This window comes from Drosophila sechellia, chromosome 2L, assembly GCF_004382195.2.
Source record: "Drosophila sechellia strain sech25 chromosome 2L, ASM438219v1, whole genome shotgun sequence".
NCBI lineage: Eukaryota > Metazoa > Arthropoda > Insecta > Diptera > Drosophilidae > Drosophila > Drosophila sechellia.
In genome coordinates, this window is record NC_045949.1 from 12,367,171 (window position 1) to 12,506,668 (window position 139,498).

The following is a 139,498-nucleotide window of genomic DNA, read 5'->3' on the forward strand; positions in this document are numbered from 1 at the left end:
CTAACACGAAAAACATTAATTTAAACCTATCGTATTTATGTGTAAAAACCGATTGAATTTATGAAACACGAAAATATTACAATTGTAAAACTAGAATTTTTAAATGTATAACAAAAAGGGAAAAAATGACAAAATCACAATGAAATAAAATTAATTATCAAACACAATAACTACGAACATCTTTCATTTGGGCAAACGACTTTTATCCGAGTTCAATTCAATTTCCAGCAGAATTGGTATTTCTTCGCTTGCACAAATATACAGAAAATATCTGAAAGATATCAATCACCAGGAAAGGAATGAATTTCAGAAATTAGCACAGCGGCGCATTTAAAAGGGCATCACGAAGAATCGCAAACGTCTGAGGCGATCTGAAATTTTAATAAATAACAACATGCAAAACTGAAATTAATTCACGGAATTCGACTGAGGGAATCCGAGTGCGCGTGCAGAGCTAATAAGAACCAGACACCCGCAGTACGATTCGATCTCATGACCAAGATATCAAGATATATGACATGCAGATGAGCCACATGAAACGAGGCTCCTCTGTGCTTTCCGGGAAGGAGTGGGGGAGGGGGGGATGCGAAGGGTGGGCGAACCCGGGTCACTTCAAATACCCACACTATCAATGGGAAGCCGACTCAACAAAATGAATTCACTGCGATTTGCCGTCATTGTCGCTCCAGCTTTGAGCAATTAAAAATGGTTTACTATCTCGGTGAGTTGGCAAGTGGAAAGTACAGGCGCAATTCGCTAAATATAACAAGCTAAGACTCATTAGCTCTTCTGGGAGCAAAAGATCTATGCTCCTGGAAAACAAATCAACATCATCATCATTTACATAATTTTGGTAATTATTATGTATGCTGCATATAATAATATTAATAATTAATAATAAATAAATAAATAAATTAATAATAAATTTTTTACTATCAAGACAATCTACTAGGTACAAGATACAGAAGGGTATTCCAATTGAAATCTCACTTTATATGTCAATTATTTTGTAGGATGGGTAACTGCATACAGCTGTTCTTAAGATTATTTTGAATTTGATGCAATTCTTCATGTGCCAAGGCCCACTGTACTCATTAGCAAGCCAGAGCTCGACATATACGCAAATGATGTTGAAAGCAGATGCAGATGCCTCCCATCGACCTCCCTAGTATATTTCCACCGCCCCTTTTCCGCAGTCACTTGTTTGCATGGAAAGCGCATAATCATCGCGTGTCATGTGGAAATTTATACTATTTATGGTCTGTTTGTTTGTAGTCAGATGGAATCAAACGGAATGGGTAGCGTTGGGCTTTCGTCTCCGGTCTTTGGTGTTGGGCCTTGAATGGGGTTGGGATGGGGTTGGGATGTACGTACGAGATGTTAGCCCTGGGCACTTAAGCCAGGCTTTTGTCTGGCTTGCCCTTAATTTTAATAAATTCATGGAAAATTGCGTGTAATTACGAGACAAGCGACGACGATTTCACAGGAATTCCGCCATCCAGCCCGCCATTTCCTTTAAAAATGAAACGGCTTGCAGGGAGGGATAATTTGCATATAAGAAAATTGGAGCTCGTAAACCCCATTAACGCGCACAGCTAACATTGTAGATGGATTGCGATAAATCTTTTGGGCCCCTCGAGGGCTTCTCAAAACTAAGACCGAGTTCGAGACCCCCAATTGGCATTTCCCAGGCGACTTTCTAAGCTGCGCGAATATTTTGAATATTCATTTGGCACCCACATCGTCTGAGGCTTAAGTTCTACATGCTTAAATCAACTGAATTATACAAATTAAAGCACATTTAATTACGTACTCGAGATGGTGTGGAATTATAGCTTTGGGGTGATGGGTCGTCTCTGAATCACACCGCTTTTCCTCCATTTAAGTCACCGATATGACGAGCTTAGCACCTGCCTGCCTCTTTTTGCGTTACTGTTTTCTTGTCATGCAGTCGCATCAAAGACATCAAAACTAACCTGAATGAGGCATAAATTTCATCTGACTCTTTTTATTTTTGCTCTTCAACTTTCTAGTGGCGAGCTGCAGCACAAAAAAAAAATATGGAAAAAATTTGCAATGCATTGCATTTTAGTTGGAATTGCTTAATTTATCAGTTCAGCACACAGTTGGCATTTCCAGCCCGGAAAATTGTGGAAGAAAAGGGGAAGGCGGGCGAATCCCATGAATATGCATCGTGCATCTTGCCACTGCCACATACTTTTAGTTAGACATCTAGCTGTTTCGAAGAAGGCCTTCGATTCGATACTGGGAATCTTTTGTTGTTTTTTGGTTAGCATTCCTATTAAACGAATCTCGTTCGAGATTCGATATATGCAGAAAACTACGGGATACAGCGCTGTGTTTAATTTGTTAACTACTTTTACTACAATAAAAATAATTTATTTGATTTAATTAAGTAACAAGTTCCTTTTAAATAAATATTTTATCAGTTGTCATCTTCTTAGAAGTTCTCCTTCTCTTTGCTACAATTTATTTTGACTCACATTATATTTTCGTATGATTTTAATATTCATTTAAATATAAAGGCTTTTTTAATGGAATATAAAGACCATTTCCATTTCTTCATTTGATTGAAAGTCTGATTCATATATCCCATTGCCACTTCCTTCCCTGCCCATTTAAGTCATTAACTAACCGAATGTGGAACCTTTAAAAATCATACCGCGACCTTAAAATTATAACATTTGCGTGTATCTAATGAATGCAAGTGCTGACCACAATCGAATGTCGAATGCCCAGAACCCAATAACCACCTGCAGGTGTTCTGCAATTGCAAATTATGCAATTTCAATTTGCCTTCGACAAAAAAAAAAACGCGAAACAAAGAAGCCTTATTAGCATTCGGCCAATGCAAAAGGGAGCCCATTTGTTAATTATATGAAAAGGTCGAGCATGCAAGTTAACCACTTCCCGTTCCTGCTGGTCATTAATTAAAAATTAGTTTTGTAAATATTTTGCTCGCCTTTCTGCGCAATTCGGTCTCAGTTTGTCTGGTATTTTTTTGTTTTAATGTATTTTCTTTGTTTGTTCCTTTCGGAAAATTAAATTGTTTTATAACGAAGTGTCTGTGGCCTGCGAAGCGCAAAAGTGGCGCCGTCCCCTTCCTTCCTTCCTTCCTTTCCGGGGGGCAAATGGATAACTTCCCGGCACTTTGCATGTGATCATGCAACTGCATCGCTCGGAGTGGGCGGTCAAGTGGGCGGGAAGGGGCTCGGCCGACAACCCAGGACGGTCCATATTATTTTTGAATTTAATTTACGGCTCGGCTCTCATTAAAGCTCGTGGATATAGAATGTCTCTGATGCGCAGCTTGTGATTGCCCAGGGAACCGGAATCCGGTGAGGGAAATCAGATCCCCCATCCGACTCTCTTGGCTGGGTATGTTAATATCGGCTGGAGGAGAAGAGGTCCGTGTAGCCACAACACCTACTTCATTACAGGTTGCACAAACATAATGCAGACATGGTATTCATGCCTCTTTCAGGTAATTCCTCATAACTCAACAGTGGGTGAAAAGTACTTTAAAAATCTATTATCTCTGATCTTTAAGATCTTGAATCTTAAAAGTAATTGTTCCATCTAGTTTATTTTATTATTGAAAAACAATTAAGTTATGAATTTTAAAATCTGACTTCCAAAATCCACATATTTCGCATCACTGTGCAGCTACAAATCGAGTCGGTGCATTATGCCAAGAACTATCAAAGTCTTATTAAATAACAATGTAAAAGCCAATCCCCTGGGCACCAACGAATCGCGTTAATAGAATACATCATCAAAGCGAACAAATATACATTTTATGATTGCGATAATCCAGTGAGACACACAAAGAAAGGAGCGTTTGGCCATGGTCAGTGGGTTGGTTGGTGGAAAATGATAATACATATAACTAATTAGTAAATATCATTTGCTCCAGAATCGCGTACATTAGCTATAGACACCGGCCATGCAAAGACATAAAATCAGTCTAAAATCTACTATCTACAATCTTGCCATGATGAAGAGCACAGAAAAAGATCCAGCACGCAATCGCAACGGACAGCATTTTTATTTCTCATTAAATGCACATTAAACCCGATGATAATTGTGTTTTCTTGTACCACCGCTGGCTCCATGCAAATCGCCATTTGTGGGTGTTTTGCCTGTCAACCGATTCCCCTCTCATAGGGAAACCCACTTGATTACTTATTTAGGAGGCGGCGATGGCGAGGGGATCGTTCTCATCTCGTGTCGGCCGACATGAAGCCAATTAAAGCTGCAACTGCACTTGCAACAGCAAGTGTCATAAAATTTAATTTATTTAAATTAAGACGATGGCAAAAAATTTGCGTTTTTAATTGTCAAGTGCTGGCGGCGTTCGAAGCGCTTAAAAATTTTCCAGCTGCGAGGAAGTAATAATTATCTTGGGAATCTGCTGTTTTTGTATTTCCTTTCAAACAAAATATTCAAAAATTTATAAAATTTGATAACATTGAAGAATTTTATAGTTAATTTCAGACTTCTATGGTCCACTATTTAGAGCTAATAAATAATTTTTAAGACTATGATTATTATTTTTAATTGTGGCAGGCCTTTTGAGTTGACCGCCATTGAAAATGTCTGCAACCTCACAATGAAACATCAGATGGAATAACCAATATCCCCCCATCAATTTTAGCCCTTGAAAATTGCAGGCGTTCGAGCGGCTACCAAAATCGAAAGACTTTGTCTTACCATCCTCAGCGGACAATACTCCAAAATTGAACAAAAGGGCGTTTCGAAATGCGCTGGCTGAATGCAATAAAAATTAAATAAAGTCATCAAGTCTATTTACAATTTTTCGAAATTGTTTCATTCAGCACAAGACAAAATGCCATTGTCAAATGAAGCGAGCAAATCAAAGAACAGCAGCAGCCATCGAAACGGAGTTTGTTGAGTAATTTAGTTGAACTGCAGGATCGTCCGTTCTAACGGATCAACTATGACCTGCCCTGCAGTGTGTGGGTCACCCACAAAACGCTTCCAGGTGCAAATACTACTGATGGCAGTTTCTATGTGTATCTATCTATCTCTCTCCCAGTGATTTATGATGCCTTTTTGTCTCGCAGCATTCTCCGGAAAAATTCCCCTTAAAACCAACTGCCCAACTTTGTGTAGGCGTCCTCCAAGCAGCACTCCATGTCTGGACCCGATCATCCGCACTCTGTGGTCATCTTTTCCATCTGATCATCCCCCATTTCGCGGACACAATGCATCCTGTTTGCCCAACGTACTTTTGGCACGCTTCCCAGCCCCTATACCATCACTATATCATAATAACCCTACCCGAAAGTCCTTTGTTACCTACCTACTCGTACTCCCACTCCCTGTATGGCGATCTCGGCTAAACGCTCCGTTTAGGCTGACCTTAATTTTTCGAGTGGCGTGGCATTAACCTTGACTCGGTCCGATCCTTATCGCGATTGCCTTTATTGTTTACTGTGTAACAGCCATCGAAAGTGCTTTGTCATTCCCGCAAGGGATCCACAAGGGAGCGAGGGAGGGAACCGCTTGCGAGGGTGTTTCTGGCCCCTCGATTGCGTATTTCTCCTGGCTATGTGGTACTATCAGTATCCCTATCCCTTCGCTTTGTTCGCCACAATTTATTATGACATTTGGCGCGTGTTGAAAGGTTTTATTACGGGGGATCTGGAGTGTGACCATGTGGTGCGGTGAGTGAAGATCGATTTGGAAAAGGGATCGGTATCCTTAAGTTTTACATAAGCATATGCATGTGAGATCTTATACTCCATTCATTTTAATCGGCTTAATTTTACAAAGATTTTCCCTTTTTTACGGACTGTAAATAAATATAAATTTGAAATGGTTTTTTATATTCATAAGAATGCATAATCTCAACGATTAAAATCGTGGCATCTTCTAGTTGATCTTCGCAAAGAACTTTTTGGTAAAAGGGCCCTCTTAAAAATACCTTCCCATAGTTAAGTAAATTATTAATTGTCAAACCAAAACTTTAAGCCAAGCGGCAAGTGAAGTTGTCTAACTCGCAATTGGTTTCCACTTGCCAACTTGTATATATCTCGTTCCTCCCTTTTTAGTTTTTTTTTTTTTTTTTGACTTCACACACCGACGCCCATTTTTCTGGAGCACCGCCCCATTTATCAATATTCATTTAGTGTCGTCGTCAACTTGTTCTTATTGTTGTTCATGCTACTCCGCCCGTTTTGATGATGATCATTAAACGCTGGGAGGCGGGGGGCAAAAATTAATTGACGGCGCATAATGACAGTTTATCTGGAAAAAATTGTTTGCCCCGAGTGTTGAGTTTTAATTAAAAATTATTGGATTACTTTGTTTGTCTCGGGCACCTCTGCCTCTGCCCGCCTATCGTTTATCGCAACAACTTGTGGTCCTACTTGGCTATGCCTAAGTGTAAGCCAAAGCATTTCATCATCTTAATGATAGTCTAAGAAAAAGCTAACTTCTTCGAGTGACAAAACAATTTGCGAGGCAGCTCAGGTCTTCCCACTTATATCTACCCTATACTAAACTCAAAGATGGCTTGAAGGGTGTAGTTGGTTGGCTTCTGGGAAATTATTATGGCAGATGGAATTCGCAGCAGTAAGGCGTTGGATTAAGTTGCTTCCTTCTAATTGGTGTTAGCCACAGCCAAATAAAGGTAACTCTTTTTACACCCAAGGCGTTCTGAGAAGTGTGAGGCTGGCGACTTCAACGTGTTGCTGCTGGCTGCAACTTTCAATAAAAACAATTTAGTACATAAAATACTTAAATAAATAAATGGCAATTAAGTATAAATTATAAATGCATAATGCTGTTATTTTGTAGTACATAAAATTGTTTCTTCCTTAAAGAATCTTGATGTTGCAATAAGATAAATTTGTAAATCTGTACAATACACACACTAGGCACTATCCTTATTCTAATAATATTAATAATTACTAAATCCGTTTATTACAAATACCATATATAGTCAGGAACTACAAATAACCGAAACTCCATCCTTGACACTGTCCGTTAATTTCGCTGGTGACTGGCCACGTTGACAACCTCATCATCATCATCATGATGTTGGCCATCGGCAAGCGGCTCTTGCCTTTCTTGACATCCACTGTCGGCCGTATGATTTTTGATCATGTGCTGAAGATCGTACCCCTGCCCCACCTCCTTCCCCCTACTCGTTATGGTTGGCTTTGGTTTGGGCCTTAAGGAAGCCATTACACGCATATATTCAGGAGGCAGTCGGCCTTATGAACTGCAATCATTTCTGCCGCAATGTCTCCCGTTCCCTGTCGCACTTCAGATCGCGATGATGGTCGTCGGGTTACGCTTTGTCTTCGCGGTTGTTATTTTCGATGGCCGCTCGTACATCGCACAATTTATTACAACAAATTTAAATGTCTCTGCCTTGTGTTCGGCATTTTTATGGTATTTCTTTCGGGTATTCCTTGTCAACTGGACATGCAGATGGAAAATAAAATTATATCCCATTGATATTCAAACAAACTACAAATCATATGGAGTGCTTGTTTGTCGTTTGTCTATTAGAGGAAATTTACTAATTTGTTGACTTTTTTAAGGCCACAAATGACACATCCTTACATAGAAGACGCAGCTTCGTCCATCAATTTTCGTTACGCTTTAACAATGGAGCTTCAGCTGGAGCTGTGCATAGTTTTTAAACTCAAATTAAAGCACAAATTGCTACCGCAACGAGCGACTTCAAAGGCCCCAAAGCCGATGATGGGGCCAGGGACAAGAGCTCCGGGTCTCCCAACAGTAGTCCAAAAGATTTGCGTTGCGGCTGGGAGCCAAAGTCCCTGGGCAGAACCCCTCTCTCACAGCATTCAGCCAGCATTCACATCCATCAATTTCTGACGCTTTCATCAAGCGGCATCAACGACATTTGCCACAAAGCAGGAGCGGAGTTGAGCTGAGCTGAGTTGAGTTGAGGCCATGTTCTGATTATTGTTGCCACTGTGGACCGGATCAGGTTCTGCCGCTCCTCCTGCCCCATGCGCGCATTTAAATTGTCGGCAGGATCCAAGCGTTTTGCACTAATATCCACCAAAAGCGTCCAGTCCTTGTCCCCAATGCATTCCTTCTGTGACCAGCTTTTGTCTTTCGGCGCGGTGTGTGTGTACGTCTTTTTGCGACTTCTCCTCATGGCATTGACATCTTTTCGTCAAAGTCAAATCATTCATTTTGCCGCATCAAAATGCATAAATATTTTCGGCTTTCGGTTTTCGGGTTATAGACTGAATTGGTAGTTGATTGTTGCCGATTGTTGTTTGGCTTTGCTTTTGGCCTTTCGCCTTTGCAGTTGCAGCCGCTTCTTGCCGCAGCCAAAAAATTTAAATCGCCAACATTCTGTCTGCTGGGGCAAACAAAAACGCCGACCAGAGTTACCAAGTCAATAAAGTAAGCTTGGAAAGTACTTAATGTTCAACAAATTGATTCTAATTAAGCAAAATAAAATTTTTGGGACAAGTATTGGATACGAAAAAGGAATTACCTTGGAAGGCTAAACTTCTTTATTGGTTTTGGGCAACTATTTCTGGACTTATGTATCATCGCAATAGCTTAGTGAAATATTTGTAAGCCAAATGCCGAAACATTTTTTAAATGACAAATTATGTACAAAAAAATTTAGGTATATAATGGAAGGAAAAAGACTAAATATTTAAAAAACCTTTTTCTTAGAAATTTCTTTGTTTGCCTGGCAACCCTGAAAACTACCGCTAGCAGCTTGCAAGCCATCGACGATGACGAAATGCCAAAAGCAGATACAAAGATACATCAAAGGCAGATCGATGATGCTAATGCTGGCTGTATATTCTATAGCTACTGTATTCCGCACCGGATTTCGATGCCCCCGCCCTTCTGGCCAACGAAAGGACTTTCGGCACCGCTTTGAAGACCGATCGTTGTTGGTGTTCACAATGCCATCAAAATTTAAATAGTAAACAATGAGGGAGGGGCTGAAAAAACGCCGCATTCCCCTATGTCTGCGACATTTTTTGTGTGCCTTTCGAAAGTTTTCTCCTTTTTTTGGGGGCTATTGCTTTGTTGTGGCATTTTTGGCGAATGCTTTTGTTTTGCAATTAGTTTTTGTGGCCTACAGCGACTAACGGTATACCGAATGCCTAACTTGCGATTTTATTATAATAAGACCCAAGGTCAGGCGAAGAGGAGTGCAGGGGCTTCGCAGAGTCAAAGGCTGTTAACTCCCCGTTTTGATTTATGCGACTGTGAAAATATCGAAGACCCGCAATTACAGAGCCCCGCAGAATGACAAAGATGAAAAACGAGCTCGATCCGCGGCTATGGAAATGTGATAAGCTATAATTAAGCGACCGAAAAGGATGCCAACTGCTGCAAGCCCCAATTGGGGGCGTGGCATATGCTAAACAACATGCAAGGGGCGTGGACAGTGTAAGCAAATTTAATTTATACAATACCATGCCAATATGCAAAGAATTAATTTCGTATTGCGAATAAGACAGAGGAGTGCGACCGCGGTGGGCGAGGGGGGGCTGTTGAGTAAAGGGAGGGCCGACTGGATGCCGGGGGGCGTGGCAGTCGTTTGGCATTTCAATTGGATAAAGTGGCGCCCCGAACTGGTTTACGAATTACCAATTGGCATTTGGCTAATCCCTGGCTAAGAACTGGAAAAATGCTTATGGTTAACCCATTATGAACGAGGAGGGTCGAGATCTTAAATAATAATAATGAATAAAAAATATATGTTATATGAAAAATAATATTAAGTTATACAAATTTATACAATTTTAAGTATCCCTTATGATCTATATGATATAAAGACTTTGTGATGTATATATTTTTCAGTTTTTGTTGACTGCACTAAGAACCTGCATTGTGTAGATATGGGTTAATCATGCAACGGACCTCTTATATGGACTCGCCTCCTGCTGACCACAGAAATTATATACAAAACATGCAATATGTCATAATATTTATTGTTTTTTGAACGGAACACCCCCTGGCCGCAATGGCAAGTCCCCTAACCGATGACAACAGACGTAATCGATCAGGTGTAGAACCCACGGCAATTGAGTAATAATTCATAAACATATTTCCACTCGATAGAAATTAATTTCCCGGCCAAGTTCTGTCTGGTGGCCAACGAGTTCGATGGGGTTTTTGGTGGTCATTACGGGACGTGTTGACGTTTGAAATGACAACAACAGCTAAGCACACCACCAGCTGTCAATCAAATTCGGGTGTTCCAGTAACTAGTCTTATTGGCTATGGCCAATTATTCATATTGTTCCAATGAATCGAAACCAAAAGCCGTCAGCTGTCGCGGTCAGAGGGTGGTCGTAATGGGAAACTTGTTCCTTCTCGATTTTCCCGAGATAGTTAGCGGATATTTCCGTTACTTACAGTCACGCAGAGTGCTGTGAAAATTTGTTGAAAATTGCTTCAGTGGAACCGACAAAATATTGTGAATAATTTACGAATGCTGAAGGATACTAAGGAAGGTATATGGACTCTGGTTGATACCTTTTAATAGCGGAGAAATTGTTTTATTTCCACTGAATTTTCCACATTTCCATTTTCCAGTTGTATCCTCTTTTCGGACCAATCCCCCAAGGAACTTGTTCCTCCTTTATTTATTTCCGAAAATGCAAATCATTTCCCTTACTCCCCAAACGATTCCTATTATGCACTATTAAATGGCCAATTGAATTCTGAGTTTCAGCATTTGAATGCCTGCTTTTGAATAAACAAATTTCTATTTGATTAATTGCACGTATGATAAAAGAGCAGGGAAATTATTTGATTGTCATGGTGAAATGTATATTTTTTTCGAAGTCAACTATCTGTGTCTAACGAGATTCACAACTGGTTGACTTTCTTCTTTTTATTTGAATATGAAGCACATTCAATTAGACACAATTGCATGTAAGTAGGTCTAATTACTAGTCTTGCCTAATATAAATATACATGCTTCGAAAGGTTTGTAATGAGATGCTCATTAGTGAGAGCTTCAAAAAAATTTTAGAAATTGGCTTAATGTTTATCGTTAGTTATATGTTGAACTCTTGCAATCATTAAGCAGAATTCGATCTAAAGAAAGTTTTAACTTAAGCAAACATTTGTTGTATTAATAGTCTTTTTATCAACCTAAAATAGAAGCCATATTTTCTTTATAATTATTTTTTCAACGGTCAATAAACTGTATAAGCCGGCGGTCCTTTAGTTGCCCATGTCACTCAATCATCAATAGCGAACACACCCATATGATGACACATATCACCTACGAGTTACACAACCTATGCATTCGTACCCACATATTTACTTAGCAAATTAACTAAAAAGCAAAAGGAATAAACGAGTTCTCTGCTCGTGGAGTGGGAGATCTGAAATTGAAATTCAATATGATGAGCGAAGCAAATACGATTCGAATACAAATAAATTCGAATGCGATAAACGTTGCAATCAAAGGTAGAGAACCGAAGAAAACCACACCCCTGGCGACCCATAGCCACTATTTTTTTTTTTTTTTACCAGCAGGTCCTGGCCATGCGATACTTTGTGACAATTAATACGCTAAACGATGGATGAAATTCAGGCAAGGACGACAGTTCTCACCGGACTGCCTGGGATATAGTTAAAAATGTGAGGGAAACGGGGGAAAAGGAGCACGCCTAGCAGGCTGAAAATTGCCGCAGGACACGCGTCGCGCTCGTTTGCGCAACTAAACTGAAATTAGTTGGTAAATGATGCGACTCCACCCTCTGATAAAAAACAGATAAAAAATGAAACCTAACGCTGGCCAGAGAGAAAGCGGGCGAAGGGAAGGGGGTTGGACGAAAGCAACCGCAGGACGACCACAAGAACGCATCGATAATGACTGTAATAAGGATTCAATGATTGTCGTGGATTTTGTTTTATTCTATTTTTTTTTGTTACCAATCTACGCCACCCCTTTTTATTCCGCTTTTTGATAGGGCGCCCTGCCGGGGTTACTTTCAATCCGAAACCAAATCGCGTTAGCTTGATGGGCATTGTCAACCCCGATCGTATTTTGCATGAAAGTTTCGCGGAGGAGGAAATTTGTCAAGGATTGGTCCACCCTAATAGGAACATTGCGTTTCGCATGCTCAAAATGCAAATCACTATTACCTATTCTTTATGAACACTCATAGTTATTTTTATGTGAAATTTATTCCATGGGAATATGGCAAAAAAGTTATGCGAAGAAACTATATTTATTGAAGTTAGTAATAAGTAAACCATTATCTGCACAATCAATATTAATTAATTTTCAGGTTCCCATGTTGACGTCGCTTATCAGCCTGCGCATAATATGATAATTATTGCATTTTAAATGCAATTTATGTAATTATTTGTCTTTCATTAAGTTCAACAAACATTACAAGATAAACAGCACGGCCAGCGTGCGGCAAACAAGCGACCAAGGACCAAACTGGAATCCAACCGACGACAATCCGCCAGATACGCGTCATTAGAAGCCATCGCAAGAGCAGAGGTAAAATTGCATATCGAACGCTCGAAACGCATAAATTAAGATCCGACCAGTCCCCAGTTGGGCAAAAAGTGGCCAACCGAGCAGAATGCAGATACCAGATACAGGAACCAACTGCTGCTGCTGTCCATCGCTCGCTGTATGCGGCTGCATCTCCGACTCCACTTCTTGTCGCTGGATGAGCATGGGAGCAGCGGACCCAAGGATGGACCACGGACCGCCGGATGACTGCGCCCAGAGAGCAGTTTGTCATTGCGACTTTGGCAACAAGACGAGCAGTTAACAGATACAAGGGCATATTAGCTACAGTGTATTAAAATGTCATTAAAATGCATTAGAAATTAGAATTTAATCGCTTGGTAAAAAGCTAATATTACTTGAACACAGCATTTTAGTTTGAATTTTGCATAAACACAAATAAATATATTATTTAATACAAAAACATATTTCGTTACAAATATTTCATTCAATCGCAGTTTAGGTTTTAGAAACTATCTAATATTTAGTTAGTTGGCTTTAGGCAAACGGTCATGAACTTCATTTGAGCTAAGTTTACTAACTTTTGATTGTCATTATATTGTAATACTTTCTGGTAATTCTTGCTGGCATTCTCACTCTTAAAAATATATTTAATTTATATATTTTTTTAGGGTATTTAACTAAGTTTCTTTGTTTCCAAGGTCCCCAGCACCTGCAATGTAAATTTGTGTGTGTGCGTGCACCTCTGGAAGTTAGGATCGTTTTTTCCGGCACCGCGAGAGGCTTGCATATTTATGTTTTCTGCGATGGATGGCGGTTTCCAATGGATGGAGAAGCCCTGAACTCCATCTTGAATCTTGGCGGTGCATGCAAAAGGCGATGGGACAAAAAAACTTGATTGATTGGCCTGCCAACTGCTGGGTATTGGGGGTTGGGGGGCTAAGGGCGGCACAGAAAAAAAGAACGAAGAGAATGCAAAAATCTTGGTTAGCCTTATAAAATGGCTGACTGAACTGCGACTTTTCGCTGGCATTTCCGCTTGTAACCAGTATCGAAATGGACTTTGACTTGAACTTTGCCTTCTAGTTGTAGTGCATGTAATGTATATTTCTATCGATACTTAATTTTCTACGGGAAGTCGCCGCTGCATTTCTAGGAATTTCAATATTTGTTATTTTATATCAGTCGGAAAAAAAATTGAGATAAGCGCTTGCCGCATCGTCACCTGTGAAAAGGTGCTCAGCGTAAATATCATAAACAAATAAGAAGAAGTATAAATTCAACAACAACAAGAACGGCCGAAATTTGTTTATACATCGATAGCAATTACAATCGCTACGTTCCGTGCGGTTCCGGAAATTTATTAATTGGTTGTTCCCTCGCCAACCCCCCCTCCCATACAATTTGAATTGAATTACGCGCCCGATTATTGTGTGCATTATCAGTGTGTTGGCCCGATACTCTGATACTCTGTATATTTATTTAGGCCATGACAGGTTTGTCCACCTCCTTAATGAAATCATGTCCCACGTCTCCAGATATTCCCAGCTATATCAATCGCTCGAATGTCGTTCACATATAATCGGTCATTCTGCGCAGTATCTGTCTATCGGTCGAACCCCTCGTATATCTTTCGATGTATGAAATTTAAATTCTATAAAATTTCACTCGCCTCGAGATAAGAATTACCCTCAAGTCGCGTTTATTGACTTAAAAAAAAAAGTGGCTAGTTTCTATTTTGCTTATCGCACTGGGGTTTTCATATTTTTGGAATATTTACCATCGATTATATGGTTAATTTTCCATTGATATTCAGGCTCATAAAGTTTCGGACCTGTTCATAAATGTTTATGAAAATTTTTAAAACTTATTTATGTTTATAAGGCTATCTTGTCTTCTTACAAAAATTGCGCAGCCATTTTTTCTAAACCAAATGAGGTAAAGCCTTTAGAAGTGGTGAAAAACAAAAGATTACAAAATTTTTTTATAAATATTGTATAATCTTATGTTTTTATTTAACTGCAACTTCATGACTGCAACTGCAACTCATGACCCCATGACTTTGATGATATACAATTTTATTTAAATGACCCTCATAACAATTATGCATTCAATTGTGGGCCGCGGCAAGTATCTGAAGCCAATTAATTAATTAAACCGTTGATCAGCCCACGCAGCTCAGATCTGCCCCATTGACTGGTTAGTTTTTTACATAAAACAAAATGCAATGAGAATTTATGGCCCCTGAGAAGTCAACGTTGTCAGCGAAATTTGTCAAAGCAAATCAATCCGACATAAGGCGACCCCGCTTCGATCTATCTATCTATCGGTACCAAAAACATTCGCAGTTCTCAGGCAAACCGAAATGGTTAATTGTAACTGACGCCCAAAGGAGGCCCAACGACATTTTTCGTAGGGTGAAAACTCAAGGGGGAGTGTAGCGAGCTCACTCGAAATCGATACGGAACTACTCTGGCTAATTATTCAATTGAAGAACGTTTAATTTATTTCAATATAATCGAATTGAATGATCGCTGCGAGCAAGTCGAGCCAGATGGAAACGAGGAGGACCAGTTGCTGGGGGCATACAAAAAAACACAAGGAGTTCCGTTGGAGAACAGAAGGCCAGATGAGGCTCCCACGAAAGTCAAGCAAATTAATTTAAGGTTTAATTGGTGAAAAGGAGAACGAAAGGGGAAAGCAGAGGCGTAGATAGGGGGGTTAACAACTTGATAAAAAAGGTATTTAAATTGACTTATAACAATATTTTTATTTAATTTTTTGAATATACCTTTCATGCTTAAGAAATATTATCATAATTTCGAAATAAACAAATATTAAACATATTATTTAGTATTTAAATAATATATTATATTTAGATTTATACATATTAGATTATACATATTATACTTATAACAATATTTTTATTTAATTTTTTGAATATACCTTTCATGCCTAAGAAATATTATCATAATTTCGAAATCAACAAATATTAAACATATTATTTAGTATTTAAATAATATATTAAATTTAGATTTTATACATATTAAAATCTTTTATATTCAGTTATCTATAACATAATAGATCTGTATGTATAGATGGATTGTAAATATATACTATATGGAATATAATCATATCATGATAGTAATCCCCTTTTCTACGCCTCTGCCTGGCGCTTCAAAGCTTGTCGCCCTTATATTGACAGAAAGATGCCGCCCACTTGAAGCGCTATAAATGAAGACAGAGAATTTAAATTTGATTAAAAGCAAGCGGAAAATTTAATTGCGAAAACTGGAGTTTAATTAAATTGTCTTCGATTTGATGGGAAAAGTTGTGCAATTTTACGACTTTGCAAGGCTCGATTAAATACAATTTTCTTAGCATTAAAATATAAAATGATTACATTTTAGCCTTATACCTTTAACCTTATATACTGAAAATTCATAATACTAAAATGTTAATATTAAAAGACAAACTGGAATAAAAACGTTAAGTAGACCTCTATAAAAACATGTTTTACACCTTATGTTAAATTGCAATAAGGTTAGGCACTCGCTTGCTGCGGCGAATAGCCATTAAAGAATCATTTTAATGAGCGTGTCAACATTACGCATAAATTAATTAAGTGCGCGTTCCCATTCGCAGTGACAATGAAAGTCGGATCGAAATCGTAAATGTTTTCGTTATTAATACGTTATTGGTCGACGGCTTGGCCAGTCGGTCAGTCCGCGACAATTAAGCATATGAACATATATATGTATATATGCACTATGACTATGTATTACTAATGTATTTACGATCAGCACAAATGTGTCAGCAATGACAACTGCCATCCATCTAGACAAGTGGCAATGGGGCAAAAACCGTAGCACGGCCACACAACATGACACAAATTTAATAACAGAAACGATTCCATTGTATCTTGGGTGTCGCCCACCCCCTTCTCCCTACACCGACATACATCCGCATGTGTCGCTTTGAGGTGAAGTCATTAAATTTACAATAATGCGTACCATAACTAAAAGCGTATTAAACGCCAACGAAAATAGACTAAAACTGCCGCAGAGATATCGTCGTCACCCGCCGAAAAAAGAACGATATGGGCAAATGAAAAAGATGTCAGCTCGCAGTGATAACAGCAGAATCGAATTTTTGGTTTCAATTTGGTTGTTAGAGGTGGCAAAGTAGGAAATAAATATTTCAAATTCATAAAAATAATATATCAAATAATTTAAAATTACTTAAGTTCATTTTTATAATGAAAACAAATATTGTAAACGGACTACAATTTGTAAGTTGATAATTAAGAAAGTTCTTCTACTCTTTGAACTTAATAATTTTAATCGTAAAGGAAGATTGTAAAATATTTTCCCTGTTAAGAAGCTCTCATCTCTAGTGAAAACCCCCTAGTGATAAGCAATGCCATAATTATTTCCTTTAAATTCAATTACGTGGTACATCGTTTTCGGATAATATGATTCCATTTTCTGAAAATTAGAATTGTTAAAACTGTAGGCAAACAAAGATTGCTAGGTATCAACGAACATAACTTCATTAATAACCAGCAGTTCAGTTTTCGTATTTTTTTCTTTTAACTTATGGCTGAAGGTTATCAGCACGTTAAGAGGTGATAAACCCGAATGGAATGCACTTAATTTGTAGAAGGCTTCTTACGCATGTTAATTTTGGCTAATCAGCAGTGAGTGAAACCAAAAAAAAAAGAGCCACTCGATATGTGCAAAAAGTGAGTACACAAAATCATTTCCGATACGTGATCGTCGCATATTTATCGCCAGCATCTCCCAGCACTGGTCTAGGCCATTAACAGGCCAAACTTGGCCCGTAATGAGGCCAGAGATAGCAGAGATACAAGATCTGGTCGGGATTGCGAATGGTAGTGGTAGTGGGAGTTCGCCTGGAGCTGAAGGTGGAGGTGGTAGAAGCGGATTCGAGATGGGCCGCCTCGATATGGTAAGCACTCAAAACTGAGCCGCACTTGCCCGTCGTCTATGCAGAGCAGGACCCGATCCGACCTCCTCCTGAGCTCATCTTGGGCTCCTGCTCCTGCTCCTCCATCGCTCCAGAGATTGCTATCTGGAGGAGTACGCGAAACGCGTGCACGAGCTGTCAAATGGCTTAAACTCGATCCGAAACTTTTTCACCATCGTGCACTCATTATGATTATGACTCGCTCATTGTGTTTTTGCTACACGGATGTAAAAAGTGGTGCAAGGAATGTGGCATCTTGTTTAGAATCGAAATTTGTATGCCTAGGTTTAATTTCTTCTATTTAACATTGATCATATATATATATATATATATATGTATACCAACAACATATCTTGTAAAGACGTGATTTAGATTTTTATAAATTTACACGATTGTTTAAGACAACAAAATTCTTTGTACATAAATAACTACTTCGCATGGAATCCCTTAAAGCAGAGCGATAAAAATAACTTTTAGTTAATTATCCCGAATAATTCACTGCATATCTCTGATAATTTTCATAAATTCTATGGCAATCGTCTAGCATTTTGAGTTGACAACTAATTGGCGCAACTCCATCCCCTTCCCCATTGCCGACCAATTAATGAAAGCCAACCAGTGAGGATTCTTACCTGGACCAGAAACTCCAACGAAAAGCAAAGGCGCAGATAAAGTACGAGTATAAAAATGCTTTACAAGTACACAAAAGTGTCATTCCATCACTCACTTAAAGTATTCATCCATTAATTGCCCGAAAGCCATTGCCAAAGGAGCCTAGCGAGGAGGAGGGGCTGGAGCGGAGGATCCGAGGACATGTCGATGTCGCCACCAACTGACGCCAGACGAGGACAGCGGCCACGTCGGTACGACTTTCAAGTCCAAGGCGGCATCGCCGGCAGCCATAATGCAAAGAGGAGCTCCAGAGGCAATTACCATGAGTTGGAGTTACAGTTGCCAGGATGGTGATGGAGCTAGAGATGGACCTGAAGATGGAGTCCGGGATGGGGCAGAGCAGGAGATTTAAATCAGACTTGCACTGCGCAGTGCTTTGGGATGGATGCGTGATATGAGTCTTGCAAATAAACAAGTATATATATGGATTTCAGGCAATGAAATAAAATATATTACTTAAAACCAGGCTAACTGATATGTTAATTTTTATAATATGTAACTTTTTAATATAAAATATATACTTAAGCTGGCAAGAACATCTATATACCTTATTACTTAAATCTTTTGAAATGTAAACAGATACCTTATACCTTATTAAGTTCCACTTGAAGTATCGGCGATAGTTTCACGATCTCCTCACCAACTCATCCACTGACGGACAGCGACGTTGACATCCCGACTGGACTTGGATCTTCTCTCTATATCCCCCGACTGACTGGTGATATTCAAAGTAATTGCTTGAAAAATGCAATAAAAATGTACAAACAACAACAAGTTGGCAAAAGAGCATAAAAAAAGAGGAGCAAAGGACGTCGGAGTGAAGCACAGAAAGGCCGAATGAAGAAGATGGTGGAATCTGGCTGGGAACGCCTGAGTATGTGAAAAAGTACAATTGTTATGGTGGCATAAAACTCTATATAAGTGGACGCCGGACCAGTGGACACTGGCAAAGCTCGGCAGCAAGATGCCGCCGATCCCCATACGATGACGATACCAAGACAGCTGAGGAGCTCAAGACTTTGACAGGCCCAACTCCAGAGTCCGGGACCTCGGGACACTGGGACATCAGGACATCGGGGCAAATGGCGCGCAGTGATTGGATGCATATCAAAGTAGACAGCGCGGAACAATGAAAGGCGGCAATCGTGGCTGGAGTCCAGCTCCTCTGGTTAACTCCTTCTGGATCCCATAAGCCCCCCAGCCCTGGTTATCCCTTCATCATCCTCTGAGCGTATGTACATCCCGATTTCCGAGCGCTGTTTTTTTGGTTTATTTGGGTAACGCCTCTGACTGTCGGTGATGAATGCTGCAGCTCTGATTCGTCCAGGGAATGGAAGGCATTCGGCTTGGAATAGGCAAGAGAAAATAGGTTTTAGTCAACCAAGAGCGTTCTAAGCAGCTTTAGAGTGGAAACAGCCATTTTTAACACATTATTACTAGCAAAATAAAGATAAATATAGCTACATATATTAATTTCGTCTGTCTCTAACCGATTAGGCCTTCTTCTTAAGAAATAAATTAGTTGCACGCTGATTAAAGAAATCAATGCATCAAGACCTCTTAGGCTTGACCTGCGTTCATGTCAATAAGGTGAGAGAGTAATTTTGTACTGATTTTGTAGAAATATTTTGATTAAAGTAAGTCATTCTACCCTTGAACCCATTGCACCTAACCTTTCACCTCATCCTTTGATTAATTCACCGTGAAAATTTCATGACGCGGGCAGTTATCTAGAGCATTTAAAACCTGACCCCCAAAGAGAGAATTGACCTAGGATGACCTACCGTGAAATTTTAAGTATATGACAGAGCGCAACGGGCACATGAAATGTAACCAGACGGTTTACATAACGCAGGACATTTGCCAAATCGAGTGCAGTCGATGAACCCCATAGGAATGGATGCCCAGATACAACGATACAAAGATACAGAGATACAAGTTACAGATGCGGAGAGAGTGGAAAAGTGCCCACTGCTAAATACTCGTACTTGCAGTTTTATGAGCCAGCGGAAAAGTGAAAACTGGCTGCAAAGAAGGAAGCACAATACAATTGGACATAGTCGCTGGCCAAGACGCAGGAGTCAAGGACATGCCACAAATCCGGGCAGACAAAGTACTGGGTTGGGGGTGTGGTTTCCCTCCCCCTGCGAGGTCCAACACGAAGGTCAATGGAAGAGGCCACAGTGCAAGTGAAAAATTCGCGCGAAAAAATAATCAAGTTTTGCAGCGAAAGTGAGATAAATAAGTGTTGGCCAGATGAGGTCAGCCAAAGGGGTGGGGCAGGTCACTAAAAGGGGGTTGGTGGCACGTTATCGAATTCAACAGTTTGCGCTTGTTTTGGGAAATATCTCTACTTCATGTGAACTTTGTCTTGGGCCTAAAGCAACTTACCGACGGCATTCTCAAAAGGTAATTTAATTATAAAATCAGGAATTTGGAACTGCAATATGATAAAAATAAATACAGTAAGTTCAGAAATATTTATCAGTAGATATAGATTTAAATAAGATACATTTACAATCTTGTTTAGATGAGGTAACTAATTTTTATGGTTTTCACCTATGACTTTGACATACGAGTACTATATGAATAATACATTTCTTTTCTAACAAATTTCACGTATATTTTTGTGTATTTTTAAGGAAGAAGCATAATTTTAATATCCAATTATCTTTTCAGTTGGTTCAGTTTTAATTAACCCACACCAAACCAAACTCAATCCGAGGCGCATTCTAATCAAAAATTATTAGGTGCGTGTACAGAGAAAGACCATGAATGAATGAGTATGAATAAAAAACATAAAAAAAAAGAAAGAGGCACTGCAGCACGCAAAGAAGATGGGGATACCTTTAATGTAGAGTTGGGGGAGGCAAACTGTTTTCGCGTCTCGAAGGCGACGGTCGCGCGCATGACTCGTAAATAAAATTGTAGCCACAAGCAAACTGAGTACTGATCTTTTGGGATGCACTTGAAAAAAACATGGTATACTTCGGAAAAATATCAGCCTTTAGAATTTTAGAGTTTAACAATTTAAAATGATTAAATGCATAGTTTTTTGAAAAGTACGACTCCGTTTCCAATGAATATAAACCTCGAACTTTGATAGATCACTAAACAATTTGATTATATTTTAGTATATTTACTTTCTTAGTGCATACTTTGGAACAGAGAGGACTGAACCCTGCTAGCGGAAGCCAGCGAAGATCGGACCGCACAGCAGCCAGCGGATTGGGCAAGGTTAGGATCAGCTTCATCTTTTTCGGTCGGTAAATTGCTGGACTCGGTTCTGTTGCAAGACCTTATCAGATCGCTGGGAGGCTGCCCGAATCGAGGCCCAGATGTGCTGGTGGCAAGTGCTCCCGATCCGCAGGGGCGACGGGGCACCGGGTTTTTGGGGATCTCGTTGTGTGGGAGCTGCTACGTAGCCATTTACACGTGTGCATCCTCAGTTTTTCTGGCTGGTGCGTGTTCCATAATATTTAAAAATCGCAAAAAGTTAATTGCGAAAAATTGTGGCTGGCTCTTTCATTTGGTTCGGTTTCCATTTTTTTTTTGTTGTTGTTGCGTGAGCCAAGGATAAATGATAGTGATAAGAAAGGCAGCCGGAAAAATGGTTAAGCTAAAGCCGGCTTCAAGTTGTTGGTTAGATTTTTAAAAGCAAATCTTATGATTCAAAAAAATCTGTAGGCATCAACAATTACTTATAACTAATTAGAAGATGCTTAAACAAAGTGAAATAAAATGCCTTTCCCACTGCTTATTCAGAACTAAAATCTAGTTTTGAACTCAATTAAAATTGAAAACATCAATACTTATCTCAAACTATTGATAACGCTGGACCCAATGCATTATGTCTACTTTATTTGCTCTGCTCTGCTGAAAGTGAACCAAAACGACCCGCAGCGAAAAAAAAAACCATACCAAGACAACAAAAAACGAAGTAAATATAAAAATAAATAAAATAAAGTGAACCGAAGTTAAGGAAGGGTCTTCGAGGAGTCCAAGGAGGACAGCAGGAAGGCCTCCCTCCGGCGGAGGTTACTGCCACACCACGGATAGTGGTAAGTGCCGGGCTAAATGGCTTCCCCATTAAGGCTCATTTGAAATCAGACACGTCCGATTAAAATCTCATTTCTCACCTTGTGGTCCGTTTCGACTGCAGCTCAAATTGGAGTTGGGCTCAAGCTCAGGCTGAGGCTAAAGCTAAAGCTGCGACTTCCATTTCGAGGTATTGCACTGAAAGAAAATATTGAATTTTCAATTTTTTATATTTTATCTATTCCATTGTGAACATAATATGCATTTAATTTTAATGAAACCTAAAACCTTATTTCTTTTGAACACAAACAGTATACATTTTAAAGTATTTTCTGCTGCTACCACTTTTTCTACTACTATTTGTCGCTCGAATTTTTGCTAAGTGTGCTTTCGTAGGACTGGCAGTCAGGTATGGGGAAAGGTAGAGACAAAAAACAGCTGCAGAAAAAATCATATTTAGCTGGCGAGCAAGGCAACAACTTTAACTTCCAGTTCAGCCACCAAGGTGGCCAATTCAGCAGCTCCTGCCATCGATAGGCTGCGATAGAGCCCACCGAAGGTATTTCCCAAACATCCCGAAGGCAGTCACTATTTCACGCCTTTTTGCCACTTATTAAAATAGGCAAAATGTCTATTAGCCCGCCAGTGAGCAGCCGGTGGGTAAACCTCATTCGTTTTTATGTGGGTGGCTAGAAAAAAAAACACCTGGAAACGGTGAGGGAATGGAATGGAAAACCCACTGGTATCGTGTCATGGTGCCAACTGGGATTCTCATAATCGCTTCGACTCTGGTTGTCTCTCTTCCAGATGGCGATTGTTAGAGGTCTGATCTTCAACATCTATGACTGTGGTATCTACCAAAAGGGAAGAGTGTGTTGGGAAAATATTAAAGGATTGATAGGAAAATTATTAAATATCATGCATGTATTAAGCATGTACTTGCTTCCATATGTTGTAGATCCCAAAACAATAAGGCATACATAACTTAAAACTCATACTCCCACCACTGCTCCCCATTCCATTGAACCATTAAAAACCTTAATAATTTTCCTTGGCTTGTGCATCGCGATAAACACGCAAAATCCGCTCCACACACTCAACACTTTTTTGTTCTGGTTCATGGTCCTGTTCCTTGTGGCCAAATGAGATTTGAGCCGAGCCACCCATATTCCGCAATGAATCGGATCGTCCGTTGTCCCCTTTGGGCTATTTAAGCAAATGATCAGCGGCCACAGAGCAGCCGACACGCAACGCGCCCGTCATCCCCCGCTCCGCCCGCGTCGTCCACCACGAGCTCTTGGCCAAGTGTGAATTGTTTCGTGCCCAGAGCTAAGTTGGCCAGATAAGTTCAAGTTGCAGGTAAGGCCTATAAACTGCTTCTTTAAGACCGCAACTTGAAATACCCTCTATTTTAAAGTTTCTTCTTTTATTTGCAAAATTTATGATACACATTCCTAAAATATTATAGGTAAAACATCCAGTTTACTAATCCCATTTTTGAAGTGTTATTCAAATAACTTTGGTATTCGTTAACAAACCCCTATCAAAAAATGTTTTCAAAGGGTATAAGGACTTGGCCCAACTTGCAGCTGCCTCAATGCAGGCTTTTTGCATATGAAAAAGCTGGGGTCGAAGGAACGAGGAACCGAGGGAAATTGGCGAATTCTCTTGTGGTCCCCGGGCTGGCGTGCAAATTCTTGACGTTTTTTCCCACAATAAGTGCATTGTTTCAGGGCTACCGGGCTTTGGTAGTGGCTCGGTGGTTTGGTGGTTCGTAGGGCACCTGAGAGATCCGGCCCCATGCAAAACAGCTTGTTAAGCACTTGTGCCTCCAACAAGAACAAAGGCACCAACATGGTCCCAGATTGTGTGCCCGACTTTTGGCTTGTGGACCTCTTGAGGGCCCAGTTCTTCGGGCTTATTAAGCAAAGCTGAAAAAAAGGCCAAGAGAATGGCTTATAAAAAAAGGTAGCAATTTCCGCGCTTAACTCGATCACGCACTATTATCATAATCAGTTTGGTCAAGGCGGATTTGCACTCGTGGCATCATCATCGCTATCAAACTTTCATACGATAAAGAGTTGTGAACACAAATAGCAAACTGAAGATAACATTCTGAAATATTCTTATGATCTAAAATTTAAATGTGCACAAAAAAGAAGTAAAAGAAATTCAAATATATACTAAATCATACATATTTGTTGGCTCCATTTCAATTATAAAATTGATTCCGGTTTCTACTCTTATCAGTGAGAAAAGTAAATAAATACACACACTTTTTCTTACCTTCCCCTAAAAATAAGAGTAATTTTCCTATTAAATTCAATTTCAGTTCCTGCCAACGTAAACACGAAAAGCACATTACTCATACGCCCTGTGGCGGTCTTCTGTTTAGCGAAATGAAATTTCTCTCCCACATTTCATGTAAAGGAAACTACAAAATGAACTGTAGCACATTCCACTTGAAAATTCAATAAAAAAGAAGGGAAGAAATTGATCAAAATTGAAAATGGGCAATAGCTTTGACCTCCCTCCCAAGTCCCCTACTTCGAGCTTAGTACTTATTTTCGGCCACTCTCATGTCAACGTAAACAAATATAGAAAAGTTTCCAACGCTCGAATGGCCTTTGGTACAGTTTGGTTCGGACTAATAAATATTTAAAAATTAATTTCACAATACATTGAGGGGTGGAGTGGGATGCCTGCGCTGATGTGTGTACTTGTCTGTGAGCGATTTTTCAATTTCATACTTCATCTTATGGCATAAATGCCAAAGTTTCAGTGAGGCTGGCAAAAAAAGAGGGAATATTTGGCTTATATAAGCTGCTATCATGTTTTATAGTTCCATTTCGTATATGCATTTGTGGGGAGGTCCTCTAAGGTGCAAAAGAGGGAGCAAACGTAATTATATACGACCTCCCACTTCAGGACAAGGCAACGCCTTTTATACTCTAAAACTTGTGTATGTAGAGTGACTGCATGGGGGGTAAAATCGGGGCGGAAAAGGGGAGTCGCACTCCCAAGAACTACCTTTCATATGTAGCACTTTGGTCCAACGTTATCGTATTTTATGTGCAAGTGCTTCGTTGTCCTGCTACCAGGACCTCTATTTTTCGGTTTGCCATGCACACAGCCCCCATTTTCCACCACCCCCACAGGTCATGTAGTTTTGCAACATTTTCTGCACATTTGTGCAGTTTTTCATGTTCCATGCTCTCATGTGCACCAGCCAGGATATGAAAATTTTCCAAGCGCAATGAACGAGTCCTGCGGACTGTGAGTGCGCGTGCGAAGGAGAGGCACGACGCTAGAAGAGAGACAGACAGAGTGCATCTGTGTGCGCATTCAAGTTGGGAAAATTGTGCACTTACATTATCATAATGGAAATGCTTTTGACTTGAGTGACCAGGGTTGCCAACGAGGAAATAATCAGGGGATTTCATTGAATTTTATATCAGTTGAATTTCTTTCATTAATACATTGTAATTTACTACAGAAATGAAAATTTTAATATCTCTAAAAATCATTTATGTTTACTTTATTATATTTATATTTCTTTGTTTATTTTTTCTTGGCAGTATTAATACATCCAGATTTAACTAGTTAATTTCTAATTACATTTATATATCTATAAATAGGAACTTAGGTTTCTTTATCAATTGGAAACAACATTTTCCATTAAGCACCAAATGCAATTCTTTAACAGTTATTTGGGTGTAAAGATTTCTGTAAAGATACATTACTGACTGCCGTGGTGAAGATATGTTATAAATTCATATATATAAAAACAAGTATAAAAACAAAATATAAACACTTCCCGCCATTACTATTTTCTATTAGGCTGGCAACCCTGTCTTAAGCACCTCTATCCTGCAACTCTGTACGTAAATGCAAGCGAAGCCAACTGTGCCATATTGCCCTGCACCTACCCGCCCCCTCAAGGCGGTGGTATATACAGCACCACCCCCTCTGGGCGCCCTAGGCAGCCATTGTATTCTGATTGTGCGCCTTATGGCCCAGGACTCCTTCAGGGCTCCTATATATACACACAAGTGTATCTGCGTGTGTGTGCGAGCGTGGAGAGATGGAAAAATATTATTTTTCATAAATTTTAAAATATACCATGGGCAGGACTGGGTGAGCGAGTGAGAGGGCGAGCCTTGTGTGTGTGCTTCTTTTGTCCTGCTCCATCCGTGTATAACGGTAAATGCCAGCCATACGTGGTTATATATTTGTACAATATACATATGTACACGTCGAAGGCAAAGTAGAGGAAAATGTATGCAACATTTTACAATGCAAAAGCCATTTACTTGGGCAACGTAGGAAGGGAGATGGAAAATTCTGAGTGAAAGAGAAAAAGGACCGTTTGCGTGTTGGTGTATTTGTGTGTGTACATCCGTGTGTACATCCGTGTGTGTGTGCTTGTGAGGCAGTCAGCATATGAAAAATGAAAAGTCACAACTGCGAAACGAAAAATAAGAAAAGAATACCGTTGAAATACAGCCTTAGGAAAGGAAAAAAATATTTCTCCTCTTTGTTTCCCTATATACAACAAATACCGCCCGCAAGCACTTATATACACATAAACATCATGGGAAACTTTCAACTTTTATGTCGCCTCGTCCTCGGTGGGTAATGTAAATAAAAAGAGACAGGAAATGTTTGTGATATGTAAGAGCACACGACACACAAAAAAAAAAAGGAAAAGTCAAAATTCTAAAAAGTTTCCACAGAACGCGGGGATGATATGGCAGGAACCATAACTTAGGCACCCGTCAGCTTAGCTTTGTTGGTTGGTCCTTAGGTGCTCGCCATTCAATATGAAAAATGATCCAGGGAAGGCAGCTGAAATTTTGGGGCTGGGCGGTGTTTTCAAGTTTTATGGGGCGTATACGGAATGTGGAATACGAAATGGAAAATCTAAGGGCAGAATTCAAGTGGTGGGTGGGTGCCTCCATTTTTGAGACTGTTAGTTAGGTTCTGCATATGAGCTACAAAAAACAAGACTCTCATATCACTAAAGAAAATTAAATTTTTACTGATTATCAATTAATATAAGGTGAATATTTGAATTTTTATTATTTACCATATTATCTTATATAGGTTTTTATTAATCGTACACCTATTGTACCGAAAAGTTCTGTAAGTAAAATATCCAAAAAGTACGCTCGCATAAGTTTTACTGTTCCCCAACTTCCTTATTTCATTACTATCTTTTGATTACCAAATAGTTACTCCGTGAATAGTTGGGTCACACTATCCAGAACCTACCCCCACAAACTATAACATTTTCAGACGAAGCCCATCGATTAGTTGGATTTAAGCATCTCGAAACAGCGACAACTTAAATGCTTACAAAACAAGAATAGTGGAGAAGAGGATGTAAAGGAGACTGCAGAGGAACCAAAACACAAGCAGACGGGCAGACAAGTGAATAGAAGTGACAAACCAAAAATAAAAGGGCCAAGGAGGGAATTTCCTCGGCGCTAATCAATGAAATTAAAGTTGCGGCCAAAGCGAGATATCTTTAAGGACTTACTACAGCGGGGGGTACGACATGCTGAAGCGGCATGGGGGAGTGGCACATATAGAATAGTGAGCGAGCCAAGCTACTGCCAACTTTAATGAACGGAAATTAGCAGTCAAAAGGTAAAAGCCCTCTCGCTCTCTTTTTTTTCCCCGCAGCATCTGGACGCCGCGGCGAATTCGCGCACATGCACACACAATGGCCAACGGCGAAATGGAGAGAGCTCCCCACGAAGAGCGAGCATGCGCCACAAGAGAGCGCCAAAGCTCCATGCCGATTGGCTGCCGGCTGCCCACTTTGGGTGTGTGTGGGTGTGTGGGAGAGAGCGCGCTTGTTGGATGTATTTCCCCAAGATTTTCAACCTCTCCCTCCGCACTTTCTCTCTCTCTTGCGTTCTCTTTCTGTTCAGGCATAAACAAACCATTTTGAATAAAATCAACAGCAACAACAACGGCAACAACTACGTTGTTGCAACAATGTGGATCCCAAGTTGCCGAGAAAAATCAACTGATTCTACACGCAGAAAAGTTTTATATATTGGCAATTGGTGAAATATAATTTCGTTAAAAGCTTATCAACATTATTTAAAATACTCTTAAAACCTGTATATATAAATGTATAAATTATAATATTTTTAATTTAGAACCTTGGCATAACTTAGCCAAGAAGTGTTTGTTTGATAACTAAATAGAAATTAAGGTTTATTTTTGGTAAATAAGAAAATGGTGCAATATAAAATGGCTGGAATATAGATTATATAATTTTTGTAAGTGTATGGTTACTATGGTGGCTCGTGGTGCTTCTTCTTCCATTTATTCAGCTAGTACTGCTCTTCTTCTAGATGCTTTGGCCTGGTCAAGTTGCATTCAATTGCAGTTTTTCAGTTGCCACTCCGTTGGCCGATTGTCGGTTGTCGTCCTCGCGACTTTTCTTGTTTATTTTTTCCCCCGACTTTTCAACTAGCTGTGTGTGCGTGACAGCAACAACATAAATCTGAGGACGCCTCTTGTAATTATTTTAATTTATGCGTTTATCGCTTTTTGCCGTTTGCCGCCGAATCATATCGAATCATAACGAATCATATGATAAGAAATAGTAATAGTAATTGAATTGATAATAATTTTAATACATTATATTATATTTTGCAAAGTAAATTACTTGTATACCCTGATTCTGTGCCTGTCTCCTTTCCTCCTCCTCAATTCCATTCAAGAGGAAATTTTCATGCCGCTCTAAACTACAAATCAACTTAGGAGCCCCCATATTATTTCTTCCCTCAACGAACAGAAGCAGCGGCAGTCAATACATACATAATTCGGAATCCGATAAGAGCCACCCACCCATATATACATATATAGAAAACACACACACACACATATGCAGTACCATTTTCCACCCACACAATACAAGCTTTTCATTTTAAAACCTCCTGCAAAAAAAAGAAGCATGAGAAAGGAGAAAGAAAAACGAAGTCAAACGCCCCAAAACACCCACGCACCACCCCCTCCACCTGTTTTATGGCTCCCTTTCCCCACCCCCCATAGACACACACACACACACAGAGGCACATCGCAGGCAGACCAATGCACTGGCACACTCACACTCACTCACTCTCTCCAACATCTTCTATAAAAAAAAGAATTTTTTTGTACTCGCTTGACATTTTGTGGATACGTCGGACGTCGTCGGAAGTCGTCGCGAACTTTGCTTCTTTTTGCTCTTTCTCTTTTCTTTAGTCTGCTTTTTTTCCACTTTTTACTTTTTGCCCATATCTTCTTGCGCGTTTTTTAAGTCAGTCGTTTGTCGGAAGTCAATCAAAAAGCGTGTCTCGGAGAATTGTCCCAAAAGACAGAGATCACCTCACCTCACCTCGACGGCCCACAGAAAATGCAGCAAGGGCGTGAAGATGTCGCCATTCTCGTTGGCAATTACAATTTATAAAAGTGTGGCAAAGTAAACAATTAAATTATTATTCGTGACAGCAGGCAAAAACCAGTAGAGGAAAAACCAGTAAGGAGGTGCGCCATCATCTTCCAGCCCAAGTGAGTTTAACTCTTTTTTTTTTGTACCCACTGAGTGTGTCAAGGAGCTTGTCTTGTAACGCCCACACTCAATGCGATCGATGGATCAGCCAGATCAGATGGATGAGGCAGATGCCGCAGAAGAGAGAGAGAGGGCAGAACTGTTTCTTCTGGCCTGTCAGATTCCTAATGAGCTTTCCCAAGTGTCTGCGCGTATTTCTGCGTCCTTAATTGGCCATATGTGTTTGAGGGCCAACAAGTGTCCCGATATGGCTGACTATGGCAGTTGGACGGGCGAACTGAATCCATCATAGATCTTGGTCGGGCTTTAGATAATCCCAACAAAATTGTGACCAGCACAATAGAAAATTTTTAAGGTTAAATCAGAAACCTTAACTCTAGCAATTGATGCAAAATGTATTTCTATCTAATCTTCTTAATCTTAAAAAGCAATAACCTTAAAAATGAAGCAAAAAATATATATTCAGTTTATTATTACTTGACTTAAGGGACACTTCAAGAACATTTTCTACACTTTTTCCATATTTTCTATAAACCTACTGTGATTTGGTTACCCTATCTTAGATGTGCCACATATGTATATATTTTATGGGCCTTTTTACAATTGCACTTCTGGCAATGATTCGATAGATAATCACGACAAACAATTTCTCAACCGAAAGTCAGGCAAATCACATCATCGAACTAAGTTACCTCGTATCTTTACAACCGAACTGTGTACACCCAATAGAAAATTATGAAAACACAAATTCCAAATTGAAGACAAACACAATCGCAATGTTCGGTATTATACGATGGGGCGATACGATTCCAATTGGAGTAAGCAAGTGTGTTTAATTTTAAAACAAGATAAAGTTAAGCAAAAATAGCAAAAGCCCCGATATTGTCGGTGCAATAAGGAATTACCGTGCCGATTGGGAATTATTGAAAGTAGCGCCGAGGAATAAGTGACTGCATTTAGTCGGCGTTCGCTTTGATCATACCGGCAGATATATCGATATTCCTGGCAATTGGTTGCTGACATGCAAAGAACATAATTTACCGACTGGCAAAATTGATAAACAATCTTCGTGTGGCACTTTGGTTGCGGCCAATTTGCCGTCGATACTGACAACTCAATTGATTTGTTTACAAGTGCCATTAATGTTAGTTGCCCCGACCCGCCTCTTCGTGGCTCATATGTACATACATATTACCCGCTTGGCTATGTATGTAAATAACCATTTCCATAAACGCGATGCACTTTTCAGCACCGTATCTTATCTGGCCAAGTTGACTTGTTGTTCGGGGCATTTGATCGTTGCGCTTGTAGTTTAATTTCCCATTTCTATTTCCTTTGATTTCATCGCCTTTTGCCGTGATTTTTCGACACCCACCACCCACCCACTCCTTATCTCATTTGACTTCAATTTGTTTTCAATTTACAACAATTTCGTTTCAAGCCACATTTGGTAAATGTGTGCCCATTTCCATTTACCCATTTTTGTTTGCATAATAATACGAAGTTTAGGACTGCTCATAAACGAATTTAGAAGAGCAAACATGTAAACTATTTAAATTGCGATATGCACTTTTATGACATGTTGACTTTCGAGTTATGTAAGATTGCTGTCACATATTACTATTTTCATTTAAAGCAAGGTATAGCCAAAATTCTAATTAATTACTTGAAATTTACCTTTTAGAAGTGGATATTACTTTTAAACTTAATAGGATGACGTACCCTTATATTTTCTTTTATCAAAATACAAACTTGTAAACGCAGTATGGGCAGACAAAGCTAAATACTCATGAGCCAGTTAATAAACTAAACTAATTAATCGCAGTTATAAAGTATGCAAACATCCGTTCGATTTCAAACAAATCCACTGTTTCCACCTGCAACGTGAAAACTCACGTGTAGAAGATTGTGGATGTGCCAGTTACTTTAAGGGAAAATCAATTACTTCCGCTATCGAGTCGTAAAGATCACAACGCTATATGTATTTAATAACAGCTTTTTAAAGTGCAGTTAACAGCAAATTAGGCTTTCAGCCGAAGAAGACACTTTTAATTATCAACACATTTGCAGGCAGCAGAGGAGGCAGGAGGTGGAATATATATCGCCAGCGGTCCATGGGTCAATATCATAATCTGAGGCAGCAACCGGAGCGGCAAACAAGTCGCCACAGGCAGCAAGGAGCACTTGAGTTGCCCATAAATCAAAGCGACGCAATTTGCTGCTGACGAACTGCAACGCAACAGGGGCAACAAGAGCAGCAGCATCAGCAGCAGCAACAACTATGCCATTACTGCTGGCAACAACACTTGCCAACAATTCCCATCATCAACACTTGAGCGCAACAGCAGCAGAGACAGCCGCAGCAGCAGCAGCAACAGCAACTGCAGCAGCAGCAACTGCAGCAGCAGCAGCAACAGCAACTGCAGCAGCAACAGCAACCATGTTGCTGACTTCGCCGACAGCAGCAACTCATTGCCTGGCTGCTGCAACATCGGCAGCAGGTGTTAATGTTCAAATTACTGGCCAAGGCGTTTCAGCCACTCTGAACGACGATCAACTGCAACTGCCGGCTAATTATGCCGCTAACGTTGGCCATTTGAATGGCTTTAACCCTAAAGACAACTGCCCACCAGTTCCACCCACCAGCGAGCGCGCTTTTGAGGGATTGCTGCGCCTGCCGCAGATACAAGTCAAGCAGGAATTCATGGAGTCGCCGCCAGAGAGGCCCAGCTGCCCTCCAATGAACCACCAGCAAGCAGCAGCAAACCCAGGTGAGTTGGCCTTTTCCTCATCGAAATGGCCGTATATCATAAGGCTAAGCAGCAAATGCATAGGTATTCTTAAATTATGAAAATGTTTTAAATATTATTTACGAGTTGCTAAAGCCTTTATTAGATGCTAAGAGATTCTAAGAGCTAAATATATCCCTTTATTCTACGAATTGTAGCACTTAATTAAGAAATCTAAAATATATATCTCATACTCGACCGCTCATTTTCATCGTTATCAATGTGTTTGAACCCTTTGAACGCCTTAAATCAAAATAATACATTTCAGTGCTAAAATATAGTATATTATACTTTTTTCTATTCTCAATCTCAATTTCAATAACTGTAAGTTATCCACCTTGCAAACCCGTCTGAGTCAATAAAACCCCATAAAGGAGTTAACCCTTTTTAGCCCACCGCCCAGTTTCCTTGCCCAAAAGCATACACACAAATGCATATGTGTATTTAAAAACCCGTTAAGTGAAAAATGAGGTATTTACAACGTGTTAACAAGAGCAGAGGCCATTTTTCATGGTCTTCAGGCCGAAAAAACAGGCCTTGAAAAAGTGGGCGAAGCGCCGTATGCCAAAGAAAAACTCGTGCCAAACGCATGCTTATGGGATTTTCAATTTTTTATGCATCGAAACAGATTTCATTTTTTATTGGCAAGGGGTCGTCGTCATCTTGATAGAGCCGAGAAAACGGATGCGACACAAGGGACCCAGACCCCAGACCCGGGCTAATATTGCAACAGAGTGTGGTGCCACGAGTGCGAACATTTATGAAGATTGAAAGGGTTGTCAAACACTTCATCCGTCTTAAGGGACAAGGACAAGGAGAACCGCAAGAGGTTTAAGAGGGTGCCACACATCCTGTTGCTCCTGCTGCTCAATCCAAAAGGAAAAGGGGGTTGCAACATCTTGTTTTCTTTCGATTATTGAAATTGCCATTTTGCCGTTTGATGATCTCACCCGAGGGACTTGAAAACACTTTTCGTGACCTCAATTGTTATTTAAAGCCAACCGAGCTGCGAGACCCCAATTTACACAATATCCAATTTAAATAGGACTAATTACCATTCATCTTCATATGTAAATCCATTTCCTCTGGTCCAGCTCGGAAATGCTCACATGACATGCAAAACCCACAAAAAATCAAAACTCCTTAAGTGCGCAATTATCAAAAATTTAATGTAAAACAAAGGGTTGGAGCACTAAAACGAATAAGTTCAACACGCGACCGGAAATTAAGGCCGATTTAAGCAAATGTAACTCACCGAAGTTGGTTTCTTTGATTAGATTTTCTGTTAGATATTCGTGGATGAATATCCAGTCCCAAGATCGTTAGCATTTGAGGCTATCCATCACCCGACTCTGAAGCAAGCTTCCCATTATGATTTGAGCCATAATTTGCCATAAATGAGCCAACTCCATACAATGCCACATCTGCGGCAGATAAATGATGGGAAATGATCAGAGTAGCTGCTAGATGCAAGCCAAAGGTAGTGATTCCCATTCTAGTACGTTAGAAACTAGAAAAAAAGATAGAAAGTTGCACTGAAGAGATACATTCCAACTAAACAATATATTTTATTTAAATTTAATGTGAAATTTAAATATTTCATGGCTTGGTAAGAATCTTTATAAAACAAAATAAGAATACAATTCATGAAAGAGTTCGGCACGAATTTCCCATCAAGATCTTAGGAAGTAACACAAACACAGGCCCATTTACCATATGCATAAGGGTATTCAAAGTAAGTGCCGTTCATGCAGCAAGTGCCGGAAATGCAAGGAAAAAGAAAACATTCGGATGCATCCTCGTTTCCCAAGTTTGCTGCCACTGGGATCGGTGAGAACCTGAGATCCGGGTAAACAAAAGGGAAACGGCGTTAAGAACTCAAAGATTTCATTCAGAACGCTCTCGGATTTATCTCGCCAATCTCCGCCAGAACCAAGATGAACTGTCAGACGGAGATGCTCAATGCATCGCCGCATGAATGAAAATAATTATGATAATTGCAACTGCCACGAGATCAGATGGGTTGCTTGGTCTAGGTATGTTTTGTGGCTTCCTCGGTTTCTCGATTCCCCGACTAATTGTAGGATCACTGGCAGCGGGAACCGCAGCGGCAATTCGATGGTTTCCAGATGAGGAAAACCCAATAAATCCATTGTGCGCTTAATTATTGTCGAAATTCAAATTAAAATGGTTGGGTTACCTGCCGGCTTCTCTACCTGTCCTACCTGCCGCATCATTTATCTTCCCGAGATGCGCGAAATTTGAATGCTCAACGACTGCACCTGATCTCTCTATAAACGCATCTCCATATGATCGTTTCCCCATATATTCCCTTGCCGTATATATATTCTCATAAAAAATGGGATTTTCTTGTGTGGAAATTAGATCCTATTTGGCCCAGCGTGTGATTAGCGCGCCCCTTTGATCCGCACTGATGTGCGGCTGTCGGTTGCATTTGATTTATATTCAATTGAGGTTCTCCGATGGAAAGAAGACAGGTTCTGCCTGCTTCCAGACGCAGCAATTAAATTCAAATCAAACATTTATTTAAATTTTATGCATCGGTTGGTGGTTGATTGAATTGCATTGAAGTGGGATTTTCCCGCAGCTACTGAAGATGAGTGCGATTCGAGATGGTTGGAATATAGTTTAATGATGAAAGAAAAAGCTATAAGCACCTCACTAAAGAGAACATAACATATCTTAGATACCATCAGCATATTTAGTTTTGATGACGAATTCCTTCTCGCAAAGCGTAGTTTTATTTTCTTTCGATTTCCAACATATTTGTTTATCCACCCAAAACAATTGCTTCACGTACTTTCCATCGTTCGGACTTCATGAACCCAAGTTGATCCCATTTCAAAGAAACCAAACCGGAAAGGCGTCAATTAGACGAGGCCCGACTAATATTCCCCACCAAATTATGCATCATTAATCAATAAATGTTCGCGTTAGGAAAGATGAAGCCCCAGCTGACGCCATCACATCTTCACACCTTCTATAGGGAAGGTTCAAGGAATTGCCGATGGAAAACCCTTGCAACAGATGTGACTACGTGCAACGCTAATATCATTTTAATCGCGTCAAATTAAAGGTTTAATGTACAAACAAGTCAACTCCACTCGAAAATTCCCATCGCCTTAGGATCGATGTATGGTAAACAAAAATTTGTGGTTGAGCAGGAGGAACACCATTGATCCAAAAACATAATGAAAAAAAAAACACAGAGGTTGCCTTGCACCGCGTAAGGCGGCTAAGAAAATTAGATTTTTAATTAAAATAATTTCGTATGCAATTTAGATAATCGTTGGCGAAAAAAAACAAAAAAAAGAAAATCCAGCAGAAGCCATGGTGCAGGCAGAATCCCCAGCGATCCATGCGATCCATATGCGATTTGTTTGCCTGCATTTTTGGCTGGGCCGCGTTTTTGGAGTTTCGGAGCTTGGCAGTTGGGGCGTTAACCCATGGAGGCGGACGCCGGTCGCGGCCAAATAAAATGAAGCACATTTTTTATACAAATCGAGAGGAGGCGGCAGCATCGGCAGCATCTGCGGCAGCAGGTTGCATCAAGATCCGCATGCATTGCCCCGCTCCAAAGATGCTCCTCCTGGCTACCCAACTCCCCAGCTGGCTTCGGCTTCATGTGGAGGAGCACCACCGCAGCTGAGGGTCAGAACGCTCACGCACCACCGGCAACAACAATTGCAAGATATTTAAATTGATCATCTCCATTTAATAAAGCGACGGGTTCAATGGTTGCGGAATGATAGAGGTGACAGCGTGACCTTACTCAAAATAAGAAAACTATCATATATTTGTTCATCAGTGCTTTAGCTTAAAACCGAAGTTTAAAATCTATTCTTAAATTTGCTTGCAATATAAATTAATAGTTAACAACTTCGCAAAAGTGCTGCTCTTCATGTATCTTACAGCTATTGTACTATTGTTGATACATTTTTTAATAGATATATTCAATATGTCATCCAGTCCATTCGAAACACCATTTTTTGAAATCAGTTTCAGTTTTTAATTTATTAAGCAACTCACGATCTTCTCACGCTGCCACATCCACTTGCAACTTCAACTGCGGCCGCCTTTTGCTTCCTGCTAAGCTGGGGAAAAAGTTCTTAACTTAATTTCGCAACGATTTTCATAATTCACCATGAACACCCGACTTGGCAGCTAGTGCACCGATGGATTCCTGCCGATCCTAGTACCTGCCCTCCCCCCAGAAACCCCAAGTCCGAAAATGCCCGGCAAGTGCAACTGTTTTGGTAGTTTCTACCTGACTGTTGGCCCGGCTAAGCTTAACTCTTAACTTGGCCTGCGACGACGCCCCTTTCGTTCAATTTCGGCTGCGATGGTGGAGGCAAATGGAGCTGATGGCCAGGACGAGGACGATGATGATGGTGATGGTGGGTCAGCCAGTTGGGTTACTGTGGAAAGGGGTGATGGGTGAAGGTTGGATGAGGCATTATTGGATAAGCAGCGGAAGCAGGTTGCCGTGGCGTAAGAGGCATTCTGCATGTAATTATGGAAACATGGTTTTGGCCAGTTGTTTGCACAGGCCGCAATGTTACAGGGTTGCCAAGTCAACGTGTAAAAACACCTTGTTGCTTAAACTGAAGACCTGCCTTCGTCTGTAATGTACTTCTTTCTTCTTGGCATGAGTATTAAACTGTTTTTAAATTAAATATTGAATTGTATTGATGTAGTTTTTTTTATCAATACCTGGCAACTCTTTTAGCTCGCTATAGCCCCAATCCCGTACATCACCCACCCAGTGTGGACTTCACCCCCTCTGCTCGCCAAGAGCTTCCCATAGCAAGTTGATTTTTTATTACAACGACTACGCCTTTCGAATTACTAGCGACAAGCCCTCTTTGAAATGGTTTACATAAACGGATTAAATGCGATCAAGATGGGGGATCTGGTTGGTCGAGAAGTGGGGGGAGGCGGAGACCCAGGAACCTGTGCCAGAAGATTACAAATGAAGGCTAATTTGACTGGTCCATTGTGCTGGGCAAATGCAATTATGAGATAGAGCACTGCCGTCTCGAATTTCCCAGCCAAGGAGATTTTGCAATTTGCTCGACTCGAAGACCACCTCCACGATCAGTTGCTTGATGTGGGTATATGCCAGTATGCCAGGATTGCACTTTGCATTTCCTTCTCGTGCACAAAAGCCATTAAATTAATGATCTATCTGCAATGCATGAGCCAGATTGTTACGACCTGCCAGGAGTCAGGATGCCCCGCTGCGAGGATGCAAAAGGCAGCAGGATCGGCTTACCTGGCCAGCTAATAAGAGACCTGGCGCCGAAAATCCATAACAAATGCACGAAAATCCTTTATGCCGTCGCTCGGACGGCCGAGATAAGCCCGAATATCCTTAAGCAAATACATATCCTTATTTCGTATGCAGACGGCAGGCTCGATCCAACGGTTTGGCTTCCTTTTTGACTCCTAGCCCTTGGCCGTTCTAACACATTCGGTGTTTTCATTCTTCGTATCTGACTCTCAAGTGACGACTAATGATGGTAAAAACTGTTTTTCTTTTTGGGAAAAACAGAACACGGACAACGGTTTTCCAGCCGAATCCTCACATTCTGCACCTTTTCTTGTAGCCGGTGACTTTCTTTTCGCTCTATTGTTGCACCTTTTGTTCGTCGGCCGAAAATGCCATTAATTCGTAATGAGAAAGGTGTCATCGCTGCAAAGTCAAAGACAAATATTGCCAGGACCCGCCCACACTTCGAGTTGTCCTGGCCGATGGGTGGTTCCTCCGGCAGGTTCTGCATCAAATCAATTAGTATTTCGGCTCTTTTCGATTGCCATCAGCTGTTCCAAGTGGGGGGCGTTAGTTTAGGCCATGAAATATCGATTTTCTGCCAGCCAGAGGAACTGTAAAGTCGCCGATGGCTTTCAAGCGGAAAATACTTGGCCTGGCTAAATGAAGACGTCATCAGGGCAGGCAAAACAATATTTATTCGGATTTCTTATTCCCAGATTTCTGCAAAAAACAGGAACTCGGGGACGGGGACCAAAAACTAGGAAAAATGAAATATGATGTCTAAATAATTATAACTCTTAATGAACCTTTTTTTTACTTAATACTTTTTAGTAATTTTTCTATAAATCACTTGATTACTTTCGGCTACTCATGCAGTACGATTACCTGTTTCATGCCTTTATCTCTTGATAGTATTTCCAACATTAAACCCAATTATTATAAACAACAACCCGCCAATTTCTTCGTAAATCGATTTTATTTCACCAAACCACACACTTCTTGAGCGGATTCATCTCGGTGCCCAGTTTACAATTGAAAGCCTCGCTGAACTCGGGCATATTACTCAGGGTGCCCTGAACCCGGAACTCATCATAGGCATGGACATCAGTCTTCAGTCTCCGGAGCTTATCGCCATTATCCTTGCCATTGCACCAGGTCTGCGCAAACTTAACGAAGAACAGCTGTTTGTTGTTGAAATTAACACCCCTCAGGGGTTTTTCCAACCAAGCCTTGTCGCCAGTTTTCCTCTTGAATGCGTAATATGCCATTCGAGTGCCGACATTATCGGCGATATTATCGCCAGAGGTGAGAGTTCCATTAGTTTGGACGCCCATCAAAATAAATTTGTTATACTGCGATTCGAGGCAGCGATATCGTTCTTTAAAGTTTCTCAGTGAAGCTGAGGACCACCAGTTCGTCTTCTTGCCATCATAATTGTACTGATAACAATAGTTATCGAATCCGTGGGCCATTTCATGGCCTATAATATTCCCAACTCCACCGTATTTGAGGACATCGGGGAAATCTATGTGATAGAAGGGCCACTGGGCCATTCCAATGGTAATAAAGGCCAAGTTAAGAAAATCAGCATAGTACGCATTCACTGTTCTCGTGGGCATGAGAAGGGGAATCAGGGCCTTGTCCACCGATCGCAGGCGTATCCTGGCTCTACTGCCCTCCAGGATACACAGGTTCTCGAACCAATTGCCGGTCATATTGATATCGCTGTAAACACCATCAAGCACTTCGCGATGCTGCAGATCATCCGTATAGCCCACTAAAATATCCATGGAAGCCAGTTTGGTCTTAGCCTGCGAGCGAGTATCTTCATCCAACCACGTGTGATGGTCCAGGAGATCATAGAACGTGTCCTTGATGTCCTTGGCAACACTCAGGATATCTGCGCGCCTCTCCTTATCGAAAACCTTTCCAATAAACCAGGGCAACAAAGCGTAATTAAAATACGTCTCCGACAAAGAGCGACATTCACTTTGAACTCCCCCTGTTTTAGTTTGAGTTTTCCACAAGCCATAAAACTTGAGCAGCTCTCGCATTTTTATATAACCTCTTAACGTTTCCAAATTGGTTTGTTCCAGAAAGAAAACCAAATCGTTGATATTATCCAATTGATTGAGTACTGGCCAGTGGGACTCCTGACTGCCATTGAAGGCCAGGTCAAAAAAACGCGTCCAATTCAAACGATCGTGTTTATGCTTCGCCAGGAATTCCTTGAAATTCAACTTCTCTGTTTCATTGCGACTTTTGGCTAAGGAAACTAAATTTCTTTCAAATTGCGTTAGGTAGCTAAAGTTCTCCACAAATTGCTTGGCTTTCTCTGCACTCGAATCCAAGCCAAACTCTCTGGTCATATTTTTCAACTGCTCCTCACTGTAGCCAGCTAAAACTTTACTGGGAAGCGTTAAGAGTAGATCGAACTTCCTGGACGAAGTGCTATAGTGCACTTTGAGCGTTAGCAAAGGGTATATGTCGTATTTGGACATAAAGTTGATGTACATCCAATCGTAGGACGCATTGCGCTCCCTTAAACGATCCCCATCGAGTTCCATAAAATACTGATAACCCAACGACAAGTTGGCCTTCATTTCCACACAGCTGGCATAGAATTGCTTGGCTTTAATCTCCGCCGACTTGGTGCCATTAACTCCCAGATCCTCCAGCTCTCTTTTGGTGGCATTCTGCAGGAATCCCTGGATCTGCTCGTCGATATTGTGCTGGATGGCGTGCAGAAAACTGGTATTCCTGGCCTCTTCCGGTACCAAATCCGCCTTCTTCCAACCGCCACAACTGAATTCGTAAAAGTTCTCGCAGGGATCGATGGTCCTGTTCATGGTGGACAGCAGGAAGCGGCCATAATCCTCGAGCAATTCCTCTCTGTGATTCGTGGCGGGTGGCAGGGAAAATAGATCGTTGGCTAAAACACGGTCGATTAAAGTGAGCGATATTAACGTGACCCACAAAGCGTTGACCATGGTCCAAAAAACACTCGAATACACACACACGCACACGTTTCAAGTGAGGGCAATAATTAAATTCGAGTTGCGCTCCCGGCAGCAGACAGAAAAGTTCTAAACTTTTTTGGCAACGCGCTTTGGCAATTTATACAATCATGATCGGGCCAAAACCAAAAACGGGGCCATTCGGGTCAAAGGGGGAGCTGAGCACACGCTTCAGTGGGTTAGGTAATACAACACACTCGGATTCACCACAGAAATCACATTAGTGGAACAATTTCTGGTTCTACCTTCGAGCTGCCGAATCTTCCGCACAAATCTTGGCATTCTTCAATTAACCGCAATTCTCCAAAAGAGTTCTTATCACCCTAGAAAGCTCTGGCTGCTCCCGAACTGCTGATTTTACTATTTTATCGCTCTTTGGAGATCTCATCCCGAACTTTATTTCTCTTCGAATTTGTTTATTTGTTTTTTTTTTCAGTTTTTTGGTTTTTTTTTGTTTGTGAATGTCACATGTTAATGACCCCGTTCCGAAATAATCACCGCAATTATAATGCAAACATTTCTAAATGGTTTTTAACTCTCTCATCACGTCATTTTATTTTTTATATATTTATGTGTTACGTATTTGTCTGCGAATAGACTCGTTACATCAGTCAGTAGACAGAGAGAAATTTGTGGATATGGGGCCTTGGAAAAAACGCTTGGAATAGTACCAATTTTAATGATAAAAACGGAGCCACACAAAATTATGGTATAAAATTAGTGCTATATTTCAATTTTAGATTGGCAAATCAATTTGCGACTTTTTTATAACATTTTACTGACACGTTTCATTTTAAATGGTGCACTGAAATATAAATGTTATATTTTAAATGTTATATATAAGAGAAAAGTATTTGATTTTCAAACAAAAGCAAAAAAAAAAAAAACGCCCCCAAAAAATGAAATTTCAATAAAAATCTCCCTTGTATGACCACTTTTTACCACATCTGCTGTTAGCCACATATTTTAATAACCTTTAAGCCTTCACACAATCAGCCAAGTGCCTGTTGTGTGGTCCGATTTCTCAATTAAAAGTACTGCCATAGTTCCATAGAAAAATCATAAAAAAAACTCATTTCGATCAACGGAAAACAGAGATATTCAGCGAATTTCCTTCGCTGGCATTGCGTAATTGGAAATGCTTAAAGGATCGAAGGGAACAAGCCAACTGCGAATGCATTGAGCTCCTGACACTTTTGCGGGGCTGCCCCTTTCCTTAGCCCCGCGTTTCACTTTTTCTAATGTGTTTGCCAGCCGGTGCATGCAACAAAGGAGCACAAAGGATAAAGGATATTGCCGCAATGGGAAATCAAAGCACATAGGATAGCAATAAAGAGGGACCAGGTAGTGAGCAGGATGCGCGTTAATCGCCATGTTGCAGGTAAATATAATCGCACAAAGTAACAATGCCAAAAAAAGAAGAAGCGGGGAAACTGGTTGGCAACGGCAGGAGGATCCCTTGGAGCGCCTTCGATTTAGTTGAAACAGCTTGCCAGGCTTAGGGTGCACGGGGCCAAAGGATGCACGGCATCAGTAGCAAATTGAGCCTGAAAAAAGGATTTAATGTTCAGTTTTTTAACAATTGCGGCTTGTGCGGCTAGAGCAGCAGCTGCTCCTCCGTTGGCAACTGTGCAAGCAAGGAATCCTTCATCCTTTCTTCGTCCCCTCATTTGATTGAAACTTTCACCTTTGGATCTTCATCTGTCAGCGAGAGTTTTCCCCCTCGACAGATTGCATTTCGAAAAAGGACCTTGACTGGCACGCGCATTCAGGAACATTGACAGGACCAACGACACAGGAATCGCTTATAGAATTCAGGAAGCCTTTCCAATTATTGAAAGTCAGCTTTCTGGGCCGAACCGCCCTCATTTCATTTTCATAATCCTCGGCACGCTTCGCAGTCAATGGTGACACATATTCGATACACAGAGCCACATTACCACATTACAAATATGAAAAATGTACGGAAATTTAAATATTATTATCATATGATTTGAATAAAACTAAAATATATAGATAAGGCAAAAGTATGTTTTAAATTAAAGTAAATGTAAATGTTATAATCTATATATAGCTAAATTACTACTAAGAACATAATTGATATTTTGATACAGATATTGCGGTAATATTCTATATACTTATAATTATAAATATTTTTAGCTACATTTGAATAATTTGGCTTGAAACAAGCTAGGTTTGCTGGCACAGTTCGCATCAGATATATTTTGCACCATTTCCGGTTCGTCAACCCTTTTTGCATCTTCAAGATGTCGCGTGGCAAACACGATCCGAAGGGGTGACAAGGGGTTAAACGTTAACTAATATTTTCCCTATCGTTATGCTAAAGAATCCGGCTCAATCTGTGGCGCAGCGAACAGAAGGGGAAATGGCTTTCGCGGCTTTGTTCTACCTGACCCCCGGTCATAAATCAAATTAATACCCATAACATCGACTCTGATCCGATCTGACTACTGCCTCCAATCGCAATTAACTCGAACTCGTGTTTCGTGAACTTCTCTCATTATTCAGACGACTTTTGGCGCTCTAATGAACATTTTGTGGTTGCCTCGGTTGGACTCGAAGCGCAGGCAATTGTGTGTTTGGTGCTTTTTTATTTTTGTGCATCATTAGCCACAGGTCAGAGTTTCATTCATAAAGTGTTCTGTGTTTTTCCGTGGTGGATACTGGCTCATAAATGATCCACAATGAAGCGATCATATGCCATACAGTAGCAATTGTCGGCGGGAAAATAAATGGGGCGTCGGGAAAATGTAAAGAAAAGTTTTGTAAATTACGGCGCTTATGCTTAATTATTTAATTTGAGCATATTTGAGATGTAGCTTACATATAACAAATTTACATTACTACCAAAACTGAAACACAAAATAAGAGTACTGATAAAAAGTAAAAAATGTTTAAAATATACTTGTTTCCCGTCTGTTTCAATTTTACGCCATTAGTAGTCCTAAAATCCAACTAATAGAGTTACTCCATCAAAAAGGGCGTGTCACTCAGAATGATGATGTACAACGCCCACACTTCGATGAACAAATGTTCAGATTTCACTCCCCCCGCTGCTTATGCGAAAACTATAAAATCAAAATTATGTACAGATTTCATAATCAATCAAAGTCATAAATGAAAAGAGCGCCGTAGAACAAAAAACTGATTGAAAACTAGATATGCCGAATATGGCGTACAACCACCACTAAAAAGCAAAAGCAGCAGCGTAACCAAATGGGCTAAGGGTGCGGAATAGAGGGGGTTACAAGGTGGAAAGGCGTATCAATGTTCCATAATGATGAGTAATTGATAGTGACATAAACGGTTTCCATTGGCAATATGCTTTGGGTGAAGGGGTTGGAGGCGCCGAAAGAGGGCTGTTTACCATCGGAGGGGTGAAAAGCCAGCAAGTGTTGATAATGATGTTGAAACCCTTTTTTTTACCCCCTTTTTTAGCCCATTTTATCAACACTTTTTTCCGCCAAATTCTCACTTTATTTCGTTTAGTCTATAAAAATGCAATTGTTTAACCCTTTTTTTCCCGCTTTTTTTACTTATTTTCCTGTGATTTATAGCGCTGGCTACAAGCTGTCGTGGCAAAACAATATTAAATCCTTGGTATCTAAGGCCCGCCGACGGCATTGGATATCATAATTATAATAGCAACAACAACAGCGGGTGCGGGGAAATCAACAAGGATGTTGGCCAGCAGATGACTTCCGCATGTGGCGGTGGCGATGGCCAGACATGTCTGCCAGTCTCGTATTTTGGCATGGAGACGCTGGCATCTGTCAAACAGAGACAGAAATCCCTGCCAGACTTTCTAATACCGCTGCACGAAATTATGTTCCAGCAACAACATCATTACCAGCTAAGGACAATGGGCTTGGTCGGGTATCCTCCCCAAAAAACAGAGACGTTCAAGTCGTTAACCCCGCCGAAAGCACTGCAGCACCACCAAAACAACCAAAACAACCAGAATCACCAGAATCACACCGGTGACCACTCCTTCGTCCGGCACTTTCACGAACGAGATCGCCTCATTCGGGAGCACCAGCTCAAGCATCAGCAATTGCGTGACGAGGAGGAAGTCCTTCAGGAACAGGAACAGGACGAGGAGCAGGAGCACGAAACGCTGAGGAAACCCCACGTTGTACCATCTGAGCTGGAGCACAACCATCATTGGCATGGCGTCGTTTGCGATGCCAATAGCCATGCCACGAGGCTGCTCCACATTGCCCCACCAAGGGCTGGGCCAACACCACTGCCAACACATCAGCAACCGCCAGTCGGAGAGGTCCTGCCCCCGAACTCCACGTCCTTCTCGACCATTATGGATCCGCCCAAGGAGCCAAGCATTTACGAGCAGCCAGCACCAAATGGTCGACATTGTCGTCCTGCCAACAAAGGTAAGTTTTATGCTTGAATTAATTGTTTAGCAGGGACGAGAAGGCGGAAAATGGGTTAGTTAAGTAAATGTGGATAATATGTGCAATTAATATATTTATTTTGCCCAAACTACTACTACGTTCAATCTTATGTTAAAATTAAAAGTATATATTATGACTATTTAAATTGATTTATTTTATGTTTGTTAGAAGTTTTGAAGTGATATTGATTGCTTTAAATATAGTTCACAATTATCGCCGTATGTAATTACACAACCCAATTATAGCTTAGAGAAATTATAGTAAATAACTTTCTAAAATTTCTATTGTACTCTCGAAGAGGCAGACACCACAATCATTTCACATTTGAAATCTAATTCAGGTAACCCAAAACCACCCACTCAAAAAGTTCAAAATAAAACCGAATTCAACTCAATTACAAGCTCTCAACTTAATACAATACCTCTCGCACCCTTAGCCACCCCAAGCAAAGGAAAAGAAAGTGGGGAAAGTGCCCCTTTGGAATTGCCAACATACAAACTCCATTTAAAATCACTAAAATATTAATAAATTTTACAAAAGTGTGAACAAAATATGCGTGAAAATTCTCAAGTACACCAGCGCAACCTTTACAACTTTATTTAATGGAATTTAAAACCACTTTGTTCGCCCAGTGGGTGGGTGGGTCAGACTGGGGTCATTCGGTGGGTGGTTGTGGGGCTGCCCGAAAAGGTTGCTTGCGGCATTCTAAAAAGAAAAAAAAACCCAACCACAATTGCATGAGGTAACCTTTGACAGGGACACAACAAAAAGCGAGTAGAGAACCCACCACCCGCACCAACAATGGGCGAAAAGGGAAAATCCAAAGTGAAAAGCTCTGACGCAAAACTGGTGTCACTACCAACTGTGACCCGGTACCCTGAGCAGCTTATGGCCAATTGAGCCCCGCCTTGGGCACCAAACTCCGCCGAGGGTGGCCGTAAATCCAATAAAAACGCTTTACAAGCTGTAAAGCAAAGATCATAAATCCATTTTTGTTTTTTACCCACCACCTCCATTTAAATGCGATTTACATTTTTCCACCGACTTTAAAATGGTTGCGCAACGACATAAGGATTAGATTTGCATAGATTCATTCATAGATGGAAATGTTTGGATTGACAAAAAATGGAGTCGGTAGGTGTAGCGATGTTAGTCATTCAGTTTTTATCAAAAATATTCAAATAAAGTAGTAAATAAAGTATAAATAATATAAAATATGTATAGCATTCATAGGGAATGCTAAAGTTCCACAAACTATTATTTTATAAGCACTATGCTACGATATTCTTATGTATAATATCCATAATGTATAAATATATTAAATACTTACTTATTGATATTTATGCCATTTAAGCCATTGAAACTTTTCCAAACTGTCAAGCGTTGCAAGAAAAGGGACCCTCTCGAATCGTTCCCTCCAAAACTTGTCAACTCTTTCCATCTGCTGAACCAAAAATAAAAAAAAAACCGACTACATCTTGTACAAAAAACCCACAAAAATAGCGCGCCAAAAATAGTAGAAAGGAACCCGATTAAACCGAGCGCAAATCGATGAGGAAACCTCAGCAACGGAAATCAATAGAGGAAGAGGAGCACAAAGCATCCTCTAAATGTCCTTTTACTTCCGCATTTGTAGCGCCGCATCTTCTGCCCCTCGTGGATTATTTATTAACGTTTATTGATTTCGACTTGCCCAGCGGCAATCTGCCACAGAAAATCGCTGACAATCGGCGCTGCAACCCTTCGCCGAAGACCAAAAGTCTGATATTTCAACAGAAAATAATGAATTTTCTTCGCATTTTTTCGCCGCACAATGTCGAAGAAAATTGCGCGCCGTTTTTCCTGCCGGTTTTTTTTTTTTTTTTTTGAGACAGAAAACCGAAGAAAACTGCAGAGCAGAGGCTCAAGGGTAAAAATTGAGGATCACCGTCAAAGATTACCCGAGATCTTCCACGGCTTAGCTCTAAGGTAAACTCACGAGGGGTTGCAACCCCTTGGCCACGGCTACCTAAGGGTGAATGTACCCCAATAATGCGTAATTTTTTAAGGTAAAAATAGCACGAAACTGAAAAAAATTCAAATTGAACAAAGGCCAATTTTTTGGGTGATTTTTTGTGCGATTTTTGTGTCTTCGGAGGGAGGGTGAGAAAAAGGCACGGCAGAATTGCGGTTCCTTTTTTACTTTTTTTGGGTGCCAGGACTCTGATTAAGTACGGGATATCTAACGGAATTTTCGCAAAATTTTCTCACAATTTTTTTGGGCACAGAACTATTGATTTATGTGCCTGCTTTTAACCCATTTTGGAAGAAGGAAATTACATGTTTTTCAAGAAAACCGTTACTTTTGGAATATTTCAAGAAATATTGTTTAGGTTTTGGGTTCCTTTAAGATTGAAAAACGGTGCTAATATAAATATTTCGCACATAAATTTGCATAAACTAAACTACGCTTTAGTTCTTTCACTAAAACGCCAACTAATGCCCATAAACCCCATGCAGAAACCACACAAAAGGACGAAAGCTGTGAACCCCAACTGGAAATGCTGCCCCAACCAAATAATTTCCCTTTCCCAAAATGTACAATCAACTTGAGGACGGAATGCTAGTCTCGTCTTATTTGCTTAACGCAAATTGGTATGTCATTTTAATGCGTTGCAACAACAAGAAGCGACAGGGAAATGTCGTAGTTTTCACAACCACCCGACATTGTTTGGTTCCGGGTTAGTGCTGCTCCCCCCCCCCCCCCCCCCCCCACAACCACTTTCTACTTTGCCCCCCACCCGCCGGCGATCCTGGCGATGTCCTTGTCCTTGTCCCGTCTGTTTTCGTCATGCAAAGTGTGTGAGGAAAACTCCCTTTTCCTTTCGATTTCCCGGCGATGCTGCGAAGCGTTTATTTTCTTGATTAATTTCAATGCCCAAAAACCTCCATGTTGCTATGCACATGTGTGCGTATTTGGGTGTTGGTCCCCCTTTCCTTGGTCCTGTCTGTTGGGTCCAGTGATGTCCTGGCTGTCTGTGCCGTCTGCTCCTGGCAAATAATCAAATTGCCTAGACACCGCCCAAGAGCTAGGCAAAATAACGCACAGGGAAAACTATCCAAAGTGAGGAACTGTTTATCTTTTGTCTCCCTGTGACAAGTTTAATCAGCAGCAGCAGTAGCAATGCCAGGACCAAAAAGGATAACTATTGAAATTAGTTTGGGGGAGAATTGAACGATTGGTATTGATTTTCCCGGCTTTTCCTCTGTTGCTTAAATCATTTTGGCACTTTAATGTGAAGTGTATAGTTGTAGTTAAATACTACAATAATAATAACTCATATTAAACGTACATAAATTTACTTGGCATTTTAAAGGAGCTCTATAATATAACAATACATAAAACATTTAATTATGAATTATGAATTTTAAGTAAATTATATAATTAAATAATATAATAAAACATTAAGCAGGTTTACATTCATAAATGCTCGTTTATATTTCGTTGACTTTTATGGGTGTTTTCGACATTCTTTAATTGTTTTAGTCCTCGGAGAAGAGGAAATAGAGTCCTGAAGGCAGAAACATTAATTTTGCAGTTTTAATTAAAATGCTTCAGAGGAAACGGGAAATGGGCCCAAGTCAGGGGTAGGGAAGCGGGAATGAATTTCCCTCAAGAAAGAATTTTCTCCTGCAACTCCCACAAACTTTCGGAAAAAGAGAAAGAAAGAAAGCAAAGGCAAGTGCAGTCACAGTCATAATCATAGAGTGTATGCGCTGTCGTCAGGGCTGCAAAGGTCCTTTTCTCCCGCTTTTCCTTCACAAAAAAAAACAGGAAAAGCGAAGCGAGTGGGAGGTGGACAAAGAAGAAGGGGAGAAAGTGAGAGAGCAACAACAACACTTGTTGTAATTACTCGAGCTTGGTTCAATGGCTGCGGTGATGTTTATATGAATGAGCTTTGTGTTTATATAATCACACCAAATGCTCAACTTGATGGGTGGACTAGATGGCAGGACTGCAGTATTGCAGGATTCGGAAAATGCTGGATTGAGATTCATAGAATAACAATAAAAGGTGGTGAAATGCTGGGAATTTTAGCTGGCATTTTCCACTTACACAAAAAGTAAATAAAAAGTCATTGATCTTTAAAAGATTAAAGTATAAAAATATTTATATAGTCCACATTTTACTTTAAAACCTATGCTGATTCAACCTCTATCAACTTGTTTAACTTATCTATAAAGTATATACTATACCTCCCAACGTATTCAATAAGTAGACAGAAAACCATTGATTTTTGTATGTCTAAAAATACTTCAATTAATATTATACCTTAATATGGTTTAAGTAAATACAATGCAAAGTCAGAACTTACCAACTTTACTTCTATAAAAACGAATCCTACCGAACTCAGCTCACGAGATTTGTCCAAAAAACTACCCAATCAATTTGAACTATATATAACTATAACCCCCAATGGTATATAGAAGCCAGACGACACCTTCCCAGGAGCACATAAAACCCCCCCACTTAATTATGATTTACTTGCAACTGGGGGCAAGTCGAGGTATGCAAAGAAATGCTGCATGCTGCGCAGAAGGTCGGAGAATGCATAATACATAGGCCACACCCATTTCGCAGGAGAAGTCAACTTGTGGCCTATGCTAATGCAGGAAAATGTGGAAATGCAGGAAAATGTGAGACTGCAGGAGAGGGCGAACACAATGGAGTCCCAGGATATTCTGATCAGAATGCACGGCGACAAAGGATACGTTCCACAACACACGCACACACTGAAACTCGGCTAACGGTGCAGGGGTTGATAGCTGGGGAAAATGAAAATGAGCGAGAGAGCGGAGAGGAAGTGAGGAAAACTACGGCTGCAAATCATAAAGCAAATCACACACACACACGCACACTGGCAACCAGCGGAGAGAGTGAGAGAGAGAGGGCAGCGAGTGCGAGCGAGAGGTGGCATGCACATAGCAGAGAATGCAGCAAAATACGATTCCTCAATTCAGTTTCTAAGTTGCATTCGACCGAAGAAGTTGAAGCTAGACGGTCCGGTTTCCTTGCTCGTGACAACCATTAAAATCGAACAGAACAGATCGGGAAAATAGGAAATCGTAGACTGTCTTCGGTGTGAATGTTTAAGTGACCAACTGAATATTTAAATTTGAAAAACATTATTTAAATATAAAACTGCTAAAATGATGGTGCTACAGCAACAACAACAACAGCGTCTCTGGGATGCAACCAACAACACAAATACACAAGCACAACAATCGGCGAATGTGGAAAGCACGCCAACAAAAGTTTGCCATCAGGAAAATGCAGCAACAGCGGCACACACATGTGAGTTTTTCAGGGTTGCCATCTTACAACCAGCCATGGAAGCTTTTCAAGAAGTGTGGCTAGAGTTGTCAAATGCAAATGGATTTGGGCTTTGTGAATGTGATTTCAATATTTGATTAGGCAAACAATTTGAGTTTTTAAAAAACAGATTTAAATATTTAAATTTAAAAGAAATTCGGATTTATTTATTGATCGAACTCAGTTTAAAGTTTTATTAACTCTTCAAAATAAAACATAGCCAAGAAGTCAACACAAACAACTTACCGAATGAAAACCAAGTCGTAACCTGATTTATAGTACCCCGTACATGTTACAAAAACTTTTCACTTTCTCGAGCAATAAATTGGGTCAGAAAGGGACTAAGGACGAAACCAGTTCAGAACACACAAAGGTCGCCGATTATCATTACACGCCCACACATTATCCCAGGTCCAGATCAGATGGAATACTATAAAGAAGAGGCACACACAATTTCCCTATCAGATGAACGATTTCATGGCGTTTTGCAACAGATTTGATGCGATGTCCTGCTGCTGACGGTGTCCTTTTTGGGCAGCTGCTGTCCTTGAGTGTCCCACTGTGCGAGCGTGTGATCGTAGTTTTTACATTTCTTGTGTTTGCATTTGCATCCTGGCAGTGTCCTTTTTACCTGTGTCCGAGACGTTGTCTTTTTTTTCATAAGGGTATTTTGCATGAAAACAAAGGAGAAAGGAAACGCTGTTTTTTTTCTTCATGTTCCTGGCATTTCCTACGTTTTTTAGGGAGAAAACTATTTTGCAGCCTAGGACGTAGGTAATTTTCATTTGCCTGGAACAAAGGAAAGAAACCAAATTAGCCACAAAAGGCAAATTTTCTGTAATTACATTTAAGCCGTAGGTGTGTGGATATAAAAAGGACGAGCAATTCCAGCATGCAGATCATGTGCACAGCTAAAATCCCAAAGATCCTTTGACTAATGCCACTTGTTATCCTGCCAACAAGTGAGGTGTGAGGTCAACCACAGCCTCCAACTAAGCCGACCCCAATCCCATCGGGCCAAACCATTACCCATCCGCAAGTACAACGCCATCCCAATGGCCAATGGTAATCTGTATATTTATATTGTCCAGCACTGGACATTATGCACAAGGATTCCCCAAGTCAGAGCGTCCTCACACAATATATTGTCGTAAAAATATGTTACTTTTTTCCCACTGCCCGTTGTCCTTCTCGGGCCAGGATACTACTTTGCTTACGCCCCGAGGGAGCTATAAATTTAATATCTACTTTGCAAAACAAAAAACCAAATGGCACAAAAAAAGAGCTGAGGGAGGATGAGAAAGGACGGTGGGAAATGGAAAAAAGATGGTCAGGATTTGGTCCCAAGTCTATGAAAAGGGAGCTAGTCATTTAAATCAAAAAGGCAAAGTTGTAGAATACTATTAGTGTAGCTATTTAAGATTCCGTGGCAATACTGGCAGTGCCTCTTTCCTAAACTATAAAAAATTGCGTGAAAACTACTTTGAGCACAATGCCAACCATTTGCACTCGGAAATTGACTCTTAAAAATTTTACACCAGCGAGCACTCAGCTGAGAGCTGCGAAACATTTTTGCATGTTATATACGCCATAAGGAATGTGTTATGTCCGAACTCCTAATGGACATTTTACGAGCCAGACACGAAATGAAAACACCCTGACACCAGGACACCATCCCCACTTCTTCTTTAAGAACTGCTCGTCCTGTTCATATCTGTGTGGAATGACGAGTACGTGTCATTTGCATTTGAGTTTTCTGCTGTTAAGTATTATTAAAAATTAAAAACATATTTCATTTTTCTCTTTGCAGTTATGCGGCACATGTCGAACTCACCCACACCGCCCTCGCCACTGCGTTCGCTATCAGGTAAATAAATGTGCATATGATATGGCTAATCCTTGGCCAGCATTCAGACGTCATGTCCTTTCTATCCTGCTCCCGACTCGTGGCGGAACGTGGCTACTTTGTGGCTAAATTGATTACTCACACGACAGACAATTTTTATAGTTTTCAGTTTTCCTCTTTTTTTGCAATATGCAATCAGCCACGCACCCCCTTTCCGCATCCCCTATCCACATCCACAATGGGCTCGATTTCAGGGTTTGGCCTAGGTAGTGTAGTAACTCAGAAGTGCGGCCAAGGACTGGCGTGGTTCCTGGTTCCTGGCTATTGGGAATGAGGTATTAGGTTAGGGCACCTATAATATTTATAGGTGCTGTTGGGCAACCAGCACGTGACCAAAGTGTGACCGAAGATGGGCCAGAAGTCTTTGGGTTTGCAATAAGAAAGTACAGGGATTCTAGAGGCAACACTTTATAACCTTAAGACCTTAAGTAGCCCAAAAATAACACTACATCTTGTATGAGCTTATCAGCAAGTTAGAGAGATAGAGACGATTTATTTATTATACATTTCAATAGTTTGGTCCCAACATTGAAAATAATTGGTATAAACACGAATTCATTACGTGTCTTTGTATAAATTATTTAAACCTTAACGGCTTTTCAACCATTTCCATGGAATGCCACCCAAAATCTGCTCTAACACACCCACCAAAAACTCCCCCGAGAAAACAACCCCCGCATGGCAACAAGCTTAAGCCAGAGATCATCCTTGTGAGACCCCTATATGCTCTTTTGACCTCCACCTCCAACTCCCCCGTTGACCCTAACACGACCCTCTTCTGTTCGCAAACAAACAGAAATAACAATTTGTCAAAATGTAAATTTCTGCATTGGCGCATTTAAAGGATGGGCCGAGCAATTATGTAAGTACCCCGAAACCTAGGCCAACCACCCCTAACGAAGTGCAACTAATCTATGCAAAAACATGCATGGAAATCCACCCCATTTGAATAAATGCGTCGCCCATTAACAGGGTTGCCAATGCCATCCGATAGTAGTTGACAATTAAACTTGCATTTTTATTGGTTTACACAAATTAGGAGAGTCAATCGAGCCAAGGGTGCCCCTAGCCCCTCTCACACCCCTCCCCGTGTCATTATGCATATTCAAATGTTGTCAAAATAAACGGAAGGGGAAACCCTTTTTTTCAAATAAAGGGATGCTCAACCGCTAAAAAACTCAAGTGCCGTAACATTAGCATGGCACACACAAAAAAAGGCAAACTGTTGATCCGGCTCAACCCTGTTTAACATATCATTTGAATAGCGCCGAGGTGTGAAGCCAATTGAGGGGGTAACCCTGAGCGAACGGTTACCCTTGCCACCTCATTTTTTAAAGTATCACTTGTTGAGCGATCTCCCCTCGTTCTGGTTATTCAAATTGAAAGGATTTTGGTTGCGTGAAGTTAATTGAGGGGTAATTCGGAAGAGGAAGCGCGAAAAGGATATTACAATCAGCAGCTCTGATTGGGTGCTCTTTACTTTTTTGTACTCCTAAAAAACTTTGTTTCAGAGGGCGTTTCAAGGGCGTTTTTGTAGCATGCAAACAAGTTTAAACGAGGCGATGGGCGTGACGAGTTCCTAATGAAGGGTTAGTAAACTTAATGAAACTGCTAAAGGTTTAGCTTTGTTAAACGGAAGTGGTTATGAGTAAATAGGAAATAAATCGAATCTTTTCAGAGATTTTAATTCTTGCAACAAAAATTTAAAAATATAATATTCCGAAATGAATGTGGTTTTACTGTAGATAAACAGCTTGAGATATGCAAGGATAATTGGATTGCCAAACTCTGGCCTTCAATCACCCATCTTTCAGAGCACTTTCCAAATTTTTCGTTGTATCTTTCCGATAAATCGAAACGCACTTTACATTCCCTTTTATGTGATATAGGGAAAATCAACCCCTAAAAACTGCATGCAAAAGGAGTACCCAGAATTTGGAGTTTTCGAATAGAGGCAACACTTCATTTGTCAGTGGAAACATTCACACATTGCCATTGTGGCTGGACGACGAACTTGCATTCACCATGCAGACCTCATCAGCAGGATAACACATCTGCTCCGGGGACAGACAAAGCGGCATCACCTGGTATTGGGTTTCGAAAAAAATCGAGTTTCGATGCTCGTGGATCGCTCGCTGCAGGCGCATTCCACTTACAAAGGATCACAACAGTGTTTCTTTGCCTTGGTTTGAACTTGCTCCCGAGGCTTCTTGACTTTACTCCTTTCTTTCATTTTTTTTGAAGCCAAACAACTTGGAACCCTTTTTTCTAGCCACCACATCCAATGGCAAGTTGCATTCGGTTCTAATCCGCAACTCGTGCAACTCGCAATTGTAACGAATTTTAAATTTGCAACTGCACTGCCAGCGGAGGGTTGAAAAATCATTCCGAAAAGGGTGACAATTTTTGACTACGCCTAACCCTTAGATGGTTTTTATTTCTGACTGGTTCCAATACATTTTCAATGGCTAATTTTATTACGGCGTGTTCGACTTTGGCCGTTCTACATAAAGGGAGTCATAAAAACAGCTGCCCACATGCAATTTATTTTGCAAAGTTCAAACGCCCGCATTAGATATATGTATGTTTTTTTTTTTGAAATATTTCCTAATCCGCTGAATCGAGTTTAACATGGGGTTGAATCCGCTTAAAACTATCAATTCTATTTATTTCGAAATCGGTTTAACATTTTTTACAATTCAGACAAATGTTCGAAAGTTGATTTTTGATGGAGGATCGAAATCGCAAAGGTTTTTTTAGGGCTATAAATATGAAGGAGAAGCTTTTATTTCATTTCAACCGATCAAAAGATCTTTGATCATATTTCTCCAGTCGGAAGTTTAATACTCATTATTATATTTCCCATCAAAATCAATAATTTTCTTCACGAAATTATGAAATTTGAGCTTCTTTCGCTGCTCTACTGCGCATTTATCAGAGACAAAGGAGCAAGCATCCTGTTTGACTTCGCCGTGGCCTCTGATGTATGGCTATTTTTCAATTATTATGCATGGTTGGGTTTTCAACAAGGATGTTGGGGTTTGCCGAAGGTTAATGGGGGAGTGGAGGCCACAAAGGAGAACCCTTCCGCTTGAACGTCTATCGTAGCTAACCGCAGGACGCAGACATTGGACAGGATAGCTGGGAAAGGATGGGCATTCGATTGGAAGATTGAATAAAATTTGACTTAAAAAGGCTGAGGAGAAATTGGTTACAGAAAGACGATGAATGAATACACTTTGTAAATTAATAAGGATTCGTGAGATACAGCATATTATTTTCTTAAAATCTCTCAGTTAAATTAAAAATATAATTAATTTTAATGGCCAGCTAGGCAGTTTATTTTTCCTTTCTTTTCAAACCTCCTTTTAAATTCATAAAACTCCTGAAATACCCTTTAAAATAGCTGCAGAAATATTGAAAAACGTGCAGAGTCCTTTGGTTAAAATCAAATTATGCTACGCGTGCGTTGACCAGTCCGGCTACTTGAACTTCATTGAGTTGGAAAATTGAAAAGCAAACTACCCACAATCATCTACTATAAAAAAATATCCTTTTTCCCTACTTACAGACTGCGGAAAGAGCTTCGAGGAGGAGGAACTGGAGCTGGGCGAGAACTGCGAGATGCCACAGAATCTGAGCAGCAAGCGCCAGGCCAGGGAACTAGACTCTGAGCTGGAAAATGAGGTCCTGGATCTGGCACCGCCACCGAAGAGATTGGCTGAGGAGCAGGAGGAGGAAAAGGTGGCCAATCCACCACAGCCGGTGGAATTCGCACCGGAGGAAATGCATCAGGCACTGCAACTGCAGTTGCACAGCTACATCGAAATGGTTCGCCAATTGGCGCCGGAGGCCTTTCCCAATCCCAACCTGGCCACGCAGTTCCTGCTGCAGAACTCACTGCAAGCCTTGGCGCAGTTTCAGGCCCTGCAGCAGATGAAGCAGCAGCAAAGGGAGGATCCTCTGCCCAGTTACTCCACCCCCTTGGCCAAATCACCACTGAGAAGTCCATCCCTGAGTCCAGTGCCCCGGCACAGCAAATCCCAGCAGCGAACTCCACCAAACTCGATGACTGCCAATTCTCTGGGCCTGAGTAGTGCCGTGATGACTCCAAATACGCCCAGCATGCAGCAGCAGCCGCAACTGCAGCAGAGCACTCCCAAGCCGACGAGTGGACTAACTGTGGCATCTGTCATGGCCAAGCTGGAGCAGTCGCCGGAAGAGACCACCGATCTGGAGGAGTTGGAGCAGTTCGCCAAGACCTTCAAGCAGCGGCGAATCAAGCTGGGCTTCACCCAGGGCGATGTGGGTCTGGCCATGGGCAAACTGTATGGCAATGACTTCTCGCAGACCACGATTTCCCGCTTCGAAGCCCTCAATCTGAGCTTCAAGAACATGTGCAAGCTGAAGCCGCTGCTCCAGAAATGGCTGGAGGATGCGGACAGCACGGTGGCCAAGTCGGGCGGTGGAGTGTTCAACATCAACACGATGACCAGCACGCTGAACAGCACACCGGAAAGCATCCTGGGACGCAGGCGCAAGAAGCGCACCTCCATCGAGACCACGGTGCGCACCACGCTGGAGAAGGCCTTCCTGATGAACTGCAAGCCCACGTCGGAGGAGATCAGCCAGCTGTCCGAGCGCTTGAACATGGACAAGGAGGTGATCCGGGTGTGGTTCTGCAATCGCCGGCAGAAGGAGAAGCGAATCAATCCCTCGCTGGATCTGGACAGTCCCACGGGCACTCCGCTGAGCAGTCATGCCTTTGGGTATCCACCGCAGGCTCTGAACATGTCCCACATGCAAATGGAGGGCGGTCCGGGTTCCTTCTGCGGCAGTTCCATCAGTTCGGGGGAATAGAAGAAGCGGGATCAGCGTGGGAATCCATCCATCCAATCTTGTACATAGTCAGCTTATGCTCCAAATTCTTCCACAACATTCCACTTGCCACACTCTCCATATCAAATGCAAACAATGCCATGGATGTATTTAGTAAACTAGGTGATAGCCAGTCGTATCAGAAAATCCATTACGAATTTATGAGTACATATAGCTCCACTGCACTATACTACCTATTCGTATCTGTATCTGTATGCATATAGAAGTTCCTAGTTCTAACTATTCCCCAAATGCCATACGTGTGTATCTGTTGTGCCCCATATCCCCCATATCCACTATGCCACAAATCAGTCCTCTAGTTGTATTTACTGTACTGTGTATTGACCTAGATGTGTATGTATATGTATACCGATGTTGTTGTACGATGTCCAATTGTAAATTGATCTTGAACACACTTAGATCGTAACATCCAAAAATTTCAATAAAATTATTCCGATAAAATAATTTATAAAAAAAAACACTGTATTTTATTATTGGATGGGAGCTATGATGAAACATAGATGCAGCTCGAGGTATGCAGTTTATATTTATAGCTTAGAATCGTCTCTTTAGTTTCATACCATTTCTAAATTATTTTCTAAAAATCTAGTTTTTCTAAAGTGTTTGGAGAGGAATTTAATTTAATATTTACACACACATATTTACCAGCTGTATGTTTTTAAAAAGCCCCAGCTTATTATTCAATTAGCCAGCTCTTTACTCCAGCATGTGCCATATAAAAACGCACTCGAATCTCATTAGGCCGCGCCTAAATAAATATTGAACGAGGTATTTAGTTAACTGATTTCCTTGGCCCGCCCCAAAAGCGTTTGCCAGCCACGCGACAAAGGCAAACATGACCATTTTTTAATAAACTTCCTGGCAAACGCGGGCCAACAACGGCAAAAGGATGCGAAGGACCCACACCAGTAACCCCTTTTCTTTTTTTTCTTTTTTTGTTGCTTTGGTTGTCGAGTGTGGATTTGTTGGATAAGAAATCACTTCATCTTTTTGGGCCTGGCGACAGTCAATATGGCAGCGCAGACAGAACCCTTATTTGTATATCGAGGCAAGCGTGTAAATCCTTTTTTTTTACCAACCCCCAACTCCGATCCCTCGGCCCGGATTTTTCCCCTGCTGCCAAAAGTTTGCCGGGCTCTGATTCGTTTAGGGCAGGAATCTCTAAAAAAATGATAGAGTTGGGGAAGTTGGCAAAGGGTTCATGCCATCAATTCACACATGGTTATGTCATATGCTCCTCGCCTCGGTGGTTGATTTTGGTCTTGTAGTATGGGTATAGCTCCTGTGTTGTTTGCTGTTTTCTGGGACTTGGATGTGGGCAGTGGAAGTATTTTATGTTGTCCCAGTTGTATCCTTTGGAAATCGCTTAAGCGAGTCAAGTCCTCGATGGAGATATCTTAATGGAAGTGTGCCAATAAATTAGGTAAATGATTGTGAAAAGGACACATGTGCTAAGCACACGTTATTAAGATTTTTTAAGCTGGATAAATATTATTAAGTAATACTCTCTATGCATTTAAGGTAAGCTTCAAAATATCCTGAATAAAGATAGACTTTTATCCTATGACACCTGACTAAAAATCAATCTAAATAGATGCATATCCTTTAACATACGGATTTTTAGAGGCTAGTTTGATTTTAATTTATGTATTTCAATTTGAGGCAACACATATTTATTTAAAACTTCATCATTTACTTGCCTGCAGCTGGCCAGAGTTGCGAATAAATTTTTAATCTGCCCAGAAGTGAAATCTCGACCAGAATGCTTACCCCATTTAATTTGCAGGCCAATCGCCCACACACACACTCGAGCACACATCAAACGGAGGCCAAAAGGAAAAGCCCATCGATTCCAGCACTCACACTTAATTGGCGGGCACTCGAATTTTGCGAAGCTCGGGGGCTTGGGTCTCTTTGAATGTTATCAGTCCAGTGCAGACGACGTCCGTCCATTCCACATGGCCAAAATGTAAAGAAGAATGGCATCGGACGCAAAATGGCTTTCAGCAATTTCGGTTTTCAATGGGGGGAAAACTTCAATTGCATTGGTCATATTCAAAGTGCCCTAAGCCTGGGCTGGTCCAAGTGGGTTGATAAGCCCCGTGGGCTATTATTTCGGGGGATTCCCCCGGTGGTTGCAGATCGTCCGGTCGAGATTTCATTCGGCTTTCATTTGATCGATTTGATTTCCTTTCCTTTCAACGGACGTTCAAATATTTGCCGCATTTGCAAATTGAATTTTCTCGCCGGAATATGCTTCATTCCCGTTTCGCCCGATTCATTTATAACAATTTAATGAAATTTTCGAATGCGTTTTCATAATATTGTCGCTGTGCTGCCATCATTAATCACTTGCCACTTGGCAGGACTAACGAAAATTAAGTTTCCTTTATGCTTTTGCTCTGGCATTTCTATTCTTGCCTCCTTGAGTGGCATGAACTAGATGGAAGTATTTCGCTAAACTGAGCTGTTAAATTTTTGGACCACTAAATAAATACTTGATGTATAAGACCATAAAAATAACTATTTTTTTTAAATACAAATAGATTTTTCAATTCATGGAGAAAGAAAACGAGATACAATTTATAAGAACAGGCACTTTGAGATACAAATTATGAAAGTTATAAGAAGTTAATATACATGTAACTTTTATACCGCTAAATACACTACTAAACCTAACAACCTATTTCTTTATTTACTTGATTCATGGCATATTTTTTTAGCATCCTTTGTTTCCTTTGTATCTGTCAGATACTCGAGATCTGAGATATGACAGACACTGGTAATTTCGGTTGAAAAGTGCTCGCAAATTATATGGCGAACATATGTTAAATTTCTGCGTGACTGGCTGACAATTCGTTGCTTTGAATTTCAATTCGTCTGGCGCAAAGAAATGTAACAAGGACACACAGGACATACACACCCCTTTGCGCACTTTTCGCCCGACTGGAGAACGTAAGACTTGTGCAAACATTTGGGCAAAAAACAACAACAGCAACAAACGCGGGGAAAACACAATTGAATTACAATGAAAATATGAAATGAGCAAAAAGCAGATGAAGAAAATCGCATACAAAAATTAAGCAAACAGGCGAAACAAAGGAAAAGCGCCCGAAATAAAAAGTTTCAAAAGTGTGGGCCACTGGCTCTCTACGAGCAAATAGCTCGGGAAAAAAGCGCAAATTCAATATTTGCTCAAGAAACAAATGGGAACGAGGACGTGAAACGACAATGCCTCAAGACAGTCGAGCAAATAGCTAAAAAATATAAAAGTAGCGAAAATAAAATAAATAACTAAGAGGGAAGCTGTTCAAATCGAATCAGTTGATACCCTTCATTTTTTAAGTGAATAAAATTCAGGCTTAAGATGAGTACTTGAAATAGCTTAGAAAAATTGCACATACTATTTAATGCGATTTTTATAGAATTAGGATTACAAAATTGATTTTATAATGATCCTATGTAATCAAAAATATATTTAGAACATACGCTTCACCTTAAAAGTAAATGCAAAAAAAGACCTCTGACTTTTCCACCCCCTGCAAGTCAAAATGGAAACCCAAATCAATGGCTGCTGCGCAAATAAACTTTAAAATGGAAAATTTGCATGCGTCACCCGGAAAACTGATGGAAAACCAACCCCTAAAACTTTTTAGCAGCCAATTAGCGGAATAGCTTTTATTGGACGGGCTAAAAAAGAAAAATCAAAGCCAATCAGGGGCGTGATCCGAAATCAACACCATCTTGGCCATCACCTAGATGGGTGGTGGATGATAGTGGGCTGGTGAACTCGATCCCTTTGACATGTTTACACATTTAATTAACTTACACGCGCCGAAAGTTTCCGGACACGATAGATAGTCCCCGTCTAATCACACCCAAGCGAAAACCCCACCCGCATCAACTACCAAAATGGGGCTAAGAAAACAAAAGGATAAAGACCCTTTCGCAACCCAACCCCTAAGTCTGCCCTTTTTGACAATTTGAAACCAGTTCAAGTGGTTTAATCATTTAACGCACATCATAAAAATCGCATCAAGTGATTTTTATTTACACGCCCAGGACAAAAAGGAGCCCCAAAATGGTTGGGGTTCAGCCATCCCTTTGAAACCCAAGGCGGTGGCTAAAAACAAGAAAAATGGGCTCGCTCACTAGATAAGGTTTCAGTTAGTTGATAAACTTTTAGGCTGTGATAAAATCCTAGAAATCAGGCTATTCTTTCTAAGAAAATATGCCTTATGATTTTTACTATTTTACAAATAATAATAGTTACCACAAAAGTTATCAGCTTTTAATCTTAAGGAATTCTACATGATCTAATAAATCTTTAGATAATAAGTATGAACTTCCTAAATAACATTTTCCTAACAATTAACCAATTTTATAAACATTTTAAATCTCAGAATAGAAAGTAATTAAAATCAAGTTTTCATGTAGGTTGTGTTAGCGAAGTATTTAATCATTTAGTTTTCTTTTTTAAATACATGTTAAGCTGGTGAGGCGTAGTGTATATGTGAATTTTATTCAAAATTTAATGCGCAACCGCATAATGGGCATAAGATGTGAGACTTTAGATGAATTTGCGTGAAGATTGATTTTGATCAGAGACAGACGACCGAAAAATCCGGATCACACTGCTTAACTGAAGGTGTTGACCTGTGAATAAATTAGGACAGTGATTAGCAATCATTTAAATAATTTCATTCATTTGTATTTAACTTACAATATCGTCGATCTTCAAGATCGATCGAATCGTCTCCGTGGCCAGGGTGATCGACGAAATACTGACCAGCAGCGGCTGCACCACGTTCTCCGCGAAAATGTCTGTGATGGCGCCCTTGCGCACATTAATACCGGCGTTCTTTTCACCCTGAGCGTGGCGGTTGCGCAGCTCCGTGACGGTGGCAATGGGATTCAAGCCGGCGTTCTCAGCCAGAGTCGAGGGAATCACCTCCAAAGCATCGGCAAATGCACGGAAGCAATACGCATCCACACCCTCAACTGTTTGTGCCAATGCGGCCAGCTGCAGGGCCATCTCAATCTCCGGCGCACCACCGCCGACAATCTGGGCGCGCAGCTTCACCAGGCAACGGACGACACAGAGGGCATCGTGCAGGGAGCGAGCAGCCTCCTCGAGCACCAGCTTGTTGGATCCGCGGCAGATGATCGAGATAGTGCGTCCCATGTTCTGGATCCCGGTGATCTTCACAAACTTGTTGGTGCCACTGGCCACCTCCTCGACCAGATCGGCACTGGACAGGTTCTCGGCTGTGAAGTGATCCAGCGAAGCGATCGGTCGGCAGTGCAGGGTCTTGCACACGAACTCAATATCCTCGCGCTCCACATCCTTAACGACCAAGCACTTGATCTTGTCCAGGAAGTGCTGAGCCAGATCAGAGACGGCATCGCTAGATAAGTGGACAACTATCAGCACAAAGTGGACAAATAACAAGTGAGCTAAACCTACCGCAGGATAGACTTCTGAACGAGAAGAACATTGCATCCGGACTTCTTGATCTGCTTGACAATGTTCAGGATGTATGAACGCTCCTCCTTGAGCACACGATCCATGGCAGCGTAGTCCGACACAATCACATTGTGATCCATCTGCAATTTCAGCATGAATTATTAAAGACAATGAATTATTAGGATCATTGCGTTGAACTCACATCGGTCTTGGGGGCCGAAATGCAGAACTGGATAAGACCGATCTTGGCCTTCTCGATGCGCTTGGGAGCGTTGGATCCGGCAGAGCGGCAGGTGAAGACCAATCCATCGACCAGCTCGGTGTCCTCAACGGTGCCACCCAGACTGGAGATGACCTTGATGTTCTTGAGATCCACAGAGGTCTCCTTGCCGGGATCCGTGACCTTAAGCACAGCATCCACGGCAATGGGAGCCAGCAGACTGCTCTGCTGCGACACCACCTTGGAGTTCAGCGAAGTGGATGCGCTCTTGATCAGTGTCTCGCGGTCGTCCAGCTCGATGGGCGTGGACATCTGTTTCAGGATCTCGACGGCCTTGTTCGAGCAGCGCTGGAACGAGTCCGAGATGGCCGTGGGATGCAGACCCTTCTGTAGCAACTTCTCGCAGGCCTCAAGCAGAGCGCCGGCAATGACAACCACAGAGGTGGTGCCGTCACCAGCGGCCACATCCTGAGCACGCGACAGCTCCACCAGCATCTTGGCGGCAGGGTGCAGCACGTTCATCTGCTTCAGGATGGTGGCGCCATCGTTGGTGATGGACACCTCACCGTTACCTGCCTGGATCATCTTGTCCATGCCGCGGGGGCCCAAACTGGTGCGGATGGCATCGGAAACGGCTGGAAAACAGAATTATTCCAATAAGTTATATATGTATTTTAATATTCCGTTAACTCAAGTGGAGTTCATGTGGTTAGGTTTACACAGCAGCATGACTAATTTACAGACACACATGCAAAAAGACACATGGTGTCTTGTGGGTTAATTAAAAAACAACTACAATGTGAAAAAGATAAACAATAAAATCCTTGTAGCAGTCAAATTGGTATTAGTAATAGGGTATTGAAAAACCTCAATTTTTAGGTTGTTTCAATTCATCACATGAGTAATGCGCGCTCTTCTTCTTCTTCCGCCTAAGAAGTTTCCAGACAGCCGGCATCCAACTGCTTTTTCAATAGGCCATTTGGCCGGAAATCCTGATGCAGCACTGGTCGGAATTCAATCAACTTGGTCCTTAGCTCAATAAATAGCACATACGCCAACATTTTTATACACAAATGTGCGTAATTATGGTAATATCCTCGCTTTTTCTCACCTTTGGCCGCCTGGATGTTGGACAAACGCACATCGGTGGGCTTGGACTTGTCCTTGAAGGCCTTGGCCGTGGGCTTGATGTTTACCGCTGTTGCCTTGGGCGCCATTGTAGGGTTAAGTTTAGTTTTTTAACAAAACACAGTTATTCCACAATAAATTCACAGCGATTTACACAGAACACGTTGCTGCGAAATGTTAAGGAAAGTGTGGCCGCACTCGCTGAGCTCAAATATACCGCCAACTTATCGGTATCGATAACATCATTCCGTGTGAATGGCAAGTCAGTGTGAACGTACTTGCGTTGTGACTCGGCTGCTTTATTTACATTGAAATTTTGTTAGATTTTTGAATTTAAAATAGAAATAATGCCGCACGGACACTCTCACGATCACGGCGGCTGCAGCCACGAGGCTTCGGACGTGGACCACGCCTTGGAAATGGGCATCGAGTACAGCTTGTACACCAAAATTGATCTGGACAATGTGGAGTGCCTGAACGAGGAGACGGATGGCCAGGGAAAAAGTGTCTTCAAGCCGTACGAGAAGCGCCAGGATCTGTCCAAGTACGTGGAGAGCGATGCGGATGAAGAGCTTCTCTTCAACATTCCCTTCACCGGCAACATCAAGCTCAAGGGAATCATTATAAGTGGGGCCAATGATGACTCCCATCCAAACATGGTCAAAATGTAAGGAAGAGGAGTCAAGGCGGATCCGTGGCCTTAAATACTATAAACCTTGAATAAAATTAATCATGCATCTTACCTTTCAGCTTCAAGAATCGACCCAGGATGACCTTTGATGATGCCAGAGCAAAGCCCGACCAGGAGTTCCACCTGACCCGCGATGCTCGTGGAGAAATCGAGTACTCTCCCAAAGTGGTCACCTTCTCCTCCGTGCACCATCTCTCGCTCTACTTTCCCAGCAATTTCGGAGAAGACATCACGCGCATTTACTATATAGGTAAGTTCACAGCAATCTGTCTTTAATTACCAACTAAAACCTAGTCGCTATTCAAAGGTCTTCGAGGAGAGTTCACAGAAGCGCATTACCATGGCGTAACCATATGCAACTACGAATCCCGTGCTAATGCAGCGGATCACAAGGAAAAGGCTTTCGATGGAGTCGGCAGAGCCATCCAATAGGGTTATAGAGATTACATATGAGCAATTTAATTGAGTATCTCTGTAGTGTATATATTTTGTGATCATTTAAGGCAAGAAATGTATTTGTATTCGCTTAAATTATTGAGCATTTGTATTGCACTGATATTGTGCTAAAGCACACTAAGTGTATTGTGTGGGTGGAATCACATCGGGTCCTATCTTCATGCCCATATTGGGCACTTTATCCGAATGGATTTCAGCCGTGACCTCGGTGAACAGTTTGTCCCACTGCCAGAGATCGTCCTTCTCGTTGAGGCTCTCCTGTGGAACCAGGCAATCGGTGAGGATTGAGAGATCAAAGCCATCCACAGCGGAAAAGGCGTACTGGGAGAGCAAATCGGAATTGGCCTCCTTCAAAACAGCAGATCGTGAAGTGCCAATACTGAAAATTACAACTTATTATCGTAGTGAAGAGAAATTAAGCAGCTTCGGCTTACGTTGGCGGTTCTATAATCTCATTGAGCATGATTTCGTCCTTGACATCATCCATGTCTGGGATGACGGGGATGTCATCCGTTGGTATGGAATTTGTAGACGACTTCGTTTTCCTAAAGCGCTCACTAAAAGAAATTTTATTATTATAACAGTCGGTGGAATGTGAAGTTATTGTGATAAACTTGTTCTATACTCACTCATCAAAGGAGTTTTTCTTGGACCTAGAAAGATATAGAGCAGTCAGTAATGTACCTATATCGACGGTTATCATACCCACTTTAATCCCTTGAGTCCGGAATCCGCCCAGCCACCCGAAATGCGACGAATGGGTGGTCGATGTGACTCGAATTCGTTGTTGTATGTGGACGAGGTGGCCGTGTCCGAGGTGGTGGGTGGGGTGCCCGCCTGGACATTCAGCGTGATGTCGATGGAAATGTCCTTGGAGCCCCCAGCCGCCTGGACATCCTCCTCCTTCAGAACATCGCGACTCTTGGAGCGCCGACCCTTTCTGGCCGTCGTCTAGGGTGGCAAATACATCGAAACTTCAATTTGCATCTATTTAAACGGGGTTTCTCACCTTTCTTATGGTCATCTTGAGTTCTTCGGCCCAGTCCATCATCTTTTGTTTACGTTTATCCTCAGCGTTTCCAAGGCAACAAGTGTTCATGGTTACTCCGTGGGAATGTTCAAGTTTACTAATAAAGTTTGCCATTCGCAACGCGATGCGATAGTTTTCAAATCAGTTACCTATCGCCGATGACAGTTGGCGGAGCTTCAAGTGGCCAAAATAAACAAAAATTTATTTTCTTATCACGCAAAATGCTGACGGACACGGAAGATGACTTCTTCTTCGAGGAGGATAAGATGTAAGTGGCCATTGAAAGCAATTAATTGCTGCAACACCTTCGCCCAGCTCTAGTTACGCACAACAATCTGTTGCGATGTTGTCGAAAAGTGTCTGTTAAAAATCAATAATCGCCACCAAATTGAAACATATTGTTGGAATCAGGCCTGAACCGCTGCTCATCCAGTTGGATGGGGATGGTGCTCAGGCTGTCCGGCAGCCCAAGGAACACTTGGAGCAGCAGGAGCATTCCTCCGGCTCCGTCGCTCCCAACGAGGCCACCGTTATGCTCTGCTCCCCGGCGGGATTCTCCTGCGATTCCGCTTCCGGGGACAGGTTCGGCATCGAGTCCGCCAGTAGGCAGAAGTATGAGTTAGACCGTCTGTAAGTCAACTCCGTTGACCCGGAATCGTTTCCATAGTATTTTCTGTGGCAGCTCTGTTTTCAAAGTTATGGATTTTATAGACTATATCCTGTAGTTTCCACAAAATTAGCTTAAATTTGATTTTGTCATTGATTTTATTATTTTAAGTTCACAAATTGGTGTATTTATATAAATGGTAACAAACACACTTCTGTATTTTACATTTAAATTTTAATTCAATTGCTTAGTTTTTGTATAATTATTTACTTTTTAAAGAGCGACCACAGTACTATAACCTTTTGTTGTTTAGTAAGAACTACAGAACTAGAACTAACAAAATTGTTGTTTATTTAGTTTATTAATTCCACCGAAAAAGGACAGATGTGAATTTCCTTTGTAGAGCCTTAGATGCTTATACTTAGGCTAGCTAGTATACAAACTATATTGAATTCGAGGTGTCCTTTGGCTTTCCAAGTCCCATCCTTCGAAATCGTTAGTATCACAATGCCTTAGAATAAACTGCCCCGATCAACAGTTTTCCCCAACAGTCCTAGCCAAACTTGATAATGATCCAATGGCCTTGCTAGAACTGGTAACATGGCTAATTAGAAAAACGCACCAATCGATGTGAGTACGTATGGAAAACTGATATGGAATCACCCGCACATAAGCATATATACTTCAAATCATATAGCACGCGTAGATCACGCTTCAAACTATATTTCAATGTCTTAACTTTTTACCAACCTTTATGCAGGGGCATGACTGTCAGCACGAATGCTGTCGTCATCACGAAGGATCAGAGCAACCTGATTGGCATCAGCATTGGAGGTGGAGCACCCATGTGTCCGTGTCTGTATATCGTGCAGGTAAGTCTGGAAACCATGAAATCATAAATTCCCACAAAGATCTTAGTGCTGCCACATTCAGCTTTAGTTTCAAATTTAATTTACAATCCCATTTCTAGGCTCCCTGCGAATCTTTTCTAGCGGCGACCCTAGTTTGTTTCCAGGGATTCGGCGTAGCCTTGAAATTTGTCATTTTGCGTAGTTTGAAGAACTCGCTCCTTTCCCGCGCATACCAATCGAGGGTCTGCTGCTCCAAACGCCGATCCATCCGTATCCTTTTCCTCTCGTCATACATTTGGCGGCGCAGAGCTCGCTCCGACGTATGGAGATGAAAAGGTTTTGGATGGGTAAAGGAGGACTTGACAAGCGGCGTAAAGGGCTGCCGGTTGAGGTAGTCCATGGACGAACCTGGATTGATTCGGGGAATAAAGTCGGATGCCTTACGGCACTGCCTTTGCTTCTTTAGCCGCTTGTTTAAAGCGACCATGGACGTGGTCAGGGTGCCAGGGCACAGGGGCTTCGTCACCGTTTGCAGAGAGTTCAGGTACAGCCTGCGCCTTTCCAAACGACGATGAGATCGCTCGAAATCGGGCACAGGTCTGCTCCGGAACTGGAACGCATTACTTAGCATGTTGGCCTCCCGTTTTAGCTCCTTGCGTTTCTCGCTGTAAACCTTCTGGAATTTGCATACCCGTGGTGTCTGTTTTCTGAGCTTCTTGGGCTTTGCCTGGCTTTGGCCACCACCTGCCTGTTTACGCTTGCGCTGATGCTTTTGCAAGTCCCGCTCCTGAAGCGCCGCCTGCAGCCTCTTATCCAACTGGTCGAATCCCGGAATCAACTTGGGTCTCGCATGGGACTCATTGCTTAAATCCGTAACGGACCAATTAAACCAGTTGGCGATGGTCATAATTTGGCTAACCCAATCGGTTTCAGTTGCGAAGGACTAATCTTAAACGATAATTTTGAAACTTAAGGTTATGAGTACTATTTGCTTGGTTTTTTAAAAATGTTTACGTTTCGAACCAGCTATGACTTACCAACTATAAACAATAGCTTTCCAAAAAAATGTAATGCTATAAATGCCACATCTTGTGAACTCTAGATCTTCGATGGAACTCCAGCTGCTCGTGAGGGATCCCTGCAATCCGGAGATGAACTGTTGGCTGTGAACTCGGTGAGCGTGAAGGGCAAGACGAAGGTGGAGGTGGCCAAGATGATCCAGACGGCCACCGACGAGGTGGTGATCCATTACAACAAGCTGCACGCCGATCCCGAGCAGGGCAAGACACTGGACATCATCCTCAAGAAGCTGAAGCATCGGATTGTGGACAATTTGTCGAGCAATACGGCGGATACGCTGGGTCTATCCCGCGCCATACTGTGCAATGATTCGCTGGTCAAGCGACTGGAGGAGCTCGAGGGCACTGAACTGATGTACAAGGGACTCGTGGAGCATGCTCGCCGGATGCTCAAGGCCTACTACGATCTCCTGCAGACGTATAAGTCCTTTGGCGATTGCTTCACCCAAATATCGGTCCATGAACCGCAACAGCGGGCATCGGAGGCGTTTCGAACGTTCGGCGAGTTCCATCGGACCTTGGAGAAGGATGGCTTGGGCATCATCAAACAGATAAAGCCAGTGCTGGCCGATCTAGGAACGTATCTGAATAAAGCCATTCCGGACACCAAGCTCACGGTGCGTCGCTATGCGGATGCCAAGTTCACATATCTTTCGTACTGCCTGAAGGTCAAGGAGATGGACGATGAGGAGCATGGCTTTGCTGCCATGCAGGAGCCACTTTATCGCGTCGAAACGGGCAACTATGAGTACCGATTGATACTGCGATGTCGCCAGGATGCACGCAGCAAGTTCGCCAAGCTGCGCACCGATGTTCTCGAGAAGATGGAGCTGCTGGAATGCAAACATGCCATGGATCTCAACAAGCAGCTGCGAAGTCTGCTTGAAAGTTTGGCCGAACTTCACAGGAGTTTGGTGGATCGACTGGACTCGCTGCCACCGCTCTTTCCCATCGAAGTGGACTTCAAGGAGACGGACTTCCAGTACAAGTCGAGCACTCTGAAGCCGCAGGAGTTGGACGATGATGAAATCGAGGCCAACAATCATCCACATTCCACTCCTTCTCAAGTCGATTGCGGCTTCGAGGCTGTCGAACAGCCGGCGGCAATTATAAATGTGGAGGCGGCCAAGGCATCCGTTGATTCGTCCACCTTCCAATCCACCAGCGAGAACGAGACGCTGCTCAAGGAACTGGGTCTGTACGATGTGGATCTGCTCTCCAATCCGCAGACCATTAGCAACCAAAAGGACTCCATTGCTGCCCAAAATGATGGCTACGATTTCGATTTGTTCTTGAACCAGGCGACTGCAGCCACCACCAGTTTGGAGCGCGATCTCATGTCCTCGAATGCGGAGGAGATGGATCTGCTACTGCAATAAGCTCCTTAGTACAAATGTTAAGTAATGTGTTAGATAAATATTAAATGTTTCAGTATTTGGTGTAGATATCAAAAAATATTAAAAGCCTTTCAATTTATTAGTTTAAAAGTTTCTTAAACTTTCATTTATGTCTATTTCTGTAAAGTTTACTTTTAGGGAAAGCAAATTCTTTGTTCTACAAATTTATTAACTTTTAATTTGTACTATTTTATTTTAATTTAATTTAAACGATGAAATTTTTTATATACTATGTTGTTTCAATGTTTGAATAAATAAAATAGGTTCCTATTACTGATTAAAAAAGCATTAAATATATATTATATATTATATATATTATATTATATTAAATATATATTATATATTATATATGTATATTATATTATATTAAATATATATTATATATTATATATATTATATTATATTAAATATATATATATAAATATATGCTTTACAAGAAGTCCTGTATTTACAAGCTTGCACATTTCGTCCTGTTTTGATTTATGTAAAATCCTACATTATCTTATGTTAAAGAAACCACATTTTCCGCACTCGACTTGTTGGTCCTGCAAAACAGTTTCACGCAGATAGACCCAATTATGGACATCCCACCCAAGACCACAAAGTAGCTACCGTAAACCACGTACTGATCCCGCGGCTCCAGAGCGAATCCAACTCGCTCCACAACCGCAACGGTCAGAATGGTCTGCAGGATCAGACCCACCAACGTATTAATACCGAAGATCAAGCCGAAGCTGTCCTCCACCAGATTCTCGGCCACCACGGCACCCGCCACCGTGATGATGAAGAAGAATACGGCGCAGAAAAGCACATAGTTCACGTAGGCCACCCAGATCTCCTGCGTCTTGGCGACATAGATGAGCAGGGCGCCCAGGGCGGCGGCACAGATGGATATGCCCATCATATACGATCCCCGTCGCTTATTGGAGTTCAGCAGGCCCGCCAGAATGGCTCCAATCGCACCCAGCAGCGTGGCCACGGCCTCCACTCCGCCATTGTAAACGCTGAGGTTATCCGGAGCCACCTCTTTCCACAGGAACTGAATGTAGGAGATCACCTGGAGGATTTAACATCGTTAGTTGATTACACAATTAACTTCTTGCAATAAGCGCCCAACTTACTTGAACTTGACCACAGGTGGCCAATGCCCACCACATACTCCACTGCAGCACCACGGGATTGGAGTAGGAACTGACGAGGTGGTACCACAGCAAGCGGCAGGCGTTGACGAAAGAGAACTGCGGTGCGGTCACTTCTCCGCCGGCAGTGTTAATCTTCTCGGAATCCGCATAGAAGTAGAGGCTACGCGGCACACTGGGCAGGAACAGGGACACGGCCAGTGAGATCAGCTGCGTGGCCAGCGAGAGGTAGTGCAGCTGCCGGTAATCCATGCTATCGGTGGACACCAAAATCTGGGCAAACAGACCGCCGAGGAACTTGCCGCTCAGGATGGCAGCTCGCGTGTGCCCCGTGACCACCTGATACTGCTCTTTGTTGACCTTGGCGTACATGTACGTGTAGTAGGCCACCTCAGCGGCCGTGAAGGTGCCAAAAAACACTTGGGCCACCTGCAGCATTCCCACGCTCTCCGTCCAGATAAGCATGGAGAAGAGGGTAATGCCAGCCAGTGCCGACAGCACGATAACCGGTTTGTACCTCACCAGATCTGTGATGAGGAACACAATGACCAGCTGGGCCAGCACCGAGTACGTGCCGAAGGGATACACATCTTGGTAGATCTGATCCGTGGTCAGGTTGCCATAATCCGAGGCCAGGTACTCCGAGACGTACGGCTCCGAAGGTCGAAACTCCCGGAAAAAGCCAAACGTGCACAGCAGCAGCGAGATCTTCAGCCAGCTCCTCATGTCGTAAATTGCGATACCAGGTGGGGGCTATGGTATTCGCATGGAAACTCGAAACTCCAAGCTCCAATCACCAATCTCCAGTCCGGCGACAGAGGTTTCGCCAATTGATTAGTGTCGTAACCAACGCGACGAACGCCAGCCGGCAACTGATCGCGCGAATCAAGAGCGCCTGGTGGCCCATCGCTCTCCGCCAAAGCGACTACAGTGGTGGCCAGCAGTATTCACCCACAACAACCGGAAAACTTGAATCAGGTGAGAGCTTAAGTCGTTCAAGAACTATCAGCATTAAACCGCAAAAAACAAAATGATAGGCATATTACAGGATTTTAAAAGATTACATAACTTTAATATCACAAAATATATATATATATATATATATTTAATATATTAAAAAAAAAACTATCATATGTATAGGAATCAACCTATAGTAATATTTTTAGAATAAAAACCTTACATAGAACATATTTCATATTAAATACTTTGTTATTTCAAAAGTAGTTGGAAAAGTTATACAAATATATGAACTTATAAGCAAATTATTGAAAATTCGTAAAACAATTAATTTTAGCTACTGTTAGACCATAAAATTCGTTTATTGTTAAATATATTTACACACATACATACAAATGTTTAAATCATGCGGCCAAGTTCACTAAAAACATAACCTAATATTGATTTTGGTGTTTCTTACAAAATTGAATACTTCATATACTTATGACCGCTACTGTACGAGTATGACCTCAAAAGACCGTGAAATGTACATTTATCTACATTCAATTAACTTGGAGCATTTCTTTAATTACAATTTGACACATTTATGGATTGGGTTACAGATCACGAAGCACTGAAAGTTGTAAATTTTAAATAAGTTTTATTTCACTAATTGCCGAGTAAGCTGATTTATCACACAGCAATAAAAATCAATTTTCTTCGGTTGTTCCACATCAGTTTATTGGCAATTAAGTGACGCATTAATTGGAAATTTGTTTAAAGCTCAACGTTTGCTCTTGATATTCACGATCGAGAGAATGATACTCTTTGAATTTGGAGGTTAAAAATAGAGCATTCAAGTTATCAACGATAGGTCTGCTTTCGCCATCTTATCTTTATAGTCTAATCTGCAGGCACTAAATTAGAATTTTAGAACTGTCTAAACACCAAAGTCGACCTCTAATTGGTTTTATTTTACAATAAGCACTTTGATTCGAAGGCTGATCCAGTGAAGAGATTTTGGAGATAACATGGTAATGGTAATAACATGTTAATTTGTTTAAACAAATTAAGCAGATTTGCTTTTGGTAATCTTATCGTCATTCTTTTGCGGATTCATCACAATTAGTCTAAAAATAGTTATAAAGTCTAGGCTCCCCTGAGTTGCTAAATCTACTTCCGTTTAAGGTAATCTTCGTAGAGTTTTAACAACTCAGGACTGGTCCTCGGAGGCACCGCCTTCAAGGCGTGCTCGAAGTCCGTCCACTTGACATCCTCCGCTTCGAAGCTCTGCTCCAGGGCTCTCAGGGCAGCCTCATGGCATACGGCTTGTATTTCTGCACCGGAATATCCCTCTGTCAGCTGCACCAACTTCTCCATGTCCACATCGTTCGATATCGGCATGGCACGCAGTTTGATCTTTAAGATCTCCCTACGTGCTTCACATTGCGGTAGTCCCACGTAGAGAATTCGATCAATTCGGCCTGGACGAAGCAGCGCCTTGTCGATCATATCTGGACGATTGGTTGCAGCTACTATGGTGACATTTTGCAGGGCCTCCACGCCATCCAGTTCGGTGAGCAGTTGGGTGAGGACGCGTTCTTTGACGGACGAACCAGAGCTGGATCCATCGCCCTCCGAACGCTCGCCACCGATGGCGTCGATTTCGTCGAAGAAAACTATGGCGGGTGCTACCTGGCGAGCCTTGCGGAAGACCTCACGCACTGCTCGCTCCGATTCGCCCACCCACATGGAAAAGAGCTCTGGTCCCTTGATGGAGAGGAAATTAAGCTTGCTCTCGGTGGCCAGGGCCTTGGCAATCATGGTTTTCGAGCAGCCTGGCGGTCCAAACATGAGAATACCCCTGGGTGGCTTAATACCCAGGCGTTGGAACTTTTCCGCATGCAGCAGTGGCCACTCGATGGCCTGCTGCATCGCCAAACGGAGCTCGGATTGACCGCCAATGTCGGACCACTGCACATTGGGACACTCGATGAGAACTTCACGCATCGCCGATGGTTTAATGCGGGTCAGAGCAGCCTGTAGGTGCGGCATCTGTAGAGGATTCGGTTGCGCCTGCAGCATGGCAGCGTAAACGAGATTTGATAAGTCTGCTCCCACGTAGCCATGGGTAATAGATGCTACATGCTCCACTTCCTCATCACTCAGCTGATGCTCCACCGACTGGATGAGGCATCGTAGAATTTCCATCCTGCCCTGGGAGCTGGGTGCACCCAACTCCACTTCATTGTCCAATCGACCAGCTCGCCGAATGCTCGGATGCAGGGCATCAATCTGAGAACTTGTGGCCAGGACGAATGTTTTGCTTCCCTTTAGCTGGCTGGGAGTGCTTAGCTGATCCAGCAGGGATAGGAAGGCCAATGAGACGCGCTTGACAAGATCGCTGCTCTCTTGCTTGGGACACAAGTTATGGACATCCTCAATCAGCAGCAACGTTGGCTGCGGATAATGATTGTAGGCACGCTCAAAAATAGCACCAAGTTTCTGTTCCGTTTCGCCCAGGAATTTGCTGTACACTTCGCCGCTGTTGATGCGTACAAGCTGGACATGTCCTTGGCTACGTTCCTCGGCCACTGCACACATGGCTTCCAGCACCATGGATTTGCCACAGCCAGTGGCGCCGTAGAGAAGCAGTCCACGGGAAACCCTAAGACCTAAAATATAATAATATTAAATAGGTTCAATGTGGAGTCTTGGGTTAAACTTACCTGCAGGCAACGTCCGGAAGCCCAAAGCGTACTCCATACTCTCCTCCACCAGTTGCAATTGCCTATCCAGTCCGCCTATTTGGGATTTGGTGATCCTGTGACTTATCTTCTTCTCCTCCTCCTGCCGATTTGCATCGTCAGTTATCAGTTGGACCTTAGTAACGTTGGTAATCTGGATGAACTGCAAGGGTTTGGAGTCTAGACTTAGACCAGCAAGAGCCTCTTCCACTGTGCTCTGCCATCGTTCCAGGCGAAAAGTCAGCGATTTGTTAAAGAAATTCATGTGGATCAGACTATCCTTGCAGAATACCCTATTGACCATGTCTCTTTTGAGAAGTGCAATGGCGTCCTTTAGTTGTCCTGACATCAGGGAAGCCTCTGTGTTGTTCACGTGCTTTAGGGAAATGCTGGCAGCCGCAGTGAGGCGACTGGGGTGCAAGGCAGAGATCTTCAGTAGCTTTCCTCGCAGTTGCGTGCAGTGGAGTTTGAAATCTGATTAAAAGTATGATCATTAGTGATAAGAACCCTTTTTAAAGTGTGAAAGACGTACCCCTTTCGCTCACAAATACTGTGGTGAGGAATTGCTCCGATGTGGGCCACACAATCCTAACCAGCGGCTGCTCAGCCGTCGAAGGCGCTTCCAGCACCACATGTTGTCCAATGTGCAGCTGTGCCAATTGCATCGCACCATCGGAGACGAAGACTAGCATATTGGCATACTTGGCGGACAGATCCTTCAGGGACTCCACCTCGAAGTTCCGCTGCTGAAGACTTCTCGTATAGATTGCTCCACTTCGAACATACTCCGCCTCCGAATCGGGCCCAACATCATCCTGGCTGATGGCGGAGCATAAGGCCTCGTGGTTTTCTCTCGCTTTCGAGGGAATGTGGACGCCGCAGGACTCGCAGTGGTACCAAGTAACCTGGTTTTTCTTGCTGCTCGACTTTGGCGGCATTTCTTTGACCGGTTGCACGTTTTGTTTTCATTGTGAGTGGAAACGTTCGTTGTGAATGGCAACTGGGCGCCAGCTCTGGCAGATCTTGGCCGAAAATAGCTAGATCTTGGAATAGCTAAAAAGATAACAATTGTATGGTGAACGGATTAATAATAGCTAACTTTGGCTAGCAAATGCAGTCAGCCGAGCTGCCATCACTGGCAGTGTTGGTAGGGTCGGTATTTACCCGCTGTCCGCATGCAGCCACTCCAAAGATTCATTGTTGGCTTGTGACTCAGACTTCCTGGTGCGAAAAGCAGGAGCGGATCACGCAGCGGATTAGCAATGAACAGCGACGGTGAAGCCTCATCACTGCAGATGCCCCAGATGACGGTGGGGGGCATGCTCCCGGGCGAAGCCAACCAATCGCCTGACACCGCTCCGCTTTCGATGGCGGAGGCGGTGTCCAACACGGACTTCTACATCGGCGTTGGCCTGGCCATCTCCTCCTGCTTCTTCATCGGCTCCAGCTTCATCATTAAAAAGAAGGCACTCATTCGGCTGAGCAAGTACGGCGAGGTGCGGGCGTCAGCCGGAGGATTCGGATATCTGAGGGAGTGGATCTGGTGGGCGGGTCTTCTGACAAGTGAGTGAAGAACCAAACAAAGAACACTCGGTTTCCGGAATACCCTTGCAGTGTGAACTTTCTAGTGTTCTAGTGTAGTTTCTAGTGTATGTTCTATGTGTAATAATAATAATGTGAAATTCCAAAACCAAGATACTTAAGTGAGGAAAGCCCTAGAAACACTTTTCCATATGTTTCATATCCAAAAAGGTTACAAAATAACACCTTCCTGCTATCACAAACTTCCGTTGCTGATTTGTGTAATATAAATATTTCCAATTTCCCAAATTTTGATTAAGACGGATCGATTTTTGAAAGTTAAAAACAGCAAATACTATAGTCGATTACTTACAACGCACAACGCAAAGTTGAGCATTTGTAAACATATAACAAATAATCTTTAACACAGAGAGATAACAACTATTTCCATTTATACACATAAACTTACCTAATCTATAGAATCGAAGACTAGTTGCGGCGCTTCTCCCGAAATTAGAATACCGCCTGCAAGGGTATATTGTCAGAAAAACAGAACCTCTTATCACACTGACCTTATGACTCACTTGCTCTGCTTATTTCTTACAGTGGGTGTGGGAGAAGCGGCCAACTTTGCGGCCTACGCCTTTGCCCCCGCTTCATTGGTCACTCCGTTGGGCGCGCTGAGTGTTATCATCTCAGCCGTGATGGCCTCCAGATTCCTCAACGAGAAACTAAACCTGCTGGGGAAGATCGGATGCTTTCTGTGCATACTGGGATCCACCATCATTGTGATTCACTCGCCCAAAGAGAAGGAGATCGAGGATCTGCAGCTGCTATTTGACATGCTTTTGGATCCGGTTTTCATTCTGTACGTGATCTGCATCGTCGGCTCCACGGTGTTTGTGGCCTGCTTCATTGCGCCACGCCATGGGCACACCAATGTGGTGGTTTATATCTTCTTGTGCTCCGGCATCGGATCTCTGACTGTGATGTCCTGCAAGGCATTGGGCCTAGCCATACGGCAGACGCTGAATAATGGAGGCAACGTCTTCCTCACATGGATGCCATGGTTCCTGATCCTGGTCACCGTCACTTTCATAGCCATCCAGATGAACTATCTAAACAAGGCGCTGGATATATTCAATACTAGTATAGTTACTCCAGTGTACTATGTAATGTTCACCACTCTGGTGATAGCTGCCTCTGCCATCCTCTTCAAGGAGTTCACTCACATGCGATTCGACGATATCCTCGGCGATGTGTGCGGCTTCCTGATCGTTATCACAGCTGTGTTCCTGCTCAACGCGTTCAGAGATATTGATATATCGATGAATGATGTGAGAGGTCTGATGCGACCGAAAATGCAGCGGGTGTCGCAGTTCGACGAGGAGGTGCTGGTCACCAGCAATACCAAGGAACGGCGCTTGTCCTACGGATCCAGCGACATCTTCCGGAAGGCCTGACACAAGCAGCGCTACCAGGTCTAGTTGCATCCCTTGCAGCTGCCGACCTGAAGACAAGATTGCTTTACTCCGTAAACGAAGCATTGGTCCAAATATCTGTGCATATCACCTGCAATCACTTTCATCTCATCATCCCCATCTATTGTTCCTTCGCTCTTGTTATTCATACACTCGCTAGCATAAGTACGTAGGTTTAGGTTACACTTACATACATATATTAAAAACGACTTAACGAAAACGATTTGTAATTGTAGTTTTATTTTTTTTATATGACCAAAATGAGTATTTTTGAATATTAGTAGTGTTAACTTAACACATAATCTGATATTAAAAAATAGAAAAAAGAGTTTAAATTATTCAGTATATGCTCAGGTTAGATTGGCTATTGTCGGATTTAACTAACTCTATAATTTTGTTAGTTAGCCTGGCGTTGCTGGTGACGTCTGGGTCGTTGTTTCCTCCTCTTTTCCTTGTTCTTATCCAGGTCAACTGGGTTTGCCTCAATGTAATGTATGAAGTATGAAGTATCCGTGTATTCTGGGTTTCTCCCATTGCTGGTCCTTTCTGGATATTTCGATCCGTTCAGGCAGATGCAGTTGCTCAGACTTTCAGCGTGTGAAATGAGTCATCGGCTGAGTTATCCGGACTGTTCTCCGCTGGCGGAAGATCCTTTGGTCTACGAATCTTCCGTGTCGTGAAGAACTCGGATCTGTTATCAGAGGAAATCGCTGGCTTTCATTTTGAGCAACCGCACGTAAGCTATTTGCGGTTGGAGGGGCGGTGAGTCCTGTCTAACGGACAGTCTTCCGAAGCTCCGGGTGATGGCAATCGCCTCCCTCTCCGCCGTTGCGGTGTCCTCCCAGTCCTCCATTGTGGCGTGCTCGCCCAGCGGCTTGGTGCCAGCTACTCTCTGAATCGTCTCCATCATTTGCAGACTTTGACGAATCTCTCGGCCCTTTCCACCCGGCGTCCCATATCCAAGCAGATCTTCGCGGGCTTCCAAATGCTCATAGGTATGAATGGGAACGGTTCCTGAGAATTCCTCTTTCTTCCTCAGTTCGTGCTCGAAACGTGACGTGGGCACCCAAGCCATGATAATTCACTGCCTTATCTTTAATTCCTTTTCTCAAGTAGACTGCGCAAATATTTTCGTAGAATAGAAATTCAAAATCACACATTGCTATCGATAGCGATAACAAAGCTGTAACGCTTGCAGGTGAATCGCAACTTATCGATTGTCAGTCGACAAATAGAACAATAAACAGTTTTTTAATTAATCCAATTTGGTTTACTTAAGCAATAAGGATGATTTGTATGCGGCTCCGGGTGTTGCGTAATCTCAATCGCTGCGCTTTAAATGGATTTAGAAAAGATTTCAACCGATCAACCGCTGTGAATGTCAATTATTCAGCTGTCAACTTTCCGGCCGCCATTAGAACGCTGAAAACTTTTAGCAATTCTATCCTAACCAAGGAACCGAAACCAATATCTGCATTTATCGCATCTCAGCGGCAGTATTCTTGCGAAAAAGTAAGCAAAACCATGGAGGAGCACTGTGTAGTTCCGGATGTGATCGCCAAGGCACCGGCGCAGACGGCTGTGGTGGAATATCCCGGCGATATTGTCGTGAAGCCGGGTCAGGTCCTGACCCCCACCCAGGTGAAGGATGAGCCGTGCGTAAAATGGGAGGCCGACGCCAATAAGCTGTACACCCTCTGCATGACCGACCCGGATGCGCCTAGTCGCAAGGATCCCAAGTTTAGGGAGTGGCACCATTGGCTGGTGGGCAACATACCCGGTGGAGATGTCGCCAAGGGCGAGGTTCTCTCCGCCTATGTGGGATCCGGTCCTCCACCAGACACCGGACTCCATCGCTACGTTTTTCTGATCTACGAGCAGCGGTGCAAGCTAACATTCGACGAGAAGAGGCTGCCCAACAACAGCGGAGATGGGCGCGGTGGCTTCAAGATTGCCGAGTTCGCCAAGAAGTACGCTCTAGGCAATCCCATTGCCGGTAACCTCTACCAGGCGGAGTACGACGACTATGTGCCTATCCTCTACAAGCAGCTGGGCGCTTAGTTTCCACGCCAAAAAAACCATGCTTATATAAGCCAGTCTGAATTGGATTTAAATCTATTGTAACCTAGAAATTAAAGACACCCATGAACACTGTGAAACACTGTTGCTGGCAATAAAATTGTTAAAGACATCCTAAGCCACTGTATCTTATCTCCTGCTTATTGAAATCCAGTTCATCCAAGATATGAACTTTACACATTTTCAATATTTTCATATATAGTAATAATTCTTTTACCCTTTGCTGAGAAAGTTGCAGTTTCTGGGCTGGGTATGTATTTATTATTCATTCAAATTACAATCTACTTTATCAATAGGATTCTTCTAGCGTCATTTGTATACTTATAGATTTTATGAACTTGAGTTTATATCTCGCCAAAATACATGTTTTGAAGATACAAGACATAATTGCTATCGACCTTCCAAGTAGGAAGAACGTCTCTGATCAGTATTATAGTTGTTTCCCAGGGCGCAAGAGACGCCCCTCTGGGTAAGTTATTTATTTGTAAAAGCATTGCGACATAATTACAATCTACATCTTAAAGTCAGGAGGATGGTTCTTCGTGTGTGCAATAATTAAGGTCTCTAATACAACTAGATGCAGACTCGTACAATCCATAAAATAATGCTGAAGAAGAACCTACGCTCTGTTCCCTCCTCTGATGGGTCCAGCGCATGTGCGGCTGTTGAGAAGGAGGGGATGTCTAGTTTCCAAATTACATTACTCTATAGAGGGAAAGACAGTACGATGGTCTTTCCATTCGGTTTCGCTGATTGCCTATAAGAGGTCGGAGTTAGTTAATATGAAAAAGACTGCAGGACCATGTTACCAACTTACCACAAGCTCGTCGAAAGCCTGTTTGGCCAGCCAGTGGAAGCATGGACTCTTCCATTCGCGCGCAATCGCCTGCTGATCCTTGACGTCGTCCTCGGCGGTGGACTTGGAATTGGTAATGGCCTTGTACTTGGCCCACAGGAAGACCATGCTGCGCAATTTGTAAACCCACAGGTCATTGGGTATGCCGCGAATGATGTCCTGTATCTCCACCATGTTCAACTCCGTAAGGTTATCCAGGAAGGTGCGGTTCATCAACGTAAAGATCGTCTTCATTGTGTCGTACGGCACGTCGGCATTCTTCTCGAGACCGAAGTGTGCCGACTTTATGATAGCGCAAACCACCTGCTCTGTGGTGAGCTTGGGCAGATTGGGTAGGAAGCAATGCTCGAGGTTCAAGTTGCCACACTCCAACAGCTGCTGGTCGATCTCCTCGCCAACATTCTTGTAGTCCTTCCACCAGTTGCCCCAATCATTATATTTCTTCGATTCGTTAAGCGGTGCCCAATCGGACCGTATGCGTTTCCTGTTGCGCTTTGCAATCTTGCGTGCCGACTTGGCGTCGTCGGCCACCGATTCGTCTTCCGAATCTTCGTTGAGCACTACGGCCGCCTCTACGAAGTCCTCCTCGGTGGCGTCCTGGTTTGTACTGTAATTGAAGGTTTGTTCGAAGAAGGTCAATGCATATGAGTCTGCCTCCGGCTGTGGGAGCTTCTTCGGCTGATCGTTGAGATAGGGAATCTTGAATCCGCCAATAAGGAAACCGCGCTTGCGTGCCACGCGTCGCCATTTCTTGACCGACTTGGAGGCAGCCTCCGTTTCCAGCGGTGGAGGTGGGGCAACTCGCTTCTGACCTGCAATGCATAACATATTAGGAACTATTCGCAAAACTCTACTAAATGAATAGTTTGAAGAAAGTTTGGTAATGCAAGCTTACTAAATAGAACGAAATCTTACTAATTGGGACGGGCAATCCAGGAGCATTTGGTGGCCTATTGGGCACTCCTGCTGGTTTGCCTCCTTGTGGTCCACCTTTCACTGCCTGCTGGCCAGTCCTAGGTGCCAGTGGTCCCGACTTCTGCAGCTGTGGTCCAGCTCTCAAACCCTGTGGTCCAGATCTCAATCCCTGTGGTCCAGTTCTCAAGCCCTGAGGTCCAGTTCTTAATCCCTGTGGTCCAGTTCTTAGTCCCTGTGGTCCTGTCCTGTTTGCCTGCGGTCTGGTCCTCACGGCTGGTGCAGCCACCGGTGGCTTCTTGTTGGTGATCGCAACCGTACTCGAATTGGGTGTTAAGTTATTGACTTTATACTGATTTGGTGCTGCAACGGGCACCTTTTTTTGTACTCCGGTCGCATTGCCCGGACGCAGGTTGGCGGGCTTGTTGTTGGTCAGAGTGGGCGAGCCCGCGCTTTTAACGATTTCAGCCTTCTGAGGATTGTTGCGCAAGTTCTGGACCGCCTTGGCGGCTGGCTGTGGAGCTGACTTTCGAACAGATCCGCCGTTGTTCAGATTCATCTTCTGCAGCTGATTGCGCTTCGAGTTGAAGGCGCGCTGACTAGCTTCCCATCCAGAGCCGCCGGCACCTCCTCCACCACCGCCGCCTCTTCCACCACCGCCGCCTCTTCCACCACCGCCGCCACTACCACCACTGTTCGATTGATAGCCAGAGTTCGGGAACGATGAGGATTGTGATTTGTTCCAGTTCTTGCGAGAGTCCTGGAAGGTGCGACTAATGTTGTTGCTAAAACCGCCTCCAGAATTGTTGTTGCCAAAGTTGCCCCCAGAGTGCGGGTTAAAGCCTGGCCCTCCGGATCCTCCGACAGCCGGTCCGCGGTTGTTAAAGTTTCCTATATCCCTATTGTTGTCCCCAAAGTTTCCAGAGTTCTGGCCAAAGTTGTTGCTAAAGCCGCCTCCGGAATTATTGTTGCCAAAGTTGCCACCAGAGTTTGGATTAAAGCCTGGGCCTCCGGATCCTCCTCCAGCCGGTCCGCGGTTGTTAAAGTTTCCTATATCCCTATTGTTGTCCCCAAAGTTTCCAGGGTTCTGGCCAAAGCTGCCGCGACCGTAGGAATCATTGAAACCGGAACGCTGGTCATCAAAGTTAGTACCTCTATTTGGGAAATTGTCATTGTTGAAGTTGCGTTGATTGTTTCCTCCAAACGAAGGACCAGTGTTTCCACCAAAAGGGACATCGCTTCCTGCAAAGGAAGGTCCACTATTGCCCCCATAAGCGGGTCCATTATTTCCACCAAAAGAGGGAGCATTGTTGCCGCCAAATGGGACTCCATCGTTGGGACCGAAATTACCGAATGATCCCTGATTTCTGGGTTCATCGTTGAAAAACCTATCGCCGCTTCCCTGCGACTGGGGACCTCGATAGTTGTCATCCGTATTGCGGTCCATACGGTTCTCCACCTCCAGCAAGCGGGCTACGCTGCTCGGATTGGATGGTCCCCTGTTCACTTGGCCGAAATTGGAGGACGGGCCGCCACGAAATTTGTCCTGGAAATTATCGCCGAAACGCTGGTTGCTGCTCGGATTGAAACCGCTCCGATCTCCGTCTCCGGAACGTGGGTAGCTGTTGTTGCCGCCACTGTTGCTGTTGTTGTTGTAGTTGCCACCGCCGCGACTGAAGTTGCCACCATCTGGACTGGAATTCCGGTTGACGCCATAGCCTCCGCCACCGGAAGCGCCGCCGTAGCCTCCTCCGCCACTGGTATTGCCGCCTCCGCCGAAGTTGGCGCCACTACCACCTCCGCCGTAGTTTGAGGAATACATTCCGCCGCCGCCGCCTCCTCCACCACCACCAACGCCGCTGGAGCTCCCCATTCCGCGTCGCTGGCCAATGCCGTAAGCGTCGTTCTTCATTTGGCGGTAGTCCATTCCGAATAGTCCTTGCCCGGAGTTACCTTATCGTCGAGCGCTCGCCGCTGCTTCCAATTAACTGGCTTCTCTGCGATTTTTTCCAACACAACAAGCGCGGCCCAAAAAATGCTTTCCTTTCCCCGAATTTTTCTCTGTCTGGTGCCAGGGTTGCAAAGCAATGAAAGCCGGCTGCTCAAAATGGTAATAAGTCCGATTCGAAGTTGGTATTTTTATTGAAAAATACTGACAGTAAAAGAAAAATACCGCTATTGAATTATTTAGAAATACCTGGCAATAATTTATTATTTATTTATATTTTAAGCATTATGTCAAATGTGTCATATGTATAATTTCGTGTTTGATTCGGTAATATTCGCGAGAGCCATCTACCAAAAAAATACTGCATAATTTAGTTAATTAAAGATCTTTATTTTATAGTAATATATTTACTAATTTTATTAGTAACTGAAAAAAGGGGGTTGAATGGATTTTCTTTTTATTCAAATGCTTTAAAGTACACACTTTATTTCCTGCTCCTTCATATATGTAGATTGTAATTGTAATGTAATGTTTTTTTTTTTGTGCTTGGTTTTCCTGGTTTGACTTTCCTACTCTCATGTTTTATTTTAAATTTTCTAAAAGGATTTGTTATTCAATATTTTCAGGTTGTTCTTTCTTTGGTAGTGAAAGTATAAGTATTATATATAATACTTAATGAAACAAATTTTGTTTCATACTTATGAAAATACTTATACTTTTACTACCAAAGAAAACACACAACTTGAAAATATTGAATAACAATTCCTTTTGGAAAATTTAAAATAAAACATGAGAGCATGAAGGTCAAATCACGAAAACCAACCACAAAAAAAAAAAAAAAAAACACAATACAAAAATCTTTGAAACCGCTTTTTAATCTACATATATGGAGGAACAGGAAATAAAGTGAGTACTATTAAGAAAGCGAAGTCAATATAATCTGATATCATTTGAATAAATAGAAAATCCATTCAACCTCTTTTTTCAGTTTCTAATAAAATTAGAGAATAAAATAAATAACTTGTAAAATTTGCGCCTTTATTAACATTATCACAGCGGCCATTATTCAGTCATGTGCCTTTTTAGTTACTGAACACGGGAATGCGAACATGAAGCATCTAAGAAATGGGAAGAAAGAACAGAAATTAAAGATTTGAATCCTCCAAATTTGGTGCACTGCATCACCTTGGTGGTCTTATCGAACAGAGCTTGGGCACGATCCTGCTGCAGACGGTAGTTGACGAATTGGTCGAACACATAGCCATACTTGTAGGTTTCCACCACGATACGATCCTCGCCAACAACGAGACTGAACTCCTGCGAAGAAACCTGCGAAGTAAAAGGGGAATTCCTACATAAATAAACTTTTCATGTCTGTGCACCATTATAAAATTACGTAGTTGGGCAGGTAGATCTCAGCATGGATTTCTACAACGGACTCGTCACGAACTCGACCACTAAGTTTGTACTGTATGTCCAGAAAGCCGCCTGCAGACTGTCGACTCTTCTTTATGGCAGCAGCATCCTTCTCGTCGATCTCCTGCACCAGTTTCCCGGAATTTTCCGGTGCCACAGCCCCATCCCGGCTGTTAAGAGCAGCAGAAAGGCCGGACGCAGACTGGGCCCTTTTCATATCTTCGTTGCGCACACGATGAGTTACCAGAGTTCCGATGAACTTGCGATTGTTCAGAATAATGGTCTTTTCCATGTTGAGTTGCACATTATACTTTTCGCTCATCGCCTCAATGACAATTTGCATAAAGAAGTTCTTGAAGAGCTGCGACTTCTGGATCTTGACCAGAAACTTTGGGTTGATAGCGATGTCACAGACATCGACGGTCTTATCGGAACGATCCTTCGTGAGTCTGGGATCTGAGATGCTCATGGGCACTCGATAGGAGCCAGGAGTTGGGGATTCCAGTATGCCGATCAGTTCCTCCTCGGTGAGATCCTGAGGTGCTGGAACTTCCACAGCCTGGCACACGTTAATGAAGAACTTCTCATCACTGTTTGTCTTGAAACTTTTCACGCAGATTCCTAATGGGAAAAAGATAAAAAAGTTGGGTTTTAATAAAATGGCTTGTTATCTGCAAAGTTTCTGCCAGCTAATAAATATGAAGGTGAGGTGATTCTATCGTATGGGAAGCAAGACCCTTTGTTTTATTTTGGCTTCGATTCCATATACAATCTTATACAATATGCTTAGCATTCAATTATGATTTCAAGCCTGGATAGATTTTTGTATGATCCGGCCACGCGATCTCGCTGATTGCCTATAAATAAAGATAAGTTTCGTTGTCAGTTGAAGATAGAAGGTCTTGGGTTTCCTTAAGGTTTTCAGCTACGTTTGGCTTGGGAAAATGTTGTTCTCACCTTAAGCTCATCGAAAGCCTGCTTGGCTAACCAGTGAAAGACAGGATTTTTCCATTCTCGCGCTATGGATTGAATTTCCTTATCGCTTTTGAAATTATTGCCTGCATGGGTTTTAAGTGTGCTATGGTACCTTTCCCAAAGGTAGACCATGCTGCGGATCTTGTAGAGCCACAAGTGATTTGGAACGCCACGTATCAAGTCCTGCAACTGTTCCAATCGCTCATTAGACAAACTGTTGAGGAACTTTTCGCTCATCAGTATGAAAATCGAACGCATGTTGCGGTAGTGGCTAAAGGTGTTCTTCTCCAGACCCATGTGGCCTGATTTAAAAATCTGATTGATCGCCTTTACGGTCATCGGTTTGCGGCCGATGGGGGCAAAGCGGTGGCGCAGATTGCGGTCGCCGAACTTCTCCAGCTTTTTGTTAATCTCGCTGCCGCACCACTTGTAATCCCGCCACCAGGGGAACCAGTCCTTGTAGTTATTGGTTCTATAGATTTTGGTCCATTCCTTGCGCAGCTGGGTGCGCACCTTCTTCCTGGAACTGCGTCCTTTCCACTTGGACAGGACACCAGATCGGTTCGAGTCCAGAGATTCGGCATCGGACATTTCCTCCTCTTCCGCATCACTTTCGTCTTCATTAACATGGCCATCGTCGGTGGCATATATGTTAGTGTTGTAGATGGGCGTTTGCTCGAAGAAGGTCACCGCGTATGACTGCTCCTCCGGCTGTGGCAGCTCCTTGGTATTGCTGTTTATATAGGGCAGACTTATGCCGCCTATAATGAAGCTGCGATCTGTTTCCGCTCTCTGGCGTTTTGGCTCGGCTTTGGTAGCCCCCCCTAACTTTGGAGTCTCCGCTTTTCTTTTTTGCCCTGCAAAATTGAACATGTATTGTTTTGTGGGAATACCCAAAAAGTTAGGAATGCAAACCAAACAAAAACACATTTATGACTTGCTTCTTGAAGTATGAAGTACAGTTGGTAACTTCGAATCGGGTTTAAAAACCAAGAAAACTAGTTTCAAGACTGGTTTGTCGAAAATTCTGGAAGATCCTTATTTTAAGGTATTTAAAAATAAATATATATAATTTTAACGGGTTTGCATTCCAAATCTTGCTTTGAAATCATTAATTCACTTTAAAACCAAAACAAAAGCTTTATTAGCTGGGTTGTAATTGGTCTGTTTAAAATTAGAATTTATTAAGAATTCAAAACTTATCCCTTACCAGCGAGTGGTTTTGCCGTGGCCGCGTTAATCTTGGTTGCCTGTGGTTTTGGTTTGATTACCGGCTGACCAGGTTTGGATGCACCAGGATTGGTGTTCACAGGTTTGTTTGGTTGCGGTGCACGATTGTCGTGTGGAACCGCCGACCTCTTGACATTTTTGTTTGAAACACCAGGATTTACATTTCGTGTTTGAGACGTGGTTGAATTGGACCTGGGTTGATTGGGAGCCCCAGCACTGATGCGATTTGGCACTACCCTACCAGGATTTACATTTTTATTGATTTTACGATTTAAATTAGTTCCATCTTGTACGGGACCCCCAGAATGGGCCACTCTTGGTGCAGCTTCATCAGCATTTGGTACGCTTCGTCTGTTTTGATTGGGACCCATGGGTCTGTTAGAACTCGTGTCGCGGCCACGATTTCCAGAACCCGATCTACGGGGAATAGTGTGTTGATAGTTCGGTGGAAAATTAGGGTTATTTGAGCCTTGGAATGTGTCATCCTCCCTTGGGGGAAAGCGTAGGGTGTCACCGCCACGCGAAGAGTTGTTTCGCTGATTGAAGTTGTCGTTTAGGTTGCGTCGATCGAGTTCCGGATCAAACTGGCGCCTCATGCCCTCAAAGTTACGATCATTGCGATTGTGTCCATATGAATTACGATCATCGATGTTATGATCTTGGTTGTTGTGTTGGTTACCCCTGGAGTGACGATTGAATTCACGTTCTTCATACTGATCATCATTCATAAGTGCATCATTTGTGTCATCGATGAAATCTGCATCTTCAAGTAATTCGCGTTCATCGGGTACATAGTCGTCCATATCATGGTGATCTAGATCTAGATCCTCTTCTTCGTCAAACCAGTCGGTGCGACGTAGTATTATTTGATTGTCATTCACAATACGCTGATAATTGTGCCTCTTTTGGGGTCCACGGTTTCCACCAGCCAGGTTAGTGTTCACATTACGTGGATATGGTGGTTGGTTTGGGTGCGCTTCAGGCGAACGGAATCGATCTCTGGGCAACTGATTGCCGTCGTCGCATATAGCATTTCGATCCAAGTTGGTTTGCTGATTGGAAACGAAGTTCTGATTACCATACCTGCGATTGTTGTTAACTTGGGAATGATCATAGTTTGGCATCTGACCACGATAGTTGATATGGTTATTTGGTCCTTGAAAACGTTGGTTATTAAAGTTTCGGTTCTCGTCAAAAGTTTTGCGATTGAATTGTGCATTCGCATTACGATTGTTATGGTTATGTCCTTGGTGGAATGTTTGGTTGTTAACATTACGATTATTGCGATTGAATTCATCATTGACTGCATTACGATTATGATTAAATTCCTGCTCGTTATCATTTCCGATATTACGATTGAATTCTTGCGGATTGGCATTACGATTATAGTGATTGAACTCCTGGGGGTTTTGATTTCTATTGGGACGATTGAAATTCTGTGGATTTTGATTTCTATTGGGACGATTAAAATCCTGGGGGTTTTGATTTCTATTGGGACGATTGAAATCCTGGTGGTTTTGATTTCTATTGGGACGATTGAAATCCTGGTGGTTTTGATTTCTATTATTGCGATTGAATTCCTGGGCATTTGCATTTTTATTTGGACCACGAAATTCCTGTGGATTAGGACGTGAACCCTCATTTCGGTTGAAATTTGGATTTACATTGCGATTATTTGGATTGAATTCACTTCTGTCCATATTTCGATTATTTCGATTAAAGTCCTGCGCATTCGCATTGCGATTGCGATTGAACTCAGCCGGTTTCAGGTCAGGATTATTGCGATTTCCTGGTCCAGTATTCCTATTGATTGGCTCTCGCTGTTCCACAACACCACGATTGTTGTCTCCGAAGTTGTCCTCCCTCTGACGATTATTAGAACGCGATCGGTCCTTGTTAGCCGGTGAGTTATTCATCCTGGCGCTGTGCCAATCAATGTTCCGCGGCGGCGACGGAGTGCGTGGACGCGACCCGACGTCGTCGTAGCTATCCACCGCTTCCTGGATGGCCCGGAGCACCTTCTTGTCCACCACATCCTGGTGACTGTCGCCCAGCTCGACGCTGAGGCGGAACCTCTGGCGCTGGAAATGGCGCAGGTTGAACTTGGGCACATTGAAGGTGCGCTGCGCCATGGCGTTGGCCAACACCCGACTGGCGCCCAGGTCGCGGAGAAATTGGCGCCGATTGTCCAGCTCGCTGTTGCCTATTTTCATGGTAACACACATGAAATTTAAAATTTAAAAAAGCAGACACGTTTTGGGTTAGAGCTATGCGGTCACGTTTAGCACACCAATTTCAATCTTATCTACTCATAACAGCAATGCTCGCTAAAAATATGCATACACATTTTATTTCAAATGTACAATAGATTTGCTTTTTTTTGCATTTCTTCCCGCCATTTAATTGCTTTAATAAATTGTGAAAAAATAAAAATAATAATTTCAATTTCATTCTTGATTGCCTTTTCAGTCGTTATCAAACTGCTGACTAAGTTTGATGTTTGAGTTTTTGTCAATCTATAAACTAATCACTGCCACTATCTCATATTTTAAATTAAACATCTGCCTCAATTGATTAGATTAGCAATTCTATCAGAATTTTATGTGTAATTTCGATATGCAGAGCAGCAAATCCTGTCCTGGTAGTTGGTCTAGAAACAACTGAGCACTTCCATTGAGATTATACATTTATACACAATAAACTGATAATCAAGTGAAGTCCGGCGTACAAACTAAATAGGTATGGTCATGCTTATACCAAAATCGTGAAGAATTCGCAACAAACACTCATTGAATGCTCTCAATTGTATGACTACCGTTGATATCGTTATCTTTTGGGCCAACTTTTGTTGCTCTTGCGACAACAAAACGTTTAAGAGTCGCGTCGTCGTGTGTCCACCATATGGGTGTTCAGAATAATTTCACCAGAGCAGGAAAATATGGTTATGCGGCACTTAAATTCAGGGAAGAGAGTCGCTATCTTTCAGCTGGCTTTTATTCTAGCCCAAACTTGGCATTATAGGAGAGTCGGGAGCTTTTTTGATGGCATGGGGTTTTTTATTTGATCGGGCGGCCAGGCAGCGCCACAAAAAGAGCCAAGTGAAACGCTCTCTCCGAGGTGGCGCTATTATCTCATTTTTGTTTTTTGAGCACGAAAAACAAATAAGTTTGTGCGCAGCGCTCGCTACGAATTCAGTTGGCTTTTTTGCTCGTAACGAGCCGGTTGTCCGTCGATTTTTAAAGTGCTCCGCCGACGCTGCCCACCATCCAAACAGCGATCCGACCTCAACCGCTACTTCTCGTTTTGTTTCGATTCGATTCTATTCACTTCGAAACCCCATACGATTCCTTTGAATCGCAGCGAGTTTTTCTCTACGTAGAGGTAATTATAAGTGACATTTCAGTCGCATCGATATCGCCAACAACAACAGCAGCAGCACCACCACCACCGTCAATTTTTGATACCCTTGTTGATATGTGGTTGTTGGATTCCGCCAAAGCGGAACAAGTGTGCCAGTGTGCGTTCGTATCTATGTGATGTGTATCTGCGTGTCCACATTCTTTGCCCGAAATTGTGAAATTTCCGACAGGCTCCAGAATATCCCGCGCAAACATTCCTCAGCAAACGAAAGAAATACGAAAAAAAACAATTACGAGAAATTGATGATTCACATTCAAAATAGTTTGATAATAACCATTAGTGTTTTGTCATGCTCGTAGCGCGATTATTTAATTGATAACAGAAAAAATGTAAAAAATTGGAGTGCGCAAGGTTGTCATTTGAAGTTAATTGCCTCGTGGGCTCCACTGACGTCACAGGCCTTGAAAGATGGCCTACGGTCTGTAGTTTCGACAGCTTCTCTTCTCCCAGCTCGATGCTAATCAAGCTCCAAAGAATCAGAATCAGCAGCAAGTGGAGCAAACAAGTGTGCGATAAGGAGCAATATACAGGGATTACGATGTGCAATTCATAACTGGAGTAACTACACACAAACACACAATGGAAGAGTCTAGTAGGGGGGCACAGGCAGCACACACGATAAGGTTCAGCTGTGGGGTCCCCGATAAGGAGCTGCTCGTAGAATCGTTCTCTCTATGGGGAGTTGCTTTTTCCAGAGTTTGCACACTTGGCTAAATGCAGCCAGTCAGCGTTATCTCAGCTTTTCCCTATTAATAAAGTCATCAAGTGTCGAGTGTCGTTGATATTCTCTAAATAAATCACTCTTCTTTGGCGGTGTAAACAATTAATGCCGGCTGGCATGATCTGATCCAGAACAAACAAACAGTCAGGTTGTGAAGAGAGTGGCGTTTTTTGCTGAGAAAAAAGCCATGTTTCCACCTCGATTTTATGGTGCAGCCAAGAGATCTCCATTCCATTTCGCTTAGCATCTAATCGTGACTCGACGTTTTTGTTTTTAAAGAGAATTTTCGCTTGGGTGTAAAGGCAAAACACACATTTCGTACAATTGAAATATTAGGTTTTGTAAGGGGCTTTTTGACTGACGATTGTTTAGTGTGCTTATATAATCGCTGCGGGAACAGGTTTCGCCGTTAATTATATCGAACTGAAAATACTCGTTTCAGATGTGTTAGAATTTTATCTAAAGCCAAATGGTTTAAAACACATGCGTGTGTACGGGGCAAACAAGTTTTTGGAGCCCATAAAATGTGACTAGCCCAACGCCTCAAGATTAGCTTAAAGTTTCTCATTCTTTCTTTTTAGATTTTTTTTCGTATCTCTGCTGTTCAAGTTAGTTCTTCTTCGAGGCGGGGAAACCCGTTTTCGTCGCACATTTGTCATTGGCATTGAACAATCGCTGGACAATAAACTATCGCTTCAAGTGGGCGCGATGAGACCTTCCTCCAAGTGGCCCTGGACATGTAAACACTTATCTGCCGTAGCGCACAATAACGAGGGCTAGATTACAAAACTCAGTACTAACTACCCGCGCCCAACCCTCTTTTTGTTTCAATGGTATAGATAGTTTGTCAAATAATAGTGTGCATAGGAATTAAACTGATTTCGTTGGATAATTGGTTGTAACTGAACAGTACATGCATAAAAACAAATGTAATGCCTTTGTTTTGACCAAATTATCCATTAGTTAAGTGCAAAATTGTAAATTATAACCATTAAAAGATTTGGTTAAATGGATTCTATGAAGTTAAATATATAAAAAAAAAACAGTGTAGACAAACTATAGTTAACCAGGGAATTAATTTAAAAATTTAGAGCAATTGATTAAATTTTAAATAGAATTAATAATTTAACTATTCAGATATGTTTTAAATATTCGCAATTTGTTTTCAAAGTCTTGTCTAATGGTTAGGTAGGTTTTTCTGTCCTATGACGTGTACCGTTGGCGTGCTTTTGTTCGCCTTATCGCGGGATCACTGTACCGATTAGCCGCAATCGACGTCGACGTGAGATGCTTATCATGCTGACATGGTTCCGCGCTCGCAGAGATTACTGTGCACACAAGTGCTAAGTAGACCATAAACCCAGAGTCATGCCTACTAGCTGGCTGGAATCTCCGGTTAGATTCTCCGCGCCACCGGCAGCGATTGCCGTGCCATGTGCAGCTCCGGCTGTTGCGATGGACGCCACTCACCTGCGGTCGGCTGGACAATTAGCGAGTCCCGCGGCGGCGGCTTCTGCTGCTGGCCGCTGCCCTCCGGATCGGCGCCTCCGAAGAACTGGTTAATGTTGTCCTCAAACTCGTTCTGCATTTAGAAAAGTTAAAAAAAAAAACAAGTTCATCTTTAGTGGCGACTTTAGTCACATCGCACTTCTCAAGTTTTGCTTACCCGTACAAAGCGCAGGTTCTGGTCGCGAAAATTGTCGTTGCCCTCAATGAAATTGGAACGACGCGACATTTTGCTGCACAATTTCAATTGCCAGTTGTGAGTTAATCGAGTGCAAATGCTATTTTTGCGTATTGCGACGAGCGAAAAACACAATTTTTATTTGCCAGAATGGAGCTGCCAACTCGATTGAAATGGAAACTAATGTGACAGTGTGACCGCTGGTGGAAAAAAATTTAATGCCATGCAATAAGCAAAAATACTAGATAGGCGTTTTCTCTGTACAGGGTGCTCATTAGGTGATAAGAGATTTTGAGAATAATTGCTAGAAATTTCTATGTCAAACGTTACAAGCCTAATTAAAATTTAAGAAGTACATTTGTATTTGTGCTGTTGCAAATGCGATTGATTTCTACTTGTTTCTACTTACTTTTCCAAGCAACTGTATTTTAATAATTGGTGTACCCAAAATTACAAGTGTTACTTATATCAATATAAGCAATTAAAATAACACGCAGTGCAGAAGCATACCATAATTTTCCATCCGCCACCCACTGTGCCCGCGAAATACCAGAAAAATACCAGCGCTAGGTGGTGCAACAAACTTCCCACTGTCGCGATTAGCGGTTGTTGTAGTTGTGCGGCTTGGGAAGGAACAGCTGTTGGCCCGAAAATATAGATCCGTTTGTTTCCTTGCCGCTTTACAGTTACCACATCGCCCGATATAGCATACACATATAGACCAATTGCACGTGGAGGAGGTTGCCAAGCAGTCGAGTAACCATGGCGGAGGACACTAGTTCGCCGATGGACAGATTCTGCGGATCCACGTTCTGGGTGAGTGCATCAGCAGTGGCCTTCTATCCGACTGCATGTGTAAATGTATGGTTTCCGTGTGTCCAACGAACAGAACGCAACAGAGACATGGTATACCAACGATCCGGACTTTACGCCTTGCTTTGAGCAAACGGTCCTGGTCTGGACACCCTGCGCCTTCTACTGGACGTTCGTGATCTTTGACTTTTACTACCTGAAGGCGAGTTTGGACAGGAATATACCCTGGAACAAGCTAAATGTGAGCAAAGCGCTGGTCAATTTGGGTCTGCTGGTAATCACTGCCCTGGACCTGATTATGGCGCTGGTCAAGAAGGGCGGCGACTCTGAGCTGCCGCTCTACGACCTGGATGTCTGGGGTCCCATCATCAAGTTCGCCACCTTCCTGTTGGTCTTCATACTCATCCCGCTGAATCGGAAGTACGGTGTGCAGACCACCGGATGTCAGTTCATCTTCTGGTTCCTGCTCACTGTGCTGTCGATTCCCCGCTGCCGCACTGAAGTTCGCCTGGACGCGGAACGCCAGAAGATTCTGAATTCGCAACAGCCCTCCGAGCAGGACTTTTCCTGGGAGGAGTATCAGTTCGTTAGCTTCTTTATCTTCTTCACCTTCACCAGCATGATGCTGATCCTGAACTGCTTCGCGGACGGAATGCCCAGACAGACCAAGTACCAGAGGGGTGAGAACGAGATTCCCGAGCTGTCAGCCAGTTTCCTTTCCCGCATCACCTATCAGTGGTTCGACAAAATGGCCCTCAAGGGCTATCGCAACCCGCTGGAGGAGAAGGATCTGTGGGACCTGAGACCCCAGGACAGCTGCTCCGAGGTCATGCCCATCTTCGCACACCACTGGAACCAGAACGTGCGCAAGAACTACAAGAACAAGGCGCGCGTAGAACCCAAGGCGCAGTTTAGCAATGGCAACGTCACATTTGAGAATCCCCATGGTGAGAAGAATGGCCACAAGAAGGGCATGGCCAGTATTATGCCGCCAATTTACAAGTCCTTCGGAGGCGTCTTTCTATTCGGCGCCCTGATGAAGCTGTTCAGCGACACCCTGACATTTGCCCAGCCCCAAGTCCTGAGCTTGATCATCAGCTTCGTTGAGGCCAAAGAAGCCGAGCCCGAATGGAAGGGTATCCTATACGCTGTTCTGCTTTTCGTTTTGGCCGCTGCCCAAACCTTTATTCTGGGCCAATATTTCCACCGCATGTTCATTGTTGGCCTGCGAATTAGGACAGCTTTGATCAACGCCATCTACCGCAAGGCCCTGCGCATTTCGAACTCCACCAAAAAGGAGTCCACCGTGGGCGAGATCGTCAACCTTATGGCCGTGGATGCCCAGCGATTCATGGAACTGACCACCTACCTGAACATGATCTGGTCGGCGCCACTGCAGATCGGTCTGGCGCTGTATTTCCTTTGGCAGCAACTGGGACCGTCTGTGCTGGCCGGTTTGGCTGTGATGATTATCCTAATCCCTGTGAACGGAGTGATTGCCAGTCGCATCAAGACCTATCAGATCAGACAGATGAAGTACAAAGATGAGCGTGTTAAATTGATGAACGAAGTACTGAGTGGCATTAAGGTGAGTGGTCCCAGGACTGGGGCTTACTAGGATTTGAAGCCTAATCCCTTAAGTACAACAATTATCCTCTGTCATGCTGATTGCTGTCAGAAGTCGATGCTGGATTCTTGGTTAACCGCCTTTATAATCCACTTAGGTGCTCAAATTGTACGCCTGGGAACCGAGTTTCGAGAAGCAAGTGCTGGACATCCGTGACAAGGAGATTGCGACGCTGCGCTCCACTGCCTACTTGAACGCGGGCACTTCGTTCTTGTGGTCCTGTGCACCATTCCTGGTAAGATATGCCAGCCCTGCAGGGCTCTGAGTCCTCCGAGATTTCTTTACAGCTGACTGAGATGAGTTGGGCGTGTAGCATTGGACTAATCTGGCAAATATATGTACTTCGTGTCCGAACAAACAAAGGTTTCCTTGGTCACGTTCGCCACTTACGTGCTAACCAGCGAGGCGAATCAGCTGAGCGTCGAGAAGGTGTTAGTCTCAATCGCCCTCTTCGACCTCATGAAACTCCCGCTGACCATCCTGCCCATGCTGAGTGTTGACATAGCCGAGGTACGGCTCTCGCGAGATGGCGATGGACTAACAACCTCTTCGGCTATGGTGCACCTCCGCCTCTCTTATATCCATCAACTTCAGATCAAGGATCAAGAACGAACATTTTATCAACGCCTTAAACGAAATTGTGTATTATCTTTTAGGTTTCATTAGTTACATTCGCCACTTACGTTTTAATCGATGAAAATAACGTGCTTGACGCCACCAAAACCTTTGTCTCATTATCATTATTCAACATTCTACGATTTCCGCTAACAATGTTGCCCATGCTGATCACCAACCTGGTGCAAGTAAGTTACGCCCGATTGCAATACCAATTACTACCACTCTAGTCGATGACAGTGGGGCTGAGGGATTCCACTTTCCTTATCACTTCTGCCGATCCCCGGCGCCACTGTGATCGTCGATTTTGTGCCGTTTTGTGATTGTGATTTATGTTTATTTACTTAATTTGAATTCCTTTTTAGCCAAATCGAATTTACACCGAAATGTATTCCCCTAACCCAAGTTCCTTCCCCTACCCAGCATTAAATCCTTATACTCATTTATATCGAAATTATATGCTCATCGTCACATACGTGTGGGATTGAAAGTTGTCCGAACCAAACCAGTTCCGAATGGTCATATATCTGGTGGTTGGGTACCCATTTCATCCGTTTCAATAGCAACCATTTGTTTGGGTTTTGAATATGCCCTTGCAGAGGGCATTTAAGGGGGATTTACTTAAAGGTATAACGATGTTATTGAAATTTGTCTGAAAGAAAAATGCGATCAATAATCAGTTGGATATTTATGGCCTTTTTAAATAATTTTTTTGTTATATGATTAACTCATCACATATTCCAATTCCTTGCCCGTCTGCAGGGGTATATAAAATCCTCGGAAGAGCCGAGTATATTCCATATTCATTCAGATTTGGATTGTTGTCTTCACATTATTTTTCCTTTCCCAATTACTAACATATTTTGTGTATGAAAATTTACGTATATGGCAAAACAATTTTAACTGATATCCCATATTGCATGTGCGAACGAATAGACGCAAGTTTCCGTGAATCGTATCAATAAGTTCCTGAACAGTGAGGAACTGGATCCCAACAGCGTTCTCCACGATTCCTCTAAACGTAAGGACATTCAAGAAGTTGGTGAAGATCTTCAAGTTAATATATATCCTTATACATACAGCCCACTCAATGAGCATTGAGAACGGCGAGTTCTCTTGGGGCGATGAAATCACGCTGCGCAACATTAACATCGAGGTGAAGAAGAGCAGCCTGGTGGCCCTGGTTGGCACGGTCGGTTCCGGCAAGTCGTCCGTAGTGCAGGCATTCCTCGGTGAAATGGAAAAACTTGCCGGCGTTGTCAACACTGTGGGCAAGTTGGCCTATGTACCGCAGCAGGCGTGGATTCAGAATGCGACGGTGAGGGACAACATCCTCTTCGGGCAGACCTACGACCGAAAGCGCTACAACAAGGTGATCGACGCCTGTGCCCTGCGTGCCGATATCGACATCCTGTCAGCCGGAGATCTCACGGAAATCGGTGAGAAAGGCATTAATTTATCAGGTGGCCAGAAGCAGCGCATCTCGTTGGCCCGTGCTGTGTACAGTGATGCCGATCTGTATCTGCTGGATGATCCTCTGAGCGCCGTGGACGCCCATGTGGGCAAGCACATCTTCGAGGAAGTTATTGGACCCAAGGGTATACTGGCACGAAAGTCTCGCGTGCTGGTCACCCATGGTGTGACTTTCCTGCCCCAGGTGGACAGCATCTATGTGATGAAGATGGGCGAGATCAGCGAGAGCGGCACATTCGATCAATTGGTCAAGAACAAGGGCGCCTTCGCCGACTTCATTATCCAGCATCTGCAGGAGGGCAATGAAGAGGAGGAGGAGCTTAATCAGATCAAGCGCCAGATCTCCAGCACCGGAGATGTCCCTGAGCTGCTAGGCACTGTCGAAAAGGCCATTAAGTTGGCGCGCACGGAAAGCCTATCCGATTCCATGTAAGTTCATCTTTATAAAGGATTATAAAGTAATTATTTAACTAAATAAATTAACGTTCTTTTTTAGCTCCGTTACATCCGCTGATAGCTTGATGGGCAGCGGAGGAAGTCTTCGCCGGCGAACCAAGCGACAGGACTCCCACGATTCCGTAGCCTCAGCCGCTTCCCTGAAAAAGAAGCAGGAGGTCGAGGGCAAACTGATTGAAACTGAAAAATCGCAAACCGGTGGCGTGGAGTTCGCAGTGTACAAGCATTATATCAAGAGCGTTGGCATCTTCCTATCGGTTGCCACATTGGTACTCAACTTTGTATTCCAAGCTTTCCAAATCGGCTCGAATCTATGGCTCACCCAATGGGCTAACGATCAAAATGTCGCCAACGACACTGGCCTCAGGGACATGTATCTGGGTGTTTATGGTGCCTTCGGATTTGGCCAAGGTAAGTCCATTGTGATTCGATTTACTTTTGAAGTTATCCTTGTTTCATGTTCGTTTTGTCCATTTGGTTGTTTTATTTTAAGTTTGTTTCGTTATAATTTTATACTTTTAACTGTATATGTATGCTGCTTTATTTTGCCCTTTATGTTTATGTTTTTTAGTTTGTATTTTTGTTTCCGCTAAATTTGTAAGAAAAATGGTTTCAAAATATTTAGACAAATTGTGTGAGGTTATACAAAGATCATTAACTTGTAAAGAAATGTTTTAAAGTTTTGAAACCATATTTATTACAAATTTTTAATGTATTATATGTTTGGTTGGGGGTTTTCATTTATGTTTTGCTTACCTAATTGCTTTTTTACTTTGGCGCCAAGAGAACACATGCTGCTCAGCTTCCAGTAGGCGATTTGAATAACCTTCAGTCCCGATTAGAATACCTAACTAGCTAACACTTTCTTCGGCTTTCTACACAAAATATATGAAAATGCACACAAATCTTAAAGCACTAACAACACCTCAAAAAAAATTAGCTTTTGTATTGCTGCACGCTTGGCAAACTGAACACAAAAGGCTTTTCATATTAATAAATAAAATGTTTTGAAAATCGATTTTTGTTATCGATCTACTTCGATTGATACAATCGATACAATCAGAACATTATAGTCCAATCACTATACTGACGGTTCTCCTTTTGTGTGTGTATATTTGTGTGCGTAAATGTGTTGCATAGTAACTAAACTTATTCACAAATAATTTTGTGAATACCTTCCGGCCCTACCTAATCATAAGACTAAAGTGATCGAAAAAATCGAAACACAAATCGATTAAATATCGAATTCTAGTCGCGACGAACTTCTTCTCATCCCTCGCCATCTCATTGGGTTGTCTCAAGTGCTCGCAGTTGTTACATCAGACCCTACTATACTACAATCTCCGCTGGCCAATGGAGCTCTTCGACACGACACCACTGGGAAGGATTGTCAATCGCTTCTCGAAAGATATCGATACAATCGATAATGTGCTGCCATTCAACATTCGTGTCGTCATTGGTCAGGCATATATGGTAATTGATTGGAGTTGATCCTTGCACGGCAATTTAATCTATCTGGAATATCGGATCATTCTGTATATCATGGACAGGCTTGGCTTATCATGCACTACCATACAAAACTAATATTAACCAAACCCGTAATAATCTTCCTTCGTGCTCTTTATTTGAATGAAGCTATCTTTTATTGAATTGCGTTGATTTGATCATGATTTTTATCATATAAATAATTAATAATGATTTAATTGTTATTTAATGTATGAGGTTGTTAAAATGAGAGCACGTCTGAATATACTTCGTCGGTGGACAAGAGGTTCTGGTAACTAATCGGCATACCCGTGTTGTCGCTCTCTCTTCGAAGTTGTTACAGGGTATCTATCCACCCTGATCATTTCATTGGGCTGCGTTTATAGCGCCCATGCACATGGGCATGCACAACGTGCTGCTCGATGGCATTTTGCGTTGGCCCATGGAAATGTTCGACATCACACCTCTGGGTCGCATTGTCAACCGTTTTTCCAAGGACGTAGATACAATTGACAATACACTGCCACTCAATTTGCGGGTCGTCATTTTGCAATTGTTTGCGGTAATTATTCCCGAAAAAAAGTACATGTCCGATACAAATCGCCATCGCCCATACTCAGATGCATCTGAGTTCTGAGTACAGCTCTTCTCTGTAGGTTGTCAAAGCTTTTTAGAATGTTTTGTCCACGCTTTTGCCTAGAAAATCAATTTAAATTAAAACGAAAAAAAAATACATTTATAATTTAACCTTCCAGTTACCTCGTACTTCTTTTGCTCTCTCACGCTGGCCCTCGGATGCATCTTCTGCTCCAAGGTGCTGCACGAGACGCTCCTGTCATATGTTTTCCGATGGCCCATGGAACTGTTCGATACCACGCCCCTCGGCCGCGTTGTCAATCGCTTCTCAAAGGACGTCGATACCATCGACAATGTCCTGCCGATGCTTTGGCGCATGGTCATCAGTCAAGCGTTTGCGGTAAATGTCTATTAAGGAGCGCGTTTCGAAGCTGAAATAGTCTAATATCTTCATTTCATTCATTAAAAAAAACAAATTGAATTGGTTACAAGAGCAGATTTTCAAATCCGCTGAATAGAGCAATTAAAGATTTGAATCTTTTCTAAACTTATTGTAAGAAACGCTTCCTGCAAGAATCTGAATCTCAAGCTTTTTGTTAGATACGGTTGAAGGAAATCGTAGGGTATGTGATAGTTTGTTGCACTTCTTTATTACAATCTACTGCAGTATTTCTTTATACCCTTTCCCTTAGAATATATCGATGATACACACACTAACTGGTTTCAATTGGCACAATCCCAATAGAAAGTCTTATCCTAATGCTATGTGGCACTAACTCCAACGATCTATGTTGTGTATTTATATGTAAATATGAACACTAACCTTTTTATGGGGGCTTACACAAACAATGTTTAGCAGCATGATCAGTTGAATCTTAAGTTCTGTATAGAAAGTTAGTTTCCCCTAACCACCAAATGTAATGCATAGCATCTAAACCGATTTACGTTACCATGCAGTGCTATCCAAATATTTATCGGGCCTCGCCTTGGCCATCGGAGGACTCCATTGCTCAATGAATGTATTCAACAAGCTGCTGAACACAGGCCTCAAGTGGCCAATGGAACTGTTCGATACAACGCCATTAGGTCGCATTCTGAGTCGGTACTCGAAAGATGTCGATACGGTTGACAGTGTACTGCCCGCGATAACCGCGCAGTTGTTGAACACATGTTTCGGGGTAAAGATTGACCCTTAACCTTCCAACCTCCAGCTTCCACTGCCCGATGGAAGTGTGAGAAGCTTAGATCCCAAGCCTGAAACCTAACAAAAGCTGCATACTACTAACCAAGAAAACTGCACGATTCTCCTAATTTACTAATTATATTTCAAACCGCATCCTATTTAATTTCTTGCAACATCCTTAACTCTCACTATGTCATTCTTTCCCAAAGCATTTCACTATCAAACAAACTATCATATACCCTACCCTTCTTCACCATTTAAGCCTTATGCTTATTTCACTAGTGCCTTGCAAAATATTTTGCCTTTTTTTTGGATCAAAAATGCCTTTATTTGATATAAGACTCATTATTCTATGCATATTAATTAGAAAACCCATATTTTGAATGTGCGAGATGTGCGAAAGGGGAACTCAAACCACTTAGGCTTAAGCCCATTCTTAATCAGGGGGCAGGGTCACCAAACAAAAACACTCTGCAGATGTACTGGTCTCAGAGCCCTAAGTGTTAAGGTTTCTTTATAAGTGGGAGCTTCTATTATGCTTTGGTTGAACGACCAGTGAGCTAAATGATAATGTAGATGATCGCCTCATTCCGTCAGCCATTCATTCGAATATCGAGTATCCCAGACATTCACCGAGTGCTCACGGGTGCACACCTGTTCCGCTCTTCCACATTTCCGATTGTCCCAGGTGTGCTAGCCTACTTTGCGGTGGTCATCGTCTATCTGGGCGGCTTCCAGGCGGCAAAGACCATCCACAATGAGCTGCTGGCCATCATAATCCGAGGCTCCGTGTGCCGCTTCTTCGACATCACTCCGATCGGGCGACTCTTGAACAGCTTCAGCGGCGATATGGATGTTGTCGACGAAGAGTTGCCCGCCACCATGGACTCCTTTATGACCTTTATCTTTATGGTATTTGCATAATTGATTTCGCTCATTTTTTCAGTATATTTTTCTTTCCCCCCCCCTTTTATTGTTATTATTGATTGATAACCTTTGATTTGTAGCCCTTAAAAGAGTTACGGTTTGTACTTGCAGAACTTTCGTTGTAGAAAGATTTTGCCCTCGTTTTCATTCATATCTCTAGCATTTGATATATCTCTCTATATCTCATTTGATCTATCTCTCTATATATATTTCTCTAAACCGCATCGAATCAAGCTAGGTCTTTGCAATTACGGCGCCGCCATATCACTTTTCACAGCCACCCTACAGGCCTCATCCAGAGTTTTCCATCGACTCTTTAACAACATCATGCATTGTCCCTCCGAGTTTTTCGATACCACGCCCAAGGGTCGGATTTTGGATCGCTGCTCCAGCGATGTCAATTGCTTGGACTTGGTAATGCCGCTCAATATAAGAATGGTCATGAGCACGGCATTTCAGGTAATCTCTATATGCAGAGTTCAACGAGCATGATTTATACTTTGATTTGTCATAAAATTTTGAGTTTCAACCATTCAATAATCAAAGTATTGGACTATGAATGTTATTATAATTTTCAGTTTTGTTTCAAGGTTCAAAAAATCTTTCATCCACTTTAAAAATACCTCTTAGCAGAAGCTTTTTTTTTCATTTTGTATTGTCCCAAAAAGAAACCTTATCCTAGACTAAATACTAATTTGTCTTCTAACCCTTGTCCCAAATCTTGTATTCAGTCGTTCGAAAACAGACCACCAAATCTGTTTAATTTACGTTCCGATCTTATAAGGATAAAATCCCTTTGATATCCCAAGTCTTCAGCTATATAGGCAGTGTGGTTATCGTTTATCTGGGCGCCCTGATCGGTACCCGGAAAATATTTATCCAGCTATTCGGAAACATTTTGCATGCCCCACAAGCCTTTTTCGACATAAAGCCCCGGGCACGAATTCTCGATCGTTTGGCAAACGATATATACAAGTTGGATGTGGTATTGCCAGAACTAATACGCGTGTTTAACTCGCAAGTATTCCGGGTACGTTCGCTGTGACTAACCAAAAATCCAAGTACTAACTAATCCCGACTAACAAATGGTATAACCATCATTGTACAAACACTCAGCCCGTAGCAATTTGGAGCTCCCTGGCATTCCACATCCCTAGAGCGTAGTATGTAAATAAGTATTCAAATCCATGGGGCGGGCGCATGTTGTAATCTCGTTCTTTTGTTAATTTATCTTAAGATTACTTTTCCTGTGGTTGTCTTCCCTTTTCTTGGAATCGTATCTTGAGCGCCAAGAGACTCGGAGAACTAGAAAAATTACTGCAATTTTATATTATTTTTAGCAAAAAGCAATATATCAGAATTTTATAAGGGTAATTCTGAAATTTTCATTTAACAAATCTGCAGAAATGTTACCAAATATATTAGCAATTTTCAAATTTAATATCCAAGTAGAATGATTAAAATTCGCTAAATTTTTTTAGTTTGAGAGTAAGCCAACCCCGTGTTCTTTTGGGGAATTGGCTGGCCGACCTCTATACGATTTTCCTACTCGAAGAGACCTTCTCGAGCATCGAATTCAGCCGGTTGGGCGGGCTATTGCTATGCCAATCGATGAGAAACCTAACTCTTCATCCATACTGAATCGCAGGTTTCACGTCATTCTTTTCGGACCTGGCTCCGGCGTTGGGTAGTTTGCATGCCGCAAAAGTCCTGCACTCGATGCTCCTCGAAAATGTGCTGAGAGCACCAATGACCATGTTTGATACGACGCCGGTGGGTCGCATCTTGTCCCGATTTTCGAAAGACGTTGAATCGGTTGACCAGAAAATGCCGCAGGTCATTAATGATTGCATTTGGTGTGCATTCGAGGTAATTTCACAGCACTATGCACTAGGAACCGTCTTCAAATTGCTACAAAACATCGAAAGTAATCCCAGTGACATTAACCCTGTGCATATAAAACGACTAACTAGTCCAGATTAATAATCCCCATTAGGCGGCGCCACATGGCATCCCCTTCTGTATATCCTTTCTTATCCTTCTTTTCGACATCATTGAGTAAAGCGTTTGATCCAAAACAAAGGCAATTCCATTATAAATTTCTATTCATCATGATTTTCCTATTAACACCCTGCATTTTCCGGCACGTATGACCTCTACGGTTTATCTGAACAGCATTTACTTACATTGCTATTTTGCTGTTGGTTAGGTTCTGGCTACCATTGTGGTTATTAGTCTGTCCACGCCAATTTTCCTGGCCGTGATCGTGCCCATCGCCTTCCTGTACTACGTCGCCCAGCGCTTCTACGTGGCCACTTCCCGGCAGCTGATGCGTCTGGAATCCGTATCCCGGTCGCCAATCTACTCGCATTTCAGCGAAACTGTCACCGGAGCATCGACTATTCGTGCCTACAATGTGGGAGATCGGTATGTATTTGGATATCATCTAGAAATTAAATTCTAATGATTTTAATTTATTTGATTGCTTCAGTTTTATTGAGGAATCTGATGCCAAGGTGGACAAGAACCAGGTTTGCAAGTACCCGTCCGTGATTGCCAACCGTTGGCTGGCCATTCGTTTGGAGATGGTGGGCAATCTGATTATTCTGTTCGCATCGCTCTTCGCCGTCCTGGGAGGTCAAACCAATCCCGGCCTGGTGGGTCTGTCGGTAAGCTACGCCCTGCAGGTGACCCAAACCCTCAACTGGCTGGTGCGCATGTCATCCGACATCGAGACGAACATCGTGTCCGTGGAGCGCATCAAGGAGTACGGCGAGACCAAGCAGGAGGCTCCCTGGGAGCTGGAGCAGGACAAGAACAAGCCCAAGAACTGGCCACAGGAGGGACGCGTTGAGTTCCAGAACTTCCAGGTGCGCTATCGCGAAGGCTTGGATCTGGTGCTGCGCGGTGTTAGTTTCAATATCAAGGGTGGCGAGAAGGTTGGCATTGTGGGTCGCACTGGTGCCGGCAAATCCAGTCTCACGTTGGCCTTGTTCAGGTAAGCATTATGGCTTTTGGTTTACGTTATCATCATTAATTCTTGATTTGCATTTAGAATAATTGAAGCTGCCGGTGGACGCATCTCCATCGATGGCGTGGACATTGCCTCAATGGGTCTGCACATGTTGCGTTCCCGCCTGACAATTATCCCCCAGGATCCAGTGCTCTTCTCTGGTTCGCTGCGCATCAACTTGGATCCCTTTGAAATCAAAACCGATGACGAAATCTGGAAGGCCCTGGAGCTGTCCCATCTGAAGTCCTTTGTAAAGAGTTTGGCAGCTGGCCTGAACCACGAGATTGCCGAGGGTGGCGAGAATCTGTCGGTGGGCCAGCGCCAGTTGGTTTGCTTGGCGCGTGCCCTGCTGCGTAAGACCAAGGTCCTGGTGCTGGACGAAGCCACCGCCGCTGTGGATCTGGAAACAGATGATTTGATTCAGGTGGGTGCCTATATAGTTATATAAATTTTAATTTTAATTCATGGACTGATTTAATTTTCTATAGAAAACCATCCGAACGGAGTTCAAGGAATGCACTGTTCTCACAATTGCCCATCGCTTGAACACTATTTTGGACTCGGACAAGGTAATCGTTCTGGACAAGGGCCAGATCACCGAGTTCGCCTCGCCCACGGAGCTGCTGGACAATCCCAAGTCGGCCTTCTATAGCATGGCCAAGGACGCCAATCTAGTTTAAGATCCATGAATGTCAACGTGAAACTCCACGAAACTCAAACGGAAGAGAGAGTGCCCCAAACAACAAGCTTTAGGAATATAGATGTACGAAAAGAAATTCATTCAACGGTAGCTTTAAGCCATTTGGCACTGACAGCTCTACCTCATGGCTAGAACAAGGAACTGTGAGGCAAAGCAAGCTAACAAACACAACAATGGAACAATAAGCGAAAGAAATTAGCAAATACCAACTAAATGTTCATTAGACTAAGCGAAATAATTCAAGCCAGTTGCGCCTTCGTCGGTTACGCTATGTTCGTTTTTATTATGTATATGTATTTACATATAGTCAAGTGTATTTTTCTATTGTCTATTGTACTTAGTTTTCTATGCAACATGAACTGGTAAAAGCAGGCAACACGATGGCGAACAAAAAACTCTTATGTATGCCACATATTTATGTACTTAAATTAACAAATCAGAAGATTGAGATACTACTTAAACTCCCTCAAGAATTTTTGCCTTCAACTGATAAGATCAGTACGAAAAACGGTCAATGTAGTTAAATCAATTTATTGAAACTTTTGTAGAATGTATACTTAAATCAAAAATAAACGACGGGAGCGAATAAGCCCAACAAAATCACAATGAAATTTAGATGTGTTTTTTATCAGTTTACCTAATAAGCTGGCACTATTAATGCTGTAATAATTTGGATAAAATAAACAGTGCGTTTAGCTTTAAATGTGTTGTCATCTTTGAAATCCTTCGAACTTTCTTTACTTTCTTTTTTGACAACTTAAAGCTAGTAGCCTCACATTTTGCCTGACTAATATGGCAGCGAACGGGCCATAAATTATATTTATAAGCGCCGAAAAGCAGTCTAAACTGTTTGGAGACAATTTCCAGCCACAATACCCATCCACCTTGAGATATATGTATTTATTTTAGATATTTGCCGGCAGCCACCCACTGAAAATGAGCATTCCATTTGTCTTTATTTAGGCGCGGACACAAAATGGTTGCTCCGAGGCTGCATTTATTGACAATAAACAGGTCATAAATTACGAATTGAATGGTCTGCGCATTATAGGAGGACTTCTTTACCAAATTTTCTAAATACAAGTGCAAAAAAAATATTGAAAGAGGCCTTGGCCAGGCCTTACTTGTGTATTGTTTTTTTGTTCAGCTTGACAAAACGAACTTCAAAGTGAAAGTTGCAAGGCCTTTGTATTTCCCTTTTGTGGGGGCGCCTAGTGGCGGGGGGCGTGGCAGCGGAGTGAAAACAAAAAGCGTAAAGTTATTAAAGGTTTTGTGTGCCCGCTTTCATGTCACTTACACTTTTGGCCATGTTTCAAAGCCAGCCAGCTTTTAGCCAGCCCCTTCGCCGGCTTTCAAATGTGTGTGCTTGCCGCCTGGTATTTCACTCGGTAATCTTGAGAATGGCTTTTGCATATATCTCGTCGCGGGTTTTGGGAGCTGGGGAGCTGGGGAACGGGAGCACAAAACTTCAAGCGTGCGGCAAATTCAATTTGGAAATTTCAAATGTTTTGCTTATTTTTTTTTTTTTTTGATCTTCACTGTTTGGAAATTACATTTTTTATGAAGGGTGCCCGGCTTCCGACTCCTGGAGTGTCAATCCCCAAATTCAAGACAAGAATGGGAGGGCGTGGCACGGCACCGCCCCTTCTCGAACTCCTTTGAAAGTTGCATTGGCGAGAGTGCTCCCCCCAACCCCTGAAAAAGGGGGCCAAATGAATATTTTATTGCCCGCGCATCAGAGGCAGCCGAAAGCGAGTGAAAGATTTTTGATGTATGGCAAGTTGGTGCCCAGAAATTGGCCACCCGCCGTGCAACAGCAGTCATAGGAGCCCATTGAGTAACCGGGCACAGTGGGAGCAGTGGGGAATCTACTTGGCCAGGGAACGAATTCCATAGCTCAATATGTATTTCTTATCACAGCTTTGCCCACCGTGCGGAGGAGGAACAGGATCCTTTCGTGGCGCACGGGCATCTCCTATGGTCGCTGTGGGATTGTGCGTGTCACGAAACTAAACAAAATATATTTCGAGGACCCTGCTCCAGCTCCTGGGGGGCAGGTCCTTCGCCCGGCTCACGCATCAAAGGAGCCATTTCGGATGTGCCAAAAGCTCCATGGTGGATCTCATGCTGCGCTTCATTTTCTATTGCTCTCCAGTTGTGTGCTGCATCAAAATGTTGTTTAAAAATAAACTCTCGCATATAAATATTTTCATAATTTATTTTCTGTAATCGAAAGTGTGGGCAAGGGAAAATATTCTTGCGAAGTGTGGGAAAGTCAAGGGAGTGAAAGTGCGTGTCCTTCATGAAAGGAAGCTACTTTAAATTGTATTGAAAAGTTTTAAAATGTTAAATCATTTTACTTTAAAGTTAAAGCTGTTTTTTGTCACATTCAATTAAAATTTGTAAAGTATTAAATGTGTAAGTAAGTAAGTAAGTAAGTATATATTTTGTAAACTACAAACCTCGTTACACTCTCAGTGATAAAAAACAAACTTTGTTAAGCAATTAATGTTATTTACTGAACTTTTACATAACAAATAATTAATCTTTTAGTCAGTATTATGTTATGTACCTATATTATATTAACTATCATCTATTGCCAGAAATAAGAGTATATAGTTATAATTGCAGCCCAAGCAAACCAGTGTTGAAGAGTGTCACACAAATCCAGTTTTGAGGTAGTTGGGTGGGCGAGGAAAACGGCAAATTATCCAAAAACCGAATCACTGTCGGACACCAACTCCCAAATGCTTTCATTCGGCATCCATGTTCTGTCTGGGATGCAAGGCATATGGAAATGGGACGCTAACTCCCGCAGAGGTGACACTCAGCATACGGATTTTATAGCACGCTTTTTAGCGCCTCCTCCTGTCCCTGTCGCACTCTGTCTATTTCGCTTTCTATTCAAGTGACATCCAGCTGTCTAGGTGTGAGAAGTGCGGGTGTGCGTGAGGCCGCGATGCGTGCACTTGAAACAATTTCTAGAACCCTTAAGTTTATATAGTAAGAAACTAAACTAAACTAGACTTAAGATACTATTTAACTTAATGATCATTGATCATTGAATTCCAGATTATAAAAGAAGGCTTAAAGTTTCTTAAGCACATGTGTATTTCTCCCTTAGTTCCATTTGAAGTAACTTCAGATTTTCTTGCAGTGCACGTGAGTGTGTGAGACCGTGCTAAAATTCATTTGTCAAAAGGATTACCATGGTAATAGGGTTTTAAGCATATCCTGGCAAACATTCACAGCTTTTTTGCGTGAACCATTCTTTTTTTTTTGGATTTTTTGTTTTTTTCGCCTGGCTTCACATGGTTTCGGTTTTGGTTTCGGTTTGTTTTGCATTGTTTATTTTCGGTTGCGGCGGCCACAGGTGGTGGCTAATTAAAAAGCGGGATTAAGCAATTATGACTGACATTTGTATAACACACATAATCGCACCTCGCACCTACCCGCTCATGTCCAAGCACTTGGCTCACCTTTGGCAAACAGATTTATTTTGGCAGCAAGCTGCTAATAAATTGACTGCAATCAAAGCTGTCATAAGTTGAGCAGGACAACGCCACGCAGCCTTTGCGGAAGGACAAATAACTGAGGTCACGTTCGCTTGCGACAGGCAGAGGCAGCTCCTTGAAAGGGATCCTTCAGGGTCACCTTCGCAAAACCTCAAAACTACTACTCCACACTACCATGTCCTGCAATCAAATGGCTGAGAAACTACTACTTTTTAGCCACGCCACCTTATATTTATATATTTATATTTGGCTATAATCCATTCTCCATTAACGACGCCCATGTCCTGGCGTGCAACACCCACCCGCAGCCAAATGACAGCTTAATCGCCCAAAAAATCAAGCCAAGCGGAGACATTGTCCTCAAGGATTCCTGCTGGCTGCCATGTGTCGCCTGTGCCATCATCTTTTGACGCTGTGGGAAACTAACTCTCCAGAACCCCCGGAAACCCCTACCTTGTGTGTATGTGTGTGTGTGAGGCTCCAACGAGGCGAAAATGTACAAATTGTTGTGATTTATTTTAACAGATTTTTTGTTAACCCAAAAGGATGGGATAGCAGTATTCGCTACTCTATTGATGAATATGCTGGTGGGTCACTCACATGTGATAGAGACGTCGATGGAAAGCGGGTTCTTCCAAAGGAGGGGGGGTCTGGAGTGCCCGGCGCGTGACAATGCGCCAATGTGTGGTCAAGTGCGCACGACTGAGCCGGGGGAGCCCCAAAGGAGGCTCCATCAATTTGTCCCCAGATGGAGCGTGGAGCAGGATTGGAGGTGTGGGTTCGAGCACCAGTTGCAAGGGGAGGGCGGTATGGAGCAAAAGTTAACGTTAACAGGTTTAACCAGGCTAAGGACAAGTGTGGAGACAGTGGCCAGAATAGCTGATGGGTGGGAGCAGTGAGTGGGGCCCCTACAACTGTGGTGTGGATGATGATGGGGCACCCTCATCATTAGTGCGAAATGCTTGAGTTTTAACTGAAAGATTTAGATGAACACGTGTCCCACAGCGACCATGTGTTCATGATGGCCATCAAAGGCGTGTCCGGAGGGGGGCAAAAGTTTTTCAATAAAAAAATGGACCAATAACAAGTGCATGCTTTTTTTTTAACTAATTGCTCTGTTAAAGCTGTATAGTTGTATATGGTGCATAACCCCCATTGGGTGCGCCCATGATAACCATAAGATTTCATCGGTGAGATTTCACAACCGAGGACTGAAAGGCTTCACTTTAATGTTAATAGCATTGTAGCAAAATATGTTTAGCACATCTGATATCACTTTTCCTTTGTTTTACAGAACAAGTGAAGTTTTGCCTAAAACAGGAGTGAGTTTTCCTTGAATAATGGCTTTATCTTATGGTTATCTGTGCTGTTCGGAATTATGTTCGATTTTGCACTCAAGTTACCTTCAAAGTTAATTAGATTCACAATGTATATGCAACCATCGGCAGCTGATTAATAAAACCAAAATTTTGACCTTAACTAATGCAATTAAATAGAGCAGAAAAGCGAATTAACTTTTTTTCTATTAGATGTAAGTGTGAATTTATGGAATAATCAAATTATGGCTAATTCAATGCCGATACTTTTTCATTCGAAAATCGCCATTAAATCCTCTACATTTTTTGCCAGCTAACTTTGCCATCAAAGACAATTATTAGGAGAAAATAATAAAATTTATGTTACTCAGGACTGGCCCGAAATGCCAATTAGCGTGTCCATTTGGACTTGGTAGCCTCTTAACGTGGAGATCTGCTCTCACTTACCTTCCTTAGATTTTCCACCCCACTCCCCCACAATTGGCGTGGTTTTTCCCTATTTAGGCTAAACAAACGATGCCCCGGGATTAGGTTCCTTTTCGGGGGTATCTATGTCAGCATTAGCTAATTCTATAAAGCAGCTTCTGCCCCTCGTGTCCTCATCATTCGTCCTTCTTCGCCGCCTTATGAAATATTGCGGAACACTCTTTTCGCATTTCCGTGGGCGGCAGGACGAGATTGGGGGAGTTGTCAGCTCCGGCTCCCCAACGGAGATGCTGCACATCGATGGTGGCACGTACTTTGGTTAGCATTTCAGCTCAGCTGCGGCGACAGGGCGACAATTTAATTTATTTGGCCGCTTTGCTGGGGACGCGGCGGAGGTGGTTTGAGTGGTGGGCGTGGCTGGAAGTCAGCGAATTTACGATTGACATTTGCGTTTAACCTACTTATGCTGATTTGATGGCAGCTCATAAATAAAATTTAAACCATTGGCCGGACGCGAGACCTAGACCTGCCAGTTCTCAAAATCTCACCCTCTTCGCTCATCAATCGCAGCTGCTATCAATGTGGGCCATCATCTGGCCCATCATCCTAATCATCATCCCACTCTATTATGATCCTCCACGAGCTGCTCGTAATTGAACTCTTAGTGGGGCAAGCAATTTGGATTTTTAGTGCAAGTAGCGGCAAAGACAAATATTTAAAATCCCACGCAGCACTTGAAGAAAAATGCGTTAAAGTCATTCATTAAATCTAAATAAAGTTTAACGGAATTTTCTCATACTTTCCAATCATTATCAGTTCCTTTGAAAATTAACGATTATTATTTGATATAAAATAAAATATGGAATATTATTTTGGCATAATATTTCTTCCTGTGCATTCATCCACTTCATCCAGTCCAACTGCTCGACAAATTTTTGTCGTCGGTGTCAAATGACGCAGAAAGTCGGCGCAACGCCTAGAAATTAAAACGTGAAATGAGTCGTAAGAAAAACAATGAAAAACTCCTAGAAACGAAAACGAGAAGCGGAAAACTCGTCTGAAAGTTTTTCGATTGTCTTGGGAGGAGGATGAAAAGATGGGGGTATCTGTATCTGTGAATGGAGCCTGCGTTCTCTGGCGAGTGAAAGGTTAGGAGTTCGGCTAAATGTGTCACTGGGGTGCAATTTGAAAATGAAATTTCTACGTATTTTTTGTTCAGCTTTTCATTGCGCTACCGTAACGCTCTGCTGCCCGATGACCTTGAGGAGGTGGGGGGGAGGCGCTGTGCCGCAGGGGAGTTGGTTGGGTGTCCTTGCTGGAAGATAGTTTTTAAACTTTTTGTAACTTCTCATGTATATGCCGTGAAAGTCAATTTGATTTTTTCCAATAAGCATATCGTAAAATATCTTGAACAAAAAACGTTGCCCAAAGGACAGTGCGTTTCATGCATTTTCATCATATATTTTGCAAATAAAAGTTGGTTTTGAAACACATTTTTTGAAAAGGGTTTAATAAAAGGGTTTAATACATGTATGTTCCCACTTTCAAAAATCTCTCTCCTCGCAATTAAAGCTACCTTAATGCGATTATTAAATATGTAATTTAAATTACACGTAACGACTGCATGAGCGTATGTGAAATGTGCAGACGGACCCTTTTGAATATTTAAAATACAACCATTTTATTACAATATCTCACTCCGCCACATAATCTCTTCATAAATATAATATTTATTAAATTTTCCAACCAACAAGCACTGAGCCCCTGACCTTGGCCCATCGAAACCCCCAAAGACGCTTTAAAACCATCAGCTCCTAATACTTTTTTCCGCCTGTTCTTTTTTTTCGGTTTTATGCACTGGCCGGGAGTCAGTAAATGGTTTGAAATTTGACATACTTATGCCCAAACAATTCAAATAAAGACCGGAGCCGAACAAAAGAGCAGTGGTAAAGGTTGAGTTGAGATTTTGGCCCGATTCTTTTGGGTGTCAGCAGCATCCAGCGGGCTAAAAAGGATGGGCTGTGGGATTCGAAGGGCTTGGATTGGCAGGGGGGAGGGGTTCAAAAGGTTGGCAACCCCAACGACTCGACTAAAGCCCAATTCAATAACTCAGGCGAAAAGAAGTCTGCGATCCTGCAGAATGTTGGCTTCGGTTGGTTTTGCTTTGGTTTGGTTCCTTTAGTTAAATGTGCATGTCGAGGGCCGAGGCAAACAAATATTTATAAATGCTCAAATAGAACAGATAACTGTATTTTTATATGCACACGCTCAACTTCTCATCACCCAGTGAATATCTATATATATTATATATATTCACTTGGCTGGGGCCAAAAGTATTTCGAGATTCGATTCGATTCGATTCTGCATCTCGTGGAAGTTGAGTCGTCGATGGGTCGACGCTTTCATTCATTCATTCATTCAATAGCATCGCATTGGCAGCAAAAACAACAAGGGCAACACATCTATATGAGCAACAACAACAGGAGTAACAATTTTATTGCTTGGCATGGAGCATATGAAAGCCGCCCGGCGAACCCATTCCTCCATTCCGCCACAGGAAACAAAAAACACACCCACAACCCTTTAATGCCTTTTTGTGCGGAATACCCTGTGCCGGAATCGGGCAACTGTATAGTTGTGAAAAATCAGGGATATATATCAGTACAAATCAAAGGTAAGACGTACAGATATGCCTCTATAAAAGGTCCTTAGTATATACTTATAAAATCTATATTAATTTGAACGATATGAAGAACTTAACTTATATTGGCCATATTCGTAGTTAGATATTTATATAATAAGCATATTTTCAACATTTTTAATATTTTTCAAGCAAATTAGTAAGTATAAATATATTTTATATAATCCTGCAAATGTAGTTTTCAAAGAATATATGATATTCGAGCTGTCGCATTATCCTTTCCGTCCGTTTCCTGGTTATTTCGTTTTCATGCTGTTTTATTTCTGCTGCCAACCCAAACGAAAAGAGCGCAAAGGCGGCAGAAAAAAGGGGAGCAGGGAAGCGAAGGGCGGAGAGAAAGGGTGGGGGGAAAGGAAAAAGGGATTGCTTGCCTGCGCGCAGGAAGAAATATATATTTTTCCGATATTTTAACATGAATTTTGCATATTGTTAATTTTGCCTTTCAACTGAAAACGTAGCGCAAACAGTGAGGAGTGGAAATTCAGCGAAGTGAGGAAGCGGAAGTGGGAGTGTGCTTTTATAGCATTTAGCTTCCGCTTGTGCATGTGTGAGTGTGTGCGACTGAGTGTGTGTGTGAGTGTGACTAAGCAAATGCGACCCTTTGTGTGTGTGCGTTATATTTATTTGACAAGCGCATTGAGTTTGATTTTTGGCCTTAAGTATGCGAACTGGAGGAAATGGAATGGAAAACTAGAAAGTCATTTTCCACCTGTTGCTCTGCACCAACTCACCATTTTCCAGGTGGTGAATACCGATTTCCCATCGTTTCGAAGCACATTAAAAATATGCTATACACTTTTCCGCAGGTAAGTTATTTCAACTTAATTTAATTCAACAGAAAAAAACACGCTTTTCACATATGTGGCGCGAACATCATCGTTGAAAAACTGTCGATTTTTAGTGCAAATACTTGAAATGAAAAGCAGCAGGAGGCTTCAAACGCGCTAGGAGTGTTAATAAATATATGCATTAAAATCAACATATGCAATGGTAAATCAAAACGAGCTTGCGGCGGTATAATAACTCGAACTGCCAGTCCGGATTTAAGTGTAAGAGATGCCATCAAAATGCTTTAAAACTGCTGCAATTTAAGTTAATTACATATTTTACGTAGCATCCGGAGTCTTCTAGAGCAAAAACAATAAACTTTAATTGGTCCCATTAACTTTGATTGAGATGAATACAATTTATTGCTCATTTATGGCATTTATTAAACACATTTCAGTTTTATAATGCCTAAAGGCCCACGAAATCGATAATAATATGTAGTAAAAAAGAGATCCTTATAGTCGGGTTTCGACTAAAAGTTACCCATACCCGCTACTCAACGTTTTGTTGTTCCCTTGATCTTGAAGTTTACACGGACATGTGGACGGACATATCGAATCGACTAATATCCTGATCAAGAATATATAGATTTTATAGGGTACATATAATTCTTAATACCTGTTAACACTTTTGAACGCATCCGGTATACTCTTTTATTATATGAGTATGAAAAACATGAAATATGTTTAAGTAATCTTAACCAAAAATATAAGCAATTAAATTTTAAATTAATTCCTAAACGGGTACCATTTATTGCATCAATTAATTTTTACTTTCTAAAAAGAAAAATATACTATTACAATTTTATTTATTATATTATCGAATGATTGCTTGACAAAAAACTATCTGCTTTAATGTTTATACCCTAAAATGTATGTTCTAACTCAATGATCCTATTAAATTTTCATAAAAAACATTGTTGCTTCATCTTATAACACATCTGCAAACAAATAGAATACCTATGTTACCATAGTGCTCCTTAGGTTACATACGAAGCACACTAATATAATATCCTGCTTGGCAGTCCAATTAGGACCATACCGAAAACCCGAAGTAAGGAAACATAATAATAATTTAATAACTAATTCCGGTTGAATGTAGCAGCTTGTTTGCGAGATCGCTGTCATAAGTTAACCCCTGTTTGTGTATGAATATACAAGCATTATTCGTGTGTCTGGAATCTATTAGTTGTTTGCATACGAAATTTGTCCGTTTGCCATTTGGCCTTATGCACATTTTGGCAAAACACTTAACTTTAACCTTAACCTTAGCAATTTCTTTGCAGAGTTATGCATATTTCATGTGCTGCTGCTGCTATGCTGCCTTGGCTTATGCTGCACAAAGCCGGAGCTCATGTTCTCCCTAATGCAACAGCAACAACCACTATCGAATTGACTAATGGCCTTGACTGGAGGTGGGTCTTAGTGGCTTAAGAGGGCTATGAGTGGAGGAGAGGCGGGGGGGGGCGAGGCCAACGGATGGAAACAGCAGCTGCATGCCCTGATAAACATTTGTTTAACATGACCATTAAGACAAGTCAAACTGCAAACGCACACGGTGCATACACACACACACACACACACACTCAGGAGCACACCAAAAAGGACCTCCGATAGAGACACTCATCCATGCAAATGGCGCAATATGGCATAGGACATGCAATATGCCATATACGTATACACACACACGCTCACACACACCCAAATGCCAGCACACATACTAATAAGTAACAAACAACAGACACGATTACAACCAAATGACACAGAAAATCACTCCTGGGCGTTATGTAGATGCTCATTGCATTCAGCCCGCTCCGCTCCGCTTCGCTTCGGTTCTATTCCATTCCATTACAGTTCGTTTTCAGTTCAGTTCAGTTCGGTTCGGTTCGACTAGATCCGTTGCCGCCACGCCCCCTTGAACGACGCCCCTCGCTGCACAGGACTCAGTTCGGTTCATATGAAAGTAAATTAGCTTAGTGCTTCTCGGTGCACTGAAAAAAATGCATTGAAAGCTTATCAAAATCATTTCAATTCAATCTTAACTTGGCTACACTACTGGATTTGTTCAAAATAAGAATGTTCTTTCTATATCAACTTACAAGAATAATCTTAGTAAGATCCTTCTTTTCTCGCAGTGTATTTTGGCCGACTTCTGACTGCTATTTATGTGCAATCTGCGCCCCTTCCATCAGACCTCATGCATGTTCCATAGGCCGGTGCGTGTCTGCAGTCCACAAAATATGCCGTGCCACAATTCCAATGGACGGGCATAAGCACAGCCAACTGACTTAGTGACTCCCCCCCATCATCCTCCACATGCCCCGCATGCCCCACATCCCCCATATATCCTGACCGGCTCTGCTGGCTTCCTTTATGGGCTCGGTCCAGCCGATATGGCTTAAATCGATATAAATGCGGTCATTGGGGGGCCATGGCGGGCATTTCGCTTTCGATTTGTTTATAGCTGCGTTTAATAAATTGCAAATGAACTTGGAGCCTCGCTTCATCTCAACCCACCACACTCACCGCCCCTTCAAGTGGATTTTTCTATGATAAGCCATCGAAGTAGAGGCATTTGCATTGTTTCTGGCTTTTATGTTTGCCATGTGTGGGGAGGAGGATTGCCGAGTCTCTGAACAATCAAGAGGAACGGGAAAAGGCTAAATTATGGCAAAATTCTGGTTGAGTAATTAAGGCGATGGGATGGGAGAGCACCTCTTATGAAGAAGTTGCATTATTATAAATACTTTTGTGTGAAATATGAAAAGGTGAAGTGACTTTAAAAAACAAAGGCATGATATGGATATTATTATCCATAATTGCAAACAAAATAATTACATTCAGCTAGAAGTGAAAGTCCTTCAGACAAAATATTTAATTTATAGCCCTCATTTAATGACCGAAACCACTCTATTTGGTAGCCAGCTGTTGACAGTGCCATAAAGATTATCCCGACCTATTAGTCCCTATGTCCTGCCAAGTATCCTTTTTGGAAATAATTACAATAAGGATATTTCAGCATAAGCCCTCCATATAGCATATATTGATCGGTTTCTTTTTTGTGTTAGTTCTCGTACTTGCCAATGTTTATTTTGCTGGGCACTCGATGGCCTTCTCTATTAGTTTTTGTGAGTGTTTGTATGAGCTCTAAGAAATATGAGTGCCCCGTGGCTGGCGAGCGGCAGCTCCAAGTTGCAGCCTCCCGATTCCGTTCGTCTTAACCCTCCAGCGGCCGCTGTGCCACATCTGCCCCCGCAGTGAGTCATAAAAATAGTGCAAAATAGCAAATGCTACAAACGCCAACGAACCAAAAATGAAATGGCTTAAGCTTTCCAAAGCGTCGCCGATGGTAACTTCACTTTGTTCTTGCCCCTTTCAAGTCCCTTTCTCCGCTTTCCCCGATTCCCTGCTTTCTCTTTCCCCGATCCCTTACCCCTACACTCTGAACCCTGGAATTGTTGCTGCTGCTGCTGCTCAAATATAAATGCATTTCACCCGACCACAAAATGTGTTCAGCCGGAAATTGTACGTGGAGAGCGTGCACTGCTAGAAATTACACATCAAATTGTTTATATATAGAATTTTAAATAAGTTCATATTTTATACAATAATTAATGATTCAAATTTTTGTTTTTTATAAAGTTAAATTATAAAATAAGTGTGCTACAACAATTTGCTTACGAATAAACAATAAACATTTTTGAATTCCCTATGGAACACAGTGCGTATGAGTAATTTTTTCCTAATAAAAGTTACAAATGCATTAGAAGTTCAATCCCTGCATAAGCTACCCTATAAGCTCGGTTTAAATATCATGAATTTTTTTTAGTGCACAGAACAGTTAGAAAGGAGCAGGGGCAATCGAAACCCCTTCAGTTTTGTGGCAATATGTGTTGGCATGGGAGATTGGGCGTGGTTGGGAGTGGGCTAAGATCCGCTTGGCCCTGCTCCGGCAGCCATATGTTCCATTAGCGTTTTTTAAGCGCCTATTGCCACTGCTGAAATTTTAACAGATTTTCTCCTCGAGTTCCGTTGGTGTTTTGAACTTTGCGGTTTAAATTTTCACTAACCGACAAAGCGAGTAAAAAATCGAAACTACCAAAACGCAAAATAGAGGCATGTGTATATAAGGTTGGGTTTTTGAAAATGCAAATCTCTGAATATATAAAATTCCGAATATAGAAAATATTTAAATTTATAACATATAAAATGATGTAAATAAATGTTTCTGTTTTTGCTTAATAATCCAAGTACTTCTATTCTACTACTACTATAATTCTGGAAAAAGTTTGTTATTATAATAATATCCGCCAGCCTTCTGCTCACAATCGAATTACCTTTTGAAAGAGCATCAAAGCGCGATCGGCTTTTGGGGACTCAACTTCTAAACTGGGCAATAGCGCCGCCTTTTGCTTATTTGCATCGATTTGCGGGGCCAAACGATGGGGGCGTTGGGGCAAAGCAATGGTTTTTGGTTGTGTGGTCCAAAAAAGTGAGTGGGTGGAGTATAGTGGAGGGGCTCAAGTTCTTTGGAGCTGTTTTGTGGACTCGTTAACATCGTCATTGCCGTCAGTTGCACCTGCACCTGCACCTGTCTGACGTTGCAGTTTCGTCCTGTTTCGTTGTTGCCATACGATGCCGTGCCATGGAATTGTGAGCTGAGGACGCGTCAAAGTGCAAATGAGCTCAACGATGTCTGCCCTGGCTCCCCTTTCCAGCAATGCCCCGCTGAATGGATATGCCAACAGGACGAAGGCAGGAGCTGAGACTCTGGGCAAACACAATAAATGCATTCATGCAATATGCATCAGGTAATCTCGTTGCTTTTAATCGTTGTTTGACATCAAAATTACAATTTTCTTAAGACGCTCCATTTATCTATCTATATGACATTTGTATGGAAAGGATATTCACTCAATGGCGAATGTTTGCCTAAGCTCCGCCTTTGAGTGGGGGTTAAAAAACTGGCAGCATCTTAAGAAAGTTTCTGGCCATTTTCAAACAAGCATTTCTATGGCACAAAGGGATCCCCATGCCAACGCATCTTAGCAATCTTTTATTCAAAAGAAAAATTGATGCCGCAATGGTTTTGGTTAGGGGGAAATCCCAGAGTTTGTCCATCTAGTCAAGTCAACTTCCTAAAGAAGAAAAAGGGCAGGAGTATGTTGCAGCTACATTTGCATTTGCATGCTAAATTATTATATCACATTTTTTAAGAAATTTCATATCACTGAAATAGTTTAAAGAAAATTTATAGATAAATCAATTTTACCCGCTCTTCTAATTATAATAGTTGTTTTTAGTAGTGTGGCAATTAAAAAGCCAATTTTTTAGCGATTTCTTTATATTTCAGAAACTATTAACTTAGTAGGCTAACAAACTGGGTGAGTTGTCGAGCTTTTTGGGGAATTAGCCCTCGGTTCGGAGTCCACTTGGGCATCAATAGAGGATGCCCCGACACGTTGCCACAATCGCTCACTTTGAGGGCTGCCTATTGTTTGGAGCTCTTTCTCCGCTGTTGCTCACTTTTTTAGTTTTCCTCCCCGGATACTTTTGTATTTTCCTCGTTTTGTTTGTTTCGCCCGTCACTTTTCCTAGTTTTTTCATACACTATAACAATAGAGGTAGCTGGGAAATTGGGTGTTTCTGTTGGGACCAAAGGACTTATTGAATGCTGCTGCTCTGGTTTTGTCCTTCATTGTGGTCAATGCTAAAGGCTGTCGATGGGGCATCTTGGGTCGGCTAGCTTTTCACAGACTTCCTTGAACTATCAAGTGTTTGGGCCTAAACGATAAGGTGATTTGGGACAATTTAAATTGTTTGCTTATTGTTCTAAAAAATCCTAGGGAAAGCATAGACTTTCCGGATAGTTCAATTACAGAAAACGCATTGAGACCTACTGCAAAAAATTATGTTTGTTGAGCTTTATGAGTTTGAACTAAAAAATGCCATGAAGTGGAGGTACATTTTGTGATTTTGACTGTGCTGGAAAAGCGTTTGTCGACTACTCTCAACTAACCAACTAGTTGTTGTTTAGGATATTTGTCATTGTCTTATTGAGCAAAAGTCTCAGATGTTTTCTGAGAATGGGCACCTGGAACATTCAGTCCCATTCAGGTGAAACAGTTTTTTCACGCCGCCCCAGGCCCAGTGCTGCCCGTCTCTTTTCCACCCAGTGGACATAATCGAACCGGCTGTCTCTTTCCCAATTTGGGGTAAATCCAACAACGTCAGCAGTTGGCTGAAAGACAAATGGAAGGCTTTCGCTTGCTTGGCTACTGGTGGCAGCAATTAAAAGATTTCCATGCAGCTTCAGCTGCTTTCGTTTGCCCTACTCCTACTCCATCCAATCTTGGTATGAACAAGACCCATCCACCCATTGGCAACCCACTGCTCCTCTTTGGTTGTATATGCTGATGCACCCTGGGCACACACACATTTTTTGCTCTTGTCTCCATTTAGTCACTGTTAGTTTCAACTTTAGGGGTCATTTGTCTTTTCGGAAAACTTTTCGTCTCACTTTGTTTCGCCAAGTTGCCATGTCATTGTGACGGGTATGGGAAGGACACTATGTCTCGCTCTGGTCAGTTTTTTATGGTTTGTGCATATTTATGTTTGGCCAGCGGTTGGTAGTAGGATATTTTCGGCTTTATAAGGTTCCCAAAAGGCCGCAGGACTTTATAGACTTTCGTAACCAAAAATTCATCATAGAGCTTGTTACATACATCTTATTATTTTTTAACAAATTTTATAAAATAACCCTTCAATTGCTTAATTTTAAGATACTCAAGCAGCTTTCGTGTTGAAGTTTAGGCCCTTGAGTCGATGTTATTAAACCACAGCTGGTCCTTAAAGCGTGCGGATTCCTGCCAGGTGACCAGGATGGGTGGTACGCGGCACTTGGGTCATCCGCAAAGTGCTGTGAACCACAAAAATGGCGCATGACCTCGCAATTGGCACTTACACGAGTGCATTGTGTCTGTGCATGAACCGCAATAAACAATATGAATTTATATGCGCTCGGAAACATTTTAATTAATCACTGGAGGGCATCAATTGCATTTTGTATGCTAATAATTTGCGCTATAAATATTCCATATCCCTTCGGTCCCCTCGCCAATCAGCCTCTAAAAATCCCGCCCAGCGATTCGATTTCTTTTTACTGCCGCCGCACTCCCCATTTGATGGTGAGCATTTTAAAACGAATTGATATTCAATTAAGCTAAAAATTTCACTGGCATATAAAACACACACGCACACCACACACACACACAACCAGTAGAATGCAGCAAATAATAAATATTTATTTAGGTTTGCAGTTCATATTTTATACTATTGATGTTGTTGCGTATGCAGTTGTTGATTTTTTTTTGTTAACTGAACAACAGAAAAGTTAAGCAAACATTGACGGAAGCGGAAAAGCGATGGCGCATTTTAAGTGCCCTTTTAAAAAAGAGTAAAGTTTGAGCTTAGATGACTTTAAATATAAAAACCACTAATATAAGTTACTTTTATTTTGCAGATTTAAATGAAACCATTAAATGATACCCCAATTAAACTAGCTTAAGATATACTTATTACAATTTGTATTTCCTTATATTGTAGATACACATTTTAATAAACATAGAATTTGAAATATCACTTTTTTTATAGCAGAACTACATCTAAATAACGCATCCACTTCGAGTACCGTACGTCATCCGCATCTCCCTGGATATCTTTTTATTGATCAGCCCATTGTTTCGGCGTTCTTGAGGAAAGATCTCCTTACGATTGCCGGGCTGTTTGATGCCGGGCTTATGGACCAGGAAGGCGTTGTCTAGGATATGGAACTCGTAGTCCAGAACACACATGGCATACGCCTGGGTCATCTTGTCCCGCTGACCCTCCCACGTTAATCGCTCATCGTAGGGTGGATCCTCGACGGTACCCACAAATATTGGCTCCCAATTGTTGTTATTTTCCGAGCGGTGGCCAACATTGAAGACATTCAGTTCCTGGGAGACGACGCTCGCATTTATCCACTCCTCCAGGTTGGGTCCCCTATGGCACGCCTCACAGATGTCCATGTGAAAGGGCACTGCTTCGCCCGACTTCAACATCTCTTGCAACTCAGGCTTGGTGTTCGGAACAGATACATTGGACATCACCTCGAAAATCCGCAGCACATGGACCAACGGCGATGTGGGCTGCTGTCCTGGAATTCCAATCACCTGTGATTTAAAAATAGTTATTGCCAACTAACATCAGCAAGGGCAATAATAAACCTTACTTGGCGGCCAAGAAAATGCAAATAGTCGGACACCAATCCGGGCGTGGGATAGAGCTCGATGTCCGAGGCCAGGACGTAGTGCGTCAGCGAAGCCCGGCGTGCGATGTTGCGTCCCATATTGACGGGATAATCCAGTGTGTTTTGAGCCCTGTACATGTTCCCTTTAAAGACATTCACATACGGCGGGGGTCCATTACAGTTGGCTGGCTCCTTTAGAGCCGTTTCGGGTGGCAGCACCACCTGGGGCAAGTGCTCCACGTCGAAGTACAAATGAATGCTGCACAGCTGGCGAACCAGGTCGTGGCCAGGATGGCACTGAAGCAGGTAAAGAATGCTCTGTATAGTGGGCTCGAAGTCGGTGCCAGGAGCATATATGGCCAGGCTGAGGGGTGATCGCCAGCGTTCCAGAAGGGGCACCACATTATCCAGATACGTATAGTCTGCATGGGTGGTGTAGGTCACATTCGAATAGCACGGAATATCGCCGTGTTCCGCCATCACATAGTTCTCCAGCACCCAGTAATCCTTGTAGATCGCATGGCTGGACTTGTAAGCCTTAGACTCGCAGTTCACGAACTTTTTCAGCTTGGCCAGGGTGCCCTTCTCCAGACAACTGATACCCAGGACAAAACTAAGGACTATGAGTGAGATCAGAAGGCCAAAGAGTCGAAACATATTGTTTTCTTTTTGGGCTTTTCACAAACTGTTTTTGGGCTGACCTATGCTTCCTCGATAGATAGATTGAAATTCAACTGGATTTTATAACAAATATATTTTTCTATCACTGCAGAAAGGCCCTTAAAGTGTTCCTTAATTGAAAGCTCAAAGAATCATTTAAAACTCAATTAAGCCAACCTTTCCCAAAAGGCTTCTCGACACCCCCTATACCACCAAATGAAAACGAAACCCCAAACGAAAAATAATCTGTTGCGAATGGGGTTTATTATTGATTAGCAGACATTTTAATATGCAGGCTGCGCAAATAAACAATTAATACGGAAAATTAATGCACATTGTTCATTGTTAAAGGTAAATCCCCAAACTCGCACCCAAATCCATCCAAACCATGCCCACGTCCCTTTTCACAGCAGCAGCCGTGGTCAACAAATTTTAATTATGCGCCAGTTTTGGCTTCCATTCGCATTTGGGCGCACGATGGGGGTGCTGTGTATATAGATTATGTATTTGTATGTATATTGAAATATTAGTAATTACGAGTTGAAAATTCATGAAAATACAATTTGCGATTATTGTTATTAGTGTCAGGCAACAGGCAGGGCCTCTCCGATGGGATTCCCCTGCAAACTTTTGCAAATGGCTGGAAAAGTTGGTCGTGTGCGGTGGAGGAGCAGCCAAAATGGGATGGAGTAGTACGAAGGACAAAGGGCGCAGGACGGCGACAGCAGCTGAAAAATTTATAAATTCAATAGCACCTAATTAAAATTAAATCTGAAAGCTTTCTGTATCGACGATGGAGCACGGCTTAGGCAGCCACAGTTGGCAAAGGCATACAGCAAAGGCAACAGCAACAGGACACAACGCAACAGCAACGAGTCGAAGGAGAGTTGGCCAAGGATACACGGCACAGGATATGCACGGTAAATGCTGTAGCCGGAAATGAACACGTTCGGATGTGTGCTAGTCAAGCACTTGGAGAAAAAACTAGGCTGATGGGAATGTAAAACAAAACCCAATGCCATAAAATGTAGATTGTTGTAGACTTTATAATATTCTATAATAATGTACATATTTTTAAAATATTTGTTTATTATGCGGAAGTTTAGAATTTAGTTTATAAGTATTTTATAAATTTTAAGAAGAGTGCCTTGCTGACTATTCATTGTTTTTAAAGCATAAAAGTGCGGCCTATTTAAATTGGTGGCATAAATATAAAGCAGTAGTAAGTAAATGCAGTGTTTTTGAGTGGGCTTAAAATATTGCCTGTGGTATTTGCGAGGTGTAAGCTTATGAATTTGCATGCGATGTTGATTTTTGGGCAGTGTGTGTGCGGCTCCATGGAAAACTTTACCAACTGAAACGTTCTGTGTGTTTATTTATGAGCCGCCGTTTGTTTGCCCAGCCAGCTCGACGCCAATGTGCACCCTACCTTATGGCTTGGCTGGCTGTGGGCCATATTAATTATTGAAAGATTTGATATCGGCTTAAAGTTACGTTCGCCGTCTGTTGCTCTTATTGTTTCCGCTTGCTGCACCTGGCTGAGACTCCCCGATCCACCTGAAACCTTAACTCACTTGTCGCATGCATTATCATCAGCGCAGAGCAGTGCCAAATCTAATTTACCTTGTCTACCTTTGCCCCATCACTACTTTCGCTCCCTGGCCCGATCAACTTTTACCGAGCTGGCATTAGTCTTTGATCCGGGCGCCTGGAAATGAACCAATAAATCAGTTTATAATAGAGAAAAGGAAAAATGTGTGGGAGAACTGCATGGAAGTTGGTGCAACTTTTGATGCAGGGCGGATCAATGGCCCCGGGAGAAAGGTGAAAGTGCTTTTTTCCCAAAGAAATCATATTTATCTGTGCGGCGGACATAAAAATGTCAGAAAAAATGGCAGGGCGAGGAAGCAGGAATCAGGTGGATAGAGTTTCGTAAAGCAAAAGTCAGCTGAAAATACGGACTACCTAGTTGATAATCAGAATATGAAAAGTACAGGCTGTATCTTATTAAATTACAAAAGTTAAAAAGAAAATAATTAGAGAGAGAAAGAAAACGCGGTAATGATAGCAACAGTAATAATAAGCATTGACAAAGTATTTAAAAAGTGAGTGAACTTATACAACAGGAATATAACTTTTGAAGCGAGACAACCATTTAAACAATATTCCTTTAATGCAAATAATACCAAAAGTTATGCGATTTACACTAAAATTTGTCTGAAATTATATGAAAAATCATAGATATGGTTGTGGTTCAATAAAAATGTGGCTAACAAAATAACCAAGCTAAATCGTAATTCAATTTACACCTCCTTTAATACCAAAATGCAACTGTCACGCTTTAAATGTATTTTCTGCTAGTTTATATAACAATGGATATTTGAATTTAGATTGATGTTTATTCACTTGTTCACATTTGCCAAATTGATTTTCTAACCGAAAACGATTTTCAATTCAAATGTCTTTGCTCTGCACCGAGCTTGAATTAGCAAGATAAAATGTTTTCTATTGGCGAGCATGGTTCATAATTTAATTTCGGTGTTAGCATTTGCCATTCGAGTGAGCCGATTGTTTCTGTCCTGAGCCGATTCACTGCTAATCCTTAAGGCCGGATAACCAAGACACAGACTGGCCGGAAGCACACGAATTTTGTATTTTATTTAAGTTCGGCCATAAGCTATCCTTCGACATATTGCCGTTGACTTTTAATGTGGCGTCTGTCCTCCTGTCGACACCAGCCAACGTCAACAGCCATCATCCAGGACAATGCAAATGAGCCGGAAGGCGGGACTGGGCGGCACCGGGCGGAAACGGGGGTGTGGTCGGGCCGAGAGTCAGAGCCACGCTGCATATTTCAACATTTCCGGTTTGATTTCACATTCCAAACAAAATGGCCGGCAGACGTGCTTCCGCCATCAGCTGCACGCACCGCACCTGAACCAGAAACAGAATCTGTATCTGAATCAGTACCAGGACAAGAGCACGGACCAAAATCTTTACTCTGGACGATTGCTGGATCCATTTGCACTATTACAAGGCCAAAGAAATTGGTTAATAGATTTCCTGGTGCCATGTTGACCTTTTAGAGAAAATAAGCATAAGAGCTTGCTGAATAAAATATTCTCATAAATCTTGTATTTTTAAAGATAGAATTTTGAACGTGTTGATTAAAAGATAGGAATCCACATTGTTCTACAAAAATAAATCGCATATTTCGCTGTTTTTTCCAGTATCCACAGCATAGATCTGCAAACTGTGGCGTGATACATTCGACAAATTTATTGTAAGCCAATTGATTAGATCACATGTCCTTGCCATCATAACTGGCTTACGTTGCATGGGCAGATAAAAAATGGAGAAGGGATTGCATGAATGAACCCCTATAATCATATTCGATGCCATGATATTGGTTTAGGCTCGATTCTCGGTCGCTCTCAACGGGTATAACATTTAACTCTTTAATCTTTTTGATGGGGGGTATCGTCGGGCAGGGGCACATAAAAAATTTACCAGTTGATTTTATGCTGGATTAAGCTTAAACTTTATACTAAAAGGAACTAAGCAAGCGTAAATGGAGTTTTCCCCTTTTCTTTGGCGCCCGAAGCTTGCCGCTGTTGTTTCCAGTCCCTTTCCTTGTTAAAATAGCTTTAGTGCGGTCTTTTGCCTTCATCTGGTCTGGGTCCTGCCCCGAGTCCTTTTTACCTCCTTCATGTGTGTGTGAGTGTGGATGGGTGTGTGTGTGTGAGTGTGGGGAATGAAGCTCTTAAGCTACGTCTGACTGATTCCGGCACATTTCGAATGGGATGTCGAAAAATATTTGCTGTGACAGTTTTTGGCCCAAAAACACTCCTCTGCGCTTTTTCCCGCCCGCTTTTTTCCAGCTTAGGGGGTTGCATTTCGGCCTACCGCATCTCCAGACCATAATTCGCATCGAAAACCCATCAAGTAAATTTTTTGAAAAAGGAAAGGAGAAAAGGGGTAAAAATTGTGGTCGAAGGTTTGGCTTTGGTGCTTTGACGAAGGCAATTTTGTGTTCAGGTAATAGCTCTATTATATAATTATTGTACATTATTGTCTGCGGTTTGGTCTGCTGCACACGCACTCAGTATATACATATAAATTTATAAATCTGGCTAGTAGAGATGCTTAATAATCTGATCTATCAGATATGAAATATCAGTATACCATATATCAGTATAATCAGTATTTTAATATAAGTAAACGTAAAATGAAAAATTGTATCTAAATTATAACTTAACAGAAATATATCTTTTAGATAAGCCATTTCTGCCATCCCTGAAAGTGAGTGCTTTGACCTGACGTACTGGTCAACTTCAGATTGGTTGAGGTATCCGTATTAATATTCTCTCGTCCCATCCGTCGAACGTTGAAAAGGCAATAAAAATTTGTGTCATTCAACTGCGATGACAACGATGAATCGGACCCATGCAACCATAAGCCACCCACTTCACCCTTATTCCACGGCGATTCATTCCGGCCACTATCGATATGCCTTGACAGAATCCAATTCCATTTCAATTGACCGGCCAATGCATATATAATACTGTGTATATATGATTTGCCACCCCGCCCAACATCCAGGACCTTCGGACCGTAAGTGTTGACATTATTTATTATGTAGCTGTTGCATATGATTGGCTTTTTGTATTCGCTGCCTTTGCGAGCATGTAAAATATTCGCGTCTATTGCACATGAAGCTGTGCATAAGTATATAATTTACTTTTTAACTCTTTTATGCGAAAAAATAATCATCGCGAATTTGTATTTATTTATCCGCAGGCAAAGGATTTGCATAGTTACAAACTATTGTTCTACATTTGCAGTGAATGAAGAAATGATTCGTAAATATCCATCAATATATTTAGATTTCCTCACTTAATAAATTTCATATTTCTTCTTTGCAAAAAAATAATGCATACTTGATTGCTTTAAAGTTTCGTTTTCTCCTTTGGGAGATCCAAATCACAAGAATTTTGCTGAATTTTCCGACAAATTGAACTTAAATTTTCTGTGCCATTAATCTTGATAATCAACGGTTCATATCTGTCTGTAAATATTGAATAATAATTGTTAAAGGATGTCTGCTTTCTGTTCGCTGCGGTTCCTGCCGCCGTTGTTGTAATTTTTGTAATTTTATTATAAAAATGATCTCGCAGCGGGTTCAGCTCTGTGGGTGGATAATGAAACCGTAGCAAATAAATCAATAATTTTTACTCTTTTGTGAACGGCCCGCGGCTACTTTGAGTTTGTCTCTGTTTTCCCCCATTCGCTCCACTTCTTTATTCCGCCTGGAGAACAAAAAGAACATACATATTTTTTTATGTACAAAAAAAAAAAGCCGAGCCAAAGAAAGAAGAACACATTTTATTTGGCTTGTTGTGGTTTTGGCTGCGAGCGGAGTCGAAGCGAAGGCTTCAGTTCCATGGCTTTAGTGAGCCGATTGGGCACTTAAAAAAATTATTTAATTAAGCATTAAAGCCTCTTAATTTATTTTTTAAATATTACATTTTCAAAGTAGATATCGGAGTTAGGAACAATATTCTACAGAACTTATATTTTATTCATGCTGCCAAAATTAAGCGATTCATACTAATCCTTTTTATTTTCGAGTGCCAAAAGTTTTTGCTATTTTTAAAGAACTAACTTTTGATGAAACAATACAAATATAAATCCTTTTTATTATTTTGTATATATTAAAGTTAGCATTAAAAGATCAATATAACGCAAAAATATTCGGCATTAAGGATACTTTCTCATTTTCTCAGTGAGGCCCGCTGGGCCTATTTGTTGTTGGCAGCGGTTTTGTGGTTTTCATCCTTTTCAGGCTGCCGAGCGAATGTCCTGGCTTGGCCTCTTCTGTGCTACTCTCGTCCTTTTTGGTTTTGGTCTGCTGTGCTCCTTCCTTTCTTTAACCGAAAATGTGACGAAGGCACTGACTGTATTTCACCGAAACACACATGTGTGTAAGTAGACTCATTGCCATGTTATCCTCTTTCCTTCATTATTTTGGCTCGTTTCTTGTAGTGGCCACATAAATTGGTTGGCAAACTAATTGAAAATGGTCCGACCCCTCTGTCACCCACACAAGCTTACATATTCAATAACCTGGTAGTGTACGAGTGTGAGTGAGAGTATGTGTGTGTGTGCAATCTAAACGCTAATTAAATGATTCAATGATTCTTTTCCCGCCCCCTTGATCCATCCGTTGCCTGCTACTTTACCTTAATTTCTTTTTATTGTTTTTCGCATGTTCTTTCAATTGCTTTTATGTGTGTGTGACTAAGGGTGTTGGGGTGTTGAGTGTGTGCAGTCCAAGTCCAAGTAACTCCTTCAAGTGAGCTGACAAGTGCTAGGGGTTGCACTGCCTCGCAACCATCCTGCCCGCCTTTTCTCCGTGTGTATTTGGGGGTTAATTGAATTTTATGTGTTGGTCGCCAATCCTTAAGATTGTCTTCCCCCGACAACTGCCCCAGTCGGTCTGGACTTTGGAAATTAATTTCCTTATATTGACTTTTTTCTTTCTGCTCCGCATTCCCTTTCCCTTTTGTGCACTCCCTCAATTTCCGCTGCTGTCTGTAGAATTTCTTTGGAATTTATTTCGTTCCTGCTTTTTTGGGATTCCTTGGATTTATTGCCTTTGTGGTATATAGAAATTCTTAGGCTGACTAATGAGAAAATTATAACCAGGCACTGGGGTACTTAAGAATACCTCCCCATACTCAAAAGCTCTTCATCTTAGTCCGCCCCCAAAAACGTTGCCATGATTTCTCCTATCAGCAAAAGAATTCTATACACTGCGCAAACTGGTAGGGACATGATCTTAAAATCCAGAACATATTAGTTTTGTTTTTTATCGTAAATAATATGACCCCATTACTTTTTGTCAATTAGGTTAAGTGATTAATATACAAAACATTTTTTGATTTTTTTTCCAGACTATAAGTATATATATTCTTATATCATATATTTAAATAAGAATTTAAGATTTTTAGACGTCTCAAAATGTAAAAATCATTCCTTTGAATATGACACAAACTTTGATAGCCCGCCTTTCTCTGAGTGCACTCCATCTAATGCTTCACTTGATGTTAATGGATTCGCACTTGCAATGAACCACAAACATATGCAAATGTCTCGAGCACCTGCTAACAACATTAACTAGCAGGGAGTACACACATGCATACGTGTGTATGTATATCCTGCAATCCCCATCGTCTGTAAGTATACTCATCATTTTCAGGCCTGCTCCAACACCCGCACTCCATCAATAATTATATGCTGCATACATTTAGGCGCCGCTTTTCCTACCCACACCTACAGCCTCGCCACGTTCATCATCGCTTCGTTTCACTGTGCAAATGTTTGTGCAGCACTAGAAATGTGTGTTGCAGACGCAGTGCAGCAGGAGCAGGGGGGTGGGGGCAGGCAGGCGGTGGGAGTTTTCGGGAGGCCGTGGTGTTTTTGGGAAGGAAACGTCGCCATCACCAGCACCAACGTGGCAAAAATAAGACGGTTAACATTTTTGAGTGCGTGGTTGCAATTGGGGCTGCCTCAGATGGTTTGATGTGGGCCGGAAAATGTGGAAAACTTTGGGGGTGTGGCACTGGCAGTTGGGCGAAATTGTGGGCGGGCCTGCTGGATTCCTGCCGAGTGTGTTTTGAGGCTTTGCTTTGCTCTTTGCCGGCTGCACTTAAATATTTTGCATATGCGTAAAGTGGAGCATCAGCGACTATGACGACAGCAAACACTTTGTTGCAGCCAGGACCTGGCAGGATTTCTTTCTTTTTTTATACCGCCGCTGCAAAACTCCTTATACCAATTTGTAGTGCTCAAAGGGAGCTCATAAGATTGTTGCCTTGTTCGTTGGTAGTTAGTCAGCCAATGGAGTTTGGGGTAATTGCAGTCATTTTGGCGAAATAACATCAAAGGGAGCGATTAAACGGGAAAATGCGAAGACTGTGGAGATTTCTTAAGGAACACCTGATCACGTTAATGGAATAAATACATTGTTTGCGCCTTAATCGGTTCTGCTTTTAGTCCAATTATTTCTAGAACATTTACATTTTTAATCATACATGATTATTGACTATGTTTTAACTATAAAAAAAATAGCCAGATATATTGTATTGTCCTCGATAGTCGCTCACAATCTAATGAACAACATGAATGTCTTACGCATTTCCGTTATGAATATTGAATAAACATTCCTTTGAACCAGCTGCCCGAGTTCCTTTACAAATTGAGTTTAAAGCAGCTCAGTTGATTCATTCTATTCGATCCCGTTGGTTAATTGCATTTGGCTCATTGGCTTTGAAGTGGGGAGATATTACCACATGGCCGCAATTCAATTATTTTATTAGAGAAAAAGGGGCCTAAGCAGAAGCAATTGCTTTGATTGCCGGCAGCACTAACCGCAAGGCGAGCAGTCAAGGCTGCTGCTCCACCGATCGCCCCACCACCCTAAAATATGAAACGTGGTGGACGGGACTCTTCTAAAAATTAACCGCCACGCTGATGGCAGCAATTAAACAGAAAATGGCGGCGAGAGAAAATGCTCAAGAACTTGTGGTACAAAAATTCAATTAATTTTTACCCCCCCCCCCACACACACACACACACACACAATGGGGTGGTGTATTTTCGGTTGCTTGTGGGACTGGGGGACATTGTTGTGTGTTGTCTTGTTCGGTGGTTAGCGGTTAGCAAAACTATAATAAATTATTCTACGACATTTTTGCCCTTGATTAGCATGGGCATCAGCAGCTACTTTCCCAAATAAAATAAATTACTTGCCAGGAACCTTCTTGTGAATGGGGTGTGGTGGGTGGTGGGTGGTGGGTGGTGGTGCAATCGACCAAATTGGTGGCCACATACTCTAGATGGAGTTGGGAAAAAAATATTATCCATCACATCATCATCATCGGTCAACTTTCTCTAGTGTTGATGCTAAAAAATAAGTTATCAACTTTCCGTCGTGTGTGTAAAAAGATATAGAAAACTCGAACACAAATTGGTTCATTGTGTTACACAATTATGCTGGCAGCCAATAAGAGTTCATGGCAACTGGTTGTATGGGTGGTTCGAGCCAAGTTCGTAGTTGGCCTGCAATTTAGCCATTGATCGAATTATTTGTCTTTCATTTCGTAATTAGTTGGAGCTTTTTGTTTCTATGTGTATAAAATTCGATATCGATAAGTGAGTGGCAGGAATTTTTCAGCTCGGAGGAAATTTTCATTTCAATTTTGAAATTCTAGATATCTAAATGATGGAAATATACATAAAATATAAATATTAATATCTAATTAAAATTTTAGAAATAGAAGCTTAGATCACAATAACAGCTTTAAGAAGCAAAAATCTTATCTGTTGGGACCTTGAAAAGATTTATTTAAATTGACATTTCAATTTACTTGCAAGGAAAACGATTTCTCAGTGCTAGTACAATTTATTTGATTTGTGGGCAATATCGACGGCAATTAAGATAGCAAAAATGTACAAAAAAACATCCAAACGAATTTAAATTGAACTTTTATTATGCCCTTCTTTTTGCTCTCTTCTATTTTATCTGCGCTCTTAGGTAGACAACAATAAATTCTAAGAAATAAATGTGTGGGTTCGGTTTGGAAATAAAAAATATAACGAGAGGAACAGAGATGAGAACATTTTCTTGGCGGTCGAGTCAGCAAAGCTTAAATTGCCTACGCAGGCAGAGACAACAAAAAACACGGAGGGGATGCAGAAATTTAAAGGCCGGGGTGTACCCTATTTACCATTAAAACAAATACAAACACACACACACAAACGAACAACAACTCACGATGCATAAAAAATGGGCATACCATAGAGGCATTGCCAAATTCTTTTGACACTTATCCCTTGTCTCTCTTCGACTCATAGGCTCTACACATGAAAAAAATATTGCATTTTTCATAAAATTTAGTTACTTTATAAATATATAACTTATTTACATTACACTGATTTTGATATCTACAAATTACGAAATTTTAATATCATTTTATTATTAAAGATGGTTAATAAAAATGCCATTACATAACAGAAATATGTTTTGTCAAATTATTTAAATATTAAATGAAATCTTGTTTTGGCATATCTAATCCGAACATTATACACTTTTTTCGCCTAGTGTATTCAAATGTTTGGGTGTGTGAGCGTATCTAGGCCCCTTGTCACCTGTCTCGCTTGCACAGTCTCGGGGTTCGTTCATTATTGTTATTATTATTTTTATTTTGTTTTATATTTGTGTATCTAGCATGTGGGTAGGGCTTTTTGGGGGCATTCTCGCTTCTTGATTTTTATTGTGGAAATGCGAACGTCGGCCGTTTTTTTTTAAAGCCACCACAGGCAACCCCACCCACACACAGGACTGGCAAGGATTCTAAGCTTGATTGTGTGTGTGTGTGTGTGTGTGCGAGTGTGAGTTTTGTTTGTACGTGTGGCCCAACACTTACACGAAAATGATGAATGATTTTATGGTTTGCTTGACCTGAATTTTATAGTATGCATGCATGGCCCCCCAAAAACCCCACAAGCCCCTCATTCGAACAGCCCATTGCGAGTGGAAAATTTTATGTTTGCATAAGAAATTGGATTTTTGCATTAGTTATGGAAATGAGAAAACTTCAACTTGATTTGTTTTTCACTGGTTCACTCGGTTCGTTTCGCTTCACTCTCTTCTCCTCACTTCACTTCTCTCGCCGCCACTTCTTACCAATTTTCTTCATTTTTTCTTTTTTTTTGTGAGTGTGTATGCTGGTCAGAAGAAAACGGTTTTTGGCAACTCTCGGAAAACTGTTTGAATTTCGTTCATTCATTTTGGGTTTTCGCTTCGTATTTTGCCATGTTGTTGCTGGCGTCCATTGGTTTTTGGTTTTGTGCATTTGCTCTTTGGGCTTTTGCGGTCCATGGAAATGCAAAACCAAAGAGAAAAGAAAAAAACCTGGAAATTTACTCTTGTCTAATGCTTATTAGATTTGGCTCATGAATCAACCCAATTGCAAAGCGGCCGTTGGGAGTGGAAATGTAAGCTTACACTTCGAGTATCTGGGTGCTTTCGATTGTGTGTGTGTGTGTTTGAGTTGCAGTTGCACTTGCAGCTGCATATTAAGTATACGCCAAGTGGTCGGAAAGATGAAGCACTCACCGGCAGCAGCTGCACCAACGTTGCCTCGCCCAATATCTCACAATATGCCAAAACAATTGACAATGGTATATCACACCCACATACACAAATAAGATGCCACAACGATTGGTGAAATTTTGACAACTGAAACCTAATGATGCTGGTACACACTTATAATTTCTAGAAATTATTTATTATATGATATATAAGAAATTTAGTTTTATCTTAATATAAGTAACTAAAATTAATTATTTCATTTCTAGATGAATAATAATTAGTAATATACTCGTTATTTTCTTGATATAACTCATACGCACTGTTGCATCATTGGAATAATAATTTTCAATAAACTGTTTGTGCTCGTTAGAGTATTCTAGAATAGACTATCCTATCAAGCAACGGGCTTATCTCATATAAAAATGAGTTGCTCATGTGTGCAGATATATATTGTGCTTTATAGAAAAACTTTTGCTCTGCGAAGCAATAAAGCAGTTGAATGCAACGCCCTGGAGTGTTTGTGGTATGTGGGGTGTCCTCGTTGAAATGGATGTGGAATGTGGGCTTAACGATTGCTACTAGTATCTACTAGTAATTCTGGCTAAGACAAGGTTCAATAAGCAGACACTTTCCCTGGGGCCAGCTGAACAACAGACAGTTGATGACTGAGACCAATGAATTTGACCGATTATAGCAAGAAAACGAATCGCTACAAGGAGTAGCAAGATAAATTCCTTTTCAGATTCTTAGCTTTTCGTGAATTTCTATTCGACTTGGAAATACTTTAAAACGAGAGTATTTTTTTGGTTTAAATTATATTATAATATTATTTGAATACAACATTTCTTTCAGTTGCTAATTTCTCTCTTCTTAATTTTTCAATACTTATTAGAAAACACAGATTTTTACCTAGCCAAATCATATCCCATAGCCACTTGGCTTCTCCGCTTTGTACTTTTCCTGAAGCTGCCCGATGCCCTGGCTCAGTTTTAATAATGGCAACTTTTTTAATTATTTGCTTGAAACGCTTGCCGATTTGTTGGACGACGCTGGTTGATTTGTTGGCCGTGTTGTTGTGCCCGATGGTGCCAAACTATGGCGGCAATATGTGCCAACAGTTGAATAATCTGTCAATAAGCTTTTGTCATCGCTTGGGGTTCCGGCTTCCCGGGCTCCCTGCATCCCGGCTTCCCGGTTTCCGGGCTTTTTGCGAGAAGGACAACATCACCAACTGCTGCTCCAGCTCCTGATGCTGCCGCCACAAACAAACATTTTTCTATTGGTTTGCCAGCGGTGCCTCGAGGGTCACCCTCAGATGGATTTTCCGGCGGAGGGTGTGGCAAAAGTGAGTGGAAGTTTTCCCATATATATTGCGTCTTGGGGGCCACTAGCTCTTTTTTCTCCGCTTCGTTTGGCGGTTGGCGAAAAAAAAAACTTTTTAATAAAGGTCGATTGCTGCATGTCAATTTGCCACCTCCTCAACTCGTCCTCCAAAGTTTTCCATCCGGATCTCTATATGGCCACCCATCACGCCCACCCAGTTTTCCCTGCCCTTTTTGCGATTAGCTTTGGCAATAGTTCTGGCACTGCATGCGCATCCGGTGCCTGCTCCTTGTCTTTGTGTTTCCGTTTTATCACTTATTACTTCCGTTTTGACACTTTGGCACAAGGTGCTTTGCTCCTTGAGCTTAATGCCGTGTCACCTTTTGAATTTTAATTTATTTCGCTCCTTTCGCGTAATGAGCTGCAATTGCCATATTGCAATTGCAATTTCGACTGAGCTTTTTCGCCTCCTTTCCCTTTTCTTTTTTTTTTGCTCTTTGTGTTGCTGGGGAATTAGCATTTATATGAGCAACTTTTCATTCGTCTAATTGCTAAGCTGGATGGCCGAAATAAATCTTGGACCTAGGCTAAAACCACTCGAACAAGTTGGCCGGCCAATCTCAATGCTCTCGAGTGCGTGGGTTGGGTGATGGCTACTGGGTGGCAAGATTGTTCGCTGGCTACTTGGCGAGTTCAGGTGCAACGGGGGTGGCGATAAAATATACATAAATAACCTTTATTACACATGCTGACGACGCTCGAGTGCTCGAACTTTTTCAAGTCCACTTTGCCCAGTTGTTTCTCGAGTAGTTTTTCGGTGGCTCCTTTGTTGACGTTGCTACCAAACACCACCCAATCACCCAATCACCCTCAGCCCAACTTTTGGCCACGTGCAGAACTCCTTTTATTATAGGCCAAAGCGGTAAACGAAAGTCGATGGCTGGAACATATATAATTTAAAGGGAGAGGTTAAAGAAATTGGCCTTCAATGGTGGAACAATGTTGTAACTCTTTATACGCTTTATAGGCAAATAAAGTTGTTAAATTTAAATGCATATTTGTTTTCAACTTTTAGGTTTAAAAAATGAAGATCGACGGCAAAATAATAGTTTTTCAGTAATGAATTAAATACGACTATATAATAAAAAAAATAATTTCGTAATCACCGAATTTAAGCCGACTTTGACCACATGACAGGGCTCATACTTGGCCAATATTACATATCTATTTGTAACCAAGCCGCCGTAAGATAACCCGATTTCACCCGGAAGTCCTTTTGCGCCGTGAAAATGGATTTGGTCAAAGGCGAAGATAAGGCACAATGTCCCGGGTATTTGCAGTCCGTGCAACAAATTTGAGTTAATTAAACCACGCAAATCCTAATGTGACCTAATTGGGTTTAGTTCGCTACAGATTGGCAGATTAACAACGAAGAGGGAGTGAATGGAATTCTATGAAATGGAATGAAATTGGAGAAGCAGGCCTAAACACTTCCATCGCACTTCGAGGGCTCCTTCATCCTCATTTACACTCATTTCGGACATTCTTTCTGGTTGGGTTTTATGTCCAGATCCTTGCCTTCCTCATTTTCTCTGATTTTCTTTAAGCAATTCCCGTACACATGGGCAAAAAAGCGAACTGTGCGACGAGATTATTTAGATGAGGTACAAGTTTCTGTTTAGGTAAGAAAAAGCATGCTTTAAAAATTGGTAGGGAAAGGTATTATGTTGAAATAGTTTATATGCAAGAGGAGAATCATTCTCCATTTGTTAAAGTATTAGTGTTTAAGGACACAAGTCAATGTTTTTTAGTGTATTCCTTCATTTTTTCTATTCATGGCTATGACCCTTTGAGTTGTGTGCTGGTGTCCAAGGGCTGCTTGTTGCATTCCCGAATGCCAAGAGCTGTTCATCCCGCCCACCAACTGCCCCGCCCACTGACCGACTTCAGTTGTCCTGTCCGCATTTTGAGTTGTCCTGCCAGGACAGCTTCGTGTTCATCCCCCGGTTCGCCGGACTCCATTCGCCATTCTCCATTCCAGCGCGTCCCTAATCCTACAAGCAACTATAAGCCTTGGTAATTATCTGCAAAGTGACCATTAGGCGATTAGTTGATGCTGCCTCGTTGCTTCGTCCTGTCTGCTTACTTCGGTCCTTTGAGTCTCGATTCCGGTGCCCCTTTAGTTGCTCTATTTACTCTTATTTCACTTCGAATGTGTCTTGGCTAATATAACGCCTCATGTGAAGCTGAAACGTGTGCCATGCTCCTGGGTAACTTGAAGTTAAGGCGAAATAATCGCTTTACATTGCCACCAAGTAAGCAGCCAGAGATTTTATTATAAATCATAGAAAAGTAGTTCAGAGAAATAATTAAAATAGTTTAAGTAGTCTTAGTTTAAATCTTCCACTACAGTAGCTTTTCTTTTTATTGATTTTTAATAACGCAGAGTGTTGGTAAGTTGAGTAAATGCAAAGAAAAGAAAACAGAACAAAAAACCAACCACTTAAAGTAATTGAAGACTACTGCCTGTTTAAACTTTGACTAAAATATCACACTTCAATAATATTTGCAATTATTTTGATGTTTAATTCAACGGTGCTAATAGATTTGCAATAGTTTGAATAATGACTTCCGCAGCTGTGAACTATAACTAAATGGGAGCGGTAATGAATCTAGTGGCTGATAACTCGCTTATTACGGCTATTAGCAGTTCATTTCACTTGTCAGTGCCGCCCACTAATTAGGTCAAAAACTAAAATATCATTCTAGCTCAGCTCAAATTGGAGGCGAAATTCGGAAAAATCATTATAACATTTGTTTTGTTGATCATTTTGGAATTTAACTCGTCCTGTACAAAAATTCCAATTTATCAATCATAAGCAATTAGAGAAAATCAAGTTAAACGCAGTTTTATTAGCAGCTATTTACATGTAATTGGTAATTT

At 42.0% G+C, this 139,498-nt stretch overlaps 16 protein-coding genes and 1 long non-coding RNA gene across 34 annotated transcripts; 7 read left to right on the forward strand and 10 right to left on the reverse strand.

Moving 5' to 3' along the window:
* The first annotated feature begins 17,326 nt into the window (after positions 1-17,326).
* On the forward strand, positions 17,327-18,512 carry LOC116803594. The gene is made up of 3 exons (XR_004363678.1): positions 17,327-17,485; positions 18,048-18,176; positions 18,262-18,512. It is a non-coding gene; the product is annotated as an uncharacterized LOC116803594 (long non-coding RNA).
* A 10,897-nt stretch (positions 18,513-29,409) lies between these two features.
* Positions 29,410-57,915, forward strand: LOC6617758 (POU domain protein 2). Of its 2 annotated transcripts, XM_002042034.2 has the most exons (5): positions 29,410-29,785; positions 31,857-32,557; positions 44,467-45,300; positions 52,485-52,541; positions 56,152-57,915. In XM_002042034.2, the coding sequence occupies exons 2-5, from the start codon at positions 32,068-32,070 to the stop codon at positions 57,438-57,440; spliced, it is 2,670 nt and encodes an 889-aa protein (XP_002042070.1). In that variant the 5' UTR covers positions 29,410-29,785; positions 31,857-32,067; the 3' UTR covers positions 57,441-57,915. The 2 variants fall into 2 exon arrangements, with proteins under 2 accessions (XP_002042070.1, XP_032581964.1); XM_032726073.1 differs by lacking the exons at positions 29,410-29,785; positions 31,857-32,557; positions 44,467-45,300 and adding an exon at positions 50,316-50,656.
* Positions 38,836-40,931, reverse strand: LOC6617759 (neprilysin). Its single transcript, XM_032726079.1, has one exon. The coding sequence runs from the start codon at positions 40,859-40,861 to the stop codon at positions 38,852-38,854; it is 2,010 nt and encodes a 669-aa protein (XP_032581970.1). The 5' UTR covers positions 40,862-40,931; the 3' UTR covers positions 38,836-38,851.
* A 3,998-nt stretch (positions 57,916-61,913) lies between the features above and the next one.
* Positions 61,914-64,490, reverse strand: LOC6617760 (T-complex protein 1 subunit delta). Its single transcript, XM_002042036.2, has 5 exons — positions 64,278-64,490; positions 63,149-63,801; positions 62,947-63,086; positions 62,203-62,887; positions 61,914-62,135 (listed from the first exon to the last, which is right to left on the reverse strand). The coding sequence occupies exons 1-5, from the start codon at positions 64,381-64,383 to the stop codon at positions 62,118-62,120; spliced, it is 1,602 nt and encodes a 533-aa protein (XP_002042072.1). The 5' UTR covers positions 64,384-64,490; the 3' UTR covers positions 61,914-62,117.
* A 69-nt stretch (positions 64,491-64,559) lies between these two features.
* Positions 64,560-65,516, forward strand: LOC6617761 (PITH domain-containing protein CG6153). The gene is made up of 3 exons (XM_002042037.2): positions 64,560-64,961; positions 65,045-65,235; positions 65,293-65,516. Exons 1-3 carry the CDS (start codon positions 64,642-64,644, stop codon positions 65,415-65,417), a joined length of 636 nt encoding a protein of 211 aa, XP_002042073.1. The 5' UTR covers positions 64,560-64,641; the 3' UTR covers positions 65,418-65,516.
* Positions 65,443-66,561, reverse strand: LOC6617762 (intraflagellar transport protein 43 homolog). The gene is made up of 5 exons (XM_032727463.1): positions 66,451-66,561; positions 66,151-66,392; positions 66,071-66,094; positions 65,876-65,998; positions 65,443-65,820 (listed from the first exon to the last, which is right to left on the reverse strand). Exons 1-5 carry the CDS (start codon positions 66,538-66,540, stop codon positions 65,559-65,561), a joined length of 741 nt encoding a protein of 246 aa, XP_032583354.1. The 5' UTR covers positions 66,541-66,561; the 3' UTR covers positions 65,443-65,558.
* Positions 66,562-66,610: 49 nt separating this feature from the next.
* On the forward strand, positions 66,611-70,484 carry LOC6617764 (PRKCA-binding protein). 3 transcript variants are annotated; one of them, XM_032727439.1, is made up of 4 exons: positions 66,611-66,739; positions 66,883-67,101; positions 67,839-67,950; positions 69,032-70,484. In XM_032727439.1, exons 1-4 carry the CDS (start codon positions 66,630-66,632, stop codon positions 70,385-70,387), a joined length of 1,797 nt encoding a protein of 598 aa, XP_032583330.1. In that variant the 5' UTR covers positions 66,611-66,629; the 3' UTR covers positions 70,388-70,484. The 3 variants fall into 3 exon arrangements, with proteins under 3 accessions (XP_032583330.1, XP_032583334.1, XP_032583339.1); XM_032727443.1 differs by lacking the exon at positions 66,883-67,101 and having other exon boundaries at positions 66,613-66,739; XM_032727448.1 differs by lacking the exons at positions 66,611-66,739; positions 66,883-67,101 and adding an exon at positions 67,165-67,708.
* Positions 67,991-68,916, reverse strand: LOC6617765. Its single transcript, XM_002042041.2, has one exon. The coding sequence runs from the start codon at positions 68,834-68,836 to the stop codon at positions 68,045-68,047; it is 792 nt and encodes a 263-aa protein (XP_002042077.1). The 5' UTR covers positions 68,837-68,916; the 3' UTR covers positions 67,991-68,044.
* Positions 70,485-70,812: 328 nt separating the features above from the next.
* On the reverse strand, positions 70,813-72,615 carry LOC6617766 (thiamine transporter 2). Its single transcript, XM_002042042.2, has 2 exons — positions 71,527-72,615; positions 70,813-71,462 (listed from the first exon to the last, which is right to left on the reverse strand). The coding sequence occupies exons 1-2, from the start codon at positions 72,268-72,270 to the stop codon at positions 70,908-70,910; spliced, it is 1,299 nt and encodes a 432-aa protein (XP_002042078.1). The 5' UTR covers positions 72,271-72,615; the 3' UTR covers positions 70,813-70,907.
* Positions 72,616-72,832: 217 nt separating this feature from the next.
* LOC6617767 (ATPase family protein 2 homolog) lies at positions 72,833-76,201 on the reverse strand. Its single transcript, XM_002042043.2, has 3 exons — positions 75,760-76,201; positions 75,210-75,701; positions 72,833-75,155 (listed from the first exon to the last, which is right to left on the reverse strand). Exons 1-3 carry the CDS (start codon positions 76,163-76,165, stop codon positions 73,654-73,656), a joined length of 2,400 nt encoding a protein of 799 aa, XP_002042079.1. The 5' UTR covers positions 76,166-76,201; the 3' UTR covers positions 72,833-73,653.
* A 216-nt stretch (positions 76,202-76,417) lies between these two features.
* On the forward strand, positions 76,418-78,452 carry LOC6617768 (magnesium transporter NIPA2). The gene is made up of 2 exons (XM_002042044.2): positions 76,418-76,790; positions 77,355-78,452. Exons 1-2 carry the CDS (start codon positions 76,490-76,492, stop codon positions 78,209-78,211), a joined length of 1,158 nt encoding a protein of 385 aa, XP_002042080.1. The 5' UTR covers positions 76,418-76,489; the 3' UTR covers positions 78,212-78,452.
* Positions 78,448-79,373, reverse strand: LOC6617769. The gene is given in 4 exon segments (XM_002042045.2): positions 78,448-78,823; positions 78,826-78,918; positions 78,921-78,974; positions 78,977-79,373. Coding segments are annotated over 4 exon segments (672 nt in total). The 5' UTR covers positions 79,305-79,373; the 3' UTR covers positions 78,448-78,626.
* Positions 79,374-79,456: 83 nt separating this feature from the next.
* On the forward strand, positions 79,457-80,426 carry LOC6617770 (protein D3). The gene has a single exon (XM_002042046.2). It carries the CDS (start codon positions 79,517-79,519, stop codon positions 80,288-80,290), a length of 774 nt encoding a protein of 257 aa, XP_002042082.2. The 5' UTR covers positions 79,457-79,516; the 3' UTR covers positions 80,291-80,426.
* A 306-nt stretch (positions 80,427-80,732) lies between these two features.
* Positions 80,733-84,160, reverse strand: LOC6617771 (uncharacterized transmembrane protein DDB_G0289901). Of its 2 annotated transcripts, XM_032715183.1 has the most exons (4): positions 83,127-84,160; positions 82,080-82,967; positions 81,126-81,976; positions 80,733-81,065 (listed from the first exon to the last, which is right to left on the reverse strand). In XM_032715183.1, the coding sequence occupies exons 1-4, from the start codon at positions 84,001-84,003 to the stop codon at positions 81,009-81,011; spliced, it is 2,673 nt and encodes an 890-aa protein (XP_032571074.1). In that variant the 5' UTR covers positions 84,004-84,160; the 3' UTR covers positions 80,733-81,008. The 2 variants fall into 2 exon arrangements, with proteins under 2 accessions (XP_032571074.1, XP_032571069.1); XM_032715178.1 differs by having other exon boundaries at positions 82,080-84,160.
* A 719-nt stretch (positions 84,161-84,879) lies between these two features.
* LOC6617772 (PIH1 domain-containing protein 1) lies at positions 84,880-93,651 on the reverse strand. Of its 2 annotated transcripts, none has more exons than XM_032727542.1 (5): positions 93,453-93,651; positions 93,257-93,368; positions 85,421-86,061; positions 85,210-85,353; positions 84,880-85,142 (listed from the first exon to the last, which is right to left on the reverse strand). In XM_032727542.1, exons 1-5 carry the CDS (start codon positions 93,519-93,521, stop codon positions 85,107-85,109), a joined length of 1,002 nt encoding a protein of 333 aa, XP_032583433.1. In that variant the 5' UTR covers positions 93,522-93,651; the 3' UTR covers positions 84,880-85,106. The 2 variants fall into 2 exon arrangements, with proteins under 2 accessions (XP_032583433.1, XP_032583432.1); XM_032727541.1 differs by lacking the exons at positions 84,880-85,142; positions 85,210-85,353; positions 85,421-86,061 and adding exons at positions 86,154-86,297; positions 86,398-87,272; positions 87,626-89,848.
* On the forward strand, positions 90,847-106,949 carry LOC6617773 (multidrug resistance-associated protein 1). Of its 13 annotated transcripts, none has more exons than XM_032727535.1 (13): positions 90,847-91,026; positions 94,157-94,286; positions 94,360-95,871; positions 96,008-96,145; positions 96,274-96,420; positions 97,462-97,546; positions 97,608-98,427; positions 98,495-98,865; positions 99,707-99,927; positions 104,835-105,052; positions 105,117-105,623; positions 105,681-106,062; positions 106,127-106,949. In XM_032727535.1, the coding sequence occupies exons 2-13, from the start codon at positions 94,233-94,235 to the stop codon at positions 106,316-106,318; spliced, it is 4,647 nt and encodes a 1,548-aa protein (XP_032583426.1). In that variant the 5' UTR covers positions 90,847-91,026; positions 94,157-94,232; the 3' UTR covers positions 106,319-106,949. The 13 variants fall into 13 exon arrangements, with proteins under 13 accessions (XP_032583426.1, XP_032583429.1, XP_032583425.1 ...); XM_032727538.1 differs by lacking the exon at positions 99,707-99,927 and adding an exon at positions 100,695-100,915; XM_032727534.1 differs by lacking the exon at positions 99,707-99,927 and adding an exon at positions 101,473-101,693.
* A 15,773-nt stretch (positions 106,950-122,722) lies between these two features.
* LOC6617774 (beta-1,4-glucuronyltransferase 1) lies at positions 122,723-124,129 on the reverse strand. The gene is made up of 2 exons (XM_002042050.2): positions 123,396-124,129; positions 122,723-123,336 (listed from the first exon to the last, which is right to left on the reverse strand). Exons 1-2 carry the CDS (start codon positions 124,068-124,070, stop codon positions 122,788-122,790), a joined length of 1,224 nt encoding a protein of 407 aa, XP_002042086.1. The 5' UTR covers positions 124,071-124,129; the 3' UTR covers positions 122,723-122,787.
* Positions 124,130-139,498: the final 15,369 nt, after the last annotated feature.

Coding starts and splice junctions, on each gene's coding strand:
- LOC6617758 (XM_002042034.2), top strand. CDS start 32,068: ATGCCATTACTGCTGGCAACAACACTTGCCAACAATTCCCATCATCAA. Junction 45,301..52,484: donor TTGTCGTCCTGCCAACAAAG/GTAAGTTTTATG, acceptor TTCTCTTTGCAG/TTATGCGGCACATGTCGAAC. Junction 52,542..56,151: donor GCCACTGCGTTCGCTATCAG/GTAAATAAATGT, acceptor CCCTACTTACAG/ACTGCGGAAAGAGCTTCGAG.
- LOC6617759 (XM_032726079.1), bottom strand. CDS start 40,861: ATGGTCAACGCTTTGTGGGTCACGTTAATATCGCTCACTTTAATCGAC.
- LOC6617760 (XM_002042036.2), bottom strand. CDS start 64,383: ATGGCGCCCAAGGCAACAGCGGTAAACATCAAGCCCACGGCCAAGGCC. Junction 63,802..64,277: donor CAACATCCAGGCGGCCAAAG/GTGAGAAAAAGC, acceptor TCTGTTTTCCAG/CCGTTTCCGATGCCATCCGC. Junction 62,888..62,946: donor GTTCAGAAGTCTATCCTGCG/GTAGGTTTAGCT, acceptor CCACTTATCTAG/CGATGCCGTCTCTGATCTGG.
- LOC6617761 (XM_002042037.2), top strand. CDS start 64,642: ATGCCGCACGGACACTCTCACGATCACGGCGGCTGCAGCCACGAGGCT. Junction 64,962..65,044: donor CATCCAAACATGGTCAAAAT/GTAAGGAAGAGG, acceptor CTTACCTTTCAG/CTTCAAGAATCGACCCAGGA. Junction 65,236..65,292: donor CACGCGCATTTACTATATAG/GTAAGTTCACAG, acceptor CGCTATTCAAAG/GTCTTCGAGGAGAGTTCACA.
- LOC6617762 (XM_032727463.1), bottom strand. CDS start 66,540: ATGAACACTTGTTGCCTTGGAAACGCTGAGGATAAACGTAAACAAAAG. Junction 66,393..66,450: donor TCAAGATGACCATAAGAAAG/GTGAGAAACCCC, acceptor TTGCCACCCTAG/ACGACGGCCAGAAAGGGTCG. Junction 65,821..65,875: donor GAGATTATAGAACCGCCAAC/GTAAGCCGAAGC, acceptor TGTAATTTTCAG/TATTGGCACTTCACGATCTG.
- LOC6617764 (XM_032727439.1), top strand. CDS start 66,630: ATGACAGTTGGCGGAGCTTCAAGTGGCCAAAATAAACAAAAATTTATT. Junction 66,740..66,882: donor TTCTTCGAGGAGGATAAGAT/GTAAGTGGCCAT, acceptor TGTTGGAATCAG/GCCTGAACCGCTGCTCATCC. Junction 67,102..67,838: donor AAGTATGAGTTAGACCGTCT/GTAAGTCAACTC, acceptor ACCTTTATGCAG/GGGCATGACTGTCAGCACGA.
- LOC6617765 (XM_002042041.2), bottom strand. CDS start 68,836: ATGACCATCGCCAACTGGTTTAATTGGTCCGTTACGGATTTAAGCAAT.
- LOC6617766 (XM_002042042.2), bottom strand. CDS start 72,270: ATGAGGAGCTGGCTGAAGATCTCGCTGCTGCTGTGCACGTTTGGCTTT. Junction 71,463..71,526: donor CCACCTGTGGTCAAGTTCAA/GTAAGTTGGGCG, acceptor TAAATCCTCCAG/GTGATCTCCTACATTCAGTT.
- LOC6617767 (XM_002042043.2), bottom strand. CDS start 76,165: ATGCCGCCAAAGTCGAGCAGCAAGAAAAACCAGGTTACTTGGTACCAC. Junction 75,702..75,759: donor AGTATTTGTGAGCGAAAGGG/GTACGTCTTTCA, acceptor ACTTTTAATCAG/ATTTCAAACTCCACTGCACG. Junction 75,156..75,209: donor CTTCCGGACGTTGCCTGCAG/GTAAGTTTAACC, acceptor ATTATATTTTAG/GTCTTAGGGTTTCCCGTGGA.
- LOC6617768 (XM_002042044.2), top strand. CDS start 76,490: ATGAACAGCGACGGTGAAGCCTCATCACTGCAGATGCCCCAGATGACG. Junction 76,791..77,354: donor GTGGGCGGGTCTTCTGACAA/GTGAGTGAAGAA, acceptor TATTTCTTACAG/TGGGTGTGGGAGAAGCGGCC.
- LOC6617770 (XM_002042046.2), top strand. CDS start 79,517: ATGATTTGTATGCGGCTCCGGGTGTTGCGTAATCTCAATCGCTGCGCT.
- LOC6617771 (XM_032715178.1), bottom strand. CDS start 84,003: ATGGACTACCGCCAAATGAAGAACGACGCTTACGGCATTGGCCAGCGA. Junction 81,977..82,079: donor TGGATTGCCCGTCCCAATTA/GTAAGATTTCGT, acceptor TATGCATTGCAG/GTCAGAAGCGAGTTGCCCCA. Junction 81,066..81,125: donor AGGCTTTCGACGAGCTTGTG/GTAAGTTGGTAA, acceptor GACCTCTTATAG/GCAATCAGCGAAACCGAATG.
- LOC6617772 (XM_032727541.1), bottom strand. CDS start 93,521: ATGTCGCGTCGTTCCAATTTCATTGAGGGCAACGACAATTTTCGCGAC. Junction 89,849..93,256: donor AATTGTCCAGCCGACCGCAG/GTGAGTGGCGTC, acceptor CCATGAAAATAG/GCAACAGCGAGCTGGACAAT. Junction 87,273..87,625: donor CACGGCAAAACCACTCGCTG/GTAAGGGATAAG, acceptor TCAATTTTGCAG/GGCAAAAAAGAAAAGCGGAG.
- LOC6617773 (XM_032727528.1), top strand. CDS start 94,233: ATGGCGGAGGACACTAGTTCGCCGATGGACAGATTCTGCGGATCCACG. Junction 98,866..102,386: donor TGCCTTCGGATTTGGCCAAG/GTAAGTCCATTG, acceptor CGATTGTCCCAG/GTGTGCTAGCCTACTTTGCG. Junction 105,053..105,116: donor GCCTACAATGTGGGAGATCG/GTATGTATTTGG, acceptor TGATTGCTTCAG/TTTTATTGAGGAATCTGATG.
- LOC6617774 (XM_002042050.2), bottom strand. CDS start 124,070: ATGTTTCGACTCTTTGGCCTTCTGATCTCACTCATAGTCCTTAGTTTT. Junction 123,337..123,395: donor TGCATTTTCTTGGCCGCCAA/GTAAGGTTTATT, acceptor TTTAAATCACAG/GTGATTGGAATTCCAGGACA.